The sequence below is a fragment of the Anomaloglossus baeobatrachus genome, chromosome 4 (assembly GCF_048569485.1).
Source record: "Anomaloglossus baeobatrachus isolate aAnoBae1 chromosome 4, aAnoBae1.hap1, whole genome shotgun sequence".
In the NCBI taxonomy this organism is placed as follows: domain Eukaryota; kingdom Metazoa; phylum Chordata; class Amphibia; order Anura; family Aromobatidae; genus Anomaloglossus; species Anomaloglossus baeobatrachus.
In genome coordinates, this window is record NC_134356.1 from 699,722,183 (window position 1) to 699,865,579 (window position 143,397).

Genomic DNA, 143,397 nt, shown 5'->3' on the forward strand with positions numbered 1-143,397 from the left:
ATCTGGGTTACTGTCCCTTTATCTGTATCAGGCCAGGACTTCACTTCACGCTGGGCTGCGCCGGCTAGCTGTCCCATTAATATGCCCACCTTCTGGCTCTCAGTCAGCGGATACACCCGGAATAAGCTGTGCAGGCTTTCTCTGAAGTCGCTCAAGGTATGGGACTCCCCGGAATACTGCGGCAGCCATTCTGCGCCCGGTATGTACGGCATGGTGATCGGCATTACCGGCGCTACAGCGGGGGATGGGGCGACGGCGACAGGGATCGCTTCGGCGGGCGCTGCGGCGTCTCGGGCTATGGCAGCCACCTGCCCTCCCTCTGCGTCGGACATCTTCCTCCCCCTTAGTGAACCTTACCAGGCTCCGTTCACTTTTCAAATTTCCTTCCGGGTCGCGCGGGGTTAACAGCGCTCTGCTCTGATGGCGCGCTCCCTTCGCGCTCTTTGTCAGGCACGCCCCCCTTCTTCCTGCGCTCAGTGAGGATAATGGCGGCGGCAGTTTTCAAACAGTGAAACACGCAGTAATACAGTCTTTAAAGCGCAATTATTCAGGCGCACAGTACCCGGTGGAACCGGGCACGAAATCCTGTTCGTGACGCCAAAAGTTGACTCGCCCACCCCAGGGCTAGGGGACACCCGGTGCCGGGCCGGACTAGTCCGGTGGTAGTCAGTGGTGGCTGGGCCCGGCTCCGTGGCCCTGGTGGGTGTCAGTTGAATATGTGGCTGATGAGTTGAAGTTAATGTTCGTGACGCCACCTGTGGTATGCGGCTATTAAGCCGCCGCTGCTATGGGAGAACTCCGGGGTGATGTTATGGCAGCTATGATGTTACTGCTCCCCACAGGTGGAGCGATGCCCCGGGATACAGTTGGTGCCCGTGAAAGTCTATGGTGTTGTGTGGCTAACACGGTGCAGGGCCGACAGGCGAGGAAAGAACCAGGCACAAACAACAGTCTCTTTACCTTCTCCTCTTTTACTCTGGGAACAGTCCAGTCCTGGGAGACCGTTACAGGTGGTGATGGGGATCCGGTCGGCCTGGAAGTACTTGGGATGATCTTTCTGGCCAGCTGAGTATGAGGCCTACTCCTGTACTTTGCTTTGTGATGATAGGACCCTGCTTCTCTGAATCCAGCAATGGCCCTCTTTGCTGCTGGGACCGATGGCACGTCCCTTCTTTCTGTAGGTGGCTGCGCAGACCCTCTCTCTGGTGCTTCTCCGCTGGAGTCCACACCGGGCCCTGATGCTGCAGCTGTACCTTGGATGTTTCTGGGCCAGGGGCTTGCAGCTCTCCTGCCCTTCGGACTCGGCTACCAGGGGCGGATTTTATACCCTGGTAACCACAGACTCCGATGTCTGAGTCTCTCTGCTGCCTCTCAGCTATTCCTGCTTCTCTGGGCCAAGCTGCTCCAGCTCTAGGCCCCAGATTCACAGGACAGCTCACTCTGTGTCTGTTCACTTCCACTACTCCCTACAGACTGGCTGCACTTCCTCCCTCTGGTCAGGTAGAGGAAGGCTCCCTGGAATTCCAGGTTCAGAGCTCCCCCTGCTGGCCGGAGGGAGAACTGTGTTGGGTGTTAAACCTGCTGGCCAATGGATCTCCCAATTACCTCCAGGCTCAGCATTAACCCTTTGGGAGGGCAATGCTGCTGTGGCGACCAGGTCCTAGGGCGCCACACGCGCACACTGGCTTCAGCTATTGCTGTTTTTTCGGTTGCCGGACCTGCATATTGACCACCTTCTGTAGAGATATAGGTACCCTGTATACACTCGCGCACACTGGCTTCAGCTATCGCTGTTTTTTCGGTTGCCGGACCTGCATATTGACCACCTTCTGTAGCAATATAGGTACCCTGTATACACTCGCGCACACTGGCTTCAGCTATTGCTGTTTTTTCGGTTGCCGGACCTGCATATTGACCACCTTCTGTAGAGATATAGGTACCCTGTATACACTCGCGCACACTGGCTTCAGCTATTGCTGTTTTTTCGGTTGCCGGACCTGCATATTGACCACCTTCTGTAGAGATATAGGTACCCTGTATACACTCGCGCACACTGGCTTCAGCTATTGCTGTTTTTTCGGTGTTCTTATGGACTGCACATTTATTGATGAACATCTGACACTCGATATTTGATATTGCACCAATCGTGGGTCTCTTTTTGTCATACTTCTGACATTGTATTATTATTCTGCATTTTGTGCCCATTGTTATATCGGGGTCCGGCTCCCGCTCAGTGGGCGCTTTTCTGTCTTTATGTGTGTTTTAATGGTTTTTAAATTGTCTTTCCTTGTGCATTAATAAAGGTGTTGTTTTTTTACACAATCGCATTATTGCTGTGCCCCTGATTGTGCGGAACCTTCTTCTCCTCCAATTGCTCGCTTTCTTTTTCCGCACCAGGGCGCACCCCCATGTAACTGATTGCATTACTAGTGGTGCGCTCCACTTTTTTGTTTTTCCAATGATGTAATATGACACATTTTGTAAATAAAAATCTTATAGTTTAAAAAATAAACTCTCAAGGTTCGCGCCATCTCCTCTCCAGTCTCCCTTCTTCCTTTGCAGCCACAAGTCACCCGCTGTATGCGACCTCACAACCTACAGACCATGCGTCCATAACCACCGCTCACTAGATCTTCACTCTCTAAACTCAACTGACTCTTCTACAAGGAACAGTCTCTTACCCTGTCACTAACCCCTCCTATTGAGGGCGGGATCCAGCACTTAACTGTTCCTTACCCTGTGGTCTTCTAGTAACTTCCTGCACAAGTGCAGTGCCATACTCCACATTGCACATCATCAACACCACATATCACAGGTCTTCAGGGCACAAACACAATGCCAAGCCGTACATCACCAAGCACAATGCTGAGCCGTACATCACCAAGCACAATGCTGAGCCATACATCACCAAGCACAATACCGAGCCATACATCACCAAGCACAATGCCGAGCCGTACATCACCAAGCACAATGCCGAGCCATACATCACCAAGCACAATGCCAAGCCGTACATCACCAAGCACAATGCCGAGCCGTACATCACCAAGCACAATACCGAGCCATACATCACCAAGCACAATGCCAAGCCGTACATCACCAAGCACAATGCCGAGCCGTACATCACCAAGCACAATGCCGAGCCATACATCACCAAGCACAATGCCAAGCCGTACATCACCAAGCACAATGCCGAGCCGTACATCACCAAGCACAATGCCGAGCCGTACATCACCAAGCACAATGCCGAGCCGTACATCACCAAGCACAATGCTGAGCCGTACATCACCAAGCACAATGCTGAGCCATACATCACCAAGCACAATGCCAAGCCGTACATCACCAAGCACAATGCCGAGCCGTACATCACCAAGCACAATGCCGAGCCATACATCACCAAGCACAATGCTGAGCCGTACATCACCAAGCACAATGCTGAGCCGTACATCACCAAGCACAATGCTGAGCCGTACATCACCAAGCACAATGCTGAGCCATACATCACCCAGCACAATGCTGAGCCGTACATCACCAAGCACAATGCTGAACCATACATCACCAAGCACAATGCTGAGCCATACATCACCAAGCACAATGCTGAGCCATACATCACCCAGCACAATGCCGAGCCGTACATCACCAAGCACAATGCCGAGCCATACATCACCAAGCACAATGCTGAACCATACATCACCAAGCACAATGCCGAACCACACATCACCAAGCACAATGCCGAGCCATACATCACCCAGCACAATGCCGAGCCGTACATCACCAAGCACAATGCCGAGCCGTACATCACCAAGCACAATGCTGAGCCGTACATTACCAAGCACAATGCTGAGCCGTACATCACCAAGCACAATGCTGAGCCGTACATCACCAAGCACAATGCTGAGCCATACATCACCAAGCACAATGCTGAGCCGTACATCACCAAGCACAATGCCGAGCCATACATCACCAAGCACAATGCCGAGCCATACATCACCAAGCACAATGCTGAGCCGTACATCACCAAGCACAATGCCGAGCCATACATCACCAAGCACAATGCCGAGCCATACATCACCAAGCACAATGCTGAGCCATACATCACCAAGCACAATGCTGAGCCATACATCACCAAGCACAATGCCGAGCCGTACATCACCAAGCACAATGCCGAGCCGTACATCACCAAGCACAATGCCGAGCCGTACATCACCAAGCACAATGCTGAGCCGTACATCACCAAGCACAATGCCGAGCCGTACATCACCAAGCACAATGCTGAGCCGTACATCACCAAGCACAATGCCGAGCCATACATCACCAAGCACAATGCCGAGCCGTACATCACCAAGCACAATGCCGAGCCGTACATCACCAAGCACAATACCGAGCCGTACATCACCAAGCACAATGCTGAGCCGTACATCACCAAGCACAATGCCGAGCCGTACATCACCAAGCACAATGCCGAGCCGTACATCACCAAGCACAATGCCGAGCCGTACATCACCAAGCACAATGCGGAGCCATACATCACCAAGCACAATGCCGAGCCGTACATCACCAAGCACAATGCCGAGCCGTACATCACCAAGCACAATGCCGACCCATACATCACCAAGCATAATACCGAGCCATACATCACCAAGCACAATGCTGAGCCGTACATCACCAAGCACAATGCCGAGCCGTACATCACCAAGCACAATGCCGAGCCATACGTCACCAAGCACAATGCCGAGCCGTACATCACCAAGCACAATGCCGAGCCGTACATCACCAAGCACAATGCCGAGCCGTACATCACCAAGCACTATGCCGAGCCGTACATCACCAAGGACAATGCCGAGCCGTACATCACCAAGCACAATGCTGAGCCTTACATCACCAAGCACAATGCTGAGCCGTACATCACCAAGCACAATGCCGAGCCGTACCTCACCAAGCACAATGCTGAGCCATACATCACCAAGCACAATGCCGAGCCATACATCACCAAGCACAATGCCGAGCCGTACATCACCAAGCACAATGCTGAGCCGTACATCACCAAGCACAATGCTGAGCCGTACATCACCAAGCACAATGCTGAGCCGTACATCACCAAGCACAATGCTGAGCCGTACATCACCAAGCACAATGCTGAGCCGTACATCACCAAGCACAATGCTGAGCCGTACATCACCAAGCACAATGCTGAGCCGTACATCACCAAGGACAATGCCGAGCCGTACATCACCAAGGACAATGCCGAGCCATACATCACCAAGCACTATGCCAAGCCGTACATCACCAAGCATAATACTGAGCCATACATCACCAAGCACAATGCTGAGCCGTACATCACCAAGCACAATGCCGAGCCATACATCACCAAGCACTATGCCAAGCCGTACATCACCAAGCATAATACCGAGCCATACATCACCAAGCACAATGCCGAGCCGTACATCACCAAGCATAATGCCAAGCCGTACATCACCAAGCACAATGCCGAGCCGTACATCACCAAGCATAATACCGAGCCATACATCACTAAGCACAATGCTGAGCCGTACATCACCAAGCACAATGCTGAGCCGTACATCACCAAACACAATGCTGAGCCATACATCACCAAGCACAATGCCAAGCCGTACATTACCAAGCATAATACCGAGCCATACAGCACCAAGCACAATGCTGAGCCATACATCACCAAGCACAATGCTGAGCCATACATCACCAAGCACAATGCCAAGCCGTACATCACCAAGCACAATGCCGAGCCGTACATCACCAAGCACAATGCCGAGCCATACATCACCAAGCACAATGCTGAGCCGTACATCACCAAGCACAATGCTGAGCCGTACATCACCAAGCACAATGCAGAGCCGTACATCACCAAGCACAATGCTGAGCCGTACATCACCAAGCACAATGCCGAGCCATACATCACCAAGCACAATGCTGAGCCGTACATCACCAAGCACAATGCTGAGCCGTACATCACCAAGCACAATGCAGAGCCGTACATCACCAAGCACAATGCTGAGCCGTACATCACCAAGCACAATGCCGAGCCGTACATCACCAAGCACAATTCCGAGCCGTACATCACCAAGCACAATGCCGAGCCATGCATCACCAAGCACAATGCCGAGCCATACATCACCAAGCACAATGCTGAGCCGTACATCACCAAGCACAATGCTGAGCCGTACATCACCAAGCACAATGCTGAGCCATACATCACCAAGCACAATGCTGAGCCATACATCACCAAGCACAATGCTGAGCTGTACATCACCAAGCACAATGCTGAGCTGTACATCACCAAGCACAATGCTGAGCCGTACATCACCAAGCACAATGCTGAGCCATACATCACCAAGCACAATGCTGAGCTGTACATCACCAAGCACAATGCCGAGCCGTACATCACCAAGCACAATGCTGAGCTGTACATCACCAAGCACAATGCCGAGCCGTACATCACCAAGCACAATGCCGAGCCGTACATCACCAAGCACAATGCTGAGCCGTACATCACCAAGCACAATGCCGAGCCGTATATCACCAAGCACAATGCTGAGCCGTACATCACCAAGCACAATGCCGAGCCGTACATCACCAAGCACAATGCCGAGCCATACATCACCAAGCACAATGCCGAGCCATACATCACCAAGCACAATGCTGAGCTGTACATCACCAAGCACAATGCCGAGCCGTACATCACCAAGCACAATGCTGAGCTGTACATCACCAAGCACAATGCCGAGCCGTACATCACCAAGCACAATGCCGAGCACGATTCTTGGGAGCTGCATTCATTTGAATATGAACTGCCAAGGAGTGAAAATCAAAATGGAAAAAAACGAGCTCAGAGCTGTCATCAAATACCTCTACTTGAAAAAAATGACTACCAAGGACATACACAGTGACTTGGTGGAAACATTGGGGGACTCTTCTCCTCCATATTCCACAGTTGCACGCTGGGCAAGGAATTTAAGTTGGGAAGAATATCGACGGAAGATGAACATCGCGACGGACGCCCATCCACGTCCCTCAATGAAGAAAACGTGAAAAAAGTTGCAGAAGTTGTATTGGCAGATGGAAGAGTGACTATCGGGCATGTAGCTGAGGTCACAGGGATCTCATATGGCAGTATTCAAAGAATCCTTGCAGAAGAATTGCAGATGAGAAAGGTCTCCGCGCGTTGGGTGCCAAAAATGTAAACCGACGAGCAACAGAAGAAACGAGTTGACATTTCAATAGCAAATCTCAAAAAGTTCCAAGCGGACAAGGAGAATTGTTTGTCACGTTTTTTGACCATGGACGAGACCTGGATCCACCACTTTGATCCCGAAACGAAACAACAATCGATGACATGGAAACGAGCCGACGAATCGACGCTGAAGAGATCCAAAGCGTCAAGCTCAGCAGGGAAGGTTATGGCGTCCGTTTTTTGGGACGCTGAAGAAATTATCATGGTGGACTATTTGGAGAAGGGAGCCGCTATTACGGGCTCCTACTGCGCAGAACAAATAAGAAGATTGCGGGAGGCTATCAAGGAGAAAAGGCGCGGCAAACTGCGGGCTGGGGTGCTGTTTCACCAAGATAACGCGCCGGCTCACAAAGCTGCAGTTGCCATGGCAACCATTCAAGAAGCGGGCTTTGAACTGGTGGAACCCCCCCCATTCGCCAGATCTAGCCCCCAGTGACTTCTGTCTCTTTCCTCGCCTCAAGGAACACCTCCGGGGCAAGAAATGTGACGACAATAGCGACGTGATAAGCGCTGGTGGGCATTTTTTGGAGGGTCAAGATCAAGATTTTTTTTTCGAAGGGAATTCTAGAAAAGAGATGGACTAAATGTATAGACTTGTTTGGAGACTATGAAGAAAAATATTTTTTTTTAATATATTCATTGTGTTTATTATTGATTATCATTACTTTTGGATCGCCCCTCGTGTATATATATATATATATAAACACACACACAGACGTGTGATACTGACCAATCACGAGGTCGGGCTTCGCCACTTGCAGGACGTGGTATGGTCGGGCGTGGACGTGTATCCCCCGGCCGCCTCTGTCCTTCTCCGGGTATGTAATGTCAGAGCAGACCACCTCCGATCCCTGCGGTGACACGCCATGGACGGTTAACTTGCCGGATTTTGGCGATTCTAACCCTCCGCCTCCCCCACGCTCACCTTCTTGTGTATGATGAAGCTTCTCTCATCTTCCTCCATCGGGAGGTCAGAACCGACAAACATCAACTCCAGAACCACATGAGGCATCAGCACGGCCAAGTCCTGCCAGGAGGAGACGCAGGAGGGTCAGTGCGGTGCCAGGAGGAGGCGCAGGAGGGTCAGTGCAGTGGCGGAAGGGGATGCAGGAGGGTCAGTGCGGTGCCAGGAGGAGGTGCAGGAGGGTCAGTGCGGTGCCGGGAGGAGACGCAGGAGGGTCAGTGCTGTTCCAGGAGGGGACGCAGGAGGGTCAGTGCAGTGGTGGGAGGAGGTGCAGGAGGGTCAGTGCGGTGCCGGGAGGAGACGCAGGAGGGTCAGTGCGGTGCCAGGAGGGGACGCAGGAGGGTCTGTGCGGTGCCAGGAGGGGATGCAGGAGGGTCAGTGCAGTGGTGGGAGGAGACGCAGGAGGGTCAGTGCGGTGCCAGGAGGAGACACAGGAGGGTCAGTGCAATGGTGGGAGGAGACGCAGGAGGGTCAGTGCAGTGGTGGGAGGAGACGCAGGAGGGTCAGTGCAGTGGTGGGAGGAGACGCAGGAGGGTTAGTGCAGTGGTGGGAGGAGACGCAGGAGGGTCAGTGCAGTGGTGGGAGGAGACGCAGGAGGGTCAGTGCAGTGGTGGGAGGAGACGCAGGAGGGTCAGTGCGGTGCCCGGAGGAGACGCAGGATGGTCAGTGCAGTGGTGGGAGGAGACGCAGGAGGGACAGTGCGGTGCCAGGAGGAGACGCAGGAGGGTCAGTGCAGTGGTGGGAGGAGACACAGGAGGGTCAGTGCAGTGGTGGGAGGAGACGCAGGAGGGTCAATGCAGTGCCGGGAGGAGACGCAGGAGGGTCAGTGCAGTGCCAGGTGGAGACGCAGGAGGGTCAGTGCGGTGCCAGGAGGAGACGCAGGAGGGTCAGTGCGGTGCCAGGAGGGGACGCAGGAGGGTCAGTGCGGTGCCAGGAGGGGACACATGAGGGTCAGTGCGGTGGCGGAAGGAGGCGAAGGAGGGTCAGTGCAGTGCCAAGAGGGGACGCAGGAGGGTCAGTGCGGTGCCAGGAGGGGACGCAGGAGGGGCAGTGCGGTGGCGGAAGGAGGCGCAGGAGGGTCAGTGCAGTGCCGGGAGAAGACGCAGGAGGGTCAGTGCAGTGCCAGTTGGAGACGCAGGAGGGTCAGTGCAGTGCCAGGTGGGGACGCAGGAGGGTCAGTGCGGTGCCAGGAGGGGATGCAGGAGGGTCAGTGCGGTGCCAGGAGGAGGTGCAGGAGGGTCAATGCGGTGCCAGGAGGGGACGCAGGAGGGTCAGTGCGGTGCCAGGAGGGGACGCAGGAGGGTCAGTGCGGTGCCAGGAGGGGATGCAGGAGGGTCAGTGCGGTGCCAGGAGGGGACGCAGGAGGGTCAGTGCGGTGCCAGGAGGAGGTGCAGGAGGGTCAGTGTGGTGCCAGGAGGAGACACATAAGGGTCAGTGCGGTGCCAGGAGGAGACGCAGGAGGGTCAGTGCGGTGCCAGGAGGAGACGCAGGAGGGTCAGTGCGGTGCCAGGAGGAGACGCAGGAGGGTCAGTGCGGTGCCAGGTGGAGACGCAGGAGGGTCAGAGCGGTACCAGGAGTTGGTGATCACAATGCATTATGGGAGCAGAGCGGCATCGCAGTGCGGGGGGTCGCGCACTCCCCAGAACAGCAGGACGTTGCGATATTCCTGTCCGGCGCCAGGATGTGGATCTTCAGTGACTGTTTCTTCTGAATATTCAGTTCTGGGACAAAAGAAAGCACAGTTACAGTACAGTAAGCGAGCAGAGGGGTATGGCAAGCAACCAAAGTGTACGGTAAGCAAGCAGAGGGGTACGGCAAGCGAGCAAAGTGTATGGTAAGCAAGCAGAGGGGTATGGCAAGCGAGCAGAGAAGTACAGCAAGCGAGCAGAGGGTACGGTAAGCGAGCAGAGGGGTAAGGTAAGCTAGAAGAGGACTACGGTTAACAGGGGTACAGTAAGCGACAGAGGGGTACAGTAAGCGACAGAGGGGTACAGCAAGCGAGCAGTGGAGTATGGTAACTGAGCAGAGGGGTTCAGCAAGCGAGCAGAGGAGTACGGTAAACAGAGGGGTACAGTAAGCGAGCAGAGGGGTACAGCAAGCGAGCAGAGGGTACGGTAAGCGAGCAGAGGGTACGGTAAGTGAGCAGAGGGGTAAGGTAAGCGAGAAGAGGAGTACGGTAAACAGAGGGGTACAGTAAGCGACAGAGGGGTACAGTAAGCGACAGAGGGGTACGGGAAGCAGAGGGGTACAGCAAGCGAGCAGAGGAGTATGGTAACTGAGCAGAGGGATTCAGCAAGTGAGCAGAGGAGTACGGTAAACAGAGGGGTACAGTAAGAAAGCAGAGGAGTACGGTAAACAGAGGGGTACAGCAAGCGAGCAGAGGGGTACAGCAAGCGAGCAGAGGGGTACAGCAAGAAAGCAGAGGGGTATAGCAAGCGAGCAGAGGGTACGGTAAACAGAGGGGTACAGCAAGCGAGCAGAGCAGTACGGTAAATAGAGGGGTACAGTAAGCGAGCAGAGGAGTACAGTAAACAGGGGTACAGCAAGCGAGCAGTGGAGTACGGTAAACAGGGGGGTACAATAACCGACAGAGGGGTACAGTAAGTAAGCAGAGGAGTACGGTAAGCAGGTGGGTACGGTAAGCAAGCAGAGGGGTACAGCAAGCGAGCAGAGGGGTGCAGCAAGCGAGCAGAGGAGTACTGTGGAGACACGGGGGTCAGTGGGTGCTCTCGTCCGCTGGCCAGGCCGCCTTTAGAAAGACAGCGTGGCTCAGGGCTCATCCCAACTGAACGCCGGCCTCCTTAACCGTGGGCGTAACACTACTCAGACAACACAGGGTGAGGGAACTACAATATTAAGACTTTATTGGATCCCCAAACAATTAACGGCACATAACACATAACCAGCAAAACACACAAATGTAACCGGCAACAGAGTCTCACCCTTCCGCTGCTCACCAGGGATTCAGAATGTCCATGCCTCAGAGCTTCCAGGGATACTTACTCCAATCCAGCAGCACCCCGCTTTTGACGGGCATCCACCGAGAATGGAATAACGCCGGATTTAGGAAGCTGTCTGAGGTCTGCAAAGTCTGTACCAGGTGACTGAATTGTCCCAACCAGGGTTTCCTCCTTAAGTAGTCTCTGGTTTGATGATATAATCCTGGCAGCCGGAGTCGAAATCCCTAGACTGTGGATATGGTCTCCAATCGGAATCGAAGTCCCTAGATTGAAGCCATGTAGCCAAGAGATCCTCTAGTCGGAGCCAAAGTCCCTAGACTGAGTCCACAAGGTATCCTGGTTATGATCCCCAAGCCAGCTCCTAAGAGCTTAGACTGGATCATGCACATCCATTCCACTGGTGACTTAAGGAAGTCCTCTTTTTATAGCCCGCGCCTTCCCTATGGATATACTGTGCCCTTATCGGATTGGTTGTTCAAGGTTGCTTCTCTTATTGGATGAATTTCAAGCTGCATGGATAATGTTCATTTAAATGATGTGGATAGAAAGACTGAGGATATCTACATGGAGTCTGTAAGTCACAGACTAGACAATGGCTACTAAGGTAATTTACATTAGATTAGCAATACACAACTACATTACAATGATTGCTTGGAAGGGTCTGGTCCCAAACAATAGTTTAGCAAACATGAGTTAACACATAGAAGAACAATACGTCTGGCTGAATTTTAAGAAACTTTAACCCATGCTAGGCACTGAATGTCCATGTCGTCACATTCCTCCCCTTTCTTAATATTAGCCAGACATGATGGGCTTCCGATCATCCTTCTCCTCTTTACGGCATTGTCCTTTTTAATGGTGAGGTCAGCATCAGAGGCTCGCATCTATACACCTCCCCCTGATTACCTCCCCCAGGTTGAGCAGCCATATTGCAGACAAGCACTAAGGTGGGGACCGTGAGTTGGGCTTCCCTGAATTCCTTATGATCTATCTCCCCCCAGTCAATGGCCACAGTTGGGTCTGGGGTACTCACATTCGTTGCATCTGAGGAGGAGGCTGAAGATTGAGGAGGAGGGTTCCCCTTGGATGGGTTGGTAGAAACATCTGCACAAGGATGGTGTTTGGCTTGGCTGCGGGTGATGGCGGTAACAAACTGGCTAGATAGTCCTTGTCCTAGGTCATTCGCCAAAATGACTAGTGTGAGCTGGTAATCCACAAGCCCCACTTTCACTTCCCTCTGGGTGGTATCCGAAACAACAGGCTTGGTGGGGCCATCTATGAACCCCACTTCAACTTCCTCCTGGCTAGTCCCCAAAATAACAGGGGTGGGGAGGCTGTCCATAGGCTCCACATCAGCCTTGCTCTGGTCAGTCTCCACAATGACAGGTATGGGGAGGCTGTTCACAAGTCCCACATCGATCGCTTCCTGGTTGGTCCCCAAAATATCAGGTGTGGGGAGTCTGTCCACAAGTCTCACATCAACCTCTTCCTGGTCATTTCCCAAAATAACTGGTGTGGGGACGGTGTCCATAAGCTCCACATCAGCCTTGCTCTGGTCAGTCTCCACAATGACAGGTATGGGGAGGCTGTTCACCAGTCCCACATCGATCGCTTCCTGGTTGGTCCCCAAAACACCAGGTGTGGGGAGGCTGCTCACAAGCTCCACTTCGACCTCTCCCTGGTCGGTCCTTAGGTCAAACTGCACACATGCCAGAGGGATGTCCAAGCGCTGGCCCCCAGCAAGGGTGATGGTCACTTGGCGGCCAGGTAAATGATGTTCTGTGGGAACAATATCTGGGCTGACCAGGGTGATGGAAGATCCAGTGTCTCAAAGTCCCTGAGCCTGTATATCACCGACCTTGACCGTCTGGATGTGGGGATGGAGGTTGGCTGGTGTACGGTGTCCGGCCTGCCGTAGGGTGTGGACTGGGTAAACCACTTCCTCAGCTATTGGTGTTTCTCGGGAGTAGCATTCCTCAGGTCTCGTTGGTTCATCTCGGCATATGTTGACTGGTTGGACTGGCAGACGGGCTCCAAGCATGCGGCCTCTGTTTTGGAGACAATCTTTATCTATATGTCCATGGCGCCCACATGTATAACAGCGCCGTAGATTGGGCAAGTCACAGGCCCTGTTTGTAGACCTTTGTTTCGGTGCAGCTTCTGCTGGGTAGCGGGACCATTCTTCTCGAGCGGCTTGTGTTAGCAGTACGGCAGCTGGAATCCCATAAACATATTCCAGAACATAAGCCCTCTCTTCTCTTGAGGATTTAAGCCCCAATGCAACCAACAATGCTGTGGCTTGGGCCATTTTGGACCAAGTTGATTCCCGATTGTCACTAGATCCATGATTTGGCACATAGTTGAAATCCTCTGGGTCAATATCGGCGGGATCCTCATCGTCCTCTGCATCATTCTGGGCATCCCAATGGATTAATTTCCGGATCAAGTCAAACCGAGTCTCAGCGTTCCTGTAGTCAATCTTTCACCTATGGCACAGATCCTGTAGCATCCATTTACTGCTTCGGTCGTAACTCCTCTCTGGTCCTTGTCCCATGGCTGAGCTGGTGGGGTTGGACATGGCAGCGTCCGAAACCTGAATGCCTCCCCTATGGCCTGCTGGGTATGCTTATGTGCCTCCCTGGTTGTTGAGCCCTGGACGGTGTCCACGAACACCAGTCCTCTGCAGCTCCCCTCTGTAAACCAGGCTGAGTAGTGTCCCACTGCTGCCACCAATTGTGGAGACACGGGGCTCAGTGGGTGCTCTCGTCCGCTAAAACCCGACGCCTTTAGAAAGACAGCGTGGCTCAGGGCTCATCCCAACTGAACGCCGGCCTCCTTAACCGTGGGCGTAACACTACTCAGACAACACAGTGTGAGGGAATCACAATATTAAGACTTTATTGGATCCCCAAACAATTAACGGCACATAACACATAACCAGCAAAACACAAATGTAACAGGCAACAGAGTCTCACCCTTCCGCTGGCTCACCAGGGATTTAGAATGTCCATGCCTCAGAGGTTCCAGGGCTATTTACTCCAATCCAGCAGCACCCCGCTTTTGACGGGCACCCACCGAGAATGGAATAACGCCAGATTTAGGAAGCTGGCTGAGGACTGCAAAGTCTGTACCAGGTGACTGAATTGTCCCAACTAGGGTTTCTTCCTTAAGTAGTCTCTGGTATGATGATATAATCCTGGCAGCCGGAGTCGAACTTCCTAGACTGTGGTTATGGTCTCCAATCGGAATCGAAGTCCCTAGATTGAAGCCATGTAGCCAAGTGATCCTCTAGTCGGAGCCAAAGTCCCTAGACTGAGTCCACAAAGTATCCTGGTTATGATCCCCAAGCCAGCTCCTAAGAGCTTAGACTGGATCAATCAGCATCCATCAACCTCTGGTGACTTAAAAAAATCCCTTTTATAGCCATAGCCTTCCCTTAGGATAAACTGTGCCCTTATCGGATTGGTTGTACAAGGTTGCTTCTCTTATTGGATGAATTTCAAGCTGCATGGATAATGTTCATTTAAATGATGTGGATAGAAAGACTGAGGATATCTACATGTAGTCTGGAACGCACAGACTAGACAATGGCCACTGAGGTAATTTACATTAGATTAGCAATACACAACTACATTACAATGATTGCTCCGAAGGGTCTGGTCCCAAACAATAGTTTAGCAAACATGAGTTAACACACAGAAGAACAATACGTCTGGCTGAATTTTAAGAAACTTTAACCCATGGTAGGCACTGAGTGTCCATGTCGTCACAAGTACGTTAAGCAGAGGGGTACAGCAAGCGAGCAGAGGGTATGGTAAGCATAGGGGTGTAGTAAGCGAGCAGAGGAGTACAGCAAGTAATCAGAGGGGTACGGTAAGCGAGCAGAGGGGTACAGCAAGCGAGCAGAGGAATACAGTAAGCAGAGGGGTACAGTAAGTGAGCAGAGGAGTACGGTAAGCAGAGGGGTACAGCAAGCGAGAAGAGGGTACGGTAAAATAGGGGTAGAGCAAGCGAGCAGAGGAGTACAGCAAGTAAGCAGAGGGGTACAGTAAGCGAGCAGAGGGGTACTGCAAGCGAGCAGAAGAGTACTGCAAGTGAGCAGAGGGGTACAGCAAGCGAGCAGAGGAGTTTGGTAAGCAGAAGGGTACGGTAAGCGAGCAGAGGGGTACAGCAAGCGAGCAGAGGGTACGGTAAGCATAGGGGTGTAGTAAGCGAGCAGAGGAGTACAGCAAGTAAGCAGAGGGGTACGGTAAGCGAGCAGAGGGGTACAGCAAGCGAGCAGAGGAATACGGTAAGCAGAGGGGTACAGTAAGCGAGCAGAGGAGTACGGTAAGCAGAGGGGTACAGCAAGCGAGAAGAGGGTACGGTAAAATAGGGGTAGAGCAAGCGAGCAGAGGAGTACAGCAAGTAAGCATAGGGGTACAGTAAGCGAGCAGAGGGGTACTGCAAGCGAGCAGAAGAGTACTGCAAGTGAGCAGAGGGGTACAGCAAGCGAGCAGAGGAGTTTGGTAAGCAGAAGGGTACGGTAAGCGAGCAGAGGGGTACAGCAAGCGAGCAGAGGGGTACAGCAATTGAGCAGAGGGGTACAGTAAGCGAGCAGAGGAGTACAGTAAACATTGGTACAGCAAGCGAGCAGAGGAGTACGGTAAACAGAGGGGTACAGTAAGCGACAGAGGGGTACAGTAAGTAAGCAGAGGAGTATGGTAAGCAGAGGGGTATGGTAAGCGAGCAGAATGGTACAGCAAGCGAGCATAGGGGTACAGTAAGCGACAGAGAGGTACAGTAAGTAAGCAGAGGAGTATGGTAAGCAGAGGGGTACAGTAAGCGAGCAGAGGGGTACAGTAAGCGACAGAGGTACAGTAAGTAAGCAGAGGAGTATGGTAAGCAGAGGGGTACAGCAAGTGAGCAGAGGGGTACGGTAAGTAAGCAGAAGGGTACGGTAAGTAGAGGGGTACGGTAAGTGAGCAGAGTAATACGGTAAGCAGAGGGGTACAGTAAGCGAACAGATGAGTACGGTAAGCAGAGGGGTACAGCAAGTGAGCAGAGGGTACGGTAAGCAGAGGGGTACGGTAAGCGAGCAGAGGGGTACAGCAAGCGAGCAGAGGAGTACTGCAGGCAAGCAGAGGAGTATGGTAAGCAGAGGGGTACGGTAAGCGATAAGAGGGGTACAGCTAGTGAGCAGAGGGGTACAGCAAGCGAGCAGAGGGTACGGTAAACAGAGGGGTACAGTAAGCGACAGAGGGGTACAGTAAGTAAACAGAAAAGTACGGTAAGCAGAGGGGTACGGTAAGCGAGCAGAAGGGTACAGCAAGCAAGCAGAGGGGTATGGTAAGTAAGCAGAGGGGTACAGCAAGCGAGCAGAGGGGTACGGTAAGCAGAGGGGTACAGCAAGCGAACAGAGGGTACAGTAAGCAGAGGGGTACGGTAAGCAAGCCGAGGAGTACAGCAAGCGAGCAGAGGAGTATGGTAAGAAGAGGGGTACGGTAAGCGAGAAAAGGGGTACGGCAAGCGAGCAGAGGGGTACAGCAAGCGAGCAGAGTGTACGGTAAGCGAGCAGAGGGTACGGTAAGTGAGCAGAGGGGTAAGGTAAGCGAGCAGAGGAGTATGGTAAGCAGAGGGGTACGGTAAGCGAGAAAAGGGGTACGGCAAGCGAGCAGAGGGGTACAGTAAGCGAGCAGAGGGGTACAGTAAATGAGCAGAGGGGTACAGTAAGTGAGCAGAGGGGTATAGTAAGCGAGCAGAGGGGTACGGCAAGCAAGCAGAGGGGTACGGTAAGCAAGCAGAGGGGTACAGAAACAAGCAGAGGGGTACGGTAAATGAGCAGAGGAGTACGTTGACCAAGCAGAGGAGTACGGTAAGTGAGCAAATTTCACTGAGCACACAGAGGAGTACATTATGTGAGCAGAGGAGTATGGTAAGTGAGCAGAGATAAGTACGGTGAGCAGAGGGGGATGGCGAGTGCTCAGAGGAGTGTGATGAAGAAGTAAATTGGTGCAGTGATTAAGTAGAGGAGTGTAGTGACAGAAGAGCAGTATGGTGAGCAAGCAGAGCGGAGTGATGAGTGAGTAGAAGGTGCAGTGAGTGACCAGAGTATGAACTGAGTGAGCAGAGGGGTCATCTGAGCAAGGTGAAGCATTTGGTGAAGCATTTGGTGAGCATAGGGGCATAATGATAATCAGTGAGCAGAGGAGATATACACTGAGTAAGCACAGGAGTATAGTGACTGAGCTGATAGTGGGGGATGGTGCGCAAGCAAAGAAAGACTGAGTGAGCACAGGGATATGGCGAGCGAGCAGAATGTGATGATGAGTGAGCTTTGTGGAGATCGCAGAGGTGTACTTTTATTCTGTAGAGGAGATGGAGAGTGAGAGAAAAGGAATGGTGAGTGCTCAGAGAGGTGCAGTGAGCAAGCGGAATGGGGCAGTAAGGAAGGGGACAGTGAGTAAGAGGAAGGAGACAGTGAGTAAGCAGATATGCATGTTGAACGAGCAAGCAGAGGGCTATGGTGGGTGATCTAAGGGGAACGGTGAGTAAGAAGAGGGGGGTGGAGATGTGTGATGTATCAGCACTAAATAGTCTAAGCTGGGGAAGTGAAGAGAGAAATACAGGCAAAAATTACATTTATAGGATAAAATAAATCAAACTTGCCATGTGCATATGTATTCACCCCTTTTTGCTATCAAGCTACTAAAAATTTTGGTGCAAGCAATTCATAAGTCACATGCTTAGTGAGAGGAAGACCACCTGTCTGCAATCCAAGTGTCTCGGGATCTGTCAGTATGTACACATCTTTTCTGAAAGGCCACAGAGGCTCCACTAACAAACAACACCATGAAGACCAAGGAGATCTCCAAACAACACCATGAAGACAAAGGAGATCTCAAAACAGCACCATGAAAATCAAGGAGATCTCCAAACAGCACCATGAAGACCAAGGAGATCTCCAAACAACACCATGAAGACCAAGGAGATCTCCAAACAACACCATGAAGACAAAGGAGATCTCAAAACAGCACCATAAAAATCAAGGAGATCTCCAAACAGCACCATGAAGACCAAGGAGATCTCCAAACAACACCATGAAGACCAAGGAGATCTCCAAACAACACCATGGAGATCTTGAAACAACACCATGAAGATCAAGAAGATCTCCAAACAACACCATGAAGACCAGGGAGATCTCCAAACAGCACCATGAAGACCAAGGAGATCTCCAAACAACACCATGAAGACCAAGGAGATCTCCACACAACACCATGAAGACCAAGGAGATCTCCAAACAGCACCATGAAGACCAAGGAGATCTCCAAACAACACCATGAAGACCAAGGAGATCTCCAAACAGCACCATGAAGACCAAGGAGATCTCCAAACAACACCATGAAGACCAAGGAGATCTCCACACAACACCATGAAGACCAAGGAGATCTCCAAACAGCACCATGAAGACCAAGGAGATCTCCAAACAGCTCCATGAAGACCAAGGAGATCTCCAAACAACACCATGAAGACCAAGGAGATCTCCAAACAGCACCATGAAGACCAAGGAGATCTCCAAACAGCTCCATGAAGACCAAGGAGATCTCCAAACAACACCATGAAGACCAAGGAGATCTCCAAACAGCACCATGAAGACCAAGGAGATCTCCAAACAGCTCCATGAAGACCAAGGAGATCTCCAAACAACACCATGAAGACCAAGGAGATCTCCAAACAGCACCATGAAGACCAAGGAGATCTCCAAACAACACCATGAAGACCAAGGAGATCTCCAAACAACACCATGAAGACCAAGGAGATCTCCAAACAGCACCATGAAGACCAAGGAGATTTCCAAACAACACCACGAAGACCAATTAGGTCTCCAAACAAGTCTGGGTTGGATTCTAAAGAAATATCCCAATTTCTGATGATCCCTGGAGCACCATCAAATCCATTATCATCAAATGGAAAGAACATAGTACCACAACAAACCTGCCAAGAGAGGGTCCCCATCCCTATCAAAACTTTCAGCCCAGGCAAGGAGGCTCATTTTGATTTTGCCAAAAACCATTTGGGAGGGCTTTTTGGTGTAGAGCAGGTGTCCCTGCGCTTCTCACGCTCCTCCCCACAGGGATGCGTGCTTACCGCTCTGGCTAGCTCTCACTATGCATCCCAGTGTCCCCGCACTCCTCCACGTGGGTGCCTCCTGCTTCCTCCTCCTGGGGCCTGCGCACTCCGTGCTGGTCTTCTGTGAGTGTTCCTGGAGGGTGGGTGTGTCACTGCCCTTCTCTGCACTGGGTACTTAAGGAACTCTCCCACAAGAGGAGGTGCCTGATCAATGTGTTTAGTTAGCTAGTGGTCCTTGCCCTAGCCAGCTAGTGGTCAAGTCCCCTTGTCCACTATGCTTTGTTACATTGTATTGTATCCCCGCCTGTCCCCTTGCCCCTGCGGCTTCCTGTGCCTGTCCACCCTGGTTGTGCTTTCAGCCTCAGCTACCGCTATGGCCCTTGCTGCTTGGAGACTGTGCCTGTCCAACCCGGCCGTTCCTCCAGCCCCAGCTACCCCAGTGGCCCTTGCTGTACCAGGGACTGTGCCTGTCCATCCTGAACGGGCCACCAGCCTCTGCTACACCTGTGACCCTTGTGGTACCAGAGACTGTGCCTGTCCCCCCCTGCCATGCCTCCCACCTCAGCTACCCCATTGACCCTTGCTGTACCAGAGACTGTGTCTGTCCTTCCTGAACGGGCCACCAGCCTCATCTACCCCAGAGGTTCCTGCTACACTTGTGACGGTGTCCGCTTATCCCCGTAGCTACCACAGCCCCGGTCTCTGCCCTGGGAGTGGCACCTGGCGTCTACACCGCTGTGGGCGTTTACTCAAGTCCCTCCCACAAAGGGTAAGGCCGGGATTCCCCGGTGGTCCAGTGGGTCCACCCCTGCCCGCCTCTCTACCATCTCAATTGGCGAGTGCTACATTTGGCCACCAAGGTAAATGCTATGTCTGTCGCCAAATCAACTCAGCTCATCACCCCAAGAACACCATCCCCACAGTGAAGCATGGTGGTGGCAGCATCATGCTGCTGGGAGATTTTACAGCAGTAAGGACAAGAAAAATTGTCCAAATCGAGGGGAAGATTTTCTTGAGCAGAACCTGTTTCTGTCTGTCAGTGATCTGAGCCTGGGACAGAGGTTTCACCGTCCAACAAGACAATGACCCAAAGTTCCTGGTAAAGAAACACTGGAGGGTGTAAGGGGAAACGTGGGAATGTATTGGAGCGGCCGAGTCACAGCCCAGACCTCAATCCAATGGAGAATCTGTGGTCAGAGGTGAAGATGCTGCTCACCGGAGGAGACATCTAATGGAAGGAGCCGGAGGAACGAGAAAAAATCCCAGTGACAAGATGTGAAAAGCTCCAAGAGACTTATCCAAAGCGACTCCAGCTGTAACTGCCGCAGAATTTGCTCCACAAAGTACTGACGTTAGGGGGGTGAATAGTTATGCATATTGAAGAGTTCAGTTATTCTGTCCTGTTTGTTGTTCACAATTGTCGGAAAGTTCTTTATATGAATGATGCAAACCCGCAAATAAAACAGTGAAATTCCAGGACGTGGGAAGCAAAGCAGGAAAAATGGCAGGGGGGTGAATACTTTTTCAAATCACTGTAATGGGAGGAGGAGGGTTACACAGAAAGTGGGATCAGACTGGCATTATAATAAGGCTCTGTGGCGGATATAGGGTTAATGACCCGGCCTCACAACGTGTAGTATTTGTGTCTCTGGAACATATAATTGGGGGGAGGGGAGCGGAGGGGGCTGGGACACCCGCCAAACCCGCGTCCTCTTCATCTAAGAGCAGTGAATGTGTTGCAGATGTCTCCAGTATGTAATGATGTGGCCTCCCAGGGTCTGTGCAAGGTCCCCACCCAAAATATGCGACCCCAGGGCTGCAATTATATTTCTACTATGTGGTTTGACCACTAGGGGTCATACTTCTGTCACACTGGAATGGAATCTGCAAGCTATGCGGATTGTATGAGGATTCGGCCACAAGGGGGCGGTGGACTATATCTCTATCCATAGATCATTACTAGGTAACACCACCAGGGGGCGCTGTCCCATTATAGTGTATAGAGGAATCCATAGATCACTACTAGATAACACCACCAGGGGGCGCTGTCCCATTATAGTGTATAGAGGGATCCAGAGGTCATTACTAGGTAACACCACCAGGGGGCGCTGTCCCATTATAGTGTATAGAGGGATCCAGAAATCATTACTAGGTAACACCACCAGGGGGCGCTGTCTAATTATAGTGTATAGAGGGAACCAGAAATCATTACTAGGTAACACCACCAGGGGGCGCTGTCCCATTATAGTGTATAGAGGGAACCAGGAATCATTACTAGGTAACACCACCAGGGGGCGCTGTCCCATTATAGTGTATAGAGGGAACCAGAGGTCATTACTAGGTAACACCACCAGGGGGCGCTGTCCCATTATAGTGTATAGAGGGAACCAGAGGTCATTACTAGGTAACACCACCAGGGGGCGCTGTCCCATTATAGTGTATAGAGGGATCCAGAAATCATTACTAGGTAACACCACCAGGGGGCGCTGTCCCATTATAGTGTATAGAGGGAACCAGAGGTCATTACTAGGTAACACCACCAGGGGGCGCTGTCCCATTATAGTGTATAGAGGGATCCAGAAATCATTACTAGGTAACACCACCAGGGGGCGCTGTCCCATTATAGTGTATAGAGGGAACCAGAGGTCATTACTAGGTAACACCACCAGGGGGCGCTGTCCCATTATAGTGTATAGAGAGAACCAGAAATCATTACTAGGTAACACCACCAGGGGGCGCTGTCCCATTATAGTGTATAGAGAGAACCAGAAATCATTACTAGGTAACACCACCAGGGGGCGCTGTCCCATTATAGTGTATAGAGGGAACCAGAGGTCATTACTAGGTAACACCACCAGGGGGCGCTGTCCCATTATAGTGTATAGAGGGATCCAGAAATCATTACTAGGTAACACCACCAGGGGGCGCTGTACCATTATAGTGTATAGAGGGATCCAGAGGTTATTACTAGGTAACACCACCAGGGGGCGCTGTCCAATTATAGTGTATAGAGGGATCCAGAGGTCATTACTAGGTAACACCACCAGGGGGCGCTGTCCCATTATAGTGTATAGAGGGATCCAGAAATCATTACTAGGTAACACCACCAGGGGGCGCTGTCCCATTATAGTGTATAGAGGAATCCATAGGTCACTACTAGATAACACCACCAAGGGGCACTGTCCCATTATAGTGTATAGAGGGATCCAGAGGTCATTACTAGGTAACACCACCAGGGGGCGCTGTCCCATTATAGTGTATAGAGGGATCCAGAAATCATTACTAGGTAACACCACCAGGGGGCGCTGTCCCATTATAGTGTATAGAGGGAACCAGGAATCATTACTAGGTAACACCACCAGGGGGCGCTGTCCCATTATAGTGTATAGAGGGAACCAGGAATCATTACTAGGTAACACCACCAGGGGGCGCTGTCCCATTATAGTGTATAGAGGGATCCAGAGGTTATTACTAGGTAACACCACCAGGGGGCGCTGTCCCATTATAGTGTATAGAGGGATCCAGAAATCATTACTAGGTAACACCACCAGGGGGCGCTGTCCCATTATAGTGTATAGAGGAATCCATAGGTCACTACTAGATAACACCACCAAGGGGCACTGTCCCATTATAGTGTATAGAGGGATCCAGAGGTCATTACTAGGTAACACCACCAGGGGGCGCTGTCCCATTATAGTGTATAGAGGGATCCAGAAATCATTACTAGGTAACACCACCAGGGGGCGCTGTCCCATTATAGTGTATAGAGGGAACCAGGAATCATTACTAGGTAACACCACCAGGGGGCGCTGTCCCATTATAGTGTATAGAGGGAACCAGAGGTCATTACTAGGTAACACCACCAGGGGGCGCTGTCCCATTATAGTGTATAGAGGGAACCAGAGGTCATTACTAAGTAACACCACCAGGGGACGCTGTCCCCATTATAGTGTATAGAGGGAACCAGAGGTCATTACTAGGTAACACCACCAGGGGGCGCTGTCCCATTATAGTGTATAGAGGGATCCAGAGGTCATTACTAGGTAACACCACCAGGGGGCGCTGTCCCATTATAGTGTATAGAGGGAACCAGAGGTCATTACTAGGTAACACCACCAGGGGGCGCTGTGCCATTATAGTGTATAGAGGGAACCAAAGGTCATTACTAGGTAACACCACCAGGTGGCGCTGTCCCATTATAGTGTATAGAGGGATCCAGAGGTCATTACTAGGTAACACCACCAGGTGGCGCTGTCCCATTATAGTGTATAGAGGGATCCAGAGGTTATTACTAGGTAACACCACCAGGGGGCGCTGTGCCATTATAGTGTATAGAGGGATCCAGAGGTCATTACTAGGTAACACCACCAGGGGGCGCTGTGCCATTATAGTGTATAGAGGGATCCAGAGGTCATTACTAGATAACACCACCAGGGGGCGCTGTCCCCTGTTATTGATTGAACAAGGTTTTTTTGGCTATCACACTTACTCTGACTTATTATGTGGGGTTTCTCTTTGGCTTGCTGAGAGGGTGGGGTGTATTTTGGTGGCTCATATTATTGGCACCAAATGTATGTACAAGCTTTTTTGCTTTTTTAATTGTTTTTAATGAACATCTGTGTGTTTGTATGTCCTTTTTGATTAATAAAATGATATTATATGGTCATTTCTGGTGATCCCACTTGTTGCACATTTTCTTTTTCTCTTGTATACCATAATTGTTTGCTCTGAATGTGCTAGTGGTTGTGATCCCATCTTTATATATTTTTTTCATTATCTTTGGTGCCCTCCCGCCTGTCTTGTTTACTACGATTGTGTTAGAGAAGGCTTTCCCTTCAATTCTGGGAGTGTGGCACAGTATACGGATTTGTTGATTATCATTATTCATATACAGCATGGATTTGGAGGCCAGGGAGGCCGCATGGAGTAATCAGTCTGGTGATCTGTTTGGATCCGCAGCTGAGGTTGTGGTACAGGATTCTTTTCAACAGCTTTCCACGGAGCTCACCAATTTGCATAAAGCTGTGACTAAAACATGGTGGAATATTAAAACTCTAGAGGAATATCTCAAAATGGGGTTTGCACCGAGGGGCTTGAGGGTGCAGATTTTTCCCGCATGGGAACCTGACGCTGGATTTAAGGGGGTTTGGGAAGCCGGCCTTTTGAAGTGCTCAGATATCATTTTGAATATGTTAATTGAGCATGATAAAACCTTACTGAGTACGATTAAGGATAAAATCAGGGCTTGTGAAACCAAACTGAGAACTTTTGATCTGAATAACCAGGTTCTTCCCTTTCAACAAAAACTTAAAGAGTCCATTGATAGATACGAGAAGGACATCATCAGGGGTAAAAAACAGAAATTTCTTAGGGACAAAAAGGACTTTGAAAGTGGTGCAGCATTTCGTTGGTCACATCGTGGCAATCAGAGGTTTCGCAGGGCTGTCACGATGGGACAAACTGCACATAATGTCACGACCAGGGAGTTATCTTCCAGTGATTTTTTGTCGTCGGACGTCAGCGACAGGGAAGGCCCACCAGACGAGGGAGACGCAAACCCGCCAAGCACAACAGGGAGGTCGGTATATCAGACCCGTGGGAGACAAGGGCCCCCAACAACCAACAGAACCACAAGGAACAGGAAGAGGTGGTGATGGAGATTGACCATGGTTCCAGGGATCTGGAGCAGGACTCACAAGGTAACTTACAAATAATAAATCTAACTGAATATCCTTTATCTGAGATTGAAGTGAGTCTTCTCTCTAAAGGTCTCTCCTTTTCACCCACCAAGGCATTGGACAAATTTGAGCTCACGAAGGATGTGTATCTATTCTGCAGGCAAATGGTGTTCAAACTGATGTATCATCAGCCTGGGGTCATCGACACCTTGCCTGCGGAGGATAGGCAGGTATTTCGAGACCTTATGGAACTTTTGGAAGAGGGCGATTCCTTCGGAGGTAAGAAACTGCCATTTCCATCTAGGCTTCCCTCTCAGGCCACACCCTCATTTTCCTTGTTTCCGGCAATCCAGATTTTCTTTGAAGCCATGTGCCGTGATATACAGGCCCTTAAGGTGATACCATTCCAACAAAACAACCTTAATAAGGCTGAACAAAGGGCTTTGTCTAATCTGAGAAAAAACAACTCATTCATTATCCGTGAAGCGGATAAGGGCGGCAACGTGGTGTTGTGGCCCGTTGAATTATATCTGAAAGAGGCCCACAGACAGTTGGGCAATCGAATCAATTATGCAATTCTTCCATCAGATCCCACTGATGCCTTTAAGGTGAAATTGGACAAACTTCTTGTACGTGCCTTTGATCTTGGTATAATTTCAAAACGTGAGAGGCATTTTCTCACCACACGCCACCCTACAACGCCGACGTTCTATATGCTCCCAAAGGTACACAAGTCTTTGGTGGACCCTCCGGGGAGGCCCATAGTATCCGGCATAGGGGGCATATATGAACGTCCGTGTATTTATGTGGACTTTTATTTGCAGCCATATGTCCTTACTTTGGATTCATACGTCCGAGATTCGTCGCACTTGATCACTCAACTCGAACAGGTGGAGGTACAGGCTGGTACACTCTTGGTCACCATGGACATCGAGTCGCTATACACGTGCATTGAACACGATTTGGGAATTCAAGCGGTCACCTACTTTCTGGATCGTCGCTCTACAGGTGATAGAAAACACGATTCGTTTCTTCTTGAACTGTTACATTTTGTTTTACAAAATAGTTTTTTCGTGTTCGATCGTGTTTTCTATAAACAAGCGTCTGGGACCGCGATGGGTGCCCGCTGTGCCCCCTCCTACGCCAACTTGTTTTTGGGTTGGTGGGAGGAGACACAGGTGGCGCCCATCGCTTTGTTCCAGAGGCACGTGTCAAACTGGTTTAGATACATCGACGATGTTCTCTTTCTCTGGACAGGTGACCGTGCGTCTTGTGAAGATTTTATTGCCCAGCTGAATGAGAACCCGTGGCACATCCGACTTTCTGCAAGTATATCAACAACAATGGTGGAATTCCTTGATTTGAGGGTTATGTTGGAGAATAACCATATTACAACATCCCTGTTCCGGAAACAGACGGCTACCAACAGTGTGTTACATTATTCCTCTTTTCATCCGAGACATGTGCGAGACGGGATACCCAAGGGGCAGTTTTTGCGAGTACGCCGCAATTGTACTGATGTCACCACCTTCAGGAATGAGGCACAAGATTTGACCACGCGATTTATCAAGAGAGGATACCCACGCAAGGTTGTTTCTAAAGCCTTCCAACACTCAGCCAACACTCCACGGTCCGACACGTTTCGGGGCAGACTGAGAACTGAGATGGGTACTATAAACCTGGTGACCACATATAACAACCATTGGGATAAGGTACGACAGGTTCTTACAAAAAATTGGAATATCCTCCTTAGTGAGCCCAGGTTGACTCCATTTATCAGCGCCCATCCCAAATTGACCGCAAAACGTGCGATGAATTTGAAGGATATGCTTTCTTCTAGCCATTTTAAGAGACCCACTATTCCTTTGGGTCGGGGACACAAACTTGTTGGGTCTTTCCCGTGTGGGGACTGCACCATTTGCCCTTTTCTTGTTGCTGACAGTTGTGTTCGCATTGGTGTTTTTCCAGGAACCATCACCACCAAATTTTACTCAAACTGTCGAAGTAGGAATGTTGTGTATCTCCTGATTTGCGAGTGTCCAAAACTTTATGTCGGACAGACCACACAGGAGCTTCGCCGCAGGATCCAGCACCATTTTTCTGACATCGGTCGAGCACAAAAAGACCAAGCTCAAGGTAAGCCCATTTCCTCTGTGGCTAAACACTTCCTTGACTCACATGGTTGCTCGTTTCGCAAGGTCCAGATCCTGGTATTGGATCATGTTCAAATGAACATCGGGGGGGTAGGGTATCTGACGAATTATTGAGAAGGGAAGCGAGATGGATATACCAACTTCAGAGTCTCTCCCCCCAGGGATTGAATGAGGAACTTTTGTTCACCGGCTTCTACAAGAAGTAAATGCTTGGCCTGCACCAATTACATGGGATATTCCCAGTTGGATGTGGCATCCCATTCACTTGGGGATTTGTGAGAGCCTCATCACATTTACACCAGTATTTTTGGTGGGTCTGGCCTTCCACCCCTTTCTCTTCCCCCCCCCCACCCCCTTCCCACCTCCCCACTCTTTGGTGTGGATACAATCTTGATTATGTATTTACCTTTTTAACATTCCAGGGTTCTGACCATGTGGGCTTGGCTCCATTTGCCCTGAACAGGGTCTGTTGACTACAGCTCGTGAAGAATTTATGTACACACAAATAATCACTTTTGGACGTCCGTTCCTTGATGTCCAGTGACGTGCAGACTGGAGTCCGTCCTTCTGGGCTCTTCCTTCTTTCTTGGTCTTTGGAGCTGTGGGATTACCCGAACTATGATCTGAAGCGTTCTTTTGTCTACCTTTCGGTGATGGATACATTCAAGTTGCTGACCACTTCTGGAAGACCCGCCTCAATGGGACTCTGCCATTTATTTGGACATTATCTCTACCTGGCAATCCCCCTTTTTTTGGACACTTATATATCATGTGAACATGCTATACCTGTATGGGTGACCAGAACACACCCTTTTGCTTGCTCAGTTTGGTCTCATGACCTGCTTGTAATTCCGAGGCGGTTTCTGGCTAGCCCCCTTGTAGGTTACCAACCCTCTAGTGGGGCTTTCTGTATTAATAATTTGGTCTTCTTGGTTCCCTTATGGTCCTTCATATGCATATTACCTACTTCATGTACTCAGACGATGTGCTTGTGTCATCCAAGCACACAGGTCTATTTTTGTGCTAATCTGGGATGGGGGTTCGTGTACCTGTACTGTTTTCTGTTATGTCCTCTGAACAAAGACTTTTTTCTGTGACAAATTCATACAATGGCTGTGTGGTTTCCCTGTAGGCCCGTATTTTGGGCAACAGAGTCCTCTATGCTAGTATGCATTTACATAGCGCATGCGCATTAAGTGGTGAGATAAATATTTTTCGGGAACAGTATCCATATTCAATCTTTATTGGATGTATGCGTGTGGTTCTGTGCGCACAGATTGTGAATGCTTGAGTTCTTGTTATTCAGTTATACTGGCCTTAATGGGCTGTGCTGCCCACTGAGATCATTTCTCTGCTTTTGAATGGGACATTGCTGATGTCTCGGCGCATGCGCGATGAGAAGCACTGTTTTTGGCATGGTGTCATATAGACATGTGATGCAGGCCACAAGTGTTTGTGCGTGACATATCAGCATTGTGTGTGCATAACATAGGTACCCGTATGATGGATTAACACTCAATGTTACTCTAGTGGTAACTTGAGTATTACCTCTGTGCTGTCAGGTTTTTTTAATCCCTGCACTTGAAATGTCCCTTCGGGGATCTCTTACTGAAACTGCGCACGCGCAGATTCATGTGGATTTCCGTATATACAAAGTGACTTGCGTTATTCATCTAGCACATATGTACTACCTGTTTCGCATGCATAGTGTACAATATATATGACTTTTGTATACCTATTTCACTATACTAAGGGATTGCTAATCGTGCTTGTGGTGCTGATATCACTGCGCCTGCGTTCGGGCTGTGACGTTTGCCTGCAAAAAGGGACCACATGATTTGATCACATGATTCACAATGGCGGCGCCTATCGGCGTCTTCAGGTTGCATAGCGACCTGGCATTGGAGCTTGCAATTGGGCTGTGACGCTTGTCTGCAAAAAAAAAAAAGGTACCACATGATTTGATCACATGACTCACAATGGCGGCGCCCATCGGCATCTTCAGGTTGCATAGCGACCTCTCCCTCCTCCTCCTTGCCCATGCTGGTAAGCAATCTTCTTTGATTATAATGGCTATTTAAGACATACCTACCATAGTGTGCCTCACTGTCCCCTGAGGAAGCTACAACTCCTTGTAGCGATACGCGTGGGGTTTCCACCCCACCCTTCTCATGATATTTGCTTTGCCATTTACCCCGTGCAGGACCCCTGGGTATGTGATTTGCCTTATACTGGTTCCAGACATTTGTTTTCAGGGCAGATTATTTTCATGCGGCTTTGAGGTATTTGTATGCAGCAATTGTCCTTCTGCCTGCTATTGTCTCATTTAGCATGCCGTGTTCACTGCCTGTTATTGATTGAACAAGGTTTTTTGGCTATCACACTTACTCTGATTTATTATGTGGGGTTTCTCTTTGGCTTGCTGAGAGGGTGGGGTGTTTTTTGGTGGCTCATATTATTGGCACCAAATGTATGTACAAGCTTTTTTGCTTTTTTAATTGTTTTTAATGAACATCTGTGTGTTTGTATGTCCTTTTTGATTAATAAAATGATATTATATGGTCATTTCTGGTGATCCCACTTGTTGCACATTTTCTTTTTCTCTTGTATACCATAACTGTTTGCTTTGAATGTGCTAGTGGTTGTGATCCCATCTTTATATATTTTTTTCATTATCTTTGGTGCCCTCCCGCCTGTCTTGTTTACTACGATTATAGTGTATAGAGGGATCCATAGGTCATTACTAGGTAACACCACCAGGGGGCGCTGTCCCATTATAGTGTATAGAGGGAACCAGAGGTCATTACTAGATATCACCACCAGGGGGCGCTGTCCCATTATAGTGTATTGAGGGATCCAGAGGTCATTACTAGGTAACACCACCAGGGGGCGCTGTCCCATTATAGTGTATAGAGGGATACAGAGGTCATTACTAGATAACACCACCAGGGGGCGCTGTCCCATTATAGTGTATTGAGGGATCCAGAGGTCATTACTAGGTAACACCACCAGGGGGCGCTGTCCCATTATAGTGTATAGAGGGATCCAGAGGTCATTACTAGGTAACACCACCAGGGGGCGCTGTCCCATTACAGTCTATAGAAGGATTAGGACATCTCCTTCCCGCACTTCCTTTCCAGTCTCTATCCTTCACCTTACCATGGATATAACGTGACCTCGAAGTTCCGCTTCCTGCACACGTGGCAGTGCTGCACGTTCTGCGCAGAGAAGTTGAAGTTGTTGCTCGGGGTCCAGTCCTTCATCTGCTTCTCCAGCACTTTGACCCCCAAGACATCAAGGATGTTGACCAGGAACCTGGAAGAGGCAGCAGGAGGTCTGTGAGAGGGGACGGGTGTGATGTGCCAACTCCGGTGGCGACTGTGCGGGGGCGTTGTGGTTGCCCGTTGTTCATCGGTAGCGCCATGCACTGGAACAGCAGGTGGTAGGATCTCAGCTTACACATGTACTGCGCCATGCTGCTCCGACATTCACTGGCCATCAGAAAGTCAATGCCAAGCACGGCCAGTGTTGCCCTCATTGTCACCTATGGTGCCGGTGTCGCCCTCTTTGTCACCTATGGTGCCGGTGTCGCCCTCATTGTCACCTATGGTGCCGGTGTCGCCCTCATTGTCACCTATGGTGCCGGTGTCACCCTCATTGTCACCTATGGTGCCGGTGTCACCCTCATTGTCACCTATGGTGCCGGTGTCACCCTCATTGTCACCTATGGTGCCGGTGTCACCCTCATTGTCACCTATGGTGCCGGTGTCATCCTCATTGTCACCTATGGTGCCGGTGTCGCCCTCATTGTCACCTATGGTGCCGGTGTCGCCCTCATTGTCACCTATGGTGCTGGTGTCGCCCTCATTGTCACCTATGGTAGCGGTGTCGCCCTCATTGTCACCTATGGTAGCGGTGTCGCCCTCATTGTCACCTATGGTAGCGGTGTCGCCCTCATTGTCACCTATGGTAGCGGTGTCGCCCTCATTGTCACTTATGGTGCCGGTGTCACCCTCATTGTCACTTATGGTGCCGGTGTCGCCCTCATTGTCACCTATGGTGCCGGTGTCGCCCTCATTGTCACCACACACGGCTGGCGGTACCCACCTGCATTGCCGGCTATGGGGCCAGTGTCGCCCTCAGTCTCTGCGTCCAGCCTGATGAGGCTGATGTACTTCCTCAGGTCTTGGACATTGAGGGCGTCCTCCATATAGAAGCCATCTTGGATCTGCAGCTCAGTGTTGCGGGGCCTGAAGGCGATGCTGTCATTCTCCAGGACATGAAGGAACCAGCCGCTGGTGCTGAAGGGCAGCGCCTTGATCTCCTCCTCCCGCTGGGGGTGACCAGCCCGGCGGTCCAGCCTGCCGGCATATTCCTTCATGTACTGGCGGTACCAGTGAACAGCAGCTCTGAAAACTCCATTATGGGGTCATGGTAGCCAGAGACAAACTCCATCGCTCGCCTGGAAAGAAGGTCACAGGGTTCTGCCCAAATCCTGGAAGACCTGGGAAGGATTGACCACCGGCGGCACAGAACCAAATGAGGCCAGGATGTTACCAGAGCGATCACATGTGCAGTCTGGACCTATGGGATGGGACTGAGGCACTAAAGGGTTAAAAGCCATGGATAGATGAACTGTACAGTGAAAACCAGGGCACTGATCACCAAACAACTACAACCGGGGCACCGATCACCAGACACCTACGACGAGGGCACTGATCACCGGACACTGACGACCAGGGCAACTATCACCGGCCACCTACAACCGGGTCACCGATCACCAAACACCTACGACCGGGGCACCGATCACCAAACACCTACGACCGGGGCACCGATCACCAAACACCTACGACCGGGGCACCGATCACCAAACACCTACGACCGGGGCACCGATCACCGGACACCTACGACCGGGGCACCGATCACCGGACACCTACAACCGGGGCACCGATCACCAAACACCTACAACCGGGGCACCGATCACCAAACACCTACGACCGGGGCACCGATCACCAAACACCTACGACCGGGGCACCGATCACCAAACACCTACGACCGGGGCACCGATCACCAAACACCTACGACCGGGGCACCGATCACCAAACACCTACGACCGGGGCACCGATCACCAAACACCTACTACCGGGGCACCGATCACCAAACACCTACGACCGGGGCACCGATCACCAAACACCTACGACCGGGGCACCGATCACCAAACACCTACGACCGGGGCACCGATCACCAAACACCTACGACCGGGGCACCGATCACCAAACACCTACGACCGGGGCACCGATCACCAAACACCTACGACCGGGGCACCGATCACCAAACACCTACGACCGGGGCACCGATCACCAAACACCTACGACCGGGGCACCGATCACCAAACACCTACGACCGGGACACCGATCACCAAACACCTACGACCGGGTCACCGATCACCAAACACCTACGACCGGGTCACCGATCACCAAACACCTACGACCGGGTCACCGATCACCAAACACCTACGACCGGGGCACCGATCACCAAACACCTACAACCGGGGCACCGATCACCAAACACCTACGACCGGGTCACCGATCACCAAACACCTACGACCGGGTCACCGATCACCAAACACCTACGACCGGGTCACCGATCACCAAACACCTACGACCGGGTCACCGATCACCAAACACCTACGACCGGGTCACCGATCACCAAACAACAAACACCAACCACCAGGGCACTGATCACCGAACACACATGAACAGTGCAACTATCACCAAACACCGACCACCAGGGCAATTATCAACGGCCACCTACGACGAGGGCACCGATCACTGGACACTGACGACCAGGGCAACTATCACTGGCCACCTACAGTGCAGACCACAAGTTTGGACACACCTTCTCATTTAAAGAGTTTTCTTTATTTTCATGACTGAAAATTGTAGATTCACATTGAAGGCATCAAAACTATGAATTAGCACATGTGGAGTGAAATACGTAACAAAAAAGTGTGAAATGTGAGAGAATGCCAAGAGTGTGCAAAGCAGTAATCAAAGCAAAATGGGACGACTGTGAAGAACCTAGAATATAAGACATATTGTCAGTTGTGTCACACTTTGTTGTTACGTATTTCATTCCACATGTGGTAATTTATAGTTTTGATGCCTTCAATGTGAATCTACAATTTTCAGTCATGAAAATAAAGAAAACTCTTTGAATGAGAAGGTGTGTCCAAACTTTTGGTCTGTACTGTATGACCATGGCAACAATCACAGGCCACCTATGACCAGAGCAACTATCACCAAAGACTGGGGCCATATATCTAGAGCGATGTATATAGCAGTGACACCGTCTACACAAGGCCGCACTTACTCAGGACCTCACAGCGTCTCCTCGCAGCGTCTCCTCACAGCGTCTCCTCACAGCGTCTCCTTGCAGCGTCTCCTCACAGCGTCTCCTCGCAGCATCTCCTCGCAGCGTCTCCTCACAGCGTCTCCTCGCAGCGTCTCCTCACAGCGTCTCCTCGCAGCATCTCCTCGCAGCATCTCCTCGCAGCGTCTCCTCACAGCGTCTCCTCACAGCGTCTCCTCGCAGCGTCTCCTCACAGCGTCTCCTTGCAGCATCTCCTTGCATCATCTCCTCGCAGAGTCTCCTCGCAGCATCTCCTTGCAGCATCTCCTCGCAGCGTCTCCTAACAGAGTCTACTCGCAGCGTCTCCTCGCATTGTCTCCTCGTCCTCTCCTCGCAGTGTCTCCTTGCAGCGTCTCCTCACAGCGTCTCCTCACAGTCTCCTCGCAGCGTCTCCTCGTCCTCTCCTTGCAGTGTCTCCTCGCAGCGTCTCCTCGCATTGTCTCCTCGTCCTCTCCTCGCAGTGTCTCCTCGCAGCGTCTCCTCAGTGTCTCCTCGCAGCTTCTCCTCGCAGCTTCTCCTCGCAGCGTCTCCTCGCAGCATCTCCTGACAGTGTCTCCTTGCAGCGTCTCCTCGCAGCGTCTTCTCGTTGACAGTTACTGCTCGGTAGTCGGTTAGTGAGGGCGTGCGGATATAACGAATGGCAGACAAGCTGCACCTGCCACACACTAGATATATATGTATATACACTGCCTTGAAAAAGTATTCATACCCTGTGACATTCTCCACATTTTTTTCACCCACAAACTTGAATGTATATAATGGACTTTTGTGATATATAATATAACACTGAGGACAAGTTCCCGACTCTCTAAGTATTTTATATACAGCGGTGAGAAAGTCTCTGCCCCGTCCTGGTCACTTATTCTTTTCCATGTTTCTTACTCGTAGTTGTCGCGGGCGGGGAGGACGCCACTGCGCTGCGCTCGCTAACGCTCGGGTCCGGCGCTGCTGCGGCTGCTGCTGCTGCTCGGTGGCTCGAGCGGTGGGCCGTGAGTGAAAAGGGTGGTTGTTTTGGGGGGATTTAGTCCGTGACGCCACCCACGTGTCGTGGTGAAGATGGGCACCACCGCTGCTGGTGACGGGGATCCCGGGAGCGATGGTAGGGAGCAGCTGGGATGTTGTTTCCCCCCTCCGTAGGTAGGGGTCGGGTTGGTGAGGTGCAGGGTTGAAGGGGCAGCGCGGTGCGGTGCCGGATGGCACGGGTGTACTCACTCAGCAAGAAAGGTACAAAGTCCTCGGTAAACCAAACGGCCGGATGGACGGGTCCCGCAGCCGGCTGCTGTGCCCCTCCCCGGACAGGTGATGGCGGCTGTCTTTCCCTGCACCTTGATGTTCTCCTTCTGACTACTATGGATTCCCAACGGTAGTCCGCTCCCTGGCGTATAGGTACCGGAGGAGCCCGTTTGCCCGCAGGCGCTGGCCCTTGGGTCTCTAGCCTTAGGTGGTAGCTGTATACCCTCACGGTGTGGGCGGTTGCCTTCAATCGGGACTTTTGCTGTTGTGAAACCCCTGGGGTTCCAGTCACATTCGGATCTGACTATTTTCAGCGGCTCCAAGCCTGGTCGGGGTCCAGTGGCCCTGCCTGTGTGTGCTGGCTTCACTTCGCTCCCCAGTCGGTACCGGCGGGCCGTCGCCCGTCCCCGGTCCTACGGTTCCGCGTTGCTCCACCACTCCTGCAGACGGCCACCACCGTCTGCCAACCTTGCTGTCAGTGCCTGGGCCACAAACCCAGACACCCAAGTGCTTGCTCCTCTCACTTCAACCTCCTGAACTCAACTGTCACTTTTCCCGCCTCCAGGCCTGTGAACTCCTCGGTGGGTGGAGCCAACCGCTTAGGCTACTTTCACACATCTGGTTTGAGCACTGCGGCTCAATCCGGCTGTGCAAGCTATGCAACGGATGCGGTGAAAACACCGCATCCTTTGCATAAGTCTTTTACATGCGGCCGGTCCGGTTTTTGCCGCTTGCGGCATGCTACTGAGCATGCGCAGTGGCAAAAACCGCATGCGGCGGCCGGATGCGTTTTTTGACGCATCGCGCCGCATCCGGCATCCATAGGGATGCATTGGGAAAAGCGCCGCATCGGCCGGATGCGGCGTGATGTGGTTTTTTTTGCGGGAGCAAAAAACGTGCCAGGGAACGTTCCATCCGGCCGCCGCATCGGCTAAATCTGCCGCATGCGGCAAAAACCGGACCGAACGCAAGCCCATGCGGCACAATGCGGCACTAATTAAAGTCTATGCAGGAAAAACGCAACCGGCAGCAAAAAAAAAACGGTTGCGGTTTTCCTGCAAAGTGCCGGATTGTGCCCCATTGCAAAAGCCGGATGTGTGAAAGCAGCCTTAGCTCCGCGCCCACCTGGTGTGGACATCAGACACTGGAGGGAGGCAACAAGGGTTTTTGTTTGGCTGTTGTCCATACCTCCCAACTTTTCAAGAAAGGAAAGAGGGACAAAGCATGCGGCGCACGCAGCGCGCCGCGGCAAATTTTGACCACGCCCCTAGCCACACCCATTTAGCAGTAAGGGTCATTCAGCAGATGCCGTGGACTGTTCATTCATATTTATAGCAGTCAGAATTTTTTTATATTTCTGTGTCACTATATGACATGTTGCTTATTTGTGCCTATAAGGCCGTGTTCACATGTTGCATAAATTCTGTTTCTTTTTGTTTCTGTCTGCACCAAACTACACAATAACTATCTTCTCTGTTTTTTCCATTTTTGCTGCATTTTTTCTGCCTTTTCTCCATTATTTAATGTGTTTTTGGTTCAGATGTGAATCTGCGTTTTTAAGTGTTTTTATTGTAGAGAAGCTTTTTCCTGCATTTTTTAAGCTCCACATAGAAACCTCCAGAAACCCCCCCCCCCCCGAAAACCGCAGAATTCAGCAGCGTCTTTTCATGGAATCACATCCACTTTACTTGGACAATTAAACACAGCAGAATAAATGTGCAAAAAAACAGCAGAAAAATATGCAGCATTTACACTACATGTGAATATGGACTAATTGTCCAAGCAAAGTGGATGAGACGTCCTGAAATCTCCGCCCCTGGTGCGTGGAAAGACGCCGCTGAACTGTGCGGATTTGGTGTTTCTTTCTTTATAAGCTTCAGGATTCACATCAGCAACAGACATGTATCAAATAAGGGGGACAATGTATAAATAATACCGCAAACACGCAATAATCAGAGAACATTGTTATTGCACTCGTGGCGCGGACACCTGCAGAAAAAATGCCGCATTTACGCTATGTGTGAACACGGCCTCAGTGATCCATTTTTATTACATTTTTTATGGGTTTTAATAAAGAAAAATAATAAATTGCGCCTTTTTTTCCCGCCATTTACCGATCCCCATAAATAATCTGATCGCTGTGTTGTTCAGGTCATTACGATTACAGGGACACCAAATATGTCCATGTTATTTGCTGATTTGTAATGTTTATTATTTTATAAAAAAAAGTGCAATAAAATTACATTATTCTATTTTTTTTATTTATTTTTAGTAACTTTATTAGAAGAAAAAAAATCCTCTTTTCCTCTCCCTCTATAATACAGGAGATAGAGACTCTGCTCTGTACAATGTAGCTGTGTCCTGTGTAATCTGCTGTGTAACAGGCTGCATTGTAGGTTCATTTATGTGAAATCCTCCCTCTGACATCATCAATTCTAGTGGCTCCACAGCTAGAGCAGCTAGAAAAGCCAGGAGGCTACTGGACACAAGTTTTGAACGTTGCTGGTTTGAATCCAAGGTGGTGAAGATAAAAAAAAAATAAAAAAATTGTATTTGTATTTTTTTCCTCATTTCTTTATAGTAGTTTTATGGGAACAAATGAATCTGACTCTTTCACCAACATTGAGATACAGTATTTATCTATCTATCTATCTCTATATCTATCTATCTCTATCCCTCTATCTATCTATCTATCTATCTATCTATCTATCTATCTATCCCTCTATCTATCCCTCTATCTATCTATCTATCTATCTATCCCTCTATCTATCTATCTATATCTATCCCTCTATCTATCCCTCTATCTATCTATCTCTATCCCCCTATCTATCTATCTCTATCCCTCTATCTATCTATCTATCTATCTATCTATCTATCCCTCTATCTATCTATCTATATCTATCCCTCTATCTATCCCTCTATCTATCTATCTCTATCCCTCTATCTATCTATCTATGATTCTATCTATCGATGATTCTATCTATCTATGATTCTATCTAACTATGATTCTATCTAACTATGATTCTATCTCTCTATCTACGATTCTATCTATCCATCTATCTATGATTCTATCTCTATCTATCTATTATCTGTCGTGTATCTATATATCCCTCTATCATCCATCCCTCTATCATCCATCCATCCCACTATCATCCATCCATCCCTCCCTCTATCCCTCCCTCTATCCCTCCATTCATCCCTCTATTCATCCCTCCATTCATCCCTCCATGCATCCCTCTATCATCCATCCATCCATCCATCCCTCTATCCCTCGATTCATCCCTCTATCATCCATGCATCCATCCATCCCTCTATCCCTCCATTCATCCCTCCATTCATCCCTCTATCATCCATCCCTCCCTCTATCCCTCCATTCATCCCTCTATCTCTCCATTCATCCCTCCATTCATCCCTCCATTCATCCCTCTATCCCTGCATTCATCCCTCCATTCATCCCTCTATCCCTCCATTTATCCCTCCATTCATCCCTCTATCATCTATCCATCCATCCCTCCCTCTATACCTCCCTCTATCCCTCCATTCATCCCTCCATTCATCCCTCCATTCATCCCTCCATTCATCCCTCCATTCATCCCTCTATCATCCATCCATCCATCCCTCTATCCCTCCATTCGTCCCTCCATTCATCCCTCTATCATCCATCCCTCCCTCTATCCCTCCATTCATCACTCTATCTCTCCATTCATCCCTCCATTCATCCCTCCATTCATCCCTCTATCCCTGCATTCATCCCTCCATTCATCCCTCTATTCCTCCATTTATCCCTCTATCATCTATCCATCCATCCCTCTATCCCTCCCTCTATCCCTCCATTTATCCCTCTATCATCTATCCATCCCTCCCTCTATCCCTCCCTCTATCCCTCCATTCGTCCCTCCATTCATGCCTCTATCATCCATCCATCCCTCTATCCCTCCCTCTATCCCTCCATTCATCCCTCCATTCATCCCTCTATCATCCATCCATCCCTGCCTCTATCCCTCCATTCATCCCTCTATCCCTCCATTCATCCCTCTATCCCTCCATTCATCCCTCTATCCCTCCATTCATCCCTCTATCATCCATCCCTCCCTCTATCCCTCCATTCATCCCTCCATTCATCCCTCTATCCCTCCATTCATCCCTCCATCCATCCCTCTATCCCTCCTTTCATCCCTCTATCCCTCCATTCATCCCTCCTTCTATCCCTCCATTCATCCCTCCATCCATCTTTGCAGCTGAATAATCTGCTTCTGGTGTCTCACCTGCAGTATAGAGGTCAAGATAACAAAATCTTCCTATTGCTTTCAATACAGGCAGTAGCTCAGTGGTAGAGCTGCTGCCTTTGCAACAATGAACTCACAGTTCTACGAGTTCGAGTCCCGGCCGCCCCGAAAATCCAGCCGATGATAATTTAATTTATTCACTCCACTGAGGGGAGGAGCCGGGACATCAGCTGTGAGCCGCGGGAGTGCGGAACAGCCCTGATAAATCGTGCAAGTCCCGCAGAATCCGGGACGGTTGGGAGGTATGCGCATACCTCCCAACTTTTCAAGAAAGGAAAGAGGGACAAAGTATACGGCGAGCGCAGCGCGCCGCTGCTAATTTTGACCACGCCCCTAGCCACACCCATTTGGCAGTAAGGGTCATTCAGCAGATGTCCCGGACTGTTCATTCATATTTATAGCAGTCAGAATGTTTTTATATTTCTGTGTCACTATATGACATGCTGCTTATTTGTGCCTATCAATCCGTGTTCACACGTTGCATAAATTCTGTTTCTTTTTGTTTCTGTCTGCACCAAACTACACAATAACAATCTTCTCTGTTTTTTCCATTTTTGCTGCATTTTTTCTGCCTTTTCTCCATTATTTAATGCGTTTTTGGTTCAGATGTGAATCTGCGTTTTTAGTGTTTTTATTGTACAGAGAAGCTTTTTCCTGCATTTTTTTACGCTCCACATAGAAACCTCCAGAGAAACCCCCCCCCCCCGAAAACCGCAGAATTCAGCGGCATCTTTTCATGGAATCACATCCACTTTAATTGGACAATTAAACACAGCAGAATAAATGTGCAAAAAAACAGCAGAAAAAAATGCCGCATTTACACTACATGTGAATATGGACTAATTGTCCAAGCAAAGTGGATGAGACGTCCTGAGATCTCCGCTCCTGGTGCGTGGAAAGACGCCGCTGAACTGCGCGCATTTGGTGTTTCTTTCTTTATAAGCTTCAGGATTCACATCAGCAACAAACATGTATCAAATAAGGGGGACAATGTATAAATAATACCGCAAACACGCAATAATCAGAGAACATTGTTATTGCACTCGTGGCGCGGACACCTGCAGAAAAAAACGCAGCATTTACGCTTCGTGTGAACACGGCCTCAGTGATACATTTTTATTACATTTTTTATGGGTTTTAATAAAGAAAAATAATAAATTGCACCATTTTTTTCCCCGCCATTTACCGATCCCCATAAATAACCTGATCGCTGTGTTGTTCAGGTCATTATGATTACAGGGACACCAAATATGTCCATGTTATTTGCTGATTTGTGATGTTTATTATTTTATAAAAAAGTGCAATAAAATTACATTATTCTATTTTTTTATTATTTTTAGTAACTTTATTAGAAGAAAAAAAAATCCTCTTTTCCTCTCCCTCTATAATACAGGAGATAGAGACACTGCTCTGTACAATGTAGCTGTGTCCTGTGTAATCTGCTGTGTAACAGGCTGCATTGTAGGTTAATTTATGTAAAATCCTCTCTCTGACATCATCAATCCTAGAGGCTCAACAGCTAGAGCAGCTAGGAAAGCTAGGAGGCTGCTGGACACAAGTTTTGAACGTCGCTGGTTTGAATCCAAGGCGGTGACCCCCCCCCTTGGCTATTCCAGCTCTCAATGAAAACAAGCAGATGCTGTTATACACATAAGACTGGAGATGTGTGGCTCCGAATAGAAAGGTGTATTATTTTGTTTACATTACAAGGTTATACAAAGTTGATTAGGGCGTAACTATGCAACATACACATTCATTAATCTACATTCATTAAGGCGTGGATTGCATATTCCCAGCAAGAGAAATTAACATAATGACTTATACTCCCATAACAATCTATAACGTTCTTCCATAACAAGATGTTTTTCAGTCGTTTCTATGTCAAAACATTCTGCGTCCTTGAGGTTGGTCTCATAGTTTATTACATAAATAAGTCTGGTTTGGTCTTGCAAGGGAGAATGAATTTCTATTATTTTCTAAGTCAGTGAAAAAGGTTAACTCTTTCCTCACAGGTAAAACAGAATCATGAAACCAAGGAACCCACCAGACAGGTCAGAGATCAACCAGCATCATGAATACCAAGGCGTCCACCAGACAGGTCAGGGATCATACATCATCTTGAAAACCAAAAAGCCCACCAGACAAGTCAGGCATCAACCCACATCATGAAAACCAAGAAACCCACCAGACAGGTCAAGGGTAAAATAGAATCATGAAAACCAAGGAACCCACCAGACAGGTCAGAGATCAACCAGCATCATGAAAACCAAGGTGTTCACCAGACAGGACAGGGATCAAACATCATCATGAAAACCAAGAAACACAGCAGACAAGTAAGGGATAAAACATCATCATGAAAACCAAGGAGCCCACCAGACAGGTAGGGGATAAAGAAAAGAGTAAAACAGAGTTAGGTTATAGAACATTGCCCAGTCTGTGAACATCACAGAGCACTGCTCCATCCATCATCCAACAATGGAAGGAGAACGGCACAACTGCAAATCTACAAGACCAAGACATGGCGTCCACCGAAACTGACATCCCAAGAAGGAGATACTAATGAGAGGAGCCAGCTAGAGGCCCGTGGTGACCAGAGGAGCCGCAGAGATCACAGCTCAGGGGTGGAATCAGTTCACGACTATTAGTCATTAACTCCACAATCTGCCCTTTATGGAAGAGTGACATGGAGAAGCTAAGGAGCGGGGACAGCGAGCAGCGGAGGAAGGGGCTCCGGTCAGAGGAGACCAAAGGAGAACTGGCCTAAATACAGAACCCTAACCCTGCACATCACCCTGAGATCACCATCCCCAGCGTCACGCATGGTGGAGGCCACATCCTGCTGTGGGGAGGCTTTTCTTCAGCAGGGGCAGGGAAGCTGGTCTGAGGTGATGGAAAGATGGATGGAGATAAATACAGGACAATCCTGGAGGAAAGCTGCTGAGGTGGATGCCCATGAGGAGTGTTACTTGCATTTCTGATGCCGCGTGTTCTTGCAAATGCAGCATTTTACAGTACAAGCAGAGTGGATGGAATTATTACAAATCTCATGTCCACTGAGCTACTTTGTTACGCTGCATAAACTCGCCTGTGTTGCATGTTTCCGAGTCGCAGCATGCCAATTTCTCTTGTGGGAACGCTGCGTTTTCAGTACGGAACGTTCCCATAGAGAAAGTCCGCAGGTAAAAAACGCAAGTGATTGTAATGCACCTATCAGCAGAAATGCACCAAAAACGCATCAGTATCAATAAAGCTGGTTGAAACACAAGCAGTAGAACAAACTGGAAGTTTCCCATTTGCAAAGGGTCCAACATCCCAATACATACAAACATATATATATATATACATATACATACATATATTCCAGCAGGACAATGACCCTAAACCTCCTGAAGAGCTACAATGGAGTAGAGTTAGATCAGAGCATATTCCTGTGTGTGAATGGTCCAGTCACAGTCCAGGCCGAAATCCACTGAAAATCTGTGACAAGACGGGAAAACTGTGGATCACAGATGTCTCCATCCAATCTCCCTGAGCGAGAGTGAGTGTGGAAAGAAGGGGAAAATGTCACTGTGATGACTCAGTGTCTGGCCACTTGTGCGGGGGGTGAACTGTTAATTAGGCCAGGCATATAGTTCCTTTGTTTGCTAAATAAAGAGAAGTTAGCTATTGTTTCATGTCAGACTGAACGGAGCCTGGATTGTCTGTTAAATTTGTATTGCTTCGACCCATTTGACTACAAAATTCATAGGAAAATTACGCAGACAGATTGAGCTAGTGACCAATGAGAGAGCAGCCATCTCCAACCAATCCTGTTAAGGCACAATACCCTGAATTGGCAACTGAGTGGTATAAAAGGGCCTTGCACCTGTGACCAGAGGGATATTCTACATGACCTCAGCCTAGGAGCTACAGTTTCAGCTTGGAGATCACAGAACTGCTTCACTGCTGATATTCTACATGACCTCAGCCTCGGAGCTACGGATACAGCTGAGGGATCACAGAACTGCTTCACTTCAGATGTTCTAAAGAACTTTTCAGCCTAGGAGCTACAGTTTCAGCTGAGGGATCACAGAACTGCTTCACTTTGGATATTCCCCATGACCTCAGTCTTGGAGCTATGGTTTCAGCTTGGAGATCAGAGAACTGCTTTACTTCTAATATTCTACATGAACTCAGCCTCGGAGCTACAGTTCCAGCTGAGGGATCACAGAAGTGATTCACTTCAGATGTTCTAAAGGACTTTTTTCAGCCTAGGAGCTACAGTTCCAGCTGGAGGATCACAGAACTGCTTCAAGATTCATTCTACAGACCTGCAGCTTAACGCATCCATGGTTCCAGCTGAAGGATTATAGAACTGCTTCACTGCTCAATGCTAAGTCCACAAATGAAGAACCCAGGTTGGGACAACTTGGTCGCCTGACTACATATCTTGCTGTGTTTGGTTAGCTTCCTAAGCTTGCCGCTATCTCCTGTCAGTGGGTGCCCACCAAAAGAGTGGTGCTGCTGGCTGGTATACTTGGCATTGGAAGCCCCGAAGTCAGAAAGTTTCTAATCCCTGGTGGGCCAGTGGAAGGGTGAGACTGAGTCTTGTACCATCTTGTGTTTTTGCTGGGAATGTACTATATGTTTTTGTCTGTTGGTGACCAATAAAGTCTTACCAATGTGGGGTTCCCTCACTCTGTGTTGTCTGGGTTGTGTTCTGCCCACTGGGAAGGACTGTGGGCGTTCAGTGGGATGAGCCCTGGGCAGTCTTTCTGAGGACAGACAGGACGAGAGCACCCACTAACCATCATATCTACACAACTGGTGGCAGCGGTGGGATACTACTCAACATGGCTGATCTGGGAAAGTGAAGGGGACTGGTGTTCATGGACACCATCCAGAGGCTCAACAACCGTGGAGGCAAATAGGCATACCCAACAGGCCATAGTTGAGGCATATGGGTTTCCAATGTCACTATGTCCAACCCTGCCAGCTCGGTCTTGGGAAGAAGACTGGAGTGGACATACAGCCTCCACAGTAAACAGGTTCTACAGGAGCAGTGACAGATTTGACATGTTCAATACCGAGCTACCGACACCCGGTCAGGAGCTACGGTTCGAGCAGGAGGATCACAGAGCTGCTTCAAAATTCATTCTATAGGACTTCAGACTAGGATGCACAGTTCCAGCTGGAGGATCACAGAACTGCTTCAAGATTCATTCTTTAGGACTTCAGACTAGGATGCACGGGTCCAGCTGGAGGATCACAGAACTGCTTCAAGATTCATTCTATAGGACTTCAGACTAGGATGCACGGGTCCAGCTGGAGGATCACAGAACTGCTTCAAGATTCATTCTATAGGACTTCAGACTAGGATGCACGGTTCCAGCTGGAGGATCACAGAACTGCTTCAAGATTCATTCTATAGGACTTCAGACTAGGATGCACGGGTCCAGCTGGAGGATCACAGAACTGCTTCAAGATTCATTCTATAGGACTTCAGACTAGGATGCACGGTTCCAGCTGGAGGATCACAGAACTGCTTCAAGATTCATTCTATAGGACTTCAGACTAGGATGCACGGGTCCAGCTGGAGGATCACAGAACTGCTTCAAGATTCATTCTATAGGACTTCAGACTAGGATGCACGGGTCCAGCTGGAGGATCACAGAGCTGCTTCAAAATTCATTCTATAGGACTTCAGACTAGGATGCACAGTTCCAGCTGGAGGATCACAGAACTGCTTCAAGATTCATTCTATAGGACTTCAGACTAGGATGCACAGTTCCAGCTGGAGGATCACAGAACTGCTTCAAGATTCATTCTATAGGACTTCAGACTAGGATGCACGGGTCCAGCTGGAGGATCACAGAACTGCTTCATTATTCATTCTATAGGACTTCAGACTAGGATGCATGGGTCCAGCTGGAGGATCACAGAACTGCTTCAAGATTCATTCTATAGGACTTCAGACTAGGATGCACGGGTCCAGCTGGAGGATCACAGAACTGCTTCAAGATTCATTCTATAGGACTTCAGACTAGGATGTACGGGTCCAGCTGGAGGATCACAGAACTGCTTCAAGATTCATTCTATAGGACTTCAGCCTAGGATGCACGGGTCCAGCTGGAGGATCACAGAACTGCTTCAAGATTCATTCTATAGGACTTCAGACTAGGATGCACGGGTCCAGCTGGAGGATCACAGAACTGCTTCAAGATTCATTCTATAGGACTTCAGACTAGGATGCACGGTTCCAGCTGGAGCATCACAGAACTGCTTCACTGCTCAACGCTGAGCACACAAGTTTGCTTGGAGAACCCAGGTCGGGACAACTCGGTCGCCTGGTTACAAACATTGCTGTGCTCTATCAGCTTGCCGCCATGTCTCAGTGGGAGCTTGCCAAAAGCGGGGGTGTGGCTGGATGGGATAGTTGGCTGTGGAAGGGTAACCTTGGTCACTTGTACAATCTTGTGTTTTGTTGGGAATGCAGAATATGTTTTTGACTGTTGGTGACCCAATAAAGTCTCCCCAACACCCTGTGTTGTCTGTAGCAGTGTTCTGCCTGCAGGGAAGGTGTGTGAGCATTCAGTGGGTTGAGCCTCGGTTCGTGCAGTCCTTATAAAAACAGCCAGGCCAGAGGACGAGACCACCCACTGACCCTGTAAAATAAGGCTGTCAGGCAGCACAGGGTGGGTTTGGGTACTTGGGGAGGATTTTTCGATCACAGACGCCACTTTTCATATTGTCAGAACATTTTATTTATCTACTACCTTCTGGCTGCTGTGGTTGGCGCTGACCTGTCCTGCTCAGTGGTTGGCGCTGACCTGTCATGCTCGGTGGTTGGCATTGCCCCGTCCTGCTCGGCCTCCGCTGCTCGCTGTATGATGCCCAGTCCTTCCCACAGGCTGTCCTTCTGACACCCCGGCAGGGGTAAGTATCTGACGAAGTCCCGGGTCTTAGCCACCCTCTCCTGGAAGTTGGTGCAGCGCCGAAGCTGATGGAGATACTGCGAGGCCTGCACTACCGCCACCTCGTCCTCCCCGCTGGCCGGGCACTCACTGTACAGAATGGTCTCCTCGGTGTCGTAACTGGACATGATATACAGGCAGTCCAGGGTGGAGGAGATACGGCGGGCAGTCATCGGGACCTGCCGAGAAACCAGACGTTATATAACACAGGGATAGACCAGCACAATGCCAGCAGTCCTATGTAACACCACAGGGATAGCCCGCATGATGCCGGAAGTCCTATGTAACATCACAGAGATAGCCCATCAAGATGCCAGCAGTCCTATGTAACACCACAGATAACACAGTCATAGCACAGCACCATACCAGCAGTCCTATGTAACATCGCATATAATACAGTGATAACACAGCATATTATCAGCCTCTCCTGCATCTCTGTGTGCCTACCTTGCCAGTTTTTGTCTCCCTTGACTCTTCCTGTGCCTCCCCAGCCCCAATCCATGTGTCTCCCATGCCCCTCTCTGTGTCTCTCCTCCCGCTCTCTGTGCTGACCCTTCTTCTCTCTGTCTCTCCTCCCTCTCTCTGTGCTGACCCTTCTTCTCTCTGTGTCTCTCCTCCCTCTCTCTGTGCTGACCCTTCTTCTCTCTGTGTCTCTCCTCCCTCTCTCTGTGCTGACCCTTCTTCTCTCTGTGTCTCTCCTCCCTCTCTCTGTGCTGACCCTTCTACTCTCTGTCTCACCTCCCTCTCTCTGTGCTGACCCTTATTCTCTATGTGTCTCTCCTCCCTCTCTCTGTGCTGACCCTTCTTCTCTCTGTGTCTCTCCTCCCTCTCTCTGTGCTGACCCTTCTTCTCTCTGTGTCTCTCCTCCCTCTCTCTGTGCTGACCCTTCTTCTCTCTGTGTCTCTCCTCCCTCTCTCTGTGCTGACCCTTCTTCTCTCTGTGTCTCTCCTCCCTCTCTCTGTGCTGACCCTTCTTCTCTCTGTGTCTCTCCTCCCCCTCTCTGTGTCTCTCCTCCCTCTCTCTGTGCTGACCCTTCTTCTCTCTGTGTCTCGCCTCCCCCTCTCTGTGTCTCTCCTCCCTCTCTCTGTGCTGACTCTTCTTCTCTCTGTGTCTCTCCTCCCTCTCTCTGTGCTGACCCTTCTTCTCTCTGTGTCTCTCCTCCCGCTCTCTGTGCTGACCCTTCTTCTCTCTGTGTCTCTCCTCCCTCTCTCTGTGCTGAACCTTCTTCTCTCTGTGTCTCTCCTCCCTCTCTCTGTGCTGACCCTTCTTCTCTCTGTGTCTCTCCTCCCTCTCTCTGTGCTGACCCTTCTTCTCTCTGTGTCTCACCTCCCTCTCTCTGTGCTGACCCTTCTTCTCTCTGTGTCTCTCCTCCCTCTCTCTGTGCTGACCCTTCTTCTCTCTGTGTCTTTCCTCCCTCTCTCTGTGCTGACCCTTCTTCTCTCTGTGTCTCTCCTCCCTCTCTATGTGCTGACCCTTCTTTTCTCTGTGTCTCTCCTCCCCCTCTCTGTGCTGACCCTTCTTCTCTCTGTGCCTCTCCTCCCTCTCTCTGTGCTGACCCTTCTTCTCTCTGTCTCTCCTCCCTCTCTCTGTGCTGACCCTTCTTCTCTCTGTGTCTCCCCTCCCTCTCTCTGTGCTGACTCTTCTTCTCTCTGTGTCTCTCCTCCCCCTCTCTGTGCTGACCCTTCTTCTCTCTGTGCCTCTCCTCCCTCTCTCTGTGCTGACCCTTCTTCTCTCTGTGCCTCTCCTCCCTCTCTCTGTGCTGACCCTTCTTCTCTCTGTCTCTCCTCCCTCTCTCTGTGCTGACCCTTCTTCTCTCTGTGTCTCTCCTCCCTCTCTCTATGCTGACCCTTCTTTTCTCTGTGTCTCTCCTCCCTCTCTCTGTGCTGACCCTTCTTCTCTCTGTGTCTCTCCTCCCTCTCTCTGTGCTGACCCTTCTTCTCTCTGTGTCTCTCCTCCCTCTCTCTGTGCTGACCCTTCTTCTCTCTGTGCCTCTCCTCCCTCTCTCTGTGCTGACCCTTCTTCTCTCTGTGTCTCTCTTCCCTCTCTCTGTGCTGACCCTTCTTCTCTCTGTCTCTCCTCCCTCTCTCTGTGCTGACCCTTCTTCTCTCTGTGTCTCTCCTCCCTCTCTCTGTGCTGACCCTTCTTCTCTCTGTCTCTCCTCCCTCTCTCTGTGCTGACCCTTCTTCACTCTGTCTCTCCTCCCTCTCTCTGTGCTGACCCTTCTTCTCTCTGTGTCTCTCCTCCCTCTCTCTGTGCTGACCCTTCTTCTCTCTGTGTCTCTCCTCCCTCTCTCTGTGCTGACCCTTCTTCTCTCTGTGTCTCTCCTCCCTCTCTCTGTGCTGACCCTTCTTCTCTCTGTGTCTCACCTCCCTCTCTCTGTGCTGACCCTTCTTCTCTCTGTGTCTCTCCTCTCTCTCTCTGTGCTGACCCTTCTTCTCTCTGTGTCTCTCCTCCCTCTCTCTGTGCTGACCCTTCTTCTCTCTGTGCCTCTCCTCCCTCTCTCTGTGCTGACCCTTCTTCTCTCTGTGTCTCTCCTCCCTCTCTCTGTGCTGACCCTCCTTCTCTCTGTGTCCCTCCTCCCTCTCTCTGTGCTGACCCTTCTTCTCTCTGTGTCTCTCCTCCCTCTCTCTGTGCTGACCCTTCTTCTCTCTGTGTCTCTCCTCCCTCTCTCTGTGCTGACCCTTCTTCTCTCTGTGTCTCTCCTCTCTCTCTCTGTGCTGACCCTTCTTCTCTCTGTGTCTCTCCTCCCGCTCTCTGTGCTGACCCTTCTTCTCTCTGTGTCTCTCCTCCCTCTCTCTGTGCTGACCCTTTTTCTCTCTGTGTCTCTCCTCCCTCTCTCTGTGCTGACCCTTCTTCTCTCTGTGTCTCTCCTCCCTCTCTCTGTGCTGACCCTTCTTCTCTCTGTGTCTCTCCTCCCTCTCTCTGTGCTGACCCTTCTTCTCTCTATGTCTCTCCTCCCCCTCTCTGTGTCTCTCCTCCCTCTCTCTGTGCTGACTCTTCTTCTCTCTGTGTCTCTCCTCCCACTCTCTGTGTTGACCCTTCTTCTCTCTGTGTCTCTCCTCCCTCTCTCTGTGCTGACCCTTCTTCTCTCTGTGTCTCTCCTCCCCCTCTCTGTGCTGACCCTTCTTCTCTCTGTGCCTCTCCTCCCTCTCTCTGTGCTGACCCTTCTTCTCTCTGTCTCTCCTCCCTCTCTCTGTGCTGACCCTTCTTCTCTCTGTGTCTCCCCTCCCTCTCTCTGTGCTGACTCTTCTTCTCTCTGTGTCTCTCCTCCCCCTCTCTGTGCTGACCCTTCTTCTCTCTGTGCCTCTCCTCCCTCTCTCTGTGCTGACCCTTCTTCTCTCTGTCTCTCCTCCCTCTCTCTGTGCTGACCCTTCTTCTCTCTGTGTCTCTCCTCCCTCTCTCTATGCTGACCCTTCTTCTCTCTGTGTCTCTCCTCCCTCTCTCTGTGCTGACCCTTCTTCTCTCTATGTCTCTCCTCCCCCTCTCTGTGTCTCTCCTCCCTCTCTCTGTGCTGACTCTTCTTCTCTCTGTGTCTCTCCTCCCGCTCTCTGTGCTGACCCTTCTTCTCTCTGTGTCTCTCCTCCCTCTCTCTGTGCTGACCCTTCTTCTCTCTGTGTCTCTCCTCCATCTCTCTGTGCTGACCCTTCTTCTCTCTGTGTCTCTCCTCCCTCTCTCTGTGCTGACTCTTCTTCTCTCTGTGTCTCTCCTCCCGCTCTCTGTGTTGACCCTTCTTCTCTCTGTGTCTCTCCTCCCTCTCTCTGTGCTGACCCTTCTTCTCTCTGTGTCTCTCCTCCCTCTCTCTGTGCTGACTTTTCTTCTCTCTGTGTCTCTCCTCCCGCTCTCTGTGTTGACCCTTCTTCTCTCTGTGTCTCTCCTCCCTCTCTCTGTGCTGACCCTTCTTCTCTCTGTGTCTCTCCTCCCGCTCTCTGTGCTGACCCTTCTTCTCTCTGTGTCTCTCCTCCCTCTCTCTGTGCTGACCCTTCTTCTCTCTGTGTCTCTCCTCCTTCTCTCTGTGCTGACCCTTCTTCTCTCTGTGTCTCTCCTCCCTCTCTCTGTGCTGACCCTTCTTCTCTCTGTGTCTCTCCTCCCGCTCTCTGTGCTGACCCTTCTTCTCTCTGTGTCTCTCCTCCCTCTCTCTGTGCTGACCCTTCTTCTCTCTGTGTCTCTCCTCCCTCTCTCTGTGCTGACCCTTCTTCTCTCTGTGTCTCTCCTCCCTCTCTCTGTGCTGACCCTTCTCTCTGTGTCTCTCCTCCCTCTCTCTGTGCTGACCCTTCTTCTCTCTGTGTCTCTCCTCCCTCTCTCTGTGCTGACCCTTCTTCTCTCTGTGTCTCTCCTCCCTCTCTCTGTGCTGACTCTTCTTCTCTCTGTGTCTCTCCTCCCTCTCTCTGTGCTGACCCTTCTTCTCTCTATGTCTCTCCTCCCCCTCTCTGTGTCTCTCCTCCCTCTCTCTGTGCTGACTCTTCTTCTCTCTGTGTCTCTCCTCCCACTCTCTGTGTTGACCCTTCTTCTCTCTGTGTCTCTCCTCCCTCTCTCTGTGCTGACTCTTCTTCTCTCTGTGTCTCTCCTCCCTCTCTCTGTGCTGACCCTTCTTCTCTCTGTGTCTCTCCTCCCGCTCTCTGTGCTGACCCTTCTTCTCTCTGTGTCTCTCCTCCCTCTCTCTGTGCTGACCCTTCTTCTCTCTGTGTCTCTCCTCCCTCTCTCTGTGCTGACCCTTCTTCTCTCTGTGTCTCTCCTCCCTCTCTCTGTGCTGACCCTTCTTCTCTCTGTGTCTCTCCTCCCTCTCTCTGTGCTGACCCTTCTTCTCTCTGTGTCTCTCCTCCCTCTCTCTGTGCTGACCCTTCTTCTCTCTGTGTCTCTCCTCCCTCTCTCTGTGCTGACCCTTCTTCTCTCTGTGTCTCTCCTCCCTCTCTGTGTGCTGACTCTTCTCTCTGTGTCTCTCCTCCCTCTCTCTGTGCTGACCCTTCTTCTCTCTATGTCTCTCCTCCCCCTCTCTGTGTCTCTCCTCCCTCTCTCTGTGCTGACTCTTCTTCTCTCTGTGTCTCTCCTCCCACTCTCTGTGTTGACCCTTCTTCTCTCTGTGTCTCTCCTCCCTCTCTCTGTGCTGACCCTTCTTCTCTCTGTGTCTCTCCTCCCTCTCTCTGTGCTGACCCTTCTTCTCTCTGTGTCTCTCCTCCCTCTCTCTGTGCTGACCCTTCTTCTCTCTGTGTCTCTCCTCCCTCTCTCTGTGCTGACCCTTCTTCTCTCTGTCTCTCTCCTCCCTCTCTCTGTGCTGACCCTTCTTCTCTCTGTCTCTCCTCCCTCTCTCTGTGTCTCTCCTCCCTCTCTCTGTGCTGACCCTTCTTCTCTCTGTCTCTCCTCCCTCTCTCTGTGCTGACCCTTCTTCTCTCTGTGCCTCTCCTCCCTCTCTCTGTGCTGACCCTTCTTCTCTCTGTGTCTCTCCTCCCTCTCTCTGTGCTGACCCTTCTTCTCTCTGTGTCTCTCCTCCCTCTCTCTGTGCTGACCCTTCTTCTCTCTGTGTCTCTCCTCCCTCTCTCTGTGCTGACCCTTCTTCTCTCTGTGTCTCTCCTCCCTCTCTCTGTGCTGACCCTTCTTCTCTCTGTGCCTCTCCTCCCTCTCTCTGTGCTGACCCTTCTTCTCTCTGTGTCTCTCCTCCCTCTCTCTGTGCTGACCCTTCTCTCTGTCTCTCCTCCCTCTCTCTGTGCTGACCCTTCTTCTCTCTGTGTCTCTCCTCCCTCTCTCTGTGCTGACCCTTCTTCTCTCTGTCTCTCCTCCCTCTCTCTGTGCTGACCCTTCTTCTCTCTGTGCCTCTCCTCCCTCTCTCTGTGCTGACCCTTCTTCTCTCTGTGTCTCTCCTCCCTCTCTCTGTGCTGACTCTTCTTCTCTCTGTGTCTCTCCTCCCTCTCTCTGTGCTGACCCTTCTTCTCTCTGTGTCTCTCCTCCCGCTCTCTGTGCTGACCCTTCTTCTCTCTGTGTCTCTCCTCCCTCTCTCTGTGCTGACCCTTCTTCTCTCTGTGTCTCTCCTCCCTCTCTCTGTGCTGACCCTTCTTCTCTCTGTGTCTCTCCTCCCTCTCTCTGTGCTGACCCTTCTTCTCTCTGTGTCTCACCTCCCTCTCTCTGTGCTGACCCTTCTTCTCTCTGTGTCTCTCCTCCCTCTCTCTGTGCTGACCCTTCTTCTCTCTGTGTCTTTCCTCCCTCTCTCTGTGCTGACCCTTCTTCTCTCTGTGTCTCTCCTCCCTCTCTATGTGCTGACCCTTCTTCTCTCTGTGTCTCTCCTCCCCCTCTCTGTGCTGACCCTTCTTCTCTCTGTGCCTCTCCTCCCTCTCTCTGTGCTGACCCTTCTTCTCTCTGTCTCTCCTCCCTCTCTCTGTGCTGACCCTTCTTCTCTCTGTGTCTCCCCTCCCTCTCTCTGTGCTGACTCTTCTTCTCTCTGTGTCTCTCCTCCCCCTCTCTGTGCTGACCCTTCTTCTCTCTGTGCCTCTCCTCCCTCTCTCTGTGCTGACCCTTCTTCTCTCTGTGCCTCTCCTCCCTCTCTCTGTGCTGACCCTTCTTCTCTCTGTCTCTCCTCCCTCTCTCTGTGCTGACCCTTCTTCTCTCTGTGTCTCTCCTCCCTCTCTCTATGCTGACCCTTCTTTTCTCTGTGTCTCTCCTCCCTCTCTCTGTGCTGACCCTTCTTCTCTCTGTGTCTCTCCTCCCTCTCTCTGTGCTGACCCTTCTTCTCTCTGTGTCTCTCCTCCCTCTCTCTGTGCTGACCCTTCTTCTCTCTGTGCCTCTCCTCCCTCTCTCTGTGCTGACCCTTCTTCTCTCTGTGTCTCTCCTCCCTCTCTCTGTGCTGACCCTTCTTCTCTCTGTCTCTCCTCCCTCTCTCTGTGCTGACCCTTCTTCTCTCTGTGTCTCTCCTCCCTCTCTCTGTGCTGACCCTTCTTCTCTCTGTCTCTCCTCCCTCTCTCTGTGCTGACCCTTCTTCACTCTGTCTCTCCTCCCTCTCTCTGTGCTGACCCTTCTTCTCTCTGTGTCTCTCCTCCCTCTCTCTGTGCTGACCCTTCTTCTCTCTGTGTCTCTCCTCCCTCTCTCTGTGCTGACCCTTCTTCTCTCTGTGTCTCTCCTCCCTCTCTCTGTGCTGACCCTTCTTCTCTCTGTGTCTCACCTCCCTCTCTCTGTGCTGACCCTTCTTCTCTCTGTGTCTCTCCTCTCTCTCTCTGTGCTGACCCTTCTTCTCTCTGTGTCTCTCCTCCCTCTCTCTGTGCTGACCCTTCTTCTCTCTGTGCCTCTCCTCCCTCTCTCTGTGCTGACCCTTCTTCTCTCTGTGTCTCTCCTCCCTCTCTCTGTGCTGACCCTCCTTCTCTCTGTGTCCCTCCTCCCTCTCTCTGTGCTGACCCTTCTTCTCTCTGTGTCTCTCCTCCCTCTCTCTGTGCTGACCCTTCTTCTCTCTGTGTCTCTCCTCCCTCTCTCTGTGCTGACCCTTCTTCTCTCTGTGTCTCTCCTCTCTCTCTCTGTGCTGACCCTTCTTCTCTCTGTGTCTCTCCTCCCTCTCTCTGTGCTGACCCTTCTTCTCTCTGTGTCTCTCCTCCCTCTCTCTGTGCTGACCCTTTTTCTCTCTGTGTCTCTCCTCCCTCTCTCTGTGCTGACCCTTCTTCTCTCTGTGTCTCTCCTCCCTCTCTCTGTGCTGACCCTTCTTCTCTCTGTGTCTCTCCTCCCTCTCTCTGTGCTGACCCTTCTTCTCTCTATGTCTCTCCTCCCCCTCTCTGTGTCTCTCCTCCCTCTCTCTGTGCTGACTCTTCTTCTCTCTGTGTCTCTCCTCCCACTCTCTGTGTTGACCCTTCTTCTCTCTGTGTCTCTCCTCCCTCTCTCTGTGCTGACCCTTCTTCTCTCTGTGTCTCTCCTCCCCCTCTCTGTGCTGACCCTTCTCTCTGTGCCTATCCTCCCTCTCTCTGTGCTGACCCTTCTCTCTGTCTCTCCTCCCTCTCTCTGTGCTGACCCTTCTTCTCTCTGTGTCTCCCTCCCTCTCTCTGTGCTGACTCTTCTTCTCTCTGTGTCTCTCCTCCCCCTCTCTGTGCTGACCCTTCTTCTCTCTGTGCCTCTCCTCCCTCTCTCTGTGCTGACCCTTCTTCTCTCTGTCTCTCCTCCCTCTCTCTGTGCTGACCCTTCTTCTCTCTGTGTCTCTCCTCCCTCTCTCTATGCTGACCCTTCTTCTCTCTGTGTCTCTCCTCCCTCTCTCTGTGCTGACCCTTCTTCTCTCTATGTCTCTCCTCCCCCTCTCTGTGTCTCTCCTCCCTCTCTCTGTGCTGACTCTTCTTCTCTCTGTGTCTCTCCTCCCGCTCTCTGTGCTGACCCTTCTTCTCTCTGTGTCTCTCCTCCCTCTCTCTGTGCTGACCCTTCTTCTCTCTGTGTCTCCCTCCCTCTCTCTGTGCTGACCCTTCTTCTCTCTGTGTCTCTCCTCCCTCTCTCTGTGCTGACTCTTCTTCTCTCTGTGTCTCTCCTCCCGCTCTCTGTGTTGACCCTTCTTCTCTCTGTGTCTCTCCTCCCTCTCTCTGTGCTGACCCTTCTTCTCTCTGTGTCTCTCCTCCCTCTCTCTGTGCTGACTCTTCTTCTCTCTGTGTCTCTCCTCCCGCTCTCTGTGTTGACCCTTCTTCTCTCTGTGTCTCTCCTCCCTCTCTCTGTGCTGACCCTTCTTATCTCTGTGTCTCTCCTCCCGCTCTCTGTGCTGACCCTTCTTCTCTCTGTGTCTCTCCTCCCTCTCTCTGTGCTGACCCTTCTTCTCTCTGTGTCTCTCCTCCCTCTCTCTGTGCTGACCCTTCTTCTCTCTGTGTCTCTCCTCCCTCTCTCTGTGCTGACCCTTCTTCTCTCTGTGTCTCTCCTCCCGCTCTCTGTGCTGACCCTTCTTCTCTCTGTGTCTCTCCTCCCTCTCTCTGTGCTGACCCTTCTTCTCTCTGTGTCTCTCCTCCCTCTCTCTGTGCTGACCTTCTTCTCTCTGTGTCTCTCCTCCCTCTCTCTGTGCTGACCCTTCTCTCTGTGTCTCTCCTCCCTCTCTCTGTGCTGACCCTTCTTCTCTCTGTGTCTCTCCTCCCTCTCTCTGTGCTGACCCTTCTTCTCTCTGTGTCTCTCCTCCCTCTCTCTGTGCTGACCTCTTCTCTCTGTGTCTCTCCTCCCTCTCTCTGTGCTGACCCTTCTTCTCTCTATGTCTCTCCTCCCCCTCTCTGTGTCTCTCCTCCCTCTCTCTGTGCTGACTCTTCTTCTCTCTGTGTCTCTCCTCCACTCTCTGTGTTGACCCTTCTTCTCTCTGTGTCTCTCCTCCCTCTCTCTGTGCTGACTCTTCTTCTCTCTGTGTCTCTCCTCCCTCTCTCTGTGCTGACCTTCTTCTCTCTGTGTCTCTCCTCCTCTCTGTGCTGACCCTTCTTCTCTCTGTGTCTCTCCTCCCTCTCTCTGTGCTGACCCTTCTTCTCTCTGTGTCTCTCCTCCCTCTCTCTGTGCTGACCCTTCTTCTCTCTGTGTCTCTCCTCCCTCTCTCTGTGCTGACCCTTCTCTCTCTGTCTCTCCTCCCTCTCTCTGTGTCTCTCTCCTCTCTCTGTGCTGACCCTTCTTCTCTCTGTGTCTCTCTCCTCCTGACCCTTCTTCTCTCTGTGTCTCTCCTCCCTCTCTCTGTGCTGACCCTTCTTCTCTCTGTGTCTCTCCTCCCTCTCTGTGTGCTGACTCTTCTTCTCTCTGTGTCTCTCCTCCCTCTCTCTGTGCTGACCCTTCTTCTCTCTATGTCTCTCCTCCCCCTCTCTGTGTCTCTCCTCCCTCTCTCTGTGCTGACTCTTCTTCTCTCTGTGTCTCTCCTCCCACTCTCTGTGTTGACCCTTCTTCTCTCTGTGTCTCTCCTCCCTCTCTCTGTGCTGACCCTTCTTCTCTCTGTGTCTCTCCTCCCTCTCTCTGTGCTGACCCTTCTTCTCTTCTGTGTCTCTCCTCCTCTCTCTGTGCTGACCCTTCTTCTCTCTGTGTCTCTCCTCTCCTCTCTCTGTGCTGACCCTTCTTCTCTCTGTCTCTCTCCTCCCTCTCTCTGTGCTGACCCTTCTTCTCTCTGTCTCTCCTCCCTCTCTCTGTGTCTCTCCTCCCTCTCTCTGTGCTGACCCTTCTTCTCTCTGTCTCTCCTCCCTCTCTCTGTGCTGGACCCTTCTTCTCTCTGTGCCTCTCCTCCCTCTCTCTGTGCTGACCCTTCTTCTCTCTGTGTCTCTCCTCCCTTTCTCTGTGCTGACCCTTCTTCTCTCTGTGTCTCTCCTCCCTCTCTCTGTGCTGACCCTTCTTCTCTCTGTGTCTCTCCTCCCTCTCTCTGTGCTGACCCTTCTTCTCTCTGTGTCTCTCCTCCCTCTCTCTGTGCTGACCCTTCTTCTCTCTGTGCCTCTCCTCCCTCTCTCTGTGCTGACCCTTCTTCTCTCTGTGTCTCTCCTCCCTCTCTCTGTGCTGACCCTTCTCTCTGTCTCTCCTCCCTCTCTCTGTGCTGACCCTTCTTCTCTCTGTGTCCTCTCCTCCCTCTCTCTGTGCTGACCCTTCTTCTCTCTGTCTCTCCTCCCTCTCTCTGTGCTGACCCTTCTTCTCTCAGTGCCTCTCCTCCCTCTCTCTGTGCTGACCCTTCTTCTCTCTGTGTCTCTCCTCCCTCTCTCTGTGCTGACCCTTCTTCTCTCTGTGTCTCTCCTCCCTCTCTCTGTGCTGACCCTTCTTCTCTCTGTGTCTCTCCTCCCCTCTCTCTGTGCTGACCCTTCTCTCTGTGTCTCTCCTCTCTCTCTCTCTGTGCTGACCCTTCTTCTCTCTGTGTCTCTCCTCCCTCTCTCTGTGCTGACCCTTCTCTCTGTGCCTCTCCTCCCTCTCTCTGTGCTGACCCTTCTTCTCTCTGTGTCTCTCCTCCCTCTCTCTGCGCTGACCCTCCTTTCTCTCTGTGTCCCTCCTCCCTCTCTCTGTGCTGACCCTTCTCTCTGTGTCTCTCCTCCCTCTCTCTGTGCTGACCCTTCTCTCTGTGTCTCTCCTCCCTCTCTCTGTGCTGACCCTTCTTCTCTCTGTGTCTCTCCTCTCTCTCTCTGTGCTGACCCTTCTTCTCTCTGTGTCTCTCTCCCGCTCTCTGTGCTGACCCTTCTTCTCTCTGTGTCTCTCCTCCCTCTCTCTGTGCTGACCCTTCTTCTCTCTGTGTCTCTCCTCCCTCTCTCTGTGCTGACCCTTCTTCTCTCTATGTCCTCCTCCCCCTCTCTGTGCTGACCCTTCTTCTCTCTGTGTCTCTCCTCCCTCTCTGTGCTGACCCTTTTTCTCTCTGTGTCTCTCCTCCCTCTCTCTGTGCTGACCCTTCTTCTCTCTGTGTCTCTCCTCCCTCTCTCTGTGCTGACCCTTCTTCTCTCTGTGTCTCTCCTCCCTCTCTCTGTGCTGACCCTTCTTCTCTCTGTGTCTCTCCTCCCTCTCTCTGTGCTGACTCTTCTTCTCTCTGTGTCTCTCCTCCCTCTCTCTGTGCTGACCCTTCTTCTCTCTGTGTCTCTCCTCCCTCTCTCTGTGCTGACCCTTCTTCTCTCTGTGTCTCTCCTCCCTCTCTCTGTGCTGACCCTTCTTCTCTGTGTCTCTCCTCCCTCTCTCTGTGCTGACCCTTCTTCTCTCTGTGTCTCTCCTCCCTCTCTCTGTGCTGACCCTTCTTCTCTCTGTGTCTCTCCTCCCTCTCTCTGTGCTGACCCTTCTTCTCTCTGTGTCTCTCCTCCCTCTCTCTGTGCTGACCCTTCTTCTCTCTATGTCTCTCCTCCCCCTCTCTGTGTCTCTCCTCCCTCTCTCTGTGCTGACTCTTCTTCTCTCTGTGTCTCTCCTCCCACTCTCTGTGTTGACCCTTCTTCTCTCTGTCTCTCCTCCCTCTCTCTGTGCTGACCCTTCTTCTCTCTGTGTCTCTCCTCCCTCTCTCTGTGCTGACCCTTCTTCTCTCTGTGTCTCTCCTCCCGCTCTCTGTGCTGACCCTTCTTCTCTCTGTGTCTCTCCTCCCTCTCTCTGTGCTGACCCTTCTTCTCTCTGTGTCTCTCCTCCCTCTCTCTGTGCTGACCCTTCTCTCTGTGTCTCTCCTCCCTCTCTCTGTGCTGACCCTTCTTCTCTCTGTGTCTCTCCTCCCTCTCTCTGTGCTGACCCTTCTTCTCTCTGTGTCTCTCCTCCCTCTCTCTGTGCTGACCCTTCTTCTCTCTGTGTCTCTCCTCCCTCTCTCTGTGCTGACCCTTCTTCTCTCTGTGTCTCTCCTCCCTCTCTCTGTGCTGACCCTTCTTCTCTCTGTGTCTCTCCTTCCCTCTCTGTGTGCTGACTCTTCTTCTCTCTGTGTCTCTCCTCCCTCTCTCTGTGCTGACCCTTCTTCTCTCTATGTCTCTCCTCCCCCTCTCTGTGTCTCTCTTCCCTCTCTCTGTGCTGACTCTTCTTCTCTCTGTGTCTCTCCTCCCTCTCTCTGTGCTGACTCTTCTTCTCTCTGTGTCTCTCCTCCCGCTCTCTGTGTTGACCCTTCTTCTCTCTGTGTCTCTCCTCCCTCTCTCTGTGCTGACCCTTCTTCTCTCTGTGTCTCTCCTCCCTCTCTCTGTGCTGACCCTTCTTCTCTCTGTGTCTCTCCTCCCTCTCTGTGTGCTGACCCTTCTTCTCTCTGTGTCTCTCCTCCCTCTCTCTGTGCTGACCCTTCTTCTCTGTGTCTCTCCTCCCTCTCTCTGTGCTGACCCTTCTTCTCTCTGTGTCTCTCCTCCCTCTCTCTGTGCTGACCCTTCTTCTCTCTGTGTCTCTCCTCCCTCTCTGTGTGCTGACTCTTCTTCTCTCTGTGTCTCTCCTCCCTCTCTCTGTGCTGACCCTTCTTCTCTCTGTGTCTCTCCTCCCTCTCTCTGTGCTGACCCTTCTTCTCTCTGTGTCTCTCCTCCCTCTCTCTGTGCTGACCCTTCTTCTCTCTGTGTCTCTCCTCCCTCTCTGTGTGCTGACTTTTCTTCTCTCTGTGTCTCTCCTCCCTCTCTCTGTGCTGACCCTTCTTCTCTCTATGTCTCTCCTCCCCCTCTCTGTGTCTCTCTTCCCTCTCTCTGTGCTGACTCTTCTTCTCTCTGTGTCTCTCCTCCCTCTCTCTGTGCTGACTCTTCTTCTCTCTGTGTCTCTCCTCCCGCTCTCTGTGTTGACCCTTCTTCTCTCTGTGTCTCTCCTCCCTCTCTCTGTGCTGACCCTTCTTCTCTCTGTGTCTCTCCTCCCTCTCTCTGTGCTGACCCTTCTTCTCTCTGTGTCTCTCCTCCCTCTCTGTGTGCTGACTCTTCTTCTCTCTGTGTCTCTCCTCCCTCTCTCTGTGCTGACCCTTCTTCTCTCTGTGTCTCTCCTCCCTCTCTCTGTGCTGACCCTTCTTCTCTCTGTGTCTCTCCTCCCTCTCTGTGTGCTGACTCTTCTTCTCTCTGTGTCTCTCCTCCCTCTCTCTGTGCTGACCCTTCTTCTCTCTATGTCTCTCCTCCCCCTCTCTGTGTCTCTCCTCCCTCTCTCTGTGCTGACTCTTCTTCTCTCTGTGTCTCTCCTCCCTCTCTCTGTGCTGACTCTTCTTCTCTCTGTGTCTCTCCTCCCGCTCTCTGTGTTTACCCTTCTTCTCTCTGTGTCTCTCCTCCCTCTCTCTGTGCTGACCCTTCTTCTCTCTGTGTCTCTCCTCCCTCTCTCTGTGCTGACCCTTCTTCTCTCTGTGTCTCTCCTCCCTCTCTGTGTGCTGACTCTTCTTCTCTCTGTCTCTCTCCTCCCTCTCTCTGTGCTGACCCTTCTTCTCTCTATGTCTCTCCTCCCCCTCTCTGTGTCTCTCCTCCCTCTCTCTGTGCTGACTCTTCTTCTCTCTGTGTCTCTCCTCCCTCTCTCTGTGCTGACTCTTCTTCTCTGTGTCTCTCCTCCCGCTCTCTGTGTTGACCCTTCTTCTCTCTGTGTCTCTCCTCCCTCTCTCTGTGCTGACCCTTCTTCTCTCTGTGTCTCTCCTCCCGCTCTCTGTGCTGACCCTTCTTCTCTCTGTGTCTCTCCTCCCTCTCTCTGTGCTGACCCTTCTCTCTGTGTCTCTCCTCCCTCTCTCTGTGCTGACCCTTCTTCTCTCTGTGTCTCTCCTCCCTCTCTCTGTGCTGACCCTTCTTCTCTCTGTGTCTCTCCTCCCGCTCTCTGTGCTGACCCTTCTTCTCTCTGTGTCTCTCCTCCCTCTCTCTGTGCTGACCCTTCTTCTCTCTGTGTCTCTCCTCCCTCTCTCTGTGCTGACCCTTCTTCTCTCTGTGTCTCTCCTCCCTCTCTCTGTGCTGACCCTTCTTCTCTCTGTGTCTCTCCTCCCTCTCTCTGTGCTGACCCTTCTCTCTGTGTCTCTCCTCCCTCTCTCTGTGCTGACCCTTCTTCTCTCTGTGTCTCTCCTCCCTCTCTCTGTGCTGACTCTTCTTCTCTCTGTGTCTCTCCTCCCTCTCTCTGTGCTGACCCTTCTTCTCTCTATGTCTCTCCTCCCCCTCTCTGTGTCTCTCCTCCCTCTCTCTGTGCTGACTCTTCTTCTCTCTGTGTCTCTCCTCCCACTCTCTGTGTTGACCCTTCTTCTCTCTGTGTCTCTCCTCCCTCTCTCTGTGCTGACCCTTCTTCTCTCTGTGTCTCTCCTCCCTCTCTCTGTGCTGACCCTTCTTCTCTCTGTGTCTCTCCTCCCGCTCTCTGTGCTGACCCTTCTTCTGTCTGTGTCTCTCCTCCCTCTCTCTGTGCTGACCCTTCTTCTCTCTGTGTCTCTCCTCCCTCTCTCTGTGCTGACCCTTCTTCTCTCTGTGTATCTCCTCCCTCTCTCTGCGCTGACCCTTCTTCTCTCTGTGTCTCTCCTCCCTCTCTGTGTGCTGACTCTTCTTCTCTCTGTGTCTCTCCTCCCTCTCTCTGTGCTGACCCTTCTTCTCTCTATGTCTCTCCTCCCCCTCTCTGTGTCTCTCCTCCCTCTCTCTGTGCTGACTCTTCTTCTCTCTGTGTCTCTCCTCCCACTCTCTGTGTTGACCCTTCTTCTCTGTGTCTCTCCTCCCTCTCTCTGTGCTGACCCTTCTTCTCTCTGTGTCTCTCCTCCCTCTCTCTGTGCTGACCCTTCTTCTTTCTGTGTCTCTCCTCCTGCTCTCTGTGCTGACCCTTCTTCTCTCTGTGTCTCTCCTCCCTCTCTCTGTGCTGACCCTTCTTCTCTCTGTGTCTCTCCTCCCTCTCTCTGTGCTGACCCTTCTTCTCTCTGTGTCTCTCCTCCCTCTCTCTGTGCTGACCCTTCTTCTCTCTGTGTCTCTCCTCCCTCTCTCTGTGCTGACCCTTCTTCTCTCTGTGTCTCTCCTCCCTCTCTCTGTGCTGACCCTTCTTCTCTCTGTGTCTCTCCTCCCTCTCTCTGTGCTGACCCTTCTTCTCTCTGTGTCTCTCCTCCCTCTCTCTGTGCTGACCCTTCTTCTCTCTGTGTCTCTCCTCCCTCTCTCTGTGCTGACCCTTCTTCTCTCTGTGTCTCTCTTGCCACTCTCCCATGCCTCTCTCATGTTACCCATGTCTCTCTTATATTATCCTTGCCTTTCGCCGTGTATACAGTTAGGTCCAGAAATCTTTGGCCAGTGACACAATTTTGGCGAGTTGGGCTCTGCATGCCACCACATTGGATTTGAAATGAAACCTCTACAACAGAATTCAAGTGCAGATTGTAACGTTTAATTTGAAGGTTTGAACAAAAATATCTGATAGAAATTGTAGGAATTGTCACATTTCTTTACAAACACTCCACATTTTAGGAGGTCAAAAGTAATTGGACAAATAAACCAAACCCAAACAAAATATTTTTATTTTCAATATTTTGTTGCGAATCCTTTGGAGGCAATCACTGCCTTAAGTCTGGAACCCATGGACATCACCAAACGCTGGGTTTCCTCCTTCTTAATGCTTTGCCAGGCCTTTACAGCCGCAGCCTTCAGGTCTTGCTTGTTTGTGGGTCTTTCCGTCTTAAGTCTGGATTTGAGCAAGTGAAATGCATGCTCAATTGGGTTAAGATCTGGTGATTGACTTGGCCATTGCAGAATGTTCCACTTTTTTGCACTCATGAACTCCTGGGTAGCTTTGGCTGTATGCTTGGGGTCATTGTCCATCTGTACTATGAAGCGCCGTCCGATCAACTTTGCGGCATTTGGCTGAATCTGGGCTGAAAGTATATCCCAGTACACTTCAGAATTCATCCGGCTACTCTTGTCTGCTGTTATGTCATCAATAAACACAAGTGACCCAGTGCCATTGAAAGCCATGCATGCCCATGCCATCACGTTGCCTCCACCATGTTTTACAGAGGATGTGGTGTGCCATGGATCATGTGCCGTTCCCTTTCTTCTCCAGTCTTTTTTCTTCCCATCATTCTGGTACAGGTTGATCTTTGTCTCATCTGTCCATAGAATACTTTTCCAGAACTGAGCTGGCTTCATGAGGTATTTTTCAGCAAATGTAACTCTGGCCTGTCTATTTTTGGAATTGATGAATGGTTTGCATCTAGATGTGAACCCTTTGTATTTACTTTCATGGAGTCTTCTCTTTACTGGTGACTTAGAGACAGATACACCTACTTCACTGAGAGTGTTCTGGACTTCAGTTGATGTTGTGAACGGGTTCTTCCTCACCAAAGAAAGTATGCGGCGATCATCCACCACTGTTGTCATCCGTGGACACCCAGGCCTTTTTGAGTTCCCAAGCTCACCAGTCAATTCCTTTTTTCTCAGAATGTACCCGACTGTTGATTTTGCTACTCCAAGCATGTCTGCTATCTCTCTGATAGATTTTTTCTTTTTTTTCAGCCTCAGGATGTTCTGCTTCACCTCAATTGAGAGTTCCTTAGACCGCATGTTTTCTGGTCACAGCAACAGCTTCCAAATGCAAAACCACACACCTGTAATCAACCCCAGACCTTTTAACTACTTCATTGAATACAGGTTAACGAGGGAGACGCCTTCAGAGTTAATTGCAGCCCTTAGAGTCCCTTGTCCAATTACTTTTGGTCCCTTGAAAAAGAGGAGGCTATGCATTACAGAGCTATGATTCCTAAACCCTTTCTCCGATTTGGATGTGAAAACTCTCATATTGCAGCTGGGAGTGTGCACTTTCAGCCCATATTATATATAGAATTGTATTTCTGAACATGTTTTTGTAAACAGCTAAAATAACAAAACTTGTGTCACTGTCCAAATATTTCTGGACCTAACTATACCTTACCTCTCTTTTGTGTCTTCCTTGCTTTTCTCTATGTCTTCCTTCTCTGTCACTCCCAACCCTTGCCTCCTCCTGTGTCTTCATTACCTCTGTCATATCTGTCTTGCTTCCCCCTGTGTCTTAATTGCCTTTCTCTATGTCTTCCTTGCCTCCCCTGCCTTTCTCTGTGTGACCCTTGCCTCTCTCTGCCTCCTCCTGTGTCTTCCTTGCCTCTCTCTGCCTCCTCCTGTGTCTTCCTTGCCTCTCTCTGCCTCCTCCTGTGTCTTCCTTGCCTCTCTCTGCCTCCTCCTGTGTCTTCCTTGCCTCTCTCTGCCTCCTCCTGTGTCTTCCTTGCTTCTCTCTACCTCTCTCTACCTCCCCTGCCTTTCTCTGTGTGACCCTTGCCTCCCCTGCCTTTCTTTGTGTGACCCTTGCCTCTCTCTGCCTCCTCCTGTATCTTCCTTGTCTCTCTCTGCCTTCTCTGCCTTTCTATGTGTGGCCCTTGCCTCTGTCATGTTTCTCTTGCCTCTCTTGTGTATTCCTTGCCTTTCTCTGCCTCCCCTGCTTTTCTCTGTGTGTCCCTTGCCTAATTCTGCCTCATACTGGGTTTTCCTTGCCTCTCTCTGCCTCCCTTGCCTTTCTTTGTGTGACCCTTGCCTCTCTCTGCCTCCTCCTGTGTCTTCCTTGCCTCTCTCTGCCTCCTCCTGTGTCTTCCTTGCCTCTCTCTGCCTTCTCCTGTGTCTTCCCTGTCTCTCTCTACCTCCCCTGCCTTTCTCTGTGTGATCCTTGCCTCTCCCTGCCTCCTCCTTTGCCTTCCTTGCCTCTCTCTACCTCCCCTGCCTTTCTCTGTGTGACCCTTGCCTCTCTCTAGCCTGACAGCTGGGGGATGGTATTTTCAGGCTGGGGAGACACATGCTTATTGGGCCACCCCTGCCTAAAAATAGCAGCCTGCAGCCGCCAGGATTGCCGTATCCATTAGATGCGACAATCCCAGCACTTTACCCAGCTCTTCCCAATTGCCCTGGTGCGGTGGCAATCAGGGTGAAAAGGGGTTAATAATGCCCCACTATGCCCTAGATTAGTAATGGGAGGCATCTATGAGACCCCCCCACTACTAATCTTTAAGTGAAAGTAAATAAACACAAACATCAAAAAAATCCTTTATTTGAAATAAAATACAAAACTCACCCTCTATCACCACTTTATTAACCCCCAAAACAGCGAGTTCCAACGTAATCCACATGAGGACCCACGATGACTCCAGCTCTGCTACATATCTGAAGTCACAGAGCGCGATCATGGAACATGACCGCATGCTGTAAGCTCCAGGCAGAGACTGAGAACAGCCAATCAGCGGTGATGTCACTCAGGTTATTTGTGATCACACCTGAAGTTCCCATGGTCCTTCTCCTGTGACCGCAGGTGACATAAGTAATGTCAGTGACCTCACCTCAGGTGAAACCTGCATCAAAACCACATGCGGGATGATGCTGCAGTGATGCGATTTTTGCCAGGTGTAGATTGGGTGCAGGAATATGGTGTAAAAATTTCAGCACCAAATCCACATCTCTTGGCAAAAAAATGCAGCTCTCTGCCAGGAGAGGTAGGTGAGTTCACTGAGTTTAATGAGGACACCTGATGTCAGGTTACCTGCGGTCACAGGTAGAGGACTGTGGGAACCTTCAGCAGTGACCTAAACTAACCTGAGTGACGTCACAACTGATCGCTGCAGCACATTCATTCTCTGCCAGGAGCTCACAGCGGGCAGTCATGTTCCATGATTGCGCGCTGTCAATCCAGATGTAGCAGAGCTGGAATCATCATGGGACCTTGTGTGGATTACGACGCACCTGCCGGGGTGTTTGAGGGTTAATAAAGTGGTGGGTTTTTGTATTTTATTTCAAACAAAGGATTTTTTCGGTGTTTGTGTTTATTTACTTTCACTTACAGATTAGTGATGTGTGGGTCTCATTACTAATCTAGGGCTTACTGGCAGCTTTGAGCTGTCATTAACCCCTTATTAGCCAGATTGCTACCGCACCAGGCCAATCGGGAAGAGCCGGCTAAAGGTCCGGGACTGTCGCATCTAATGGATGCGCCAATCCTGGGCAGCTGCAGGCTGCTATTTTTAGGCTGGGTGGGAAATAAGCATGGGTCTCCACAGCCTGAGAATAAAAGCCCCCAGCTGTCGGTCTTTATCTTGGCAGGGTATCAAAATTGGGGGGGGACTGCAAGTTAAAAAAAAACAAACAAAAACAAAAATGCCACATGCGGTTCCTTTTAGTATGATACACAGCCAAGATAAGCGCACGGCTGGGGGCTGCAGCCTGTAGCCGTGGCTTTATCTATTCTGGATATCATAATAGGGGGGACCCTACTCCAATTGTTTTATTTTTTTATGTATTTTTGTACAACGATATAGACCCACAGACAGCATCTGCGATTGGAAGCAGCCAGCTGACATGCTGCCACTCAGGGTGGGGGCGCGTCTGACTGCAACCAATCAGACGCCGGTGGATTAGGGAAGCAGTGCATATGCAATGAATGATAATGAGCGGCCCAGGAAGTGAATGAGCGGCCGCGGGAGCAGTTACCGCTGCGCCGGAGACTCGATAAATACAGAGCACGCTCCTATCCCCCTATCCCTTCTACCACTATTTTTAATTGCTGGATTGTGGTCACCATAGATGTATATGGGGCCTGGAATCCGGCCTGGAACGAGTCCACTCATCACCACCTATAACATTACCCAGCAGAAGTGCTTTACCTTCACAACTAACTTCACAAAAGTGGGGCTTCCTTCCGGCCATCCAGGGAGGCGCCCCCCAGCGCCGCACCCGCAGCCATACACTTCTCGGACAGAATCTATGGGTGGCATAAGCACCAGTGTGTGGTGGAGGCCACAAAAGATATCGACTGGGTTCCTTAAAAATGGAATCTAAAGGGAAAAAAGACTAGAGTGAGTAATGGAAAATAAGCCAAAGGGAGAAGAGATAGAGGACAGGGTCCACGGGTAGAGGAAATGGAGGCCAGAGACCAGAGGGAGGGAAAATAGAGGCCAGAGACTAAGGGGAGATGAAGGACACTGACCAGGAGAGGTGATGCACAGAGGCCAGAGGAGGTGAGATGGCGATCAGAGACCAGGGGGAGGGTAGATAAAGGACAGAGGCTATGGGAGGGGAGATGGAGAACAGAGGTCGGGGGGGGGATGGAGGACAGAGTCCAGGGGAGGGGAGATGGAGGACAGAAGCCAGGGGAGGGGAGATAGAGGACAGAGGCTAGGGGAGGAAACATGGAGGACAGAGGCCAGGTGAGGGGACATGGAAGACAGAGGCCAGGTGAGGGGACATGGAGGTCTGAGACCAGGGGAAGGGGAGATAGGGAACAGGGGCTAAAATGAGATGGAAGCCAGAGGCCAGGGGAGGGGAGATGGAGGACAGAGGCCAGGGGTGGGGAGATGGATGACAGAGGCCAAGGGAAAGAAAATGGAGGATGGAGGCCGAGGGAAAGCGGAGATGTAAGATAAAAGATAAGGGGAACTAAAATGGACCCCGATGATATATTGTTAGCGATGTCGCAGCGTGTAAAGCCTTAAAGTGGAGATAAAAAACAGAGGAATGGGAGGGGGGATGGAGCACAGAGGCCATAGGAGGTGAGATGGAGGTCAGAGACCAGGGGAAAGGGAGATAGAGAACAGAGGCAATACGGAGATGGAGGGCAGAGGCCAAGGAAAGGGGCGTGGAGGACAGAGACCAGGGAAATGAAATGGAGGACAGAGGCTGAGGGAAAGCGGAGATGCAGGTTAGAAGCTAAGGGGGAGGGAAGAGCACATAGTCTAAGGGGAAAAAGGGGATAGAGGACAGAGGCCAAGGCGAAGGAAGATGGAGGACAGAGGCCGAATGGTAATAGAGGACAGAGGTTAAGGGAGGATGGAGGGAAAAGGCCAAAGGGGGGAGTTGGGATGTAGAGGCCAGGGGAAAGGGGGGTGGAGAATAGATGTCATGGGGAGTGGAGGTGGTAGATACAGGCCAGACAGAGGAAGAAGAATGGAGGACAGAGGCCAGTTGCACAGAAGGAGATGGAAGACAGCTACCACCTGGAAAGAGGGATATGGAGAACAGAGACCAAGTAGCGGGAGGTATTCAGAGGACAGAGGCTGTTTGTATTAGAAGAGATGGATGAAGGAGGCCAAGTGGAGGAAGGTAGACAAAGATTGAGAAAAGAAGAGTGGATAGAGGACAGAGATGGATGGTCTAGCCTTTACCAGGCAGGGGTGTCCTCGGTCAATCTTGTCACCAGTGCCTAGCTGTCCAAAACGATTGCTTCCCTGCATAAAAATTCTTCCGAATTCATCAACCAGAGCCAGATGGTTGTATCCGAGCGAGCAGAGGACGACCTGCAGGCCAAACACAAATCAGTCAGAGGAGCAGAGGACGACCTGCAGGCCGAGCACAAATCAGTCAGAGGAGCAGAGGACGACCTGCAGGCCAAACACAAATCAGTCAGAGGACCAGAGGACGACCTGCAGGCCGAGCACAAATCAGTCAGACGAGCAGAGGATGACCTGCAGGCCGAACACAAATCAGTCAGACGAGCAGAGGACGACCTGCAGGCCGAACACAAATCAGTCAGAGGACCATAGGACAACCTGCAGGCCAAACACAAATCAGTCAGAGGAGCAGAGGACGACCTGCAGGCCGAGCACAAATCAGTCAGACGAGCAGAGGACGACCTGCAGGCCGAGCACAAATCAGTCAGAGGAGCAGAGGACGACCTGCAGGCCGAGCACAAATCAGTCAGATGAGCAGAGGACGACCTGCAGGCCAAACACAAATCAGTCAGAGGAGCAGAGGACAACCTGCAGGCCAAACACAAATCAGTCAGAGGAGCAGAGGACGACCTGCAGGCCGAACACAAATCAGTCAGAGGAGCAGAGGACGACCTGCAGGCCGAACACAAATCAGTCAGAGGAGCAGAGGACAACCTGCAGGCCGAGCACAAATCAGTCAGAGGAGCAGAGGATGACCTGCAGGCCGAACACAAATCAGTCAGAGGACCAGAGGATGACCTGCAGGCCGAACACAAATCAGTCAGAGGACCAGAGGATGACCTGCAGGCCAAACACAAATCAGTCAGAGGAGCAGAGGACAACCTGCAGGCCGAACACAAATCAGTCAGAGGAGCAGAGGACGACCTGCAGGCCGAACACAAATCAGTCAGAGGAGCAGAGGACAACCTGCAGGCCGAACACAAATCAGTCAGAGGAGCAGAGGACGACCTGCAGGCCGAACACAAATCAGTCAGAGAAGCAGAGGACGACCTGCAGGCCGAACACAAATCAGTCAGAGGAGCAGAGGACAACCTGCAGGCCGAGCACAAATCAGTCAGAGGAGCAGAGGATGACCTGCAGGCCGAACACAAATCAGTCAGAGGACCAGAGGATGACCTGCAGGCCAAACACAAATCAGTCAGAGGAGCAGAGGACAACCTGCAGGCCAAACACAAATCAGTCAGACGAGCAGAGGACGACCTACAGGCCAAACACAAATCAGTCAGAGGAGCAGAGGACGACCTGCAGGCCGAGCACAAATCAGTCAGAGGAGCAGAGGACGACCTGCAGGCTGAGCACAAATCAGTCAGAGGAGCAGAGGACGACCTGCAGGCCGAACACAAATCAGTCAGAGGAGCAGAGGACGACCTGCAGGCCAAACACAAATCAGTCAGAGGAGCAGAGGACGACCTGCAGGCCGAACACAAATCAGTCAGACGAGCAGAGGACGACCTGCAGGCCGAACACAAATCAGTCAGAGGAGCAGAGGACGACCTGCAGGCCAAACACAAATCAGTCAGACGAGCAGAGGACGACCTGCAGGCCAAACACAAATCAGTCAGACGAGCAGAGGACAACCTGCAGGCCGAACACAAATCAGTCAGAGGACCAGAGGACAACCTGCAGGCCGAACACAAATCAGTCAGAGGAGCAGAGGACGACCTGCAGGCCAAACACAAATCAGTCAGAGGAGCAGAGGACGACCTGCAGGCCGAGCACAAATCAGTCAGACGAGCAGAGGACGACCTGCAGGCCGAACACAAATCAGTCAGAGGACCAGAGGATGACCTGCAGGCCAAACACAAATCAGTCAGAGGACCAGAGGACGACCTGCAGGCCGAGCACAAATCAGTCAGAGGAGCAGAGGACGACCTGCAGGCCGAACACAAATCAGTCAGAGGAGCAGAGGACGACCTGCAGGCCGAACACAAATCACTCAGACGAGCAGAGGACGACCTGCAGGCCGAGCACAAATCAGTCAGAGGAGCAGAGGACGACCTGCAGGCCGAACACAAATCAGTCAGAGGACCAGAGGACGACCTGCAGGCCAAACACAAATCAGTCAGAGGACCAGAGGTCGACCTGCAGGCCAAACACAAATCAGTCAGACGAGCAGAGGACGACCTGCAGGCCAAACACAAATCAGTCAGAGGAGCAGAGGACGACCTGCAGGCCGAACACAAATCAGTCAGAGGACCAGAGGACGACCTGCAGGCCAAACACAAATCAGTCAGAGGAGCAGAGGACGACCTGCAGACTGAACACAAATCAGTCAGAGGAGCAGAGGACGACCTGCAGGCCGAACACAAATCAGTCAGAGGAGCAGAGGACGACCTGCAGGCCGAACACAAATCAGTCAGAGGAGCAGAGGACGACCTGCAGGCCGAACACAAATCAGTCAGAGGAGCAGAGGAGAACCTGCAGGCCGAGCACAAATCAGTCAGAGGAGCAGAGGACGACCTGCAGGCCGAACACAAATCAGTCAGAGGACCAGAGGACGACCTGCAGGCCGAGCACAAATCAGTCAGACGAGCAGAGGACGACCTGCAGGCCGAGCACAAATCAGTCAGAGGACCAGAGGACGACCTGCAGGCCGAGCACAAATCAGTCAGAGGAGCAGAGGACGACCTGCAGGCCGAACACAAATCAGTCAGAGGACCAGAGGACGACCTGCAGGCCGAGCACAAATCAGTCAGACGAGCAGAGGACGACCTGCAGGCCGAGCACAAATCAGTCAGAGGACCAGAGGACGACCTGCAGGCCAAACACAAATCAGTCAAGCGATTCCAGAGAGGATCGGACATCTACATGACGATGGCGGCCATGACGGTCTCCGTATATCTATGGTCACACAGTGTATACAGGATTTGATGATGGCGGCCATGACTGGACACGTCACATTCATGGCTGACCTTGGTGGGCAGAGTGATCGGCTGCGGCTTCTGCGTTTCCCGAGAGTCAAAGTCATGGACGGTCCCGAATAAATCCCGGAAGATGGCCGGAGTGTGAACCTCCATGAAGGCGGTGCCGTGGTCTGTGGAGAGAAGGTGCGGTGAGGCGACTGTACATGGTGGTGGTGAGGCGGCTATGCATGGCGATAGTCAGGCGGCTTTACATGGCGGTAGTGAGGTGGCTGTACATGGCAGTAGTGAGGCGGCTGTACATGGCAGTAGTGAGGCGGCTGTACATGGCGGTGGTGAAGCGGCTGTACATGGCGGTGGTGAGGCGGCTGTACATGGCAGTGGTGAGGCGGCTGTACATGGCGGTAGTGAGGTGGCTGTACATGGCAGTAGTGAGGCGGCTGTACATGGCAGTAGTGAGGCGGCTGTACATGGCGGTAGTGAGGCGGCTGTATATGGCGGTGGTAAGGCGGCTGTACATGGCGGTGGTGAGGCGGCTGTACATGGCGGTGGTGAGGCGGCTGTACATGGCAGTCTTGAGGTGGCTGTACATGGCGGTGGTGAGGCGGCTGTACATGGTGGTGAGGCGGCTGTACATGGCGGTGGTGAGGCGGCTGTACATGGCGGTTGTGAGGCGGCTGTACATGGCGGTGGTGAGGTGGCTGTACATGGCGGTGGTGAGGCGGCTGTACATGGCGGTGGTGAGGTGGCTGTACATGGTGGTGGTGAGGTGGCTGTACATGGCGGGTGTGAGGTGGCTGTACATGGTGGTGGTGAGGCGGCTGTACATGGTGGTGGTGAGGCGGCTGTACATGGCGGGTGTGAGGTGGCTGTACATGGTGGTGGTGAGGTGTCTGTACATAGCGGGTGTGAGGTGGCTGTACATGGCGGTGGTGAGGTGGCTGTACATGGCGGGTGTGAGGTGGCTGTACATGGCGGGTGTGAGGTGGCTGTACATGGTGGTGGTGAGGTGGCTGTACATGGTAGTGGTGAGGTGGCTGTACATGGTGGTGGTGAGGTGGCTGTACATTGCGGGTGTGAGGTGGCTGTACATGGTGGTGAGGTGGCTGTACATGGCGGTGGTGAGGCGGCTGTACATGGCGGGTGTGAGGTGGCTGTACATGGCGGGTGTGAGGTGGCTGTACATGGTGGTGGTAAGGCGGCTGTAAATGGCGGTGGTGAGGTGGCTGTACATGGTGGTGGTGAGGTGGCTGTACATGGTGGTGGTGAGGTGGCTGTACATTGCGGTGGTGAGGCGGCTGTATATGGTGGTGGTGAGGTGGCTGTACATGGCGGTGGTGAGGTGGCTGTACATGTCGGTGGTGTCTCCACGCCAGGCTACCCTCCTCTCACCTGTGATGTAGAGGACACTGCCCTGGTGGCTGTACACCTGGCTGACGGGCTGTGCGGCTGGCTCTCTGGACATTTTCCTCAGGCTAATCTGGGTGATGTAGGATTGTGTCCGGTTCAGGGACTGCTCATTGACGTTGAGGCTGTAAACCTTCCCCGTCTCTATGGAAACACAATTCAGCCATGGATTACCATCCTGTGATTTTCAGCGAGGGCCTGACCGCCGCCGGCCGCCATCTTTACCTGTCAGCAGCAGCAGCTGTCTCTCCATCTCCGGGCCCAGCAGAGAGATCTGCTTGAATTTCATGGAGGTGTCAAAGGTCATCCTCAAGATGCGATATCCGGAGGACTGGACGTAGATGTCCACGCAGTCACAACATATGGAGTCCTCCTCGGCGGTAAGGACCTCTCGAGAGGTGAGGACGTATATGTACCTGCGGTGCATGGCGCCGCTCCTCGGGTCACAGGTGAACTACACAGTACAATATGGCCGGAAGAGGGGAAAATGCACAGTGTTACCATGGAAACAACACTATCACATACTAAGCGCTACCATGGAAGCAGGTGGTGCCATGTGTATCCATAGAAACCACACTATGTTTCTACTAGGCATTACCATGGACACCATGGTGACATGTGTAACCAAGGAAACCCCAATATGACTTACTGTTACCATGGAAAAATGATGGTGACATGTGTAACCAAGGAAACAACAACAACACTATGTCACTACAAGATGTTACCAAGGAAACATGATGGTGACGTGTGTAACCATGGAAAGAAGACTATGTTGCTACAAGGTGTTACCATGGATACATTATGGAGGCATCAGTAACCATGGAACCAAAGCTAAAATAGACAATGTCACCATGCACACAGTATGACAAAACTGATGTTACCATAGAAACTAAACCTGAGTAGACAACTTTGAGGAGCAAAGCGTTACCATGGAAACACAACAAAAACAGAGGAGTCATACTGTATAATGCTGACAGCAGCACAGATTACCATGGAAACACATGATGTCACTGACACACTACAATGCCCAGCAATGCCCCACATGCGGTGCTCACATCTTTCACGTCCTGGCACAGCGGCACGTCCTGCGGGCGCGGCCTCCATTCTCCATGGATGAAGCTGTAGCTGCAGATCCTGCCGCAGAGGCTGAAGAGCGCCCCCCTGTGGTCCAGGACACACAGGTTGTCCGCCATCACAAGGAAGCGCTGGTAGCCATTGGGGCTAACGGGTGGCACGGTCTGACCACACAGGTGGTGGCGGCTGGAAAAATGGTGGAAGAATATCCCCTTCGTGTCTGGAAGAAAACAGATAAGATGGTGGCCTCTCCTGGTCACTGACCTCCACAATGACCTGTGCCCCCCCTACAATACAGGATGACCTGACCTCCACAATGACCTGTGCCCCCCTACAATACAGGATGACCTGACCCCCACAATGACCTGTGCCCCCCCCTACAATACAGGATGACCTGACCCCCACAATGACCTGTGCCCCCCTACAATACAGGATGACCTGACCCCCACAATGACCTGTGCCCCCCTACAATACAGGATGACCTGACCTCCACAATGACCTCTGCCCCCCCTACAATACAGGATGACCTGACCTCCACAATGACCTGTGCCCCCCCTACAATACAGGATGACCTGACCTCCACAATGACCTGTGCCCCCCCTACAATACAGGATGACCTGACCTCCACAATGACCTGTGCCCCCCTCCCTACAATACAGGATGACCTGACCTCCACAATGACCTGTGCCCCCCTACAATACAGGATGACCTGACCTCCACAATGACCTGTGCCCCCCCCTACAATACAGGATGACCTGACCTCCACAATGACCTGTGCCCCCCTACAATACAGGATGACCTGACCTCCACAATGACCTGTGCCCCCCTACAATACAGGATGACCTGACCTCCACAATGACCTGTGCCCCCCTACAATACAGGATGACCTGACCTCCACAATGACCTCTGCCCCCCCTACAATACAGGATGACCTGACCTCCACAATGACCTGTGCCCCCCCTACAATACAGGATGACCTGACCTCCACAATGACCTGTGCCCCCCCTACAATACAGGATGACCTGACCTCCACAATGACCTGTGCCCCCCTCCCTACAATACAGGATGACCTGACCTCCACAATGACCTGTGCCCCCCTACAATACAGGATGACCTGACCTCCACAATGACCTGTGCCCCCCTACAATACAGGATGACCTGACCTCCACAATGACCTGTGCCCCCCCCTACAATACAGGATGACCTGACCTCCACAATGACCTGTGCCCCCCCCCTACAATACAGGATGACCTGACCTCCACAATGACCTGTGCCCCCCCACAATACAGGATGACCTGACCTCCACAATGACCTGTGCCCCCCTCCCTACAATACAGGATGACCTGACCTCCACAATGACCTGTGCCCCCCCACAATACAGGATGACCTGACCTCCACAATGACCTGTGCCCCCCTACAATACAGGATGACCTGACCTCCACAATGACCTGTGCCCCCCCCTACAATACAGGATGACCTGACCTCCACAATGACCTGTGCCCCCCCCCTACAATACAGGATGACCTGACCTCCACAATGACCTGTGCCCCCCCACAATACAGGATGACCTGACCTCCACAATGACCTGTGCCCCCCTACAATACAGGATGACCTGACCTCCACAATGACCTGTGCCCCCCTACAATACAGGATGACCTGACCTCCACAATGACCTGTGCCCCCCCCTACAATACAGGATGACCTGACCTCCACAATGACCTGTGCCCCCCCTACAATACAGGATGACCTGACCTCCACAATGACCTGTGCCCCCCTACAATACAGGATGACCTGACCTCCACAATGACCTGTGCCCCCCTACAATACAGGATGACCTGACCTCCACAATGACCTGTGACCCCCTACAATACAGGATGACCTGACCTCCACAATGACCTGTGCCCCCCTACAATACAGGATGACCTGACCTCCACAATGACCTGTGCCCCCCTACAATACAGGATGACCTGACCTCCACAATGACCTGTGCCCCCCTACAATACAGGATGACCTGACCTCCACAATGACCTGTGACCCCCTACAATACAGGATGACCTGACCTCCACAATGACCTGTGCCCCCCTACAATACAGGATGACCTGACCTCCACAATGACCTGTGCCCCCCTACAATACAGGATGACCTGACCTCCACAATGACCTGTGCCCCCCTACAATACAGGATGACCTGACCTCCACAATGACCTGTGACCTGTGCCCCCCTACAATACAGGATGACCTGACCTCCACAATGACCTGTGCCCCCCTACAATACAGGATGACCTGACCTCCACAATGACCTGTGACCCCCTACAATACAGGATGACCTGACCTCCACAATGACCTGTGCCCCCCTACAATACAGGATGACCTGACCTCCACAATGACCTGTGCCCCCCTACAATACAGGATGACCTGACCTCCACAATGACCTGTGCCCCCCTACAATACAGGATGACCTGACCTCCACAATGACCTGTGCCCCCCTACAATACAGGATGACCTGACCTCCACAATGACCTGTGCCCCCCTACAATACAGGATGACCTGACCTCCACAATGACCTGTGCCCCCCTACAATACAGGATGACCTGACCTCCACAATGACCTGTGCCCCCCTACAATACAGGATGACCTGACCTCCACAATGACCTGTGCCCCCCTACAATATAGGATGACCTGACCTCCACAATGACCTGTGACCTGTGCCCCCCCACAATACAGGATGACCTGACCTCCACAATGACCTGTGCCCCCCTACAATACAGGATGACCTGACCTCCACAATGACCTGTGCCCACCTACAATACAGGATGACCTGACCTCCACAATGACCTGTGCCCCCCTACAATATAGGATGACCTGACCTCCACAATGACCTGTGACCTGTGCCCCCCTACAATACAGGATGACCTGACCTCCACAATGACCTGTGACCTGTGCCCCTCCTTACAGTGCAGGATGACTTGTCTCCTCCAGTCTTCGGCCTCTCTCACGTCCGGTCGGATCCTCCGGTACAATCTCCTCCAGGTTCTCCGGCTGTTACACACCTGGTGCAGGTAGCGGCAGGTCTCCCCGAGGATGACCACATTCCGGAGGGGAAGGAAGCCGAGGATATGCTCCACCTGGGGAGGAGGCAATGCGGGGAGTCACCTCCAGAGCTGAAAGCACAGTCCTGCTGCTACATTGTGTCCTGTACTCCAGTCACCTTCAGAGCTGCACTCACTACTCTGCTGTTACATCTGGTCTTAGCCTCCAGTCCCCTCCAGAGCTGCACTCACTATTCTGCTACTACATTGTGTCTTACCCTCCAGTCACCTCCAGAGCTGCAGTCACTATTCTGCTGTTACATCATGTCTTATCCTCCAGTCACCTCCAGAGCTGCAGTCACTACTCTGCTGTTACATCGGGTCTTATCCTCCAGTCACCTCCAGAGCTGCAGTCACTATATTCTGCTGTTACATCGTGTCTTATCCTCCAGTCACTTCCAGAGCTGCAGTCACTATTGAGCTGTTACATCGGGTCTTATACTCCAGTCACCTCCAGAGCTGCAGTCACTATTCTGCTGTTACATCGGGTCTTATCCTCCAGTCACCTCCAGAGCTGCAGTCACTGTTCTGCTGTTACATCGTGTCTTATCCTCCAGTCACCTCCAGAGCTGCAGTCACTATATTCTGCTGTTACATCGTGTCTTATCCTCCAGTCACCTCCAGAGCTGCAGTCACTATTCTGCTGTTACATCGGGTCTTATCCTCCAGTCACCTCCAGAGCTGCAGTCACTGTTCTGCTGTTACATCGTGTCTTATCCTCCAGTCACCTCCAGAGCTGCAGTCACTATTCTGCTGTTACATCGGGTCTTATTCTCCAGTCACCTCCAGAGCTGCAGTCACTGTTCTGCTATTACATCGTGTCTTATCCTCCAGTCACCTCCAGAGCTGCAGTCACTATATTCTGCTGTTACATCGTGTCTTATCCTCCCATCACTTCCAGAGCTGCATTCACTATTCTGCTGTTACATCAGGTCTTATCCCTCCAGTCACCTCCAGAGCTGCAGTCACTATATTCTGCTGTTACATTGTGTCTTATCCCTCCATTCACCTCCAGAGCTGCAGTCACTATTCTTTCTCGTGTCATGATGGTACCTGATGAAGCAGCATAATAGTGAGCGCAGCTCTGGGGCTGACAGATGAGACTCACCAGCTCTGGGGGAAGATTTTGCAGGGTGATGTTCCTTCCTCTAGGATTTGTCGGTCGCTCCAGACGTCGTTTTTTCACCTGTAATGGAGATTATTAGAAGTCGTTCAGCATCAGGCTCTGACATCCTCTGTGCTGCGGGAGGACACTCCAGATAATCCCTGTTTTCCCCAATTATCCCCCCATAGAATGGTACCAGGCTAGGGTTGGACCAATGGATGGCCGCCTAGAGGTGGAGTCAGTCCAGTCCACTAGACGACCAAGTGGGAGGGGCAGACAGTGGAAGAGACACGGTAATGGTGGTAGTGGAGGAGAGTGTGTTGGTGACAGTAAAAGTGAGCAGACAGACTGACAGGAGTGTGACAGTGACCTGAGGGCGCAGGCGGTTGGTTGCTGGTGGAGTACAGTAGAGTACTCCTGGAACCACGCACCAACGAGATACAGAATCCTAGGTCAGGCAAACGCTCCAGGGAGACCTGATAACACCTGCACAGTGAGGGGACCATCCAGGACCTCACTGACCTTGAAGTTCGGGACTCAGTAGCAAAAGGAGAACCGGGGAAAGGACCAGAGACGCCAACCCCACAGGGTTCACGCTGCCGTCATACGGTCTGCTGAAGAAGACAACCAGGAGGGGACCCCAGCCGCTCTACGCCACGGGGGCCCACCAACCAAAGACAGGTGCAGGGGAAAGAAGCCACCAGGTCACCGCACCGGCACTGGGACTCAAGAAGACCAGCCGGCCTCGGGTGACCAGTTACCAGCTTACTGGGAGTAAAGGCACCAGTTACACTGAAACTCCCATTGTGGCCTACCGTCTTTCTACACCCACCTACATCACCTATCCTCTGGGCCCTGCCCTGCTTGTGGAGGGCCTAACCTCCAGGCTGCCACCAACACCGGTCCCAGAAGCGAGCACTGTGCAGCGGCGGCTCCATCCACATATATACATAGCCGCAACCCGCAAGTGGCGTCACAAGTGAACCTTATTCAACAATCCCTTGTAAATATCCCCATTACAAAAAGGGCCCAGGGCACGGAACCGGGCAACGGCCACCAAAGTGACATTCCCCAGTTATACACCGCCCCGGACCGAGTACCCCATAACCTTGGGTGACACACTCTGCTCCTGAAATCCTCTGCGCTGCCCTGGACTCACCTGATGGTCGCTGATCCTCGGGGAAGACGTCTCGCTTCGCTCTACGGTCGTCCATCTTGTGTTCGTTTCCTCCGACTCCTGAATAAGACAAAATTGAAAAACAGTGTCTTGCGAAAGTATTCAGCCCCCTTGAATTTTTTAACCTTTCCCCACATTTCAGGCTTCAAACATAAAGATAAAATGTGAATGTTCTGGTGAAGAATCAACAACAAGTGACACAATTGTGAAGAGGAAGGACATTTATTGCTTATTTTCAACTTTTGTAAAGAATAATAAACTGAAAATTGGTGCGTGCAATATTATTCATCCCCTTTACTTTCAGTGCAGCAAACTCCCTCCAGAAGGTGATTGAGGATCTCTGAATGATCCAATGTTGTCCTAAATGACTGATGAGGATAAATATAAGCCCCTGTGTGTGATCAAGTCTTCGTATAATGCCCCTGCTCTGTGATAGTCTTAGTGTTCTGTGTAAAGCGCAGAGAGCATCATGAAGACCAAGGAACACAACAGGCAGGTCCAGGATACTGTTGTGGAGAAGTTTAAAGCCGGATTTGGTTACAAAAAGATTTCCACAACTTTACACATCCCGAGGAGCACTGTGCAAGCGATCATATTGTAATGGAAGGAGAATCATACCACTGCAAATCTACCAAGACCCGGCCGTCCATCCAAACTGTCATCTCACACAAGGAGAAGACTGATCAGATGCAGCCAAGAGGCCCATGATCCCTCTGGATGATCTGCAGAGATCTACAGCTGAGGTGGGAGAGTCTGTCCATAGGACAGCAATCAGTCACTGCACAAATCTGGCCTTTATGGGAGAGTGGCAAGAAGAAAGCCATTTCTCAAAGATATCTACAAAAAGTGTTGTTTAAAGTTTCCCACAAGCCGCCTGGAGACACCAAACATGTGGAAGAAGGTGCTCGGGTCAGAGGAAACCAAAATCACACTATATGGGCACAATGCCAAACGATATGTTTGGTGTAAAAGCAACACAGCTCATCCCCCTGAACACACCATCCCCACTGTCAAACATGGTGGAGGCAGTATCATGGTTTGGGCCTGCTTTTCTTCAGCAGGGACAGGGAAGATGGTTAAAATTGATGGGAAGATGGATGGAGACAAATACAGGACCATTCTTGAAGAAAACCTGTTGGAGTCTGCAAAAGACCTGAGACTGGGGCGGAGATTTGTCTTCCAACAAGACAATGATCCCAAACATAAAGCAAAATCTACAATGGAATGGTTCACAAATAACCGTATCCAGGTGTTAGAATGGCCAAGTCACAGTCCAGACCTGAACCCAATCGAGAATCTGTGGAAAGAGCTGAAAACTACTGTTGACAAACGCCTCCATCCGACCTCACTCAGCTCCAGCTGTTTACAAAGGAAGAATGGGTGAGAATTTCACCTCTCCATGTGCAAAACTGATAGACACATACCCCAAGAGACTGCAGCTGTAATCACAGCAAAGGGGGTGCTACAAAGGATTCACTTACAGGGGATGAATAATATTGCACGCCACAATTTACAGTTATTTATTGTTTATAAAAGTGTAAAATAAGCAATAAATTTCCTTCCTCTTCACAATTGTGTCACTTGTTGTTGATTCTTCACCAGAACATTCACATTTTATCTTTATGTTTGAAGCCGGAAATGTGGGAAAAGGGTGAAAAATTCAAGGGGGCAAATACTATCGCAAGGCCCTTTAACTCCGCCTCCTGGGTCAGGAGATCACCCATAGCAACCAATCAGATGTGTGCATTCAGTGGGAGTAACACTGCGCTGATATCTAATTGGTCGCTACCCACTGTGCTCCATGTGTGATCTCCATGGTGACCAATCCCTAAACAGAGAATAAACGCAGCGATCTGATTGGTGGTGACCGGTTGGGAGTGCTGCAGAGATCTCGGCCCGGGATTAATGTCTGGGGAATGACGGGGGCAGTGATCCGCTCTCCATTAGTTGCTATGGTTCCCATATAGTACATATGCCCTGCAGACCTCTCCGAAGTCGCAGTCGTCGTGACTGGCACTCCTCTTCATTCTCTTGTAAGCCTGGGGGGACGCGGCACTTGTGGGGTCTGTCCAGACTGCAGCGCTGAGAGTTCTGTCTGCGGGACTGTCACCGCAGACACGGAAGGTTCCAGCACTGTGACATCATCACACTGTGACATCATCAGAGCCGACACTGTGACATCATCACACTGTGACATCATCAGTGCTGACACTGTGTCACAGGTGACAGACAGTCATGTGGTTTCTGGCCATAGAAGGCTACAGTGTCTGGCTGAGCAGAATGCTCCTGACTTTCCATAGTTACTGCTGTCAGTAATCATTGGTATAGGAGCTTTTCTGCTGGATTCATCTATTCCCCCTTAGGACCCTGCGGGGATCTCCTTCCACCCAGCTGCTGATCATCAGTATTCCCCTAGTGTTTATATATTCCTTTCCTTTCTTGTGTGACATTATCACCAGCATCACATAAAAATAAACTGATGCCCATTTTGTCTTTTTTGTCTTAAAAAAACGGACATTTTTGTCTTTTCCCCCTCCTCATGGCTCCTGTTGCTGCCTTGCCTCAGCGGCTGCAGGGTCGGTCCCTGGTCTCTGGAGGTTGTAGGCCTCACGTGACCTGATCAGCAGCAGCAGTCGCAGGCTCCTAATGTTGGGGAGTCTGAGGGTAGACAGGTTCAGCCGGAGCCCATATTGCTCTCCACACAGGTTTTCAGGGGTAGAGACAATTTTTTTGTCTTTAAGGAGGAAGTAGATTGTCCTTTAGGCTTCGGCCTTCTCCTCTGCAGATGAGGAGCAGCGGGTGGGGAGTGTGATCTCACTGTTACAGGGGATCCGCCATCCTGGGCTTTCTCTACCACATGGCTCTTGTTGTCTCCGGTCGGTGGATGGATTTTTGAGGCCTTGGGTCTCATCTCTGATGATCCTGACCGAGTCTCCTTGGCTGAGTCCAGGCTGCGTCACCTCCAGCCGGGGGATCAGTCGGCAGAGACTAATGGCCGCTTTACACACTACGATTTATCTGACGATATGTCGTCGGGGTCACGGATTCCATGACGCACATCCGGCATAGTTAGTGACGTCGTTGCGTGTGACACCTACGTGCGACTCCGAACGATCGCAAATAGGGTGAAAATCGTGGATCGTTGACACGTCATTCAGTTTCAAAATATTGTTCGTGGTTTGGATCGCAGCAGACATATTGCTACGTGTGACACCCCGCCAACAACGAACAACATCCACACGACCGCCTTGGTCAAACAATATATCGCTGATCACTGTTGCGTCGTTTGTGAGATGTGTACGTGTGGCCGCTACTAAACGACCTATGTGCGATCTCGGCAAATCGTAACTACGATCTGGGCGTGTCGCATCGCTAACGAGATCGTCAGATAAATCGTAGCGTGTAACGGGGCCTTTATTCTTTGATGCGCCACCGATATTAAATGGAAGGACCCAAATATCAGAAGACAATTCAGTCAGGGCCTTTCACAGAGATTGTTAGATGTCTTGATGATTTACGAAAGCCCCAAGTCCTTGGAGGCCGCCATGTCCTTGGCTATACGTGTGGACAGACACCTCCGAGATAGACTGGTTAGACCACTCTCCATGGAGACCCTCTCTCACTTGAATGTCCCACCCCATTGTTGGCGGGGCAATCTGGGGGTGATCCATTACTCATGGGTTTGGAGGAGATCATGCAGCGAGGGGGAGCCACTACTTCACTAAACTCAGCAAAAAGAAGGGGGTTTGGGTTTTTTGGGGGGAAGAGGTCATTTTTATTGGAGTCTGTTCCTCAATTCCAAAGAAGAAAGGAACATCTGGTGCTCAGATTACCTTTGGTGATGTGGGGTGGACAATCAGGGTGTGTGATTGTCTTCTCCATGTAATTCTCACTTTGTCCTGACAGCAGAGGTGGTGCTAGAGAGCAGGACTGAGACCATTTCTGTGTTTATGAACAGTGGAGTTGGAGTCAGCATGGTGGATGCCCTGTGTGTAAGAAATCATGGGCTAAACTCCATCTTTGCCATTGACTCAGCGCCGCTTGCTCAGGGATGCTTACTCAGATAGTACATGGTATAAAACTGAGGGTAGAACCCCTGCATTGTGAAGTAATTTTCTGCTATGTCCTATAGGGTCTTCCTACTTCCATTGTACTGGGTCTACCCTGGTTGGTGAAGCATAATCCGCCAGTGGATTGTCAATCCAGGGAGATTGTGGAGTGGGGAAACGACTGTATTGTTAATTGTCTGACCACTTCCCTCTCTACGGTCTCTATGGTCTCCTTACCTGCATTTTTGTCTTGGTTTGAGGATGTCTTTTCGGAGAGGGGGTGTCAGGATTTGCCTCCCCATCGTATGTATGACTGTCCCATTAATCTGATTCCTGGAGTAAAACTTCCCAAGTCCAGACTGTATAATCATCTGTCCCTGAGAAGGGCCATGACAGATTATCAGACCCTCCTCTTCACCCGTGGTGGCAGGGTTCTTCATTAAGAAGAAAGATGGAAGTCTCCGTCCTTGTTTGGATTTTCGGGAATTGAATCAGATTACCAACCGACACCCCTATTATCTCCCTCTGATTTATTCATCCAGATTGTGGGAGCTCAGTGGTTCCACGTTGGATTTTAGGGGGGGGTTACAATCTGGTTAGAATCAGAGAAGGGGTGAATGGAAAATGGCTTCCATACACCTGAGGGACATTGTGAGAATCTGGTCATGCCATTTGGCCTCACTAATGCCCCTGCTGTTGTCCAGTATTTTGTGAATGGTATTTGTCACCATTTGGTGGGCAGGTTTGTGGTGGGATATTTGGACGATATCTTGATCTACTCCCCTGATATGGAGACACATCAGATACATGTAAAACAGGTATTACAGATCTTCAGAGATAACAAACTGTACGCCAAACTGGAGAAGTGTGTGTTCACTGTCCAAGAGGTATAATTTTTGGGGTGCCTGTTGTCATCTTCAGGTTTTTGGATGGATCCTGAGAAGGTCCGTGCTGTACCTGACTGGGATCGACCGGAAAACCTGAAGGCATTACAGCGCTGTCTAGGATTTACCAATTTTTACCGGAAATGTATTCAGAACTATTCGGTAGTTGTAAAGCCTCTGAGTGACATGACAAAGGAAGAGACAGATTTCTCTACATGGTCGGACTCTGCCCAGAAGGCTTTACCCTCTTTAAGAGATGTTTTTCCTCTGCACCTATACTCAGTCAGTTTGATCCTTTTATCATGGAGGTCAATGCAGCTAAGCTGGGGGTGGGGGCTGTGTTGTCACAAGGTCCGTCTCCTGGTAAATGACGTCCATGCGCTTTCTTTTCCAAGAAATTGTCCTCAGCCAAGAGAAACTATGATGTTGGTAACGGAGAACTCTTGGCCATTAAGTTGGTTTTCGAGGAAAGGCGCCAATGGTTGGAGGGGGCAGTTCATCCTATTAGGCCGGCTTCTCACTTGCGAGTTTCTCGCAGTAGAGCAATGCGAGAAAATCTCGCATTGGAATCGGACACATGTTAGTGAATGATTCAGCTCTCATCTGCCATTTTTTTTCTGTCCAAATCAGACTGAGAAAAAAATCGCAGCATGCCGCTTTTTTTGCGAGTTTCTCCAATGCAAGTCTATGGGAGCGTGTAAATAATCGGATGTCACAGGGCGGCACTCACCATCCTAGTGACATCCGATTTTCTAAATACATTTCTTGCATGTTTCCTAAAACACTGGAAACGAGTGAGGTCTCACAATGTCTGTCAATCACTATTCTCTGTCAGTCGGTCTCTCCCTCTCGGTCTCTATTCTCTCTCTGTCAGTCGGTCTCTCCCTCTCGGTCTCTATTCTCTCTCTGTCGGTCGGTCTGTCGGTCGGTCACTATCTCTGTCCCTCTCTCTCTGTCCATGTCGGTATATCCCTCTGCCCCCCTCTCTCATACTCACCGATCCCCGGCGAGGCGCTGCACAGCTGTCACACTGCTCCGGCGGCTTCTCCTCTTTTGAAAAAGCCGGCCGCTCATTATTCAATCTCGTATTCCCTGCTTTACCCGCCCACCGGCACCTATGATTGGTTGCAGTGAGACACGCCTCCACGCTGAGTGACAGCTGTCTCACTGCAACCAATCACAGCAGCCGGTGGGCGTGTCTTTGCGGTGCAGTAAAATAAATAAATAAATAATTTTAAAAAACGGCGTGCGGTCCCCCCAATTTTAATATCAGCCAGATAAAGCCATACGGCTGAAGGCTGGTATTCTCAGGATGGGGAGCCCCACGTTATGGGGAGCCCCCCAGCCTAACAATATCAGTCAGCAGCCGCCCAGAATGGCCGCTTCTATTAGATGCGACAGTTCTGGGACTGTACCCGGCTCTTCCCGATTTGCCCTGGTGCGTTGGCAATCGGGGTAATAAGGAGTTAATGGCAGCCCATAGCTGCTACTAAATCCTAGATTGATCATTGCAGGCGTCTGAGACACCCCAATGATTAACCTGTAAATTAAAGTTAATAAACACACACAGTGAAAAAATCCTTTATTTGAAATAATAAACAATAACAAAGACCCTCGTTCACCACTTTATTAGGTACGCAAAAAACCCATCCTTGTCCAACGTAATCCACGGAGGTCCCGCGTCACTTCCAGCTCTGCTACATGAAGGTGACAGGAGCGGCAGAAGACACCGCCGCTCCTGTCAGCTCCACGCAGCAACTGAGGTGAGTAGCACGATCAGCCATGATGTCACTCAGGTAACTCGCGGCCACCGCTGGATCCTCCAACAGTGACAGCAAGTCGCCCGAGTGACAGCGATGAAGTCACAGGTGAGTTGGGTGGAGGATCCAGCTAGCCGCGGGTAACCTGAGTGACGGCAGCGCTAATCGTACTGCTCAATTCAGTCACTCAGGGGATTAGCGGTCACTGGTGAGTCCTTCACGGGTGACCGCTAATCAGGACGCGACACAGACAGAGCCGCGGTGTGACAATGAAGTCGGGTGAAGTTCATCCGACTTCATTCTGATCGTGCGGCTCTGTCTGTGGCTGCTGTCAGCGGCCATGTAGCAGAGCTGAATGGCAGATGACAGCTGCTGAGAAAAAAAAGGATCACACACGCATTGCACACGCACTGCAATCATGAGAAAAATCTCAGGATCGCAGTGCAGTTCCATTGCACACTGACCTAACGTGAACTAAAATCAGCCGAGTTTTTTTTAGCCAACTCGGACCGATTTTATTCGCATAGATGTATTTCCAGCCTTATAGTAATCACAGACCATAAGAACCTGTAATGTCTCAAGTCTGTCTCAATCCCAGGCAGGTTAGATGGTCTTTGCTTTTTACCAGGTTTAATTTTACTGTCCATTCTAGCTCTGGATGCAAGCAGGTGGCTTGTACTCCTCTGTGCTATTGTTGCTGAACTTCTACCTGAGTCATCTGTGGATAAGTAGTTCATGTATTTCCCCCTGTGTGTCCTCCTTGTGTCTTCTCTAGTGTTTAGGGGGGTTGATGAGGAGCTCATCCCACCCGTTCCCTATTTAGGGCCCAGCTCTAGAGTCATCCTAGGGTCAGGTATCCGGCTCGGCGCACAGGTGTGGAACCTATCTAAGGTGGTGAGGGAAGCCAGGGACCAGCGGTAGGTCAATCAGAGGTCACCATCTCCCCTTTCCCTAGATGCAGGGTCCCCTTTTCTTCCCCTGCTCGCTAGGTACCTAGTGGGACATCCAGGAGGTAATAATATGAATATTTTCAGAGCTCCGCCCCCGCGGAACCCAAGATGTGCCCAATGGCCCAGGAGAGGTCACACCACGTAAAGGGAAGCCAGTGGTGAATAGAATGTCAGTGATCACATGACAACACTCAGCCAATCCCTTTGTAAAATTAACCCCTTCACTTTTAAAGCCCTTGGGCTCCACAGGAGATTGTTTCTATAGAACAAGAGATCGGCCGGACGTAGATTCCTGCAGATTTAGAGGCAAATAATAGATAAAAGATGGAAATAAATGAAGAAAAAGTTTTCAGACATTATAAAGATAAATTAAAATAATAAAAAAATAAAACTTCATAACCGAGGATTATCATTGGTCGCTGTATTTGTGTACAGGTGTCATGCGCCTGCCGATTGGTAATTTCAGCTGTCAATCACAGGTGTATCAGTGATTGGACGAGCTCCAGATGGGCGGAACCCTGGAGGAACAGATTTGTTTTATGGTACCACTCAGTTCCGTTAGTGACAGAAAGGGCGTGGCCAAAATATCTGCCTCGTTCTATTGGACGAAAGAAAATGGGGGCGTGTTCTCAGGATGGAATTTAGGATCTTCCGTTAATGAGAGGCGGGGTATTCTCTCCTTCTTTCGCTGATTGGCTGACGTAATCTTGTCATTTATAACGATCTCTAGCTGTGATTGGTTAATTCTCGAGTGACTCGTCCTCATTGGCTGTTGCTTAGCAGTGTTTCGGTCCCGACTCATTCCGTTCTCAATGGCGGCGGGTAACGATGACGACGAAGGCGGCGGCGGAGGGGACGGAGACCCCGAACTGTGCACACATGAGGCCTACACGGGGCCCGGCGGACGGAGGAGCCTGGAGAAGGCCCTGGAGGAGGCGACGGCCACCGGAGTGCTCAACCTGTCCGGCCGCCGCATGAAGGAACTTCCCGGGAGCGCCCGAAACAGCGACCTGACCGACGTCACCCGGGCGGGTGAGAAAACCGGGGGCGGCGAGAAGGGGACTGAGGAAACCGGGGGACCGGGAGAGGAAACTGAGAGACAGTGAGAGAGGAAAGTGGGGGACACAGAAAGGAAAGTGGGGGACACAGAAAGGAAAGTGGGGGACACAGAGAGAGAGGAAACTGAGAGACAGAGAGAGGGGAAACCGGGGGACACTGAGAGGAAAGTGGGGGACACTGAGAGAGAGAGGAAAGTGGGGGACACTGAGAGAGAGGAAAGTGGGGGACACTGAGAGAGAGAGGAAAGTGGGGGACACTGAGAGAGAGGAAAGTGGGGGACACTGAGAGAGAGGAAAGTGGGGGACACTGAGAGAGAGGAAAGTGGGGGACACTGAGAGAGAGGAAAGTGGGGGACACTGAGAGAGAGGAAAGTGGGGGACACTGAGAGAGAGGAAAGTGGGGGACACTGAGAGAGAGGAAAGTGGGGGACACTGAGAGAGAGGAAAGTGGGGGACACTGAGAGAGAGGAAAGTGGGGGACAGAGAGTGAGTGAGGAAAGTGGGGGACACTGAGAGAGAGGAAAGTGGGGGACACTGAGAGAGAGGAAAGTGGGGGACAGAGAGTGAGTGAGGAAACTGGGGGACGGAGAGAGAGTGACACTGGTGTGGGCTCTGATATGCTGCCCTGATTCTGCCACACTCCTGGCCCTGGGGGGTTCTGCTCATGGAGTCTGTGCCTGATATTTTGCAGAGCCCCCCCCCCCCTTTCTTCCGCCATGCTCCGGTGGTGGGACTCTGTGTTTGGGGGGGGCCCTGTTTCCCTGGGCTCTGTGTTGGGGGGGCCCTGTTTCCCTGGGCTCTGTGTTGGGGGGGCCCTGTTCCCCTGGGTGCTGTGTTTGGGGGGGGCCTCTTCCCCTGAGCTCTGTGTTTGGGGGGGGGGGGCTCTTCCCCTGGGCTCTGTGTTGGGGGGGGGGGCTCTTCCCCTGGGCTCTGTGTTGGGGGGGGGGGCTCTTCCCCTGGGCTCTGTGTTGGGGGGGGGGGGTCTCTTCCCCTGGGCTCTGTGTTGGGGGGGGGGGGCTCTTCCCCTGGGCTCTGTGTTGGGGGGGGGGGGCTCTTCCCCTGGGCTCTGTGTTGGGGGGGGGGTCTCTTCCCCTGGGCTCTGTGTTGGGGGGGGGGCTCTTCCCCTGGGCTCTGTGTTGGGGGGGGGGCTCTTCCCCTGGGCTCTGTGTTGGGGGGGGGGCTCTTCCCCTGGGCTCTGTGTTGGGGGGGGGGCTCTTCCCCTGGGCTCTGTGTTGGGGGGGGGGGTCTCTTCCCTTGGGCTCTGTGTTGGGGGGGGGGGTCTCTTCCCCTGGGCTCTGTGTTGGGGGGGGGGGGTCTCTTCCCCTGGGCTCTGTGTTGGGGGGGGGGGGGTCTCTTCCCCTGGGCTCTGTGTTGGGGGGGGGGGGTCTCTTCCCCTGGGCTCTGTGTTGGGGGGGGGGTCTCTTCCCCTGGGCTCTGTGTTGGGGGGGGGGCCCTCTTCCCCTGGGCTCTGTGTTGGGGGGGGGGGCCCTCTTCCCCTGGGCTCTGTGTTGGGGGGGGGGCCCTCTTCCCCTGGGCTCTGTGTTGGGGGGGGGGGGCCCTCTTCCCCTGGGCTCTGTGTTGGGGGGGGGGGGGCCTCTTCCGTTGGGCCCCTCTGTGTTGGGGGACCCGCCGGTCCTGGACTCTTGGCTCCATGCCCTCTTTCCCTCTTTGGGGGGCTGTGATGGTCCGTCAGTGATTGGTGGGTTTCTGCCGCTCTCCCTTCCCCCATGCTGCACTTTGCAGAAGTAGATGTGATGTGATGAGCCACATCCTGACATACAGACGCGGCTCTGCTGCCTCCGCAGCCTGACAGCCGTACATCGGCCGCCCGGGATGTCACCCCCGCCTGACTCTGCCTTCTCCCCCGGAATTGGGGTGGCAGATCTGTGACTCCCCCGTAGCCTCAGTGTTGACGTTTATTCTCGGGGTCACCGGATCACAACTATCGCCCCTGTGATCCCGCGCTCCGCAGATCTCTGAATAGAGCCTTTATTCCTCGCCTGGGCGCAGTGCCACGCTGAGCCAACCTGACGAGTCACATGCCGGCCGCAGGCACGGGCGCACGCTGCCAACACCCAGATCAATACAGCGGGGGAGGAGGGGGGGACTGATCCAAAGACAGGGGGTGCCAACAAAACCAAGGGGCACAGGTCATGTAAGGGCAAGAGTCACGTGACCACAATGCACCAAGAGTATGAGTCCCAGGATTGTGTATATACAGGACACGGTGTAGTGGTGTCTGGACTGTGTATATACAGGGCATGGTGTAGTGGTGTCTGGACTGTGTATATACAGGTTACGGTGTAGCGGTGTCTGGACTGTGTATATACAGGTCATGGTGTAGCGGTGTCTGGACTGTGTATATACAGGGCACGGTGTAGCGGTGTCTGGACTCTGTATATACAGGTCACGGTGTAGTGGTGTATGGACTGTGTATATACAGGGCATGGTGTAGTGGTGTCTGGCCTGTGTATATACAGGACACGGTGTAGTGGTGTCTGGACTGTGTATATACAGGGCATGGTGTAGTGGTGTCTGGACTGTGTATATACAGGGCATGGTGTAGTGGTGTCTGGACTGTGTATATACAGGGCATGGTGTAGTGGTGTCTGGACTGTGTATATACAGGGCATGGTGTAGTGGTGTCTGGACTGTGTATATACAGGGCATGGTGTAGTGGTGTCTGGACTGTGTATATACAGGGCATGGTGTAGTGGTGGCTGGACTGTGTATATACAGGTTATGGTGTAGTGGTGGCTGGACTGTGTATATACAGGGCACGGTGTAGCGGTGTCTGGACTGTGTATATACAGGGCATGGTGTAGTGGTGTCTGGGCTGTGTATATACAGGGCATGGTGTAGTGGTGTCTGGCCTGTGTATATACAGGGCATGGTGTAGTGGTGTCTGGACTGTGTATACAGGGCACGGTGTAGCGGTGTCTGGACTGTGTATATACAGGGCATGGTGTAGTGGTGTCTGGACTGTGTATATACAGGGCACGGTGTAGTGGTGTCTGGACTGTGTATATACAGGTCACGGTGTAGCGGTGTCTGGACTGTGTATATACAGGGCATGGTGTAGTGGTGTCTGGACTGTGTATATACAGGGCATGGTGTAGTGGTGTCTGGACTGTGTATATACAGGGCATGGTGTAGTGGTGGCTGGACTGTGTATATACATGGCACGGTGTAGTGGTGTCTGGACTGTGTATATACAGGGCACGGTGTAGTGGTGTCTGGACTGTGTATATACAGGGCACGGTGTAGCGGTGTCTGGACTGTGTATATACAGGGCACGGTGTAGCGGTGTCTGGACTGTGTATATACAGGTCACGGTGTAGCGGTGTCTGGACTGTGTATATACAGGGCATGGTGTAGTGGTGTCTGGACTGTGTATATACAGGGCATGGTGTAGTGGTGGCTGGACTGTGTATATACATGGCACGGTGTAGTGGTGTCTGGACTGTGTATATACAGGACATGGTGTAGTGGTGTTTGGACTGTGTATATAAAGGTCACGGTGTAGTGGTGTCTGGACTGTGTATATACAGGGCATGGTGTAGTGGTGTCTGGACTGTGTATATACAGGGCATGGTGTAGTGGTGGCTGGACTGTGTATATACATGGCACGGTGTAGTGGTGTCTGGACTGTGTATATACAGGTTATGGTGTAGTGGTGGCTGGACTGTGTATATACAGGTTATGGTGTAGTGGTGGCTGGACTGTGTATATACAGGGCACGGTGTAGCGGTGTCTGGACTGTGTATATACAGGGCATGGTGTAGTGGTGTCTGGGCTGTGTATATACAGGGCATGGTGTAGTGGTGTCTGGCCTGTGTATATACAGGGCATGGTGTAGTGGTGTCTGGACTGTGTATACAGGGCACGGTGTAGCGGTGTCTGGACTGTGTATATACAGGGCATGGTGTAGTGGTGTCTGGACTGTGTATATACAGGGCACGGTGTAGTGGTGTCTGGACTGTGTATATACAGGGCATGGTGTAGTGGTGTCTGGACTGTGTATATACAGGGCATGGTGTAGTGGTGTCTGGACTGTGTATATACAGGGCATGGTGTAGTGGTGGCTGGACTGTGTATATACATGGCACGGTGTAGTGGTGTCTGGACTGTGTATATACAGGGCACGGTGTAGTGGTGTCTGGACTGTGTATATACAGGGCACGGTGTAGCGGTGTCTGGACTGTGTATATACAGGGCACGGTGTAGCGGTGTCTGGACTGTGTATATACAGGTCACGGTGTAGCGGTGTCTGGACTGTGTATATACAGGGCATGGTGTAGTGGTGTCTGGACTGTGTATATACAGGGCATGGTGTAGTGGTGGCTGGACTGTGTATATACATGGCACGGTGTAGTGGTGTCTGGACTGTGTATATACAGGACATGGTGTAGTGGTGTTTGGACTGTGTATATAAAGGTCACGGTGTAGTGGTGTCTGGACTGTGTATATACAGGGCATGGTGTAGTGGTGTCTGGACTGTGTATATACAGGGCATGGTGTAGTGGTGTCTGGACTGTGTATATACAGGGCATGGTGTAGTGGTGGCTGGACTGTGTATATACATGGCACGGTGTAGTGGTGTCTGGACTGTGTATATACAGGTCATGGTGTAGTGGTGTCTGGACTGTGTATATACGGGTCATGGTGTAGTGGTGTCTGGACTGTGTATATACAGGGCATGGTGTAGTGGTGTCTGGACTGTGTATATACAGGGCATGGTGTAGTGGTGTCTGGACTGTGTATATACAGGGCATGGTGTAGTGGTGTCTGGACTGTGTATATACAGGGCACGGTGTAGTGGTGTCTGGACTGTGTATATACGGGTCATGGTGTAGTGGTGTCTGGACTGTGTATATACGGGTCATGGTGTAGTGGTGTCTGGACTGTGTATATACGGGTCATGGTGTAGTGGTGTCTGGACTGTGTATATACGGGCATGGTGTAGTGGTGTCTGGACTGTGTATATACAGGACATGGTGTAGTGGTGTTTGGACTGTGTATATAAAGGTCACGGTGTAGTGGTGTCTGGACTGTGTATATACAGGGCACGGTGTAGTGGTGTCTGGACTGTGTATATACAGGGCATGGTGTAGTGGTGTCTGGACTGTGTATATACAGGGCATGGTGTAGTGGTGGCTGGACTGTGTATATACAGGGCACGGTGTAGTGGTGTCTGGACTGTGTATATACAGGACATGGTGTAGTGGTGTCTGGACTGTGTATATACAGGACATGGTGTAGTGGTGTTTGGACTGTGTATATAAAGGTCATGGTGTAGTGGTGTCTGGACTGTGTATATACAGGGCACGGTGTAGTGGTGTCTGGACTGTGTATATACAGGGCACGGTGTAGTGGTGTCTGGACTGTGTATATACAGGTCATGGTGTAGTGGTGTCTGGACTGTGTATATACGGGTCATGGTGTAGTGGTGTCTGGACTGTGTATATACAGGGCATGGTGTAGTGGTGTCTGGACTGTGTATATACAGGACATGGTGTAGTGGTGTTTGGACTGTGTATATAAAGGTCATGGTGTAGTGGTGTCTGGATTGTGTATATACAGGTCATGGTGTAGTGGTGTTTGGACTGTGTATATAAAGGTCATGGTGTAGTGGTGTCTGGACTGTGTATATACAGGGCACGGTGTAGTGGTGTCTGGACTGTGTATATACAGGGCACGGTGTAGTGGTGTCTGGACTGTGTATATACAGGGCACGGTGTAGTGGTGTCTGGACTGTGTATATACAGGGCATGGTGTAGTGGTGTCTGGACTGTGTATATACAGGGCATGGTGTAGTGGTGGCTGGACTGTGTATATACATGGCACGGTGTAGTGGTGTCTGGACTGTGTATATACAGGGCACGGTGTAGTGGTGTCTGGACTGTGTATATACAGGGCACGGTGTAGTGGTGTCTGGACTGTGTATATACAGGGCACGGTGTAGTGGTGTCTGGACTGTGTATATACAGGGCATGGTGTAGTGGTGTCTGGACTGTGTATATACAGGGTACGGTGTAGTGGTGTCTGGACTGTGTATATACAGGGCATGGTGTAGTGGTGTCTGGACTGTGTATATACAGGTTACGGTGTAGTGGTGGCTGGACTGTGTATATACAGGTTACGGTGTAGCGGTGTCAGGCGTCTCCATCAGAGCCTCCTCCATATATGACCTCACATCTGACCTCATTATTGTGAGGCCGGAGAACGAGATATAGAGGATTCGCCTCGTGCACACTCCCTTTTGATGACCGTTGAACTCTTCTACTTCTATGAGAGTAAAGGCCGCTTTACACGCTACGACATCGCTAATGCGAACTCGTTGGGGTCACGGAATTGGTGACGCACATCCGGCCGCATTAGCGATGTTGCTGCGTGTGACACCTATGAGCGATTTTGCATCGTTGCAAAATCGCTCATCGATGACATGGGGGTCCATTCTCGATTATCGTTACTGCAGCAGTAACGAAGTTGTTCCTCGTTCCTGCGGCAGCACACATCGCTATGTCTGACACCGCAGGAACGAGGAACCTCTCCTTACCTGCCTCCCAGCCTCTATGCGGAAGGAAGGAGGTGAGCGGGATTTTACGTCCCGCTCATCTCCGCCCTTCCGCTTCTATTGGGCGGCGGTTCAGTGACGCAGCTGTGACGTCGCTGTGACGCTAAACAAACCGCCCCCTTACAAAGGATGTCGTTCGCCGGTCACAGCGACATCGCCAGGCAGGTAAGTAGTGTGACGGGTCTGGGCGATGTTGTGCGGCACGGGCAGCAATTTGCCCGTGTCGCACAACAGATGGGGGCAGGTACCCACGCTAGTGATATTGGTACCGATATCGCAGCGTGTAAAGCAGCCTTTAGTGACCCATTTTGCTGAAATCTGGTCAGTCTTTTTGCTATGGGAGTGAAATCTTTTCCCTGCAGTGATGCTTTGCTGCTTCATGTCGTCCAAATACTTTTCAAAATTAAACTCCTCATCTGATGAGGCTGAAGATACTGCAGCAGTAGCCCTGGATGACACAACTCCTCTTCTGATGAGGCTGAAGATACAGCAGCAGTAGCACTGGATGACACAACTCCTCTTCTGATGAGGCTGAAGATACGGCAGCAGTAGCACTGGATGACACAACTCCTCTGAGGCTGAAGATACGGCAGCAGTAGCACAGAATGACACAACTCCTCTGAGGCTGAAGATGCAGTAGCCCTGGATGACACAACTCCTCTTCTGATGAGGCTGAAGATATGGCAGCAGTAGCACTGGATGACACAACTCCTTTTCTGATGAGGCTGAAGATACGGCAGCAGTAGCACAGAATGACACAACTCCTCTGAGGCTGAAGATGCAGTAGCCCTGGATGACACAACTCCTCTTCTGATGAGGCTGAAGAAAGTAGCACTGGATGACACAACTCCTCTTCTGATGAGGCTGAAGATACGGCAGCAGTAGCACAGAATGACACAACTCCTCTGAGGCTGAAGATGCAGTAGCACTGGATGACACAACTCCTCTTCTGATGAGGCTGAAGATACGGCAGCAGTAGCACTGGATGACACAACTCCTTTTCTGATGAGGCTGAAGATACGGCAGCAGTAGCCCTGGGTGACACAACTCCTCTGATGAGGATGAAGATATGATAGCAGTAGCACAGGATGACACAACTCCTCTTCTGATGAGGATGAAGATACGGCAGCACTAGCACTGGATGACAGAATTCCTCTTCTGATGAGGCTGAAGATACAGCAGTAGTAGCCCTGAATGACACAACTCCTCTTCTGATGAGGCTGAACATACGGCAGCAGTAGCCCTGGCAGGACCCAATATCTCTTTGCCGTCCTCTAGCCGCTCATCCTAACTGCTACCTCAGTCAGAGCTTCTTTTCCTTTAGTAAGCTGGTGATCATCCAGCAGTATACAATGACTTGGCTCCACATAAACAGCTGAAAGAAGAGTTTTATTTTCCAATAGCTGTGTCTCTCTCTGTTTCATTGAAGCAGCATTGCCATCTACGATTCCACCTCCTGTTTGGGACAGGCAAAATAGCAAGTTCTTCCACTCCTTTATGAAAATGCCGGCAAGTAAATCCTCAGCTTGTAAATGAGTGATGAAGCAATTCCTTCAATTCAGCCTCCGGTGTCCATTGACCTTCATTTAGTGTTACCTGAGGGTCGGCCATGTCTATTAGAAACGGTTTCAGTTCAATCATTAAATAAGTGTTGCCCCACCGAGTGGCCTGATCGACAATTGCCCTTTCCCAGCACGTCTCTTCAAAATTGAATCAATTTTAGGGGTTCTGGCGGCAATAACCAATCTCCGTTCTAGCACGTCCCTCCTGCAGACGATCCCCAGCTCCACCAAATTAGACTCTGACTCCGCAGCCCGTGTGTGTGTGTGTGTGTGTGTGTGTGTGTGTGTGTTTATATATAGGCTGTGGTGTAGCAGTACCAGGAATGTGTGTTGTAGAGATACAGCTCACTCAGCGGCGCTGAAGTAGGCACGGAAGGTGACTAAACAGAATCTGCAGGTTTTTGCTGCCTCATCTAAGCAGCATGATGTAGGCAAAGAGACCCTGAATCCAACGATGTGTCACTTAGATTACTGGCTGCAGCTGTTCTGACACAATCAGATTTTAGTTTTCGCACGTAGCAGAGCTGAGCGCTGTCTACCCCCCCACTAGGCTCGCGGTGCACATTTCTGGTAATCAGAGGGGCGCAGTCTTGAGCTCACCAGCTCCTCAGTCCACTAATGATAACGCTACTGACACTTAAACTACATTGCAAGTCGGTAAAAACACTGATGAGAGAGACGTGGCTGAGATATTGGTGTTAACCCTTACAGCTGTCTTCAGATTACATAGCAAAAATCTGCTGACAGATTCACTTTAATCAAAAAATGTCTCTCCTGCTTTATTAAAGCTGCACCTCCGAGCCCGGGATGTCTGAGCACGGGCGCACCTCCGAGCCCGGGATGTCTGAGCACGGGCGCACCTCCGAGCCCGGGATGTCTGAGCACGGGCGCACCTTCGAGCCTCTCTGAGTACAGGGCTCTGCCATCATGTATACCCCGCTTCCCACCTGCTGGTTTTCTATCTTGAAGCTGTCAATCACAGAGGAGCGATTCAGGGAAAACCAGCAGGTGGGTACAGATGATGGAGGAGCGCCTGTGCCTGGAGATGCCGCCTGTGATGGGTGGGATCGGCGGTCCTGTGGCGGGTGGGGTCGGCGGTCCCGTGGCGGGTGGGGTCGGCGGTCCTGTGCTGACACTTTAAAGCGAGCCACAAACCAGGGAAATTAATGGCCTTTCTTTCAGGAAAACAGGATGCACCTTCCTAACGATGGCAGCCTGGCCCTTGTCAGCCCTATATCCTGTCAGTACTATACGTACTGGAGCTAGCTTCCAGGGTTACATCAGAGGATAACCCCCTCTGTGACCCATTCCTCTTTCCATGATGTGTGCGGCGCTCCTGTTACAGTGTATACCGGTGTAGCGGGGTGCGGTGGAGTGCAGTGTAGCGGGGTGCGGTGCAGTGTAGCGGGGTGCAGTGTAGCAGGGTGCGGTGGAGTGTAGCGGGGCACGGTGGAGTGCAGTGTAGCGGGGCGCGGTGCGGTGGAGTGCAGTGTAGCGGGGCGCGGTGGAGTGCAGTGTAGCGGGGCGCGGTGGAGTGCAGTGTAGCGGGGCGCGGTGGAGTGCAGTGTAGCGGGGCGCGGTGGAGTGCAGTGTAGCGGGGCGCGGTGGAGTGTAGTGTAGCGGGGTGCGGTGGAGTGTAGTGTAGCGGGGTGCGGTGGAGTGTAGTGTAGCGGGGTGCGGTGGAGTGCAGTGTAGCGGGGTGCGGTGGAGTGCAGTGTAGCGGGGTGCGGTGGAGTGCAGTGTAGCGGGGTGCGGTGGAGTGCAGTGTAGCGGGGTGCGGTGGAGTGTAGCGGGGCGGGGTGCGGTGGAGTGCAGTGTAGCGGGGTGCGGTGTAGCGGGGCACGGTGGAGTGCAGTGTAGCGGGGTGCGGTGGAGTGTAGTGTGGCGGGGTGCGGTGGAGTGTAGTGTAGCGGGGTGCGGTGGAGTGTAGTGTAGCGGGGTGCGGTGGAGTGCAGTGTAGCGGGGTGCAGTGTAGCGGGGTGCGGTGGAGTGCAGTGTAGCGGGGTGCGGTGGAGTGCAGTGTAGCGGGGTGCGGTGGAGTGCAGTGTAGCGGGGTGCGGTGGAGTGCAGTGTAGCGGGGTGCGGTGGAGTGCAGTGTAGCGGGGTGGAGTGCAGTGTAGCGGGGTGCGGTGGAGTGCAGTGTAGCGGTGTAGCGGGGTGCGGTGGAGTGCAGTGTAGCGGGGTGCGGTGCAGTGTAGCGGGGTGCGGTGCAGTGTAGCGGGGTGCGGTGCAGTGTAGCGGGGTGCGGTGCGGTGCAGTGTAGCGGGGTGCGGTGCGGTGCAGCTGAGCTGTGCGTGTTCTCTCCTCAGATCTCTCCAGGAACCGTCTCTCGGAGCTGCCGGTGGAGTGCAGTGTAGCGGGGTGCGGTGCGGTGGAGTGCAGTGTAGCGGGGTGCGGTGCAGTGTAGCGCGGTGCGGTGCAGCTGAGCTGTGCGTGTTCTCTCCTCAGATCTCTCCAGGAACCGTCTCTCGGAGCTGCCGGTGGAGTGCAGTGTAGCGGGGTGCGGTGCGGTGGAGTGCAGTGTAGCGGGGTGCGGTGGAGTGCGGTGCAGCTGAGCTGTGCGTGTTCTCTCCTCAGATCTCTCCAGGAACCGTCTCTCGGAGCTGCCGGTGGAGTGCAGTGTAGCGGGGTGCGGTGGAGTGCAGTGTAGCGGGGTGCGGTGGAGTGCAGTGTAGCGGGGTGCGGTGGAGTGCAGTGTAGCGGGGTGCGGTGCGGTGGAGTGCAGTGTAGCGGAGTGCGGTGCAGCTGAGCTGTGCGTGTTCTCTCCTCAGATCTCTCCAGGAACCGTCTCTCGGAGCTGACGGTGGAGTGCAGTGTAGCGGGGTGCGGTGGAGTGCAGTGTAGCGGGGTGCGGTGGAGTGCAGTGTAGCGGGGTGCGGTGCGGTGGAGTGCAGTGTAGCGGGGTGCGGTGGAGTGCGGTGCAGCTGAGCTGTGCGTGTTCTCTCCTCAGATCTCTCCAGGAACCGTCTCTCGGAGCTGCCGGTGGAGCTGTCTCATCTGGTGTCTCTGGAGTCTCTGTGCCTCTACCACAACTGTCTGCGGACGCTGCCTCCATCTGTCTCCAACCTGCAGGTGCTCAGCTACCTGAACCTCAGGTGAGGCCCGGTGTGGTGCTGCCCGGGGCCGCTCTGTGCACCCCGCTCACCCTTGTCTGTTCCCCCCCCCCCCGTTCCCCAGGCGCTCTGCGCCACCCCTCCTCTGCTCTGTGCACCCCCCCACTCTGTACTCCCTCTCACTCTTGTCTGTGCTCCCCCCCCCCGCTATGTGCAGCCCTTGCTCTGCGTGCCCCCATTGCGCCCCCCCTCTGCTCTGTGCCATTCCTCCTCATGCCCCCATTGCGTGCCCCCATTGCGCCCCCCCTCTGCTCTGTGCCATTCCTCCTCATGCCCCCATTGTGTGCCCCCATTGCATCCCCCCGCTCTGTGCTCCCTCTCACTTTTGCACTGTCTCCACAGCCGGAACCTCCTGACCTCGCTGCCCCCGCACATCTGCCGCCTGCCCCTCACCGTCCTCATCGCCAGTAACAACAAGCTGACCTCCATCCCGGAGGAGGTCGGGGGTATGGGCAGCCTCCGCCAGCTGGTAAGTCCTGACCCCCATCCTGTGGTGCTGGAGGGGAGCGCTCCTGTGTGGCAGAGTCTCGTGGTTCTGCGGCCCTTGCTCCTGTGGCTGTGTCTCGCTGCAGTGTCGTCACAGTGTAGCAGGATGTTGGGTCACTCTCCTCTTGTGTAATCCGGAGCTTCTGCTTCATATTACTGTAATGAGGAGCAGACCGAGCCGTGCGCCAGATCCACAGCCCGGACCGGGGGAGGGGTGACAACCGCTCACATGTACACAGCAGTATGTACATATACACACATACACATGTATATATGTGTGTGTGTATACGGCAGCAGCTATAGGCATAGAAGTGGTGTCTAGGTATAGTAAAGTAGCCATGCGCTACGCAATGAAACCACCTATAGCGCCACCTGGTGGAAAACAACGGAGATAGCATTTTTATCTCAAAAACGGAACCAGAGAGAAAAAAAGTGAATTACAAAGTTGCATGACTACTTTACTATACCTAGACACCACCTCTATGCCTATAGCTGCCGCCGTTCTCAAGTTAACGGCGGTGAACAGGATATGGGTGGACACACTGTATAGAGGTTCGGTGTATACAGGATATGGGGTGGACACGCTGTATATAGGTGCAGTGTATACCGGATATGGGTGGACACGCTGTATATAGGTGCGGTGTATACAGGATATGGGTGGACACACTGTATATAGGTGCGGTGTATACAGGATATGGGTGGACACGCTGTATATAGGTGCGGTGTATACCGGATATGGGTGGACACGCTGTATATAGGTGTAGTGTATACATGATATGGGTGTACACACTGTATATAGGTGCGGTGTATACAGGATATGGGTGGACACACTGTATAGAGGTGCAGTGTATACAGGATATGGGTGGACACACTGTATAGAGGTGCAGTGTATACAGGATATGGGGGGACACACTGTATATAGGTGCGGTGTATACAGGATATGGGTGGACACACTGCATATAGGTGCGGTGTATACAGGATATGGGTGGACACACTGTATAGAGGTGCAGTGTATACAGGATATGGGTGGACACACTGTATATAGGTGCGGTGTATACAGGATATGGGTGGACACACTGTATATAGGTGCTGTGTATACAGGATATGGGTGGACACACTGTATAGAGGTGCGGTGTATACAGGATATGGGTGGACACGCTGTATAGAGGTGCGGTGTATACAGGATATGGGTGGACACACTGTATATAGGTGCGGTGTATACAGGATATGGGTGGACACGCTGTATATAGGGGAGGTGTATACAGGATATGGGTGGACACACTGTATATAGGTGCTGTGTATACAGGAGATGGGTGGACACGCTGTATATAGGGGAGGTGTATACAGGATATGGGTGGACGCACTGTATATAGGTGCTGTGTATACAGGAGATGGGTGGACGCACTGTATATAGGTGCGGTGTATACAGCATGTGTGTGTACATACAGTGGTGTTTATAAGTCCTGCATAGGATACATTGATTTTTCACGTTGTAGACGCTTCCTGTGCAGTATCTCGATGCTGATGACATATTATTATATATATTATATATGGTTTTGTTCATTCTCTCCCTGGAATATATTTGTAGCTTTTGAAGCAGTTTTGCCTGAGATTATTGTAACAATCTGGGAATTGAAAGCACAACTAAATATTGTGCAGCTTCAGATCCAAAATGAGCCAATCACAGATGAGGTTCTTGTGACCAATCATAACCTGGATATGGCAGCCAATCATATTCCATTCCATCTGCTGCTTAGTTGCTTTATCTGTAGGTCTATGTAGTGAGTGATACTGTAGAGCTTTATGATGGAGCCTTCAGATTGTTGTCAGCGGAGGATCATGTGCGAGTTGTGGTGCTACATGAGGAGGGTTACACTGCCCCAGATCGCAGGGAAGGGCGGCTGTAATCAGAGACATAAGCAGCTGGGAATTACCCAGGACAGGCCCAGAAAGTCAACCTCGGAGGAGTGGGAAGAAGCGCTATGTAGTGATGGAAGCACTTCTTGCATTGTAGGAAATGATGGCAAGTCTTATGTGAGAAGGTTTCCACAAGAAGAGCACAAGCCAGAGAGTGAGCTTCTCTGTGACACATCCGATGACCGTAATGGTCTGGGCTGTATGGCCGCCAATGGTGCTGGAAGGCTTCAGATTGTGCAGGGTTAATGCAAAAAATACATAGACATCCTTCATAAGAAAATGCTGCCTTCTGCTCAGCTCCTGTATCAGGGGATTCTATCCTCCAGGATGATGATGCTCCTTGTCACAGCGAAGACAGTAACGGGGGGGGGGGGGGGGAAAAGAACAAGGCGGCGACTTGTAACAGTGTGTCCCTCCCCCGCCTGTGCTCATGGTGTAATAGTCTGTCTCTCCTTGACTGTCCTGTATGTACTACTGGTGGGGGATTGTTTGTTCTTCTCAGCATGGGACTTCTCCAATCCACAACTTGGTAAACAAGAAAGAGCCAGGACTTCTAAAGTCCATTCATGTATGAAGTGTCCAGGCGGAGTTGGACTCTTCTGCCCACCTAAGGGGCTGATCCCAGGAGAGAAGAACAATGAGACCCATGTTAGTGCAGTTAGTTGGATCTCGGCTGGAGAAGGACTAGGATCTATAGCTGAGGCTGGATCCTAGAGCCTTTGTATGGACTGTTACAGACTGGAGATCAGTGGCCACGGGGGATTGCGTTTTATTGTTCCCCCTGTTGGACTCAAGGAACTCATGTAAGGACCATTGCCAAATTTTCCCTGGCATCGGAATACCAGGCGGTGCTCCTGGATCTTTTGTTTTGTTGTGGACTCCTTGCAGACTTTAAGGATCTATATTTATGTTTGGTTGATTGTTCCTTGGCCTGGCGTCCCTCACTGCTCTGCCGCATACCCCGCCACACTACTACTGACCGGCCAGCCCAGTCCCCGGACCTCAATCCAATTGAACATTGTGGCACAAGGTATCAATGGGGATAGCTAAAAAACAGCCAAGGACCAAGAGAGAGTTGATTGAGGCTCTGATCCAGGCCTGGAAGCGTCATCACTGGTGACCATCTGCAGAAGCTTGTGCACGCAGTGCCACAGAGAAGCAAAGGCCGCCAATAACGGATTAGAGGCTAAAGAGGCCCTCACATGGCCCGAATCTGAATCACATACAAAATAATACAGCTTAATAGGTAAAATGTAAGTCTGTGTGACCCTGCATTGGAAGTTACTGACCTTAGAAACCTCACTTCTTCTACACACTGCGCTGGTGTAGGTACGGCCATGCTGCAAAAAATATCAAAAATGCACATACCATAACAATGTATACACTGGGGACATTCAAAAATGAGTATGGCATACAATGAGGGATTACACAAACAGTGTCACTGTAGAGATGCAGAAGTGTGAGATATAGAGTGTTCTTTCTGCCTATGCAGGACTTATCAACACCACTGTATAATAATAAGTTCTATTTCTATAGCGCCAACCTATTCCGCAGCGCTGTACAGTGCAGAGGGGACAATATCAGACAATACAAAATGCAGATACCAGGAGGAGTGCAGGCCGTGCTCGTAAGCTACAGTCTATGAGGAAATAGGGGGGCACAAAAGAAGAATGGGGGGGAGAAAAGCTTGTCATACTGTATAGGGGAGCGGTCTCATCTGATCACGTGCATTATATCAGTGATGTCATCCCCGGGGGCGGGGCTGTATATAAGGGGTGCGGTCTCATCTGATCACGTGCATTATACCAGTGATGTCATCCCCGGGGGCAGGGCTGTATATAAGGGGTGCAGTCTCATCTGATCACGTGCATTATATCAGTGATGTCATCCCCGGGGGCGGGGCTGTATATAAGGGGTGCGGTCTCATCTGATCACGTGCATTATATCAGTGATGTTATCCCCGGGGGCGAGGCTGTATATAAGGGGTGCGGTCTCATCTGATCACGTGCATTATATCAGTGATGTCATCCCCGGGGGCGGGGCTGTATATAAGGGGTGCAGTCTCATCTGATCACGTGCATTATATCAGTGATGTCATCCCCGGGGGCGGGGCTGTATATAAGGGGTGCGGTCTCATCTGATCACGTGCATTATATCAGTGATGTCATCCCCGGGGGCGGGGCTGTATATAAGGGGTGCGGTCTCATCTGATCACGTGCATTATACCAGTGATGTCATCCCCGGGGGCAGGGCTGTATATAAGGGGTGCAGTCTCATCTGATCACGTGCATTATATCAGTGATGTCATCCCCGGGGGCGGGGCTGTATATAAGGGGTGCGGTCTCATCTGATCACCTGCATTATATCAGTGATGTCATCCCCGGGGGCGGGGCTGTATATAAGGGGTGTGGTCTCATCTGATCACGTGCATTATATCAGTGATGTTATCCCCGGGGGCGAGGCTGTATATAAGGGGTGCGGTCTCATCTGATCACGTGCATTATATCAGTGATGTCATCCCCGGGGGCGGGGCTGTATATAAGGGGTGCGGTCTCATCTGATCACGTGCATTATATCAGTGATGTTATCCCCGGGGGCGAGGCTGTATATAAGGGGTGTGGTCTCATCTGATCACGTGCATTATAGCAGTGATGTCGTCCCCGGGGGCGGGGCCTCCCGTCTGATCAGTGTATAGCAGGTAACATTGATGTACTGGTGGGGGATGATGAGTGGCGTTGTTATTATCCGCACTTTCTCTGTTCCAGGATCTCAGCTGTAATGAGCTGCAGTCTCTGCCGGCACAGATGGGGGCGCTGCGCTCGCTGCGAGAGCTAAATGTGCGCAGGAATCAGCTGAGCTCACTGCCAGAAGGTAACGTCCGCTCTGCAGGTCACTCACCGAGCCGGTCATCTGACGCTGACTGTGGGGGAAGGGGTGCACTGACTGTGGGGAGGGGGGGGGACCTGTGGGCTCTGGCTGTGGGGAGGGGGGGGACCTGTGGGCTCTGGCTGTGGGGAGGGGGGGGGACCTGTGGGCTCTGGCTGTGGGGAGGGGGGGGGGGACCTGTGGGCTCTGGCTGGGGGGAGGGGGGGGGGACCTGTGGGCTCTGGCTGTGGAGGGGGGACCTGTGGGCTCTGGCTGAGGAGGGGGGACCTGTGGGCTCTGGCTGAGGAGGGGGGACCTGTGGGCTCTGGCTGTGGGGTGGGGGTCCTGTGGGCTCTGGCTGTGGGGTGGGGGTCGTGTGGGCTCTGGCTGTGGTTGGACCCTGAGGACTGCGTCTTCCTCTGTCTTTTGCTCCTCAGAAATCTCGGAGCTGCCTCTGACGCGTCTTGACTTCTCCTGTAACCGCGTCGCCCGCATCCCCCCGAGTTTCTGCCGCTTGCGGCACCTCCAGAGCATTGTCCTGGACAATAATCCCCTGCAGTACCCGCCTGCTCAGGTCAGTCACCCCCAGCGCCCCGTCCTGCTGCCGCCCCCTCCCCAGAGGATAATCACCTCCATCTCTCTTCCATCCAGATCTGCCTTAAAGGGAAGGTTCACATATTTAAATACTTGAACATAGAGGCCTGCAGCAAATCTGCCCCCGAGCTGGAGAAGCTGAGCCGCCCCACCAGCTTCACCACGTGGTAAGTGCCCACGTCAGTGGCGTGGGGAGGGGGGTGCTGTCGCCCTCTGCCCTGTTGTCCCGTCGCCCTGCGCCCTGCCGTCGTTCTCCCCCCCCCCCCGGTCGTCGGCCCCCCCGCCCTAAAGTCCCCCCCCCCCCCCCCCCCGTCCTGTCGTCGGACCCCCGCCCTGCTGTCCTGACTCCTCGCTCTCCTCGCAGCCTCACTGATGACCTGTATTCCCAGCCATACGGGGGGCTCGATTCTGGATTTAACAGTGTGGACAGCGGCAGCAAGCGGTGGTCCGGCAATGAGGTGGGTACCTGATGTGTCGCCTCTCGGGAGGAGGGTCCGGTCTGTACCGGGGGCTGCACCTCGCTGTATCATTACTGAGGTCCAGGTAACGCTCCCCCTGTCTTCAGTCCGCAGACGAGCTCTCGGACCTCTCCTTCAGAGTCTCCGGTTTGGGTCGAGACGTCCGACAATTCAAGGAGAAGCTGAACGGGGCCGGTAAGTTGGGGGAGGGGAGGCTCGGACCCCGCTGTGTGCGCGTGCCGCCTCTGATCCGGGAGCTTCAGGTTTCGCTTTTGTGTTGCAGCAAATGGAGAGAACGAGCTCCCGGATTTCATGGACAGCAGCACAAACGATGACGAGGAGGGCTCCAGGGGCGGCAGCGGCCCCTCTGTGATGGCGGCTCCGCAGGTGGGTGACCCTTCTGTACAGGAGCAGAGCGGCCGCTGTGGTGTCACCGCCCCTCCCCCGTGTACCGAGGACTATGTGACCACCGCTCACCACGCGCCGTGGCCTCTGTTACAGGAGCAGAGCAAGCCGGAGCGGCACTCCACCCCGCGGCCCGAGGAGCGGCACTCCACCCCGCGGCCCGAGGAGCGGCACTCCACCCCACGGCCCGAGGAGCGGCACTCCACCCCACGGCCCGAGGAGCGGCACTCCACCCCACGGCCCGAGGAGCGGCACTCCACCCCGCGGCCCGAGGAGCGGCACTCCACCCCGCGGCCCGAGGAGCGGCACTCCACTCCGCGGCCCGAGGAGCGCACGCTGGTCTGTAGGTGAGTGATGGCTGCCCGGAGCGCCTGCCCCGGATCCTTCCTGCATTCACCGTGTCCTGTCCACAGGTCGGAGCCGTCTCCTCCCGGCACACGGCAGGACCTGGCCACAGAAGAACGCCGCCGGCCCGAGACCCTGCTGATCTGGAAGGAGAGGGAGCGGCAGCAGCTGCAGCAGAGGCAGGAGGTGCTGCGGAGGCCGTCTGTGGATCGTAGAGAGAGGTGAGATCTGCCCCCATCATCCTCCGCGGCCAGGAAAGGGTTATCACATTACACCGCTGGATCCACAGACGCCAGAGCACAGACCCCTCTAGGAGCAGCACAGACCCCTCCATGGACGGTGGACGTTGTGCTCAGAGGCCTCTGACCAGGCGCTGCACATTTTATTTTTCAGCATCCAAAAAACACCGTCCTGCACCTCGTCCTCCCCCCAGAGTCACAGCGAGACCACCAAGTAAGTACGAGTGCAGTGGTGCAGGCGGCCGGCCCCTCTGTGTCCTGTGCAGACCCCGGTGTAAGGCGGCCCCTCTGTGTCCTCTGCAGACCCCGGTGTAAGGCGGCCCCTCTGTGTCCTCTGCAGACCCCGGTGTAAGGCGGCCCCTCTGTGTCCTCTGCAGACCCCGGTGTAAGGCGGCCCCTCTGTGTCTTCTGCAGACCCCGGTGTAAGGCGGCCCCTCTGTGTCTTCTGCAGACCCCGGTGTAAGGCGGCCCCTCTGTGTCTTCTGCAGACCCCGGTGTAAGGCGGCCCCTCTGTGTCCTCTATAGACCCCGGTGTAAGGCGGCCCCTCTGTGCCCTCTGCAGACCCCGGTGTAAGGCGGCCCCTCTGTGTCCTCTGCAGACCCCGGTGTAAGGCGGCCCCTCTGTGTCCTCTGCAGACCCCGGTGTAAGGCGGCCCCTCTGTGTCCTCTCCAGACCCCGGTGTAAGGCGGCCCCTCTGTGCCCTCTGCAGACCCCGGTGTAAGGTGGCCCCTCTGTGTCCTCTGCAGACCCCGGTGTAAGGCGGCCCCTCTGTGTCCTCTGCAGACCCCGGTGTAAGGCGGCCCCTCTGTGTCCTCTATAGACCCCGGTGTAAGGCGGCCCCTCTGTGTCCTCTGCAGACCCCGGTGTTACAATTATTTGCCTCCGGCTGTTCGGTGACCTGTGATTCTTTTTAACCCTTTAGTTCGGTCCCCGGTGTCTCATCTGACGGCTGCAGCAGGTTGCGGAGTCAGGTAGGTGCTCTGCTGCCCCCTCCCCCATCACTGGGTTGTCATGGTGATAGAGATGTGACGGATGAGGAATATTCTGCACTGTGGCGCCATCGTTCTGTCCTATAGGTTGCTATGGAGACGGTGATATTGTTGCGTTTCGGGCGTGCTGCCCCCTCGCTCATCTCCCACCTATCAAGCTGTCACTGCACCGTCTGCACATTTATTCTGAATGAGCCTCGCATATGGGGTGGGTCACACGGAAGAGGAGCCGTGTATATGGGAGGGGGGGTCACACGGCAGAGTAGAAGACCCGTGTGTACAGTGCGGGGCGTCTCGCAACGTGCTGATGGTGACTTTTTTTTTTTTGTGCAGGGCAGTCAGACCGAGCTGCTGAAGCCACAGTCCCCATCAGGTGAGTGCTCGTCCCTCCTCTGGTTCTCCCTCTGTCCTCCTCCTGGTTCTCCCTCTGTCCTCCTCCTGGTTCTCCCTCTGTCCTCCTCCTGGTTGGCCCTCTGTCCTCCTCCTGGTTGGCCCTCTGTCCTCCTCCTGGTTGGCCCTCTGTCCTCCTCCTGGTTGGCCCTCTGTCCTCCTCCTGGTTGGCCCTCTGTCCTCCTCCTGGTTGGCCCTCTGTCCTCCTCCTGGTTGGCCCCCTGCCCTCCTTCTGGTTGGCCCCCTCTGTCCTCTTGGCTCTGGTTGGGCCCCCTCTGTCCTCTTGGCTCTGGTTGGGCCCCCCCTGTCCTCTTGGCTCTGGTTGGGCCCCCCCCCTGTCCTCTTGGCTCTGGTTGGGCCCCCCCCTGTCCTCTTGGCTCTGGTTGGGCCCCCCCCTGTCCTCTTGGCTCTGGTTGGGCCCCCCCCTGTCCTCTTGGCTCTGGTTGGGCCCCCCCCCCTGTCCTCTTGGCTCTGGTTGGGCCCCCCCCCTGTCCTCTTGGCTCTGGTTGGGCCCCCCCCCTGTCCTCTTGGCTCTGGTTGGGCCCCCCCCCTGTCCTCTTGGCTCTGGTTGGGCCCGCCCCCTGTCCTCTTGGCTCTGGTTGGGCCCCCCCCCCTGTCCTCTTGGCTCTGGTTGGGCCCCCCCCCCTGTCCTCTTGGCTCTGGTTGGGCCCCCCCCCCTGTCCTCTTGGCTCTGGTTGGGCCCCCCCCCTGTCCTCTTGGCTCTGGTTGGGCCCCCCCCCCTGTCCTCTTGGCTCTGGTTGGGCCCCCCCCCTGTCCTCTTGGCTCTGGTTGGGCCCCCCCCCTGTCCTCTTGGCTCTGGTTGGGCCCCCTCTGTCCTCTTGGCTCTGGTTGGGACCCCCCTGTCCTCTTGGCTCTGGTTGGGACCCCTCTGTCCTCTTGGCTCTGGTTGGGACCCCTCTGTCCTCTTGGCTCTGGTTGGGACCCCTCTGTCCTCTTGGCTCTGGTTGGGACCCCTCTGTCCTCTTGGCTCTGGTTGGGCCCCCTCTGTCCTCTTGGCTCTGGTTGGGCCCCCCCTGTCCTCTTGGCTTTGGTTGGGCCCCCCCTGTCCTCTTGGCTCTGGTTGGGCCCCCCCTGTCCTCTTGGCTCTGGTTGGGCCCCCCCTGTCCTCTTGGCTCTGGTTGGGCCCCCCCTGTCCTCTTGGCTCTGGTTGGGCCCCCCCTGTCCTCTTGGCTCTGGTTGGGCCCCCCCTGTCCTCTTGGCTCTGGTTGGGCCCCCCCTGTCCTCTTGGCTCTGGTTGGGCCCCCCCTGTCCTCTTGGCTCTGGTTGGGCCCCCCTGTCCTCTTGGCTCTGGTTGGGCCCCTCTGTCCTCTTGGCTTTGGGGGACGCTCTCGTCACTGTGTCTCTCTCTTTTTCAGAGACCTCGGCTTCTTCAGTGCAGAAACCAAACAGCTTCCTCTTCCGATCGTGCTCCCGTGGAGCGGTGCGCAGCGCTGCAGGTGATCGTCCGCTGATCATTCCTCGCACAGTCCTGTGACTGCGGCTGTGTGCACACCTGAGCGCGGCCGTCGCCCAGTTGACTATTGGTGTGATGTCGCTCGTGGCTGCCAGATTTACCACTGGTGGCTGAGGACCTCCGATGTGTGACCCTTGTCTCCTCCTGTAGGTTCAGAGCAGAGCTCGGCCAGTTCTAGTCCCGTACGGTTACGATCTCCGCACCCTCGAATCGATGAGAAGACGGCAGTGTTACAACTACGTAAGGTACGTAGCTCCGCCGCTAGGAGTCCAACAAGGCCCAGAGACAGGTCAGAGCGCCCCGGAGATGGGTTATAACCGTCCAGGAGACTAGTCAATGTGTCCCGGAGACTGGTGGTCGTAGCGCGCCTCGGAGATGGGTTATAACAGCCCCGTAGACTGGTGGTCAGAGCGCGCAGCAGAGACTGGTGGTCAGAGCGCGCAGCAGAGACTGGTGGGCAGAGCGCGCCCCGGAGATGGGTTATAACAGCCCCGGAGACTGGTGGTCAGAGCGCGCCCCAGAGACTGGTGGTCAGAGCGCGCCCCAGAGACTGGTGGTCAGAGCGCGCAGCAGAGACTGGTGGGCAGAGCGCGCCCCGGAGATGGGTTATAACGGTCCCGGAGACTGGTGGTCAGAGCGCGCCCCGGAGACTGGTGGTCAGAGCGCGCCCCGGAGACTGATGGTCAGAGCGCGCCCCAGAGACTGGTGGTCAGAGCGCGCCCTGGAGATGGGTTATAACTGTCCTGAGACTGGTGGTCAGAGCGTCCCAGCCCCGGGGTTCTCTTTTACCTCGTCATGCACGGGGGGCCGGTCGGAGGCTCGCGTGTCGGGGGGCCGGTCGGAGGCTCGCGTGTCGGTTGGGATCTTCTCGTGCTGCACATAAACCTTCGTCTGCTCTTCCTGTCAGGACATTGAATCTCTTCTGAACATCACTCTGGAGGATCCTCTCTGCGAGTCGCTGTGTAACGGGGTGACGCTGTGCCGGCTGCTGAACCATCTGCGTCCCCGCACCATCCCCATCATCAACGTGCCATCCCCCGCTGTGGTAAGATGACGGTGACCTCGGGGGGGAGCGGCGCCCTCCTGTCCTCATGTATCCTCATTATTCTCTTCCAGCCCAAGCTCAATCTTGTGAAGTGTAGAAAGAACGTGGACAGTTTTCTGGATGCCTGCCGGAGACTCGGGGTCCCCGAGGTAAGGGCCGCATGATCTGGGGGTGACTGTACTGTCCAATGCTGTGCACGGGGTCCTGCATGTCCTATACTGGTGCACGGGGTCCTATACTGGTGCACGGGGTCCTATACTGGTGAACGGGGTCCTATACTGGTGCACGGGGTCCTCCCTGTCCTATACTGGTGCACGGGGTCCTCCCTGTCCTATACTGGTGCACGGGGTCCTCCCTGTCCTATACTGGTGCACGGGGTCCTCCCTGTCCTATACTGGTGCACGGGGTCCTATACTGGTGCACAGTGTCCTGCCTGTCCTATACTGGTGCACGGGGTCCTCCCTGTCCTATACTGGTGGACAGTGTCACTCCCTGTCCTATACTGGTGCACGGGGTCCTCCCTGTCCTATACTGGTGCACGGGTCCTGCCTGCCCTGTACTGGTCATTACCGGTGCACGCTGTTGCCGGTGTATGATTGCTTTGTACCTTCCTGTAGTGTTGTTGGGGACTTGCCTGTGACTGTGTCTCCTTCGCTCTTCTGCAGCTGATGTTGGCGTCTGTTGATGCTTCGTGTAGTAACTTTCTTTTCTCTCCACTTTCCTCCTTCTTGATCCTCATAAATTTCACCATCTTTCCTACTTTGTCCTCTGCCCTCCACATGACACCTTGCTCGCTTCTCATCCACCTCGCTGCCCGGGCTTCTGACTTCTCTCCCCATCACATGCTTGCTCCTCTAACCACCCTCCAAATTACATACTTGCTCCAATCTCTGCCCCGGCCTCTGACCACCCTCCTCTTAACATGCCTGCTGCCCTCGACCTCTCTTCTGACCGCCCTCCATGTGACATGCTTGCTGCTCTCATCCTCTTTTCTGACTGCCCTCCACTTGACATGCTTGCTCACCTTTTGACATGCTCTCTGCCCGACCTTCTGACTGCTCTCCACGTGACATGCTTGCTGCCCACGTCCTCTCTTCTGACGGCTCTCCACTTGACATGCTTCCTCCTCTTGTTCTCTCTTCTGACCGCCCTCAATGTGACATGCTTCCTCCTCTCTTCTGACTGCCCTCCACGTGACATGCTTGCTGGTCTTGTCCTCTCTTCTGACTGCCCTCCACGTGACATGCTTGCTGCTCTCACTGCGCTCCACGTGACATGCTTGCTTGCTTGCTTCTCTCATCTTCTCTCTACGTGACATGCTTCCTCCCGGTCCTCTGTCTCTGTTCTGTGCAGCGAGACCTGTGCTCGGCCTGTGACATCCTGGGAGCGGAGCGTCCTCTCCATGTACTAAGGACGGTGTCGTCTCTGCTGCTGCTGTGTGCCTCCGGAGAAGCTTCTGCCCCCGGCCCGGGGTCCGGCCCACCGTTCCTCCAGTTGCTCTATCGTCATCACGGCTTCCTGCTCTTCTACACTCTGCTAATGCTCGTCTTATATGTCGCCTACAGTAGGATCTGTCCTTTGTAGGGACAGGATAGCGTTGTCCTCTGGTGTCAGCCACCTGTTCTGTCACTTTAGTCCTGGCTGCCCCTGCCGGCCTGGCCTGCGGTACTGTGCGGTTTTCTCGCGCCCCCCTCACTCTGTGCCTCCTGGAAAGAACATAAAGGAATGTGGACTGTACTGGGCCGGAGTTCCTACACCGTACGGATGGACCTATGCAACACCCCCGACCCGTGTGCCTTATCTGTCCACACACCTCTGTGCTAGCAAGGACCCACATTTGCGGCCTTACACCACCTCCCCTGATTGGCCGAGGCTGCCCTGTAGGGATAGGTGCTGAGTAATTAATTAGCTCCCCTCTCCTCTCCTCCCCTCAGGCTGACGGCCGTCCCCGTCTTCTGCATCTCCTGTGAGTGCCTGAGCCACCACTTGCCTGTAATGCCTATAGAATCACACACACACACATATATATATATTGTATAGGATCTGCCAAATAGAGAATAATAGTAACAATCTAATATATTTTATAGAACGTAGCCTTTACTGAAGCACTGAGACCTCTAGTGCCTGAGCCCCCCACCCTGTATACCACGCACCCTATATATTTATATACGCACTGTAAATATTGTCCACACACCGGGAATACACTGATCTGTAGCCGCACTGTACAGTCATGAGGATTTGTATTTATGATTAAACCCCCCCGGAAATTATTGGAATCTGCCTGATTGGAAGGCTGGGATGTACCATGTGTAGTAATGGGGGGGGGCGCGCGCCGTCATTCTAGATACTGGCAGCGTGAACCGTTGTGCTGCACTGCGCCAGAGAAGGTAAGGAAAAGTTGGAGCGCGTTCACACAGATTGTGTAATAACCTTTCAGGGTACGTGACCACCATGATTATTACTCGCACTCTACAGTACAAGCACAGTCGATGGGATTAATACAAATCTCCTGGTCTCCATGGTAACAGACTACAACCTGTAGTCACACTGTCTGCTCCTGGTCTCTGGTTTGAGTTTCCATGTAGTCAGTTACCATAGCGACACAGGCATCTGCATAGGAGGTCCCATAAACTTGTCTGTTCCCCGCACGTCGCCGGCTGTGCGCTCTGTGCAGGACGCTCTCCAGCGCCTTCTCCCCTACCGTAGCGCACAGTCTCAGGGGGAGAACCTGCAGCTGAAGGAGTCATTTGTATCCATCAAGTGGACCGACTCACACAGGAATCTGCTCACAAAGTCACCCTGACCCCTGTAACTGTGATGTAATAGATCTGTTCATGATGTCATCTGTCTCCATCACTCACAGATTATCTTCTCTTCAATCGTACTAACCCTCCCCTGTCTAATGTTCACACGCTGACCTCCATCTTTCTTCTTCACCGACCTTGTTTCTGTCCTAACACCATGTTGTGCCCACCCTCCTCCCTGTCTTCCCGCCTCTCCCATGTCCCATCACCTCCTCTGTCCTCCCTCTTCCATCCCATCCTCCGTCCCGTCCTCTGTCCTACGTCCTGTCCTCCTCTTCCCTCCCAGGACGACATCTGTTCCCCTTATGACATCCTCGAAGGTGAAGGATTGGGCCGATTGTTCATCACGGTGCAGTCGTTGTTCCAGCAAAGTATGACATCCCCCAAACCGTGACCTCCCCCGCGGGATACACAAAGTCAACGTAAGAAGAGGATGAGCCAAAGTCACTGGGAAATCTCACACACTGTGACTTCTTACTGTAGATCCACCTCAGACAGAAGGGAAGACGCTTTATTTCTGGCAGCGGTGATGTCATTTCTGAAGATCGATGATGTCATTATTGAGCCTGTGTTTAGTCTGCGGTTGTCACCTATCATAGCTTCTAGACAGGACTTGGTGACTGTAGCTCTCCTGTTGTCACCCGAAAACCAGCATTATTGTTAGGACCAGTCGACTGTAATGTGCCGAAAACTAGTATCATTGTCAGGACCAGTCAACTGTAATGTGCCGAAAACTAGTATCACTGTCAGGACCAGACTATTGTGGCGCCACTGTCATGATCATACAAATATAGTGTTACTGCCAAGGCTGGACCGCTGAATGGCCCCTGTCAAGACTGAATGACTGACGCCCTTGTCAGAATTAGAATACAGCTGTAGGATCCAGTCAGGACGAGGAGACTGTAGCTCTCCTGTCAGGAGCACATCTTTAGGATCTACTGTCAGGAGAGCTACAATGGTCTGATCCCATCAGGGACAGGTCTGGAGGATCTCCCTGTAGGAACAAAACGACTGTAGTGCCCTTTTCAAGAACATGTCTGTAGGATCCACTATCAGGATAAGACGACTGTAGCTCCCAGATCAGGAACACATCTGTACAATCCCCTCAGAACGAGACGATTGTAGCGCCCTTACAAAGAACACGTCTGTAGGATCCACTGTTGGGATCCGACAACTGTAGCTCCCTTATCAGGAATACATCTGTAAGATCACCTGTCAGGACGAGACGACTATCTCCCTTATCAGGAACACGTCTCTAACATCCGCTGTCGGGATGAGAGGACTAGCACCCCCATCGAGAACACATCTGTAGAATGCCCTGTCAGGACAAGACGACTGTAGCACCCCTATCGAACACGTCTGTAGCATCTCCTGTCAGGGCGAGATGACTGTAACTCCCCTAGCAAGAGCTTGTCTGTAGGATCCCCTGTCAGTACGAGATAACGCTAGCTCCCCTATCAGGACCATGTCTGTATGATTCCCTGTCAGGACGCCATGACTGTGGCACCCCCATCGAGAACACATCTGTAGAATCTCATGTCAGGTCTAGACGACTATAGCACCCCCATCAGGAACACCTCTCTAGTGTTCACTGTTGGGATTAGACCACTGTAGGCACCCTATGAGGAGCGAACCTTAGGAACCCCTATCAGGATGAGATGACTGTAGCACCTCATCCTGTCGGGTCAAAAGAACTGTAGCTTCCCATCAGGAACACGTCTGTAGGGTTCCCTGTTTGGATTGGACCACTGTAGTTCCCGTAGCAGGAGCATGCCTTTATGATCCCCTGTCAGGGTGAGATTACTGCAGCGCCCCTAGCAGGAACACGTCTGTAAGCTCCACTGTCAGGTCGACACGACTGTAGCTCCCCTATCAGGAACACGTCTGTAGGATCCCGTGTCAGGATGAGACGACTGTAGATCCCCTCTCAGGAACACGTTTGTAGGGTCCCCTGTCAGGATCAGATGATTATAGCTCCCCTCTCAGGAACACGTCTGTAAAATCCTGTCAGGATGAGACGACTGTAGCTCCCCTCTCAGCAACACGTCTGTGGGATCACCTGTCAGGATCAGACGACTGTAGATCCCCTCTCAGGAACACGTGTTGAGAATCCCCTGTAAGGATGAGACGACTGTAGCTCCCCTCTCTGGAACACAACTGTAAGATCCCTCTAAGGATAAGACGACTGTAGCTCCTCTTTCAGAAACACGTTTGTAAGATCCCCTGTAATGATGTGACGACTGTAGCTTCACACTCAGGAACACAACTGTAAGATCCCCTGTAATGATGAGACGACTGTAGCTCCCCTCTCAGGAACACAACTGTAAGATCCCCTGTAATGATGAGACAATTGTAGCTCTCTCTCAGGAACATGTCTGTAAGATTCCCTGTCAGGATGAGACGACTGTAGCGCTCTCTCTCAGGAACACGTTTGTAGGATCCCCTGTAAGGACGAGACGACTGTAGCTCCTCTCTCAGAAACACGTTTGTAAGATCCCCTGTAATGATGAGACAACTGTAGCTCCCCACTCAGGAACAACTGTAAGATCCCCTGTCAGGATGAGACGACTGTAGCTCCCCTCTCAGGAACACAACTGTAAGATCCCCTGTAATGATGAGACGACTGTAGCTCCCCTCTCAGGAACACAACTGTAAGATCCCCTGTAATGATGAGACGATTGTAGCTCTCTCAGGAACATGTCTGTAATATTCCCTGTCAGGATGAGACGACTGTAGAGCTCTCTCAGGAACATGTCTGTAGGATCCCCTGTAGCGCTCTCTCTCAGGAACACGTTTGTAGGATCCCCTGTAAGGACGAGACGACTGTAGCTCCCCTCTCAGGAACACAACTGTAAGATCCCCTGTAATGATGAGACGACTGTAGCTCCCCTCTCAGGAACACAACTGTAAGATCCCTGTAAGGATAAGACTACTGTAGCTCCTCTTTCAGAAACACGTTTGTAAGATCCCCTGTAATGATGTGACGACTGTAGCTTCCCACTCAGGAACACAACTGTAAGATCCCTGTAAGGATAAGGCGACTGTAGCTCCTCTTTCAGAAACACGTTTGTAAGATCCCCTGTAATGATGTGACGACTGTAGCTTCCCACTCAGGAACACAACTGTAAGATCCCCTGTAATGATGAGACGACTGTAGCGTCCCACTCAGGAACACAACTGTAAGATCCCCTGTAATGATGAGACGACTGTAGCTCCCCTCTCAGGAACACAACTGTAAGATCCCCTGTAATGATGAGACGATTGTAGCTCTCTCAGGAACATGTCTGTAAGATTCCCTGTCAGGATGAGACGACTGTAGCGCTCTCTCAGGAACATGTCTGTAGGATCCCCTGTAATGATGAGACGACTGTAGCGCTCTCTCTCAGGAACACGTTTGTAGGATCCCCTGTAAGGATGAGACGACTGTAGCTCTCTCTCAGGAACACGTTTGTAGGATCCCCTGTAAGGACGAGACGACTGTAGCTCCTCTCTCAGAAACATGTTTGTAAGATCCCCTGTAATGATGAGACGACTGTAGCTCCCCACTCAGGAACACAACTGTAAGATCCCCTGTAATGATGAGACAATTGTAGCTCTCAGGAACATGTCTGTAGGATCCCCTGTCAGGATGAGACGACTGTAGCGCTCTCTCAGGAACACGTTTGTAGGATCCCCTGTCAGGATGAGACGACTGTAGCTCCCCTCTCAGGAACACGTCTGTAGGATCCCCTGTGAGGACGAGACGACTGTAGCTCCCCTCTCAGGAACACGTCTGTAGGATCCCCTGTCAGGATGAGACGACTGTAGCTCCCCTCTCAGGAACACGTCTGTAGGATCCCCTGTCAGGATGAGACGACTGTAGCTCCCCTCTCAGGAACACGTCTGTAGGATCCCCTGTCAGGATGAGACGACTGTAGCTCCCCTCTCAGGAACACGTCTGTAGGATCCCCTGTCAGGATGAGACGACTGTAGCTCCCCTCTCAGGAACACGTCTGTAGGATCCCCTGTCAGGATGAGACGACTGTAGCTTCCCTCTCAGGAACACGTCTGTAGGATCCCCTGTCAGGATGAGACGACTGTAGCTTCCCTCTCAGGAACACGTCTGTAGGATCCCCTGTCAGGATGAGACGACTGTAGCTTCCCTCTCAGGAACACGTCTGTAGGATCCCCTGTCAGGATGAGACAACTGTAGCTCCCCTCTCAGGAACACGTCTGTTGGATCACCTGTCAGGATCAGACGACTGTAGATCCCCTCTCAGGAACACGTCTCTAAGATCACCTGTCAGGTTCAGACGACTGTAGCTCTCCTCTCAGGAACACGTGTTGAGAATCCCCTGTAAGGATGAGACGACTGTAGCTCCCCTCTCTGGAACACAACTGTAAGATCCCCTGTAAAGATGAGATGACTGTAGATTCCCTCTCAGGAACACAACTGTAAGATCCCTGTAAGGATAAGGCGACTGTAGCTCCTCTTTCAGAAACACGTTTGTAAGATCCCCTGTTATGATGTGACGACTGTAGCTTCCCACTCAGGAACACAACTGTAAGATCCCTGTAAGGATAAGGCGACTGTAGCTCCTCTTTCAGAAACACGTTTGTAAGATCCCCTGTAATGATGTGACGACTGTAGCTTCCCACTCAGGAACACAACTGTAAGATCCCTGTAAGGATAAGGCGACTGTAGCTCCTCTTTCAGAAACACGTTTGTAAGATCCCCTGTAATGATGTGACGACTGTAGCTTCCCACTCAGGAACACAACTGTAAGATCCCCTGTAATGATGAGACGACTGTAGCGTCCCACTCAGGAACACGTCTGTAAGATCCCCTGTAATGATGAGACGACTGTAGCTCCCCTCTCAGGAACACAACTGTAAGATCCCCTGTAATGATGAGACGATTGTAGCTCTCTCAGGAACATGTCTGTAAGATTCCCTGTCAGGATGAGACGACTGTAGCGCTCTCTCAGGAACATGTCTGTAGGATCCCCTGTAATGATGAGACGACTGTAGCGCTCTCTCTCAGGAACACGTTTGTAGGATCCCCTGTAAGGATGAGACGACTGTAGCTCTCTCTCAGGAACACGTTTGTAGGATCCCCTGTAAGGACGAGACGACTGTAGCTCCCCTCTCAGGAACACGTCTGTAGGATCCCCTGTGAGGACGAGACGACTGTAGCTCCCCTCTCAGGAACACGTCTGTAGGATCCCCTGTCAGGATGAGACGACTGTAGCTCCCCTCTCAGGAACACGTCTGTAGGATCCCCTGTCAGGATGAGACGACTGTAGCTTCCCTCTCAGGAACACGTCTGTAGGATCCCCTGTCAGGATGAGACGACTGTAGATCCCCTCTCAGGAACACGTCTGTAGGATCCCCTGTAAGGACGAGACGACTGTAGCTCCCCTCTCAGGAACACGTCTGTAGGATCCCCTGTCAGGATGAGACGACTGTAGCTCCCCTCTCAGGAACACGTTTGTAGGATCCCCTGTCAGGATGAGACGACTGTAGATCCCCTCTCAGGAACACGTCTGTAGGATCCCCTGTCAGGATGAGACGACTGTAGATCCCCTCTCAGGAACACATCTGTAGGATCACCTGTAATGAGGAGACGACTGTAGATCCCCTCTCAGGAACACGTCTGTAGGATCCCCTGTAATGAGGAGACGACTGTAGATCCCCTCTCAGGAACACGTCTGTAGGATCCCCTGTAATGAGGAGACGACTGTAGATCCCCTGTCAAAGTCCTCTCTAGTGCTCCTGTGGAGCTTGTGGGGAGTGAATAGGACATTGGTATGGTGGATACAGTGAGAACGTTTTGTGCACCGGATATTTCTTCCCCCGTATTGATGCCACAGACCGGAATCTTTATCACTGCTCACAAGGAGAAACGCAGCGGAGCCCGGAGCATGGATACAGACGACACGCAGGTCTGCACGAGTATACGGGAAGAACCCGGAGGGATCGTGTGATATAAAGATTCCACAGATCACATTGTGTATGGCTGTAACTGCAGATTGTAAAAGTAACCGGCCCTCTTCTCATCTGTGTTGTGCCGCACGCTACACCCATGTAAATAAAGTCATGCTTTACCACCATACTGGGCAGTGCTCAATAATATATACTACAGGTGATACCCAGGTTATACCGGCTGTACATTTATAGTTATATACAGGAGATGCCCAGTGTCACGAAACGGGGGGTAGGAAGCAGAAGTCACACCCCTCCTTTCTACCACCCAACAGACAGAGCACGTGACGTGCTCTCTAGCGCCCCTCTTATGGTCAGGCCAATTATGGTATTGCCCGACAATAAGCAAGGAGGCCGCTATTCTACTATGCCGATGATTGAAGGGCTCCCGGTGAGAGTAAGGTATATATTCCCCCGACCTCTGCGGCCGGAAAATATCTAAACCTCCCTCAGATCTCACTGGCCGCCCCACAATGATCCTTGGCATAAACTCTCTGCCACCAACCGATTACGGTAACTATTAACCGAGCACACAGACGTGGAGTTCAGGATCGAGATAACAGAACAGCCCAAGATTAAATTATATTTTAATCGGCCAAAACCACAATAGAAACTACAATATATACAATATGGAATTTACAGAATATATATATTATTTATTATAGCGCCATGTATTCCATGGCGCTTTACAAGTGAAAGAGGGTATACGTACAACAATCATTAAAGGGAACCTGTCAGCAGAAATGTCCCCTAAAACCTAACAGATTCCCCCTCTGCAGCTCGTGGGCTGCATTCTATAAAGGTCCCTGTTATGATTGTGCCCACTTTCTGACCGAAAAAAAGTGTTTATAAAGTTGTACCTTTTTGGCTTCTGATTCTGTAAATCCGTCACGGGGGCGGGCTGCCTGATGGCCGTTATTCTGCCCCCTGGTCCTGTATGCCGCCCCCATCGCTGATTTCAATACTTCTGGACGCCGCCCACTGCTCCAGCCATCCCCGCGCATGCCCAGTGCCCATCTCTCGGGGATGAGCACTGTGCCCAGCGTCACGTGCACGCAGGGTTAAGATTATGGGCGGTGCTGTGATGTTTATTCCTAAGCAACCGCCCATAATCGCGGGACCGCGCTTTCGGTGTAGTCACTGCTCCGCGCTCTTCCCATCTATTTCCTGCCTCGGGGCAAGATGGGAAGGAGGCGAAGTGAGGTCAGCAGCAGCGCGCTTGCGCAGAAAGAAGCAGGCCGAGGGGGAAAGCGCGGTCCCGCGATTATGGGCGGTTGCTTAGGAATAAACATCACAGCACCGCCCATAATCTTAACCCTGCGTGCACGTCACCAGCGGTGACGCTGGGCACAGTGCTCATCCCCGAGAGATGGGCACTGGGCATGCGCGGGGATGGCTGGAGCAGTGGGCGGCGTCCAGAAGTATTGAAATCAGCGATGGGGGCGGCGTACAGGACCAGGGGGCAGAATAACGGCCATCAGGCAGCCCGCCCCCGTGACGGATTTACAGAATCAGAAGCCAAAAAGGTACAACTTTATAAACACTTTTTTTCGGTCAGAAAGTGGGCACAATCATAACAGGGACCTTTATAGAATGCAGCCCAGGAGCTGCAGAGGGGGAATCTGTTAGGTTTTAGGGGACATTTCTGCTGACAGGTTCCCTTTAAAAGTACAAAACAGACTGGTATAGGAGGAGAGAGGACCCTGCTTGTTGGAGGAGATGAGTGAGGAGGAGGAAAGACAATGAGCTCTGTTTTGTCCATGTTAAGTTTTAGGAATCGCGCAGAGAAGAAGGATGAAATAGCAGACAGACATTGTGGGGTTCTGGTTAGTAGAGAGGTGATGTCAGGTCCAGAGAGGTAGATCTGTGTCATCAGCGTAGAGATGATACTGAAAGCGGTGGGACTCTATCTACTGTCCCAGGCCGAGGGTGTAGATGGAGAACAGCAGGGGTCCAAGAACTGAGCCTTGGGGGACACCGACAGATAGGGGGCGAGATGAGGAGGTGGTGTGAGAATGGGAGACGCTGAAAGTTCGGTCGGTTAGGTATGAGGAGATCCAAGATAGGGCCAAGTCTGCGATGCCCAGAAATTAGAGAATCTGTAGTAGGAGGGAATGGTCTAGTGTGTTGAAGGCAGAGGACAGGTCCAGGAGGAGGAGGACAGAGTAGTGTCGCTTGCCTTTTGCGGTTAGTAGATCATTAGTGACTTTGGTCAGGGCAGTTTCAGTGGAAAGATGGGGTCGGAAGCCAGATTGTAGCCGGTCAAAGAGAGAGCAGGAGGAGAGGTGTGAGGACAGTTCAAGATGGACATGCTGTTCCAGTAGTTTTGAGGCGTAGGGGAGAAGGGATATGTGGCGATAGTTTGACACAGAGGATGGGTCAAGGGAGGGCTTTTTGAGGATGGGTGTGATTGAGGCATGTTTAAAGCATGAAGGGACTACACCAGTTGTTAGTGATAGGTTGAAGAGATGGGTTAGGGTCGGGATGAGGACTGTGGTGAGATTGGGGATGAGGTGGGATGGGAGTGGATCAAGCAGGCAGGTGGTGAGATGTGATCTTGAGAGTAGAGTGGAGAGATTGTTTTCTGTCATGGCGGAGAAGCTGGATTTGGAGGAAGAGGGCTGAGTAGCTATGATGAGGGGCTGTGGTGATTGTGGGCCAAAGCTTGCTCTGATGGTGTCAATCTTCTGCTTGAAGAAAGAGGCAAACTCTTCAGCTGAGAGGAGAGGAGAGGGAGGTGGTGCTTGAGGACGGAGGAGAGGAGAGGGAGGTGGTGCTGGAGGATGGAGGAGAGGAGAGGGAGGTGGTGCTGGAGGACGGAGGAGAGGAGAGGGAGGTGGTGCTGGAGGACGGAGGAGAGGAGAGGGAGGTGGTGCTGGAGGACGGAGGAGAGGAGAGGGAGGTGGTGCTGGAGGAGAGGAGAGGGAGGCGGTGCCGGGGGACGGAGGAGAGGAGAGGGAGGCGGTGCTGGAGGACGGAGGAGAGGAGAGGGAGGCGGTGCTGGAGGACGGAGGAGAGGAGAGGGAGGTGGTGCCGGGGGACGGAGGAGAGGAGAGGGAGGTGGTGCTGGAGGACGGAGGAGAGGAGAGGGAGGCGGTGCTGGGGGACGGAGGAGAGAATTGAAAGTGTTGAATAGCTGTTTAGGTTTGTTAGAGAGGATATGAGGGAAGAGAAGTCGCTTTGTTTTGCAGCAGTGAGTGTGGACTTGAAGGTGGTGAGGGACTCTTTATATGCAATGAAGTGCTCAGTGGAATGAGACCTCTTCCATCTGCGCTCAGCAATTCTGGAAGCCCGTCTCAGTTCTTTAGTCTGCCTTGTGTGCCAGGGTTGCCTGTTGATTGTGCGGGTTTTGGTGTGTGTGAGGGGGGCGGCTGATTCGAGAGCTGCAGAGATTGTAGTGTTGTATAAAGTTGCAGCAGCATCTGCACCGTGTAGAAATGTAATGTCTGTGAGAGGAAGAAGGGACTGAGAAAGTGCGTGTAAATCAATGTGTTTGATATTTCTGCGAGGGTGTGGAAGTTTGTGGAGGGGGGGTTGCGTAGTTGGAGAAGAGAGGGAAGAGAATGTGTGTAGGTTGTGGTCAGACAGGGGGAGAGGCGAGTTAGAGAGGTTAGATAGGGAACAGAGGCGAGTGAAGATGAGGTCCAGCGTGTGGCCATCTTTGTGAGTAGCTGCAGAACGCCATTGGGTGAGGCCGAAGGAGGAAGCGAGTGTTAGAAGTTTGGAGACAGATGAGTGGGAAGTGTCGATGGGGATATTGAAATCACCCATGATGATGGTGGGGATGTCGGTGGAAAGAAAGTGTAGTAGCCAGGTGGTGAAATGGTCAAAAAAGGCAGTGGCTGGCCCTGGAGGGCGGTAAATGACAGCCAGTTGAAGGTTGGAGGGGGCATCGATGCGTACGGAGTGCACCTCAAAAGAGGGAAGAGTAACCGAGGGTGGTAGTGGAATTGGTGTAAAGGAGCATTGGTCGGACAGGAGCAAACCAACTCCTCCACCATGCTTGTTACTGGGGCGGGGGGTGTGAGAGAGTTGGAGACCGCCATAAGAAAGTGCAGCAGGAGAGGCAGTGTCAGAGGGGGTGAGCCGGGAGAGGCAGTGTCAGAGGGGGTGAGCCAGGAGAGGCAGTGTCAGAGGGGGTGAGCCAGGAGAGGCAGTGTCAGAGGGGGTGAGCCAGGAGAGGCAGTGTCAGAGGGGGTGAGCCAGGAGAGGCAGTGTCAGAGGGGGTGAGCCAGGAGAGGCAGTGTCAGAGAGGGTGAGCCAGGAGAGGCAGTGTCAGAGAGGGTGAGCCAGGAGAGGCAGTGTCAGAGGGGGTGAGCCAGGAGAGGCAGTGTCAGAGGGGGTGAGCCAGGAGAGGCAGTGTCAGAGGGGGTGAGCCAGGAGAGGCTGTGTCAGAGGGGGTGAGCCAGGAGAGGCAGTGTCAGAGGAGGTGAGCCAGGAGAGGCAGTGTCAGGGGGGGTGAGCCAGGAGAGGCCGTGTGAGAGGGGGTGAGCCGGGAGAGGCCGTGTCAGAGGGGGTGAGCCAGGAGAGGCAGCGTCAGAGGGGGTGAGCCAGGAGAGGCTGTGTGAGAGGGGGTGAGCCAGGAGAGGCAGTGTCAGAGGGGGTGAGCCAGGAGAGGCTGTGTCAGAGGGGGTGAGCCAGGAGAGGCAGTGTCAGAGGGGGTGAGCCAGGAGAGGCAGTGTCAGGGGGGGTGAGCCAGGAGAGGCTGTGTGAGAGGGGGTGAGCCGGGAGAGGCAGCGTCAGAGGGGGTGAGCCAGGAGAGGCAGTGTCAGAGGGGGTGAGCCGGGAGAGGCAGCGTCAGAGGGGGTGAGCCAGGAGAGGCTGTGTCAGAGGGGGTGAGCCAGGAGAGGCAGCGTCAGAGGGGGTGAGCCAGGAGAGGCAGCGTCAGAGGGGGTGAGCCAGGAGAGGCAGCGTCAGAGGGGGTGAGCCAGGAGAGGCAGCGTCAGAGGGGGTGAGCCAGGAGAGGCAGCGTCAGAGGGGGTGAGCCAGGAGAGGCAGCGTCAGAGGGGGTGAGCCAGGAGAGGCAGCGTCAGAGGGGGTGAGCCAGGAGAGGCTGTGTCAGAGGGGGTGAGCCGGGAGAGGCGGTGTCAGAGGGGGTGAGCCGGGAGAGGCAATGTCAGAGGGGGTGAGCCGGGAGAGGCAGTGTCAGAGGGGGTGAGCCGGGAGAGGCAGTGTCAGAGGGGGTGAGCCGGGAGAGGCAATGTCAGAGGGGGTGAGCCAGGAGAGGCAGCGTCAGAGGGGGTGAGCCAGGAGAGGCAGCGTCAGAGGGGGTGAGCCGGGAGAGGCAGTGTCAGAGGGGGTGAGCCGGGAGAGGCAGTGTCAGAGGGGGTGAGCCGGGAGAGGCAGCGTCAGAGGGGGTGAGCCGGGAGAGGCAGCGTCAGAGGGGGTGAGCCAGGAGAGGCAGCGTCAGAGGGGGTGAGCCAGGAGAGGCAGCGTCAGAGGGGGTGAGCCGGGAGAGGCAGTGTCAGAGGGGGTGAGCCGGGAGAGGCAGTGTCAGAGGGGGTGAGCCAGGAGAGGCAGCGTCAGAGGGGGTGAGCCGGGAGAGGCAGTGTCAGAGGGGGTGAGCCAGGAGAGGCAGCGTCAGAGGGGGTGAGCCAGGAGAGGCAGCGTCAGAGGGGGTGAGCCAGGAGAGGCAGCGTCAGAGGGGGTGAGCCAGGAGAGGCAGTGTCAGAGGGGGTGAGCCAGGAGAGGCAGTGTCAGAGGGGGTGAGCCGGGAGAGGCAGCGTCAGAGGGGGTGAGCCGGGAGAGGCAGTGTCAGAGGGGGTGAGCCAGGAGAGGCAGCGTCAGAGGGGGTGAGCCAGGAGAGGCAGCGTCAGAGGGGGTGAGCCAGGAGAGGCAGCGTCAGAGGGGGTGAGCCAGGAGAGGCAGTGTCAGAGGGGGTGAGCCAGGAGAGGCAGTGTCAGAGGGGGTGAGCCAGGAGAGGCAGCGTCAGAGGGGGTGAGCCAGGTTTCAGTGATGGCAAGGAAGGAAGGAAAGTTTATTAGTGATGAAAAGTTCATGGATGTAGGAGAGTTTATTGCAGACAGAGCGAGCGTTCCATAGAGCTCCTGTTAGTGGGACTGGGGGAGCGGGGGTCGGGTGAATGTGTATGAGGTTAGAGAGGGTGCGGGAATTTGTGTTAGGTTGTGGATGAGGGTTTGAAGTGACAATAGGGATGTGGTGAGGAGGGTCAGGATTTGGAGAGATATCCCCAGCAGTGAGGAGAAGTAGAGAGAGTCTTAGTAGGTGGGAGCAGGAGAGGCCATGAGGGGCCGTGTGTGTCTGGAGACACTGGGTGTAATGTGGAGGAAAATGTCTGAGGGGAAGGTGAGATGGGTGGGGAGGATGGAGGGAGAGATGGGTGGGGAGGATGGAGGGAGAGATGGGTGGGGAGGATGGAGGGAGAGATGGGTGGGGAGGATGGAGGGAGAGATGGGTGGGGAGGATGGAGGGTGAGATGGGTGGGGAGGATGGAGGGAGAGATGGGTGGGGAGGATGGAGGGAGAGATGAAAAGTTCATTACTGGGTGTAGAGATCAGAGGGGGTGGTAGAAAGTGTAGTATGATAGAGGTGAAAGTTAAGAGACACACGAACATTGTTTACATTAACTATGTGGTCAAATACCTTCCGGTCACTTCCGGCCCAATTCTGGCCTAATTCAATGCATCATACTTATATGGTGGATACTTGTATTGGTGCAGACTTTGAGCTGTCCCAGTATATACACATACAAGTGCATTCAGCTGTGAAGGGGTGGGGTACAACAAGAACATCTATATATATAATTGCCTTATTCTGTCTGTCTGTCTGTCTGTCTGTCATGCTCCAAAATTGTGTCCTTACGGTGACACAAAGCTGATTGGCCGCTGGGCTCGCCATGGCCCCGCACCCCCACACGGATTGGCCTCTCGCCCCGGCTCTCTGCAGGCCCCGCCCCCCTCACGCAATGCACGCTCGCTCTGGCCCAACTGACACGGAGCTCCGACTCCCAGGTGAGTACACACACACACACATCAGATCACACTCACTCTCACACACACCTCACACATCACATCCACACACTCACAACATCCTGGGATATCGCTTGCTTCTACACCGGCTCCGTCACGATCCCAGCAGCGCCAGACATAACCTTGCCATGCTGGGATCTTGACGGAGCCCGTGAACGCTGGTAACCATTATACACATCGGGTAACTAAGGTCCCTTAGTTACCCGATGTGTATTATTATTATTATTATTTTTTATTATTATTATAGCGCCATTTATTCCATGGCGCTTTACAAGTGAAAGAGGGTATACGTACAACAATCACTAACAGTACAAGACAGACTGGTACAGGAGGAGAGAGGACCCTGCCCGCGAGGGCTCACAGTCTACAGGTATCATAGTTACCAGTGTACACCGGCTCCCGGTACACGTGTGCAGGGAGCCGGCATTATACTCCTCTCCCCCCAGGACTACTCCTCCTATTACAGTCCTCCTATTATACTCCTCTCTGAGTATAATAGGAGAACTATTATAGCATGGGGGATGTAGCACGATGGGGGGTGCGCAGCATGGGGGATGTAGCACGATGGGGAGTGCGCAGCATGGGGGATGTAGCACGATGGGGAGTGCGCAGCATGGGGGATGTAGCACGATGGGGAGTGCGCAGCATGTGGGATGTAGCACGATGGGGAGTGCGCAGCATGGGGGATGTAGCACGATGGGGAGTGCGCAGCATGGGGGATGTAGCACGATGGGGAGGTGCGCAGCATGGGGGATGTAGCACGATGGGGAGTGCGCAGCATGGGGGATGTAGCACGATGGGGAGTGCGCAGCATGGTGGATGGAGCACGATGGCGGGTGCGCAGCATGGGGGATGTAGCACGATGGGGAGTGCGCAGCATGGAGGATGTAGCACGATGGGGGATGTAGCACGATGGGGGGTGCACAGCATGGGGGATGGAGCATGATGGGGAGTGCGCAGCATGGAGGATGGAGCACGATGGGGAGTGCGCAGCATGGAGGATGGAGCACGATGGGGAGTGCGCAGCATGGGGGATGGAGCACGATGGGGAATGCGCAGCATGGGGGATGGAACACGATGGGGAATGCGCAGCATAGGGGATGGAGCACGATGGGAGGTGCACACCTCCCCCCAACACACACACACACACAGGGAACCACAAACACTGCCATACACAGACACCCACACACACAGACAACGCTGCACACACACAACACCCAACACACAAACACCGCGGCATACATAAATATACGCACATACCGCACAACACACACATTGCACAAAACATACCTCCCCCCAAAACACACCACACCCACACAAACCGCGCAACACACACACAACGCGACAGACACACAGCGCTCCACAAACAACGCAACACACATACAACACCGCTCTCACCCACCCGCCACACCCAGACAACACCCAGAACATGTACAGCGCCCTACACAAACACTTGGTAACTACAGACAACAACATCTATATATATATATATATATATCTATATCTATAACAAAAATCAGACATGAACTACACAATACGTAAATTCTAGAATACCCGATGCGTAGAATCGGCCCACCTTCTAGTATATATATATATATATATATATATATATATATATATAGGTCAGAGTACATATACGTATATAAATATATAAGTACATACGTATAGAAATATATATATATATATATATATAGGTCAGAGTACATTTACAGGTCAGTTATGGATCACAAGCAGGCACACAGATCAAGTAGTTTCCTTATGCGTCTGGCCACAGGGGGGCGCCGTTCGACCAGGGTTCCAGGGACTTTCTCACAGGTGTATAGTACACATGACCCCCGAGCAAAGACAAGCCAAAACATGGCCACATTGCCTTTATCAAACTGGCTATAATCCATGTCCCCTCTTACCTAGTGACCTCATAGGGGAGCACTGCCCCACCCCTGGCCTGAGTCTAAAATAATATCCCAAAGTGATTATTGGCCATAAGTTTGCTGGGAACATCGTAGGCAGATACCAATGCTTTCATTTTTACAGTTATGATTTTACCTTCACAATTATTTTCATTGTTTACATTAACTATGTGGTCAAATACCTTCCGGTCTCTTCCGGCCCAATTCTGGCCTAATTCAATGCATCATACTTATATGGTGGATACTTGTATTGGTGCAGACTTTGAGCTGTCCCAGTATATACACATACAAGTGCATTCAGCTGTGAAGGGGTGGGGTACAACAAGAACATCTATATATATAATTGCCTTATTCTGTCTGTCTGTCTGTCTGTCTGTCATGCTCCAAAATTGTGTCCTTACGGTGACACAAAGCTGATTGGCCGCTGGGCTCGCCATGGCCCCGCACCCCCACACGGATTGGCCTCTCGCCCCGGCTCTCTGCAGGCCCCGCCCCCCTCACGCAATGCACGCTCGCTCTGGCCCAACTGACACGGAGCTCCGACTCCCAGGTGAGTACACACACACACACATCAGATCACACTCACTCTCACACACACCTCACACATCACATCCACACACTCACAACATCCTGGGATATCGCTTGCTTCTACACCGGCTCCGTCACGATCCCAGCAGCGCCAGACATAACCTTGCCATGCTGGGATCTTGACGGAGCCCGTGAACGCTGGTAACCATTATACACATCGGGTAACTAAGGTCCCTTAGTTACCCGATGTGTATTATTATTATTATTATTATTTATTATTATAGCGCCATTTATTCCATGGCGCTTTACAAGTGAAAGAGGGTATACGTACAACAATCATTAACAGTACAAGACAGACTGGTACAGGAGGAGAGAGGACCCTGCCCGCGAGGGCTCACAGTCTACAGGTATCATAGTTACCAGTGTACACCGGCTCCCGGTACACATGTGCAGGGAGCCGGCATTATACTCCTCTCCCCCCAGGACTACTCCTCCTATTACAGTCCTCCTATTATACTCCTCTCTGAGTATAATAGGAGAACTATTATAGCATGGGGGATGTAGCACGATGGGGGGTGCGCAGCATGGGGGATGTAGCACGATGGGGAGTGCGCAGCATGGGGGATGTAGCACGATGGGGAGTGCGCAGCATGGGGGATGTAGCACGATGGGGGGTGCGCAGCATGGGGGGATGTAGCACGATGGGGAGTGAGCAGCATGGGGGATGTAGCACGATGGGGGGTGCGCAGCATGGGGGATGTAGCACGATGGGGAGAGCGCAGCATGGCGGATGGAGCACGATGGCGGGTGCGCAGCATGGGGGATAGCACGATGGGGAGTGCGCAGCATGGGGGATGTAGCACGATGGGGGATGTAGCACGATGGGGGATGTAGCACGATGGGGGGTGCGCAGCATGGGGGATGGAGCATGATGGGGAGTGCGCAGCATGGAGGATGGAGCACGATGGGGAGTGCGCAGCATGGAGGATGGAGCACGATGGGGAGTGCGCAGCATGGAGGATGGAGCACGATGGGGAGTGCGCAGCATGGGGGATGGAGCACGATGGGGGGTGCGCAGCATGGGGGATGGAGCACGATGGGGAATGCGCAGCATAGGGGATGGGGCATGATGGGAGGTGCGCAGCATGGGGGATGGAGCACGATGGGAGGTGCACACCTCCCCCCAACAAACACACACACACACACACAGGGAACCACAAACACCACCATACACAGACACCCACACACACAGACAACGCTGCACACACACAACACCCAACACACAAACACCGCGGCATACATAAATATACGCACATACCGCACAACACACACATTGCACAAAACATACCTCCCCCCAAAACACACCACACCCACACAAACCGCGCAACACACACACAACGCGACAGACACACAGCGCTCCACAAACAACGCAACACACATACAACACCGCTCTCACCCACCCGCCACACCCAGACAACACCCAGAACATGTACAGCACCCTACACAAACACTTGGTAACTACACACAACAACATCTATATATATATCTATATCTATATCAAAAATCATACATGAACTACACAATACGTAAATTCTAGAATACCCGATGCGTAGAATCGGCCCACCTTCTAGTATATATATATATATATATATATATATATATATATATATAGGTCAGAGTACATATACGTATATAAATATATAAGTACATACGTATATAAATATATATATATAGGTCAGAGTACATTTACAGGTCAGTTATGGATCACAAGCAGGCACACAGATCAAGTAGTTTCCTTATGCGTCTGGCCACAGGGTGGCGCCGTTCAACCAGGGTTCCAGGGACTTTCTCACAGGTGTATAGTACACATGAACCCCGAGCAAAGACATGCCAAAACATGGCCACATTGCCTTTATCAAACTGGCTATAATCCATGTCCCCTCTTACCTAGTGACCTCATATGGGGGCACTTCCCCACCCCTGGCCTGAGTCTAAAATAATATCCCAAAGTGATTATTGGCCATAAGTTTGCTGGGAACATCGTAGGCAATGCTTTCATTTTTACAGTTATGATTTTACCTTCACAATGATAGGACACATGGTTAGTCTGCTGGTCCCCCACTGGCCGATATCAAGTTTGGGATACCTAAAGAGGTCCCACACCTATATAAAATATGTGCTAGAATTGTCAGCATGCCGGGATGCTATATTTATGCTTGACATGTTTATAGGAAGCACGGCTCACAAGATATTAAACATTTATTCCTGGTGCCTGTCCGTCTCAGGTGTTCAGGATGCCTGTAATTAGTCTGTGACTTCTTTTACAGCATTACAGAGGGGGGTCTTCCTTCCCCTTTGTGTTCTCAAGGCCTAAACAGCTCACCTAATTTCCATATCATAGGAGTTTGCCTTTTGCTCACGCCACTGCTAACAGATAATTTCCTCAAGTTAATTAGCATACTGATTGAAGCCTCCTTAGGCCTGAAGGCCCAGTCACCCACAAGACACATGGTTGTACCCTGACATGATGGCGGCTATAGGAATATGGCTTAATAGATCAGAATATATCCCTATGTCCTCACACCTCCCTCCTTTAGAGGGCGCTAGGGGGCAGCACATTCCGGTGTTCCCCTGTGCGCCCGTCCGCGACCTCTCCTTGTCGGGACAGCCCATCTGCGTTACCATGGTCACGACCCTTCTTGTGGTGAATGGCTAAGTTGTACTGCTGGAGTGCAAGGCTCCATCGCAACAACCTCCCATTCGTCCCGGAAACTGTGTGTAACCAGCTGAGGGGATTGTGATCTGTCTCCACGATGAAGCGGCACCCGTATAGGTAGGGATGCAGACGCTGCAGAGCCCACACTATGGCTAAGCATTCCTCTTCCATCGTGGAGTAGGCCATCTCCCTCAGCAACAGCTTCCTGCTCAGGTACAAGACTGGGTGCTCTTGGCTCGCAGAGTCCAGCTGGCTGAGCACCGCACCGAGACCGAAGTCACTGGCATCGGTTTGTACTACAAACGGCCGCCTGTAGTACTGGTGAGCTGGACAGGGCAGTCTTGAGGGCCCGGAAGGCTGTCTCACAGTCCACTGTCCAATTGACTGCGGAGGGCCGCTTCTTCTTGGTGAGGTCCGTCAGGGGCTTTGCCAGGCTACTATAGTGTGGAACAATCCTCCTGTAGTACCCGGCGGTCCCCAAGAAGGACATCACCGGCTTCTTGGTCCTGGGCGTGGGCCAGGCCGTGATGGCCTCCACTTTCCCAGGCTCTGGCTTCAGAGCTCCCCCGCCTACCTGGTGACCCAGGTAGAGGACCTCACTCATGCCCAGATGACACTTCCCCGGCTTGATGGTCAAACCTGCCTGGTGGATCCGCCCGAGCACCTGTGCTAGATGCTTTAGGTAATCCTCCCAGGTGGGACTGAAGATGCCAATGTCATCCAGGTATGCGGCCGCGTACCCTTCAAGTCCCTTGAGCAGGGTGTTGACCATCCGCTGGAAAGTGGCAGGGGCATTCTTCATTCCGAAGGGCATCACCGTGAACTCGTACAGTCCAAATGGGGTAATAAAGGCAGAGCGTTACCTGGCCTCGCGAGTCAGGGGAATCTGCCAATATCCCCGGCTCAGATCCATGATGGTCAGGTACTGAGCCCCGGTCAACTGATCGAGCAGGTCATCGATGCGTGGCATTGGGTACGCATCGGCGACCGTGACAGCATTGAGCCCCCTGTAGTCCACGCAGAACAGAGTGGTTCGGTCCTTCTTAGGGACGAGGACTACAGGCGAGGCCCAAGCGCTGTTGGATGCCTGGATCACCCCCAGCTTCAGCATCTCGTCAATCTCCTGGCACATGTGTTGCTGCACCTCCAGGGAGACCCGATATGCTGAGCGCCGGATCGGGTGGTGATCCCCAGTGTCCACGTGATGGATGGCCAACTCAGTCCTTCCGGGCTGGTTGGTAAACAACTCCCGCAAGGGGTGTAGGGTGGCCCACAGCTGGGACCGTTGGTCCTCCAAAAGCCGGTGGCCAACCTCCACATCCTCGAGGGATCCACCCGCCCTGACCTGGGCAAGCATATCTGTCGCGGGCGGAGGAAGGGACGCTGCGCTCTCCCCACTGCTCGGGTCCGGCCGCTGCTGCTGCGGCTGCTGCTGCTGCTGCTCGGTGGTGGCTCGAGCGGTGGGCCGGATCCCGGGGACTCGAGCGGCGCTCCTCGCCCGTGAGTGAAAAGGGTGGGGATTGGATGGTGGGGATTTGGTTATTGTCCGTGACGCCACCCACGGTTGTGGTGATATTGGTGACACCACCGCTGCTCTGGACGGGGATCCGGGAGCGGTGACAGGGAGCAGCTTTGATGTTAGTTCTCCCCTCCGTGGGTAGGGGGTTGGTTGTCCCGGGGCCCGGTGATGGGGTAGGGATGGATGGCAGGCGGGTTACAGGGCCTGGTGAGGTGCAGGGTCACGGGGGCAGCGCTGTGCCGCACGGCGGTACTCACTCAGCCAATGATGAGGACACAGTTCTCGGTAAAACACACGGCTGAATGGACGGGTCCCACAGACGGCTGCGGTGTTGTTTCTCCCGGCAGGTTGATGGTGACTGCCTTTCCCTGCACCTATGTAGTGTAATGGTTCCAATGGGTTCCCACCGGTAACCCCCTCCCCAGCTTGGATGGTTGCTGGAGGAGCCCCTTTTGCCCGCAGGCTCTGGCCCTGGGAACTTTAGCCTTGGCGGTGACTGTGTTTCCCTCTCTCGGTTGGACGGTTGCCTTCTGTCGGGACTTGGCTGCTGGGAAACCCAGGAGGTTCCCTTCGCTAACGGGATTTGTCAAATTCACAGTGACTCCTAGCCTTGCCGGGGTCCGTAAGCCCCTGCCGGATGGTGCTGGCTTCTCTTTGCGTACCGGTCCGGTACCGCCGGGCCACCGCCCGTCCACGGTCCTTACGGCTAGCTCCAATAGGCCACTGCTGCAGACGGTCACCACCGTCTGCCAACCTTGCTGATCTGTCCGGGCCACACACCCGGACCAACTCCAGGCTTCTCTACTGCTTTTTCTTCCTCTCACTTCCACTTCCAAACTAAACTGTCTTCTTTTCCCGCCTCCAGGACTGTGAACTCCTCGGTGGGTGGGGCCAACCACCTGGCCACCCCCTGGTGTGGACATCAACCCCTGGAGGAAGGCAACAAGGGTTTGTGTCTGACTTCGGTGTGCCTGACCGGGAGTGTGGGGTGTGTAGGTGTTGTTCTCTGTGGCCCCTGGCTTGTCCAGGGCGCCACATATCCAAGAGGGTTTCCGCCTCTCCCTCTTCGGGCAGGTTGCACACGGGGAGTGCACATGCCTCCCGCTCATGATGTGCCTTCATCATGTTCACATGGAAGGCCTTCCGCTTTCCACGGGCAGGGTCCAGGGTGACCAGGTACGTTACAGAGTTGAGCTGCTGGTACACGAGGTATGGGTCTTCCCAGGCTGCCGGAAGCTTATCCTGTGGTACGGGCACCAGCACCCACACCTTTTGACCCACTTGGTAGGTCCTCTCACAAGCATTCTGGTCGCACCAATGCTTCTGATCGGCCTGGGCTTGAGCCATATTGTCGTGCACCAGCTGCGTCAAGGCCTGCGTTTTGCCCCGGAAGCGCATGACATACTCAATGATTGATACTCCAGGGGTGGCAAAATCCCCTTCCCAAACCTCTTTCACCAGAGCCAAGGGCCCCCGCACAGGTCGCCCGTACAGGAGCTCAAAAGGTGAGAATCCCGTTGAGGCCTGTGGAACCTCCCGATAAGCAAATAATAGGTGGGGGAGATACCGCTCCCAGTCACGCCCATGGGAGTTGACCAACATCTTAAGACTCTGCTTTAAGGTGCCATTGAACCGCTCGCACAGGCCATTAGTCTGTGGGTGGTACGGGCTGGTCACCAGATGTTGCACCTGGATTTGCTTACTGAGGGACTCCATCAGCTGCGACATGAATTGGGTCCCCCGGTCAGTGAGCATTTCCTGGGGAAAACCCACTCGGGAGAAAATCTCCAGCAATGCGGTGGCCACCTTGTCAGCCCGAATAGACGACAAGGCCACTGCTTCAGGGTACCGGGTGGCATAATCTACTACCGTCAGTATGAAGCATTTCCCGGAGCTGCTGGGGATGGCCAGCGGGCCAACCAGATCCACAGCCACCCTCCTGAAAGGCTCATTAATGATGGGCAAATATACCAGTGGAGCTTTGGGGCGTGGCCCCGCCTTCCCCACACTCTGACAGGTGTCACACGAACGGCAGTAGGCAGCCACATCGGCCTCAATCTTTGGCCAGTAGAAATGCTGGGTTAACCTGGCCTTGGTCTTAGCGATCCCTAGGTGTCTGGCCATCGGAATCTCATGTGGAATCCGCAACAACTCCGTCCGGAATGGATAGGGTACCACCAACTGTCGGTCCCTGGGCCACGCCTCTGGTGAACCCTGCTGGACCGTGACTCGGTACAGCCGTCCTTGGTCGCAGACCACTCGCTCCGAGTCCGAGGGAGGCTGTGCCGCCTGCTCCTTAAGAGCTTTCAGGCTGTCATCAGCTTCTAACGCCGCCTGAAACCCCTGACTAGATGTGGCCAGAATCGACGAGACTGTCACATCTTCAGTCAGTACCTCGGGACCTGTGTCCTGGCCTCCGCCTGACTCGGCTGCCACTTGGTCAGAAGGGGAAGATCTATCGGACCTCCGGGAGGCCCCTTGGCTTCCAGCACTCCCACTGCGGGTGACAGCGGCCACAGCCGCTGTTACCGTGGATCGTGCCTGCTTCTCCGTTCCTGACCAAGTCGCCGGTTCAGGCAGACCTACCTGACACCCCAATTGTGGGGGAACCCTGCACCGAGATCTTACCTGGGAGCACTTCCGCTCCTGGGCCAGCCCCAATCTCACCTGCCTGTTCCCCCCCTGCAGCAACAGATCCCTGCTGTGAAATCTCTGGGGACCCCGCATTTGCTGTGGTAGCCCCCACCCCACACACTGGCTTTCTCCCTGCAGTATTCTGCTCTCTGCTTATCCCTGCAGAGGGCAGCAGATCCCAGCTCACTGGCTGATCACTTGTAGAGGCATTGTCACACCTTTCTCTGACCCCCTCCCCTGTCACAGCTGCAGCTGTGTGTGTGGTGTAAGCAGAAGACCCAGAGCTCACTCCCTCTTCCCTTACATCGTGTACAGATAACACATCAAGATCGCCAGGGGTTATGTCAGTACTGGCTGAAAGATCAGCCCTTGGGGATTCGGGGGCCTCAAACTGGGAGGTTATCCGCCCCAAATGTGTCCCAAGTAACACATTGGCGGGAATCCTATCCGTTATTCCCACCTCCCTCACCCCTCGTCCTGCGCCCCAATCCAAATAAACCTTGGCGATGGACAGCGCCGGTTCAATGCCTCCAATCCCGGAGCCAGCAAGGGTTTTTCCGGGTACCAAGTCTTGGGGTGACACCATCTCAGGCCGTACCAGAGTCATCTCAGTGGCGGTGTCTCGCAGTCCCATGGTCATAGACTGGCCGACTATGACGGGTTGTAAGTTGTCCAGGGACCTACCCCCACCCACACACATCACCGTGGGCGGTCTTTGGGACGAGGCCGGGGCCTTGGGACGCTGAGGGCACATGGCCTTGAAGTGTCCAGTTTGGTTGCACTGGTGGCATCGTCTTGGTTCTGCCACTGGCCTGGAGAGGGGAGTCGAAGGGGACACCCCCTGCAGTCTAAGGGCATGTGGGGCAGTCACAGGATTCATCTTACCCCCTCTCCAGGTGCTGCTGGCGGCCACTCTCTTGGCCTCAGGGGCCCGATTGTTGGTGTAGTCATCCGCCAGGGCAGCTGTAGCAGTGGACCCCTTTGGCTTCTGGTCTCGGATGAACTGGCGGAGATCCTCAGGGCAGTTCCACAAGTGTTGCTCCGTGATGAACAAATCCAGGATCTCCGGTCCGGTGTTAAGCTGCAGGCCTTGGGTCCTGTGGTCGGCAGCTCTGGCAAGGGCCCGCCGGTGGTCAGCTCAGGTGTCCTTTGGTCCCTTCTGCAGGCTCCGGAACTTCTTGCGGTAGGACTCCGGAGTAAGGTTGTACTGTTGGATCAGGGCCCGCTTGATGGTGTCATAGCCCTGATCTGCATCAGCAGGCAAGTCCCCAAGGATTTCCAGGGCCTTACCCCTTAAACGGGGGGTCAGGTACTTGGCCCACTAGTCCTTGTCCAGATAGTGCTGCAGGCAAGTCCGTTCAAAGGCCGTCAAAAAAGAGTCCAAGTCTCCATCCTTATCCAGCACTGGGAAGTCCTCAACACGGACCTTTGCAAGCTTGGTGTCTCGATGGTCACGGGTGGATCATGAGGGCCGGAGCTAAGCTAGCTGCAGCTGGTGGTCACTCTCTGCCTGTCGCTCCGCAGCCTCACGCTCTGCCTGCTGCTCCGCAGCCTTACGCGCTGCCTGTCGCTCCGCAGCCTCACACTCTGCCAGACGCCCACGCTCTGCCATGAGCATCTGGTAGGTGTTCTCGTCTCCAGCTGTAAGACTGGCCACAGCAGCTTGAAGGAGGGCCTCCGAACCTCTCAGGCTGGAGGGATTGATAAGTGGTGATCTGTGGCACGCTGCAGAGCCTGGTGATTCGCTGTCCACTGCAGAGCGGACGACTGGCATCTGGCTCTTTGAGGACCCTTGTGTGGGCTCCTCCTCGCCTTGTCCATAATTGCCAGGCTGTGCAATGTCCTCTGCAGAGCGGCTCTCTGGCGTTGGGCCCCTGGAGGACTCGTGAACAACCTCCTCATCGCTGTGCACAACACCGTCCTCCACCTCTTCGGCTCCAGCCATAGCATTGGCCAGTTCTTTAGCTCTGCTCCTGGTGCTCTCAGCCATTCTTGCGGACTTTGGTCACTGACACAGAACTGCCACCTGATGCCTCCACACACCGCACAGTATCTGCACTCTGACACTCTAGTGTTGAGCTGGTCTGAAGACCCCAGCAGCCACAGCTGCTACTGGCAGTCTTTAGTGTCTGGGAGTATGGGTCTCACACTCACACACACTATTGTCTCGATCCCACCGCTGACCACCAATATGTCATGAAACGGGGGGTAGGAAGTGGACGTTACAGCCCCCCTTTCCACCACCCGACAGACAGAGCACATGACTTGCTCTCTAGCGCCCCTTTTATAGTCAGGCCAATTATGGACTTGTCTGACAATAAGCAAGGAGGCCGCTATTCTACTATGCCGATGACTGAAGGGCTCCCGGTGAGAGTAAGGTATATATTCCCCCGACCTCTGCCAACGGAAAATATCTAAACCTCCCTTAGATCTCACCGGCCGCCCCACAATGATCCTTGGCATAAACTCTCTGCCACCAACCGATTACGGTAACTATTAACCGAGCACACAGACGTGGAGTTCAGGATCGAGATAACAGAACAGCCCAAGATTAAATTATATTTTAATCGGCCTAAGCCACAATAGAAACTACAATATATACAATATGGAATTTACAGAATATATATATATATATATATATATATATATATATATATATATAAGTCAGAGTACATATACAGATAAGTTATGGATCACAAGCAGGCACACAGATCAAGTAGTTACCTTATGCGTCTGGCCACAGGGGGGCGCCATTCGACCAGGGTTCCAGGGACTTTCTCACAGGTGTATAGTACACATGACCCCCGAGCAAAGACAAGCCAAAACATGGCCACATTGCCTTTATCAAACTGGCTATAATCCATTCCCCTCCTACCTAGTGACCTCATGGGGGAGCACTGCCCCACCCCTGGCCTGAGTCTAAAATAATATCCCAAAGTGATTAGTGGCCATAACTTTCCTGGGAACGTCGTAGGCGGACGCCAATGCTTTCATTTTTACAGTTATGATTTTACCTTCACAATGATAGGACACATGGTTAGCCTGCTGGTGCCCCACTGGCCCATATCAAGTTTGAGATACGTACAGAGGTCCCACACCTATATAAAATATGTGCTAGAATCGTCAGCATGCCGGGATGCCATATTTCTGATTGACATGTTTATAGGAAGCACGGCTCATGATATATTACACATGTATTCCTGGTGCCTGTCTGTCTCAGGAGTACAGGAGGCCCCTTAATTAGTCTGTGACTTCTTCTACAGCGTCACATAGGGGGGGTCTTCCTTCCCCTTTCTGTTCTCAAGGCCTAAACAGCTCACCTAATTTCCATATCATAGCAGATTGCCTTTTGCTCATGCCACTGCTAAAAGACAATTTCCTCAAGTTAATTAGCATACTGATTGAAGCCTCCTTAGGCCTGAAGGCCCAGTCACCCACAAGAGACATGGTCGTACCCTGACAAGATGGCGGCTATAGGAATATGGCTTAATAGATCGGAATATATCCCTATGTCCTCACACCCAGGTTATACCAGCTGTACATATATAATTATATACAGGAGATGCCCAGGTTATATCGGCTGTACATATATAATTATATACAGGAGATGCCCAGGTTATACCGGCTGTACATATATAATTATATACAGGGGATGCCCAGGTTATACCAGCTGTACATATATAATTATATACAGGAGATGCCCAGGTTATACCGGCTGTACATATATAATTATATACAGGAGATGCCCAGGTTATACCGGCTGTACATATATAATTATATACAGGAGATGCCCAGGTTATACCGGCTGTACATATATAATTATATACAGGAGATGCCCAGATTATACCGGCTGTACATATATAATTATATACAGGAGATGCCCAGGTTATACCAGCTGTACATATATAATTATATACAGGAGATGCCCGGGTTATACCGGCTGTACATATATAATTATATACAGGAAATGTCCAGGTTATACCGGCTGTACATATATAATTATATACAGGATCTGTCCAGGTTATACCAGCTGTACATATATAATTATATACAGGAGATGCCCAGGTTATACCGGCTGTACATATATAATTATATACAGGAGATGCCCGGGTTATACCGGCTGTACATATATAATTATATACAGGAGATGCCCGGGTTATACCGGCTGTACATATATAATTATATACAGGAGATGCCCGGGTTATACCGGCTGTACATATATAATTATATACAGGAGATGCCCGGGTTATACCGGCTGTACATATATAATTATATACAGGAGATGTCCAGGTTATACCGGCTGTACATATATAATTATATACAGGAGATGTCCAGGTTATACCGGCTGTACATATATAATTATATACAGGAGATGTCCAGGTTATACCGGCTGTACATATATAATTATATACATGAGATGCCCAGGTTATACCAGCTGTACATATATAATTATATACAGGAGATGCCTGGGTTATACCGGCTTTACATATATAATTATATACATGAGATGTCCAGATTATACCGGCTGTACATATATAATTATATACAGGAGATGTCCAGGTTATACCGGCTGTACATATATAATTATATACAGGAGATGCCCAGGTTATACCAGCTGTACATATATAATTATATACAGGAGATACCCAGGTTATACCGGCTGTACATATATAATTATATACAGGAGATGCCCAGGTTATACCAGCTGTACATATATAATTATATAGAGGAGATGCCCAGGTTATACCAGCTGTACATATATAATTATATACAGGAGATGTCCAGGTTATACTAGCTGTACATGTATAATTATATACAGGAGATGCCCAGGTTATACCGGCTGTACATATATAATTATATACAGGAGATGTCCAGGTTATACCAGCTGTACATATATAATTATATACAGGAGATGTCCAGGTTATACCAGCTGTACATATATAATTATATACAGGAGATGTCCAGGTTATACTAGCTGTACATATATAATTATATACAGGAGATGCCCAGGTTATACCGGCTGTACATATATAATTATATAGAGGAGATGCCCAGGTTATACCAGCTGTACATATATAATTATATACAGGAGATGTCCAGGTTATACCAGCTGTACATATATAATTATATACAGGAGATGTCCAGGTTATACCAGCTGTACATATATAATTATATACAGGAGATGCCCAGGTTATACCAGCTGTACATATATAATTATATACAGGAGATGTCCAGGTTATACCAGCTGTACATATATAATTATATACAGGAGATGTCCAGGTTATACCAGCTGTACATATATAATTATATACAGGAGATACCCAGGTTATACCAGCTGTACTTATATAATTATATACAGGAGATGCCCAGGTTATACCGGCTGTACATATATAATTATATACAGGAGATGCCCAGGTTATACCGGCTGTACATATATAATTATATACAGGAGATGCCCAGGTTATACCAGCTGTACATATATCATTATATACAGGAGATGCCCAGGTTATACCAGCTGTACATATATAATTATATACAGGAGATGTCCAGGTTATACCAGCTGTACATATATAATTATATACAGGAGATGCCCGGGTTATACCGGCTGTACATATATAATTATATACAGGAAATGTCCAGGTTATACCGGCTGTACATATATAATTATATACAGGATCTGTCCAGGTTATACCAGCTGTACATATATAATTATATACAGGAGATGCCCAGGTTATACCGGCTGTACATATATAATTATATACAGGAGATGCCCGGGTTATACCGGCTGTACATATATAATTATATACAGGAGATGCCCGGGTTATACCGGCTGTACATATATAATTATATACAGGAGATGCCCGGGTTATACCGGCTGTACATATATAATTCTATACAGGAGATGCCCGGGTTATACCGGCTGTACATATATAATTATATACAGGAGATGTCCAGGTTATACCGGCTGTACATATATAATTATATACAGGAGATGTCCAGGTTATACCGGCTGTACATATATAATTATATACAGGAGATGTCCAGGTTATACCGGCTGTACATATATAATTATATACATGAGATGCCCAGGTTATACCAGCTGTACATATATAATTATATACAGGAGATGCCTGGGTTATACCGGCTTTACATATATAATTATATACATGAGATGTCCAGATTATACCGGCTGTACATATATAATTATATACAGGAGATGTCCAGGTTATACCGGCTGTACATATATAATTATATACAGGAGATGCCCAGGTTATACCAGCTGTACATATATAATTATATACAGGAGATACCCAGGTTATACCGGCTGTACATATATAATTATATACAGGAGATGCCCAGGTTATACCAGCTGTACATATATAATTATATAGAGGAGATGCCCGGGTTATACCGGCTGTACATATATAATTATATACAGGAGATGCCCGGGTTATACCAGCTGTACATATATATTATATACAGAAGAGGCCCAGGTTATACCGGCTGTACATATTTAATTATATACAGGAGATGTCCAGGTTATACCGGCTGTACATATATAATTATATACAGGAGATGCCCAGGTTATACCAGCTGTACATATATAATTATATACAGGAGATGTCCAGGTTATACCGGCTGTACATATATAATTATATACAGGAGATGTCCAGGTTATACCGGCTGTACATATATAATTATATACAGGAGATGCCCAGGTTATACCAGCTGTACATATATAATTATATACAGGAGATGCCCAGGTTATACCGGCTGTACATATATAATTATATACAGGAGATGCCCAGGTTATACCAGCTGTACATATATATTATATACAGAAGAGGCCCAGGTTATACCGGCTGTACATATATAATTATATACAGGAGATGTCCAGGTTATACCGGCTGTACATATATCATTATATACAGGAGATGTCCAGGTTATACCAGCTGTACATATATAATTATATACAGGAGATGTCCAGGTTATACCAGCTGTACATATATAATTATATACAGGAGATGCCCAGGTTATACCAGCTGTACATATATAATTATATACAGGAGATGCCCAGGTTATACCGGCTGTACATATATAATTATATACAGGAGATGTCCAGGTTATACCGGCTGTACATATATAATTATATACAGGAGATGTCCAGGTTATACCGGCTGTACATATATAATTATATACAGGAGATGCCCAGGTTATACCAGCTGTACATATATAATTATATACAGGAGATGTCCAGGTTATACCGGCTGTACATATATAATTATATACAGGAGATGCCCAGTGTCACAAACCACCGGGGGGGTCACTCAGAAATCCCCCGCGCTGGCTACCAGTACGTCACAATCGGGGGGTAACAAGTGGGGGTCACCCCTCCTTTATACCTCCCGACCGACAGACAGAGCACGTGACGAGCTCTCTAGCGCCCCTCTTATAGTCAGGCCAATTATGGAATTGCCCGACAATAAGCAAGGAGGCCGCTATACTACTTATGCCGATTATTGAAGGGTCCCCGGTGAGAGTAAGGTATATATTCCCCCGACCTCCGCGGGCGGAATATATAAAATCTCCCCGAATCTCACTGGCCTCCCCACAATAATCCTTGGCACAATTCGCTGCCACCAACCGATTTACGGTAACTATTAGCCGAACACACAGACGTGGGATTCAAGATCGAGATAACAGAACAGCCCAAGATTAATTATATAATTTAATCAGCCTAAAGCACACTAGAAACTACAATATATACAATAGGGAATCTACAGAATATACATATGTCAGAGTACAGTTACAATCAAAGCATGGGTTACAAACAGGCATACACAGTTCCAGCAGTTACCTTGTTGCGTCTGGCCACAGGGGGGCGCTGTAGGCCAGGTTTCTAGGATCCTTCCCACAGATGTTTCCTACACGTGCCCCCAGCGAAAAGACCACTGGAAAATGGCCGAAGTAGGGTTATCAACCTGGCCAAATCCAGGTCCCCTCCTACCTTCGTGACCTCACAGGGAGCACTGCTCCACCCCTGGCTTGAGTTATGGACAATATCCCAACATGGAATATGGGCCATAACTTTGCCTGGGAGCGTCGTAGGCGGACGCCAATGCTCTCATTGTGACAGTTATGAATTTAGCTACAGAACGAGGGGACTCATGACCTGTCTGCCAGTTCCCCATTGGCTGATATCACGCCTGGGGCATTTCCCAATGTCCTGCTCCCATAAAAAGGGTGTGCCGGCATCGTCCGCATGCGGAGACACCATTTTTATGGTTGCCATATTTATCGGAAATATGGCTTGCGAGATATGAACCATTTTTTACTGGAGTCGTTCTGTCTGGCTATTTCCATAGCCTTGCTAACTAGCTAGCAGCTCCTACTACAGGGTGACGGCAGGGAGTCATCCTGTGTCCATTGTTCCCACACCACCTCATCTCCATATCACAGGACATGGCCATGGAGGTGTAAGTGGAACACTGAGAACAAGAAGGGAGGGGGCACTGCCAGGGAGTGATGAGGGATTATGACTGGAGTCATAATTCATCTTCATATCCCGGGATTTGCCTCACACCTCCCCCCTTTTGAGGGCGCTAGGGGGCAGCACACTCCGGTGTTCCCCCGTGCGCCCGTCCGCGACCTCTCCTTGTCGGGACAGCCCGTCTGCGTTACCGTGGTCACGGCCCCTTGTGTGGCGAATGGTGAAGTTGTATTGCTGGAGCGCAAGGCTCCATCGCAACAATCGCCCATTCGTCCCAGAGACGGTGTGCAACCAGCTGAGGGGATTGTGGTCCGTCTCCACGATGAAGTGGCGCCCGTATAGATAGGGTTGCAGACGCTGCAGGGCCCACACTATGGCCAGGCACTCCTTCTCCATCGTGGAATAGGCAACTTCCCTTGGTAACAGCTTCCTGCTCAGGTACAAGACTGGGTGCTCTTGGCTCGCAGAGTCCAC

General features: G+C 52.1%; 3 protein-coding genes across 4 annotated transcripts; 1 reads left to right on the plus strand and 2 right to left on the minus strand.

Moving 5' to 3' along the window:
- Positions 1-6,765: 6,765 nt before the first annotated feature.
- Positions 6,766-31,583, minus strand: ZMYND15 (zinc finger MYND-type containing 15). The gene is given in 10 exon segments (XM_075344155.1): positions 6,766-6,821; positions 7,995-8,115; positions 8,190-8,291; positions 9,865-9,902; positions 9,905-9,949; positions 27,642-27,727; positions 30,288-30,443; positions 30,479-30,672; positions 31,213-31,526; positions 31,529-31,583. Coding segments are annotated over 10 exon segments (1,167 nt in total).
- A 14,208-nt stretch (positions 31,584-45,791) lies between these two features.
- On the minus strand, positions 45,792-80,327 carry FBXO24 (F-box protein 24). The gene is made up of 11 exons (XM_075343274.1): positions 80,193-80,327; positions 78,190-78,267; positions 77,034-77,111; positions 75,790-75,961; positions 72,819-73,057; positions 71,989-72,217; positions 71,749-71,907; positions 70,408-70,529; positions 67,430-67,561; positions 65,933-66,103; positions 45,792-46,190 (listed from the first exon to the last, which is right to left on the minus strand). Exons 1-11 carry the CDS (start codon positions 80,232-80,234, stop codon positions 45,810-45,812), a joined length of 1,803 nt encoding a protein of 600 aa, XP_075199389.1. The 5' UTR covers positions 80,235-80,327; the 3' UTR covers positions 45,792-45,809.
- A 6,313-nt stretch (positions 80,328-86,640) lies between these two features.
- Positions 86,641-118,258, plus strand: LRCH4 (leucine rich repeats and calponin homology domain containing 4). Of its 2 annotated transcripts, none has more exons than XM_075346743.1 (19): positions 86,641-86,882; positions 97,998-98,142; positions 98,503-98,629; positions 103,329-103,434; positions 103,866-104,002; positions 104,080-104,189; positions 104,387-104,480; positions 104,588-104,675; positions 104,764-104,867; positions 104,982-105,232; positions 105,299-105,451; positions 105,624-105,683; positions 106,393-106,441; positions 106,793-106,832; positions 108,226-108,306; positions 108,474-108,568; positions 109,231-109,368; positions 109,440-109,517; positions 112,459-118,258. In XM_075346743.1, exons 1-19 carry the CDS (start codon positions 86,663-86,665, stop codon positions 112,564-112,566), a joined length of 2,184 nt encoding a protein of 727 aa, XP_075202858.1. In that variant the 5' UTR covers positions 86,641-86,662; the 3' UTR covers positions 112,567-118,258. The 2 variants fall into 2 exon arrangements, with proteins under 2 accessions (XP_075202858.1, XP_075202857.1); XM_075346742.1 differs by lacking the exon at positions 112,459-118,258 and adding an exon at positions 110,722-111,638.
- Positions 118,259-143,397: the final 25,139 nt, after the last annotated feature.

What these genes read in the sequence shown, in the direction of transcription:
- FBXO24 (XM_075343274.1), bottom strand. Translation starts at nt 80,234, where the DNA reads ATGAAGAGGAGTGCCAGTCACGACGACTGCGACTTCGGAGAG. An exon ending in ACCGAGGACACCCCTGCCTG is followed by an intron (nt 66,104 to 67,429) that starts GTAAAGGCTAGA and finishes TTTTCCCTTTAG; the next exon opens with ATTCCATTTTTAAGGAACCC. An exon ending in TTGTGAAGTTAGTTGTGAAG is followed by an intron (nt 46,191 to 65,932) that starts GTAAAGCACTTC and finishes GTTTCTCGGCAG; the next exon opens with GTCCCGATGACTGCCCGCCG.
- LRCH4 (XM_075346742.1), top strand. Translation starts at nt 86,663, where the DNA reads ATGGCGGCGGGTAACGATGACGACGAAGGCGGCGGCGGAGGGGACGGA. An exon ending in TGGGCAGCCTCCGCCAGCTG is followed by an intron (nt 98,630 to 103,328) that starts GTAAGTCCTGAC and finishes TCTCTGTTCCAG; the next exon opens with GATCTCAGCTGTAATGAGCT. An exon ending in GGAGAAGCTGAACGGGGCCG is followed by an intron (nt 104,676 to 104,763) that starts GTAAGTTGGGGG and finishes TTTGTGTTGCAG; the next exon opens with CAAATGGAGAGAACGAGCTC.